We start from the raw sequence: 144,179 nt of genomic DNA on the forward strand, positions 1-144,179 counted from the left end.
GTGAGACTATAATTTGCCACTGAAGATTTGTTTCCACAGGAAATCACTGAGTGTCAGGCAAAGTAACACATGATAAGTATATTACTTTGAGAAACTAAGACGCCACTCTTCCATGCAGTCGCCACTCATGAATTCAGTATGGATATGAGGAATCAAACACATACTGAATCAATTTTAGTATGATCTAGCCAAACGATGGCGCTATTTGATTCTCCTAGTCTAGATGGACATATAAAGTTTAATAGCATGTTTTTTTCATGTATTCTTAGTCTTGCCCTATTTTCCCTGGCTGAACCTTAACGATAAGATGGGTATCCTTTGAAGAGAGGAAGTTCCTCTTTCAGTACTTCCTGGTACTTCACACAAAGAGGTATGTGTGTCGGTGATGTTCTCTCATCTTGTCTTACCGTTATCCAACAGTGTGCAGGCTGTCCCTCAAACACCAACACAACTTTATGAATGTTTCCACGTTGCAGTGAAAATTGTCATAAGCAGTAGAAAAGTCTGGTCTGTTTCATGTTTTGTGTTGTACATTTTCAGAAGAAGCATTCTTTTAATTCCCGGGTTGTTCCTTTCAAGCTGTCTCCTGTTGATGGTCAGTATAGAGTTTAGCAGCATAGCAATTTGATTTTATCCCCATCCTGTGAAAGTGACATGGTCTAAAAACAATGTGAAAGTGACTGAGGGTGTTAGTCTGAGTCGATATTCCTTCAACAGTGATTACACCTTCACCCAGTTTTCAGCCCTCATAATGACGCCTGTGGCAGGAGATGTCTACAGGTTTTTGAGTGAGACTATAAAAGTCTATATATTAAAACCATATAAACAATTAGCAAGAGTTGAATTTGTGTTCCATGTCTACTTCATTTGTAAATGTAAACACTCATTCAAACTTTTATCCAACTATACCCTCATTCCTCCATATTCCTTCATTAATGTTATGTCCCCGGTGGAGTGTGGTGTCTAGGGGTATGTAGGGGAAGGTAGCATAAAGGACCCACCACCTGTGCTGGTTTTGGGACGGTGTGATGAGGGAGGAAAAACACGGACACGGGGAATTGTGGTGAAAAGAGTGCACGATATATTTAGAGTGTTTACAAAGTGTTATATATATATACAAGATATTTACAAATATACACAAAAACACACGAATGTGGGAGAGGACGCTAGACGGTGCCAAAGAAATGAAACTAGCAAAACAAAAACCACCCTGAGCTACACCGGAAAACACACACTGAGCTACAAAACAAAAAGGTGGCAGAGCCAAAGGAAACCTGACTACACTAACTAGAAACCGATATACAAAAGTGGCACCCGCCTCTAACCTATCCCTAGACAAAGTTAACACTATCGCGGGGATCCCCTTTCTTACCTGTCCGTCTCCCCGCGATAACCAAAACATCAAATCCAGAGCGCAATCCACAAACAAAGTCAATTAACGAGAATACAGAGTCAAACACAGAATGGCAAGTTTGTAACAATAATGGCAAAAACACACGAAAGGTAGAAGCAACAACGAGACCGAAATCTCCCCACACAGCACATCCAGTGGTGTTTAAATGTTGGCGCTCCGCGTCCGGTTGGCTACAACACGAGGGGCACTCCCTCCCTGGTTGGTCGAACGGGAGAGAGAGAGGCGGAGCACAACATCAGGCCAGGGGGGTGTTGCCAGCCCGCCACAGCTGGGTACCTGTGGAGAGAGAGAGAGAGAGAGAGAGAGAGAGAGAGAGAGAGAGAGAAAACGCACAGTGCGCCGCATGTAACAATTAACATATACTCTCTGACGCCATTTATGAATCTGAACATTTTCTACAATCGCAATAATTAAGATGAAAGTAAATGTTTATAAAATTTATTTTGTTTAACAGTTGTGTGCGACAAAAACTTTGTAACAATACAATCCTCATCTGTGTAGCCAAGACAGTTTTATCACCAGTGTTGAGAGTACTCCTCAGTTTACAAACTATCCAGTTATTTATTTGTTCAACTATGATGCAGCATTATGATTAAATTATGTTTCTGTGTCACAGTACCAAGCATTGCTGTTATTACTATGTTTTAAGTTTAAGCTTAAGCTCTTCCTGGGTAACAAACTAGCCATGCATTCTTTTTACTACTCATGTATGAGATGTTTTCCAAAATTAACTGATTGTCTATCTGATAACCATTTACCCTTTTGTAATCTGTTTTTGTTTGCAGTCTGAGTGATCATTTTTATGCAGACAATTATGTTATGGTCATGTCCAAAAGAATGCCTCTCCCACTATGTGCTTATCAGGATATGATCCTGAACCAGGACTCTGAACCACTGCAAAGTCCCACTCTGTTGGTTGGGATTGCTCCAATCAGCTTTCTTTTTCATACAAGTATACAGAAAATGAACTACATACCTAGTTATGCAAGTTCTAAAATTAATACTGTCCAGATCTCGAAATATATGTCAAAGATAACATGTTAATAACGCATTAACACATTTTTTTTTGAGCCAGTATTTTTTTGTTAATGCAAGTCCTAATATGACCCTTTGAATCACCCTTAGTGCAAGGAAAGGTAGGTTAGCTGGCTGGCCGACAAGATCACCTGCCACATCAGTACCTTGAGATTGTTTTCCATCTCTGGGCATATTGCACAGTAAGCGAGCTGCCTTATCATCTGAAAATGTAACCAGACTTGTGTGTTTCAGAAACTGGCTCAGTGCGAAGGAATAGGAAAAGTATATCTGCAACATCTAAGAGTAGTATTTAAAATTTTGGAATCTGTCAAAATGCACAAAATCTAAAACGGCCAACCTGCTATTGGGCGGAGTGAATTAATGTGATTGGGAAAGTTGTTCATGTTGAGTAGACTAATAATGTTGGCAGCCTGATCTTGAATTGTCTTATGTTAAGCTGCTGTTGGAAACTCCTCTTGTTGTGAATTGTTGGAAAATAATAAATACATTTGGATGAAGCATATTTTGTCCACTCATGTTTATAGACAAATTGAACTTTGAATAATCTTTCACTGGGTAAAGTTTGAGTAGATAAAAAATGTGCAATTAATCAAGATTAACTACGCAAACTCATGTGATTGACCATGACAAGGTTATTATGGTTTTGAAATTTTCATTAGTTTTTATTTTTATGTAGTCTTTCAGTTTGGTTTTATATTTCAGTTTAGTTTTAGTCAGTTTTACAAGTGCATACGTAGTTTTCTTTCTTTCTTTCTTTCTTTTTTTTTGAGAGATTGAATAATTTTAGTTTAGTTTTTAATTAGTTTTAGGGTTAGTTTTAGTTTTTCAGATATTATGAGGAAGGCTTTGATTTATAGAAGCTGAAAAAGGTGGGATGAAAGAATGTATGACATCAAATATGATTTACAAAACTATTGCTTATTAAAGGTCCCATATTGTGCAAATGCATAGTGCTGTAATGTTACATGACATGAATTTGACAGATTACAGTAGCCTGTTTGCCAGCCTACTCGAAGGCCTGACATTTTTTACGGCTTTTAGTCAATTTGGTATATTCTGAGATTACAATAAAAAGATTTACTTTCATAAAACAATCCACTTAAATTCAGTATCTTTAATGTCCGTGCTTTTGTATCATGCTGAACTGATTGGTTCTCGCGTGGTTCTCATTTGCATAAAGTTGGAGATTTGACATTTCAATTTCACTTGCTTCACCAGATTAGCTCCAATTGCTGATACTGTGGGCCTATCCCACAAATGCTGCATTATCCCACAAATGTTACTTTTGTCTACTACGGGGCTGTAGTCAAAGTATTCTCTCATAGGACTGTTTTGCTTTCTGGGTTCTGAGAACATCATTTAATACATCTTACACCACCTTGACTTTATGAGATTTAAACTGAGCTAGTAACCAAGTGATTTCAGTGTAAAGAAAAAGATATGTGCTAAAAATATCTAATACATATTTTCAAAGCAATATGGAAAAGAATTTGCCACCCTGAATAAACCCGGGGACAATTCAGGGGATTTACTCAAAGTTGGGCACACCAGAAAAAACTGAACAAGCAGATTGAATTGACATAAATGGAAAAATACTGAGCACAGAAATATGTCAAACACAAATTAGATACTCATACTTTGCTGGGAGTTCTATTTAAAGCTTGTAGTGGCTTTACATGACCCACATCTGCACATGAGAATACAAGCAGTTCCTCTTGATGTAAGTACAGTAGAGCAAAATATACTATGTGAATTTGAGTGTTGGAGGGTAATTTAAAGAGGGCAATTTATCGCAGATTACTAATTATTTCTCTAATTAGTTTACTCATTATTATCACTTTACTGCTCATGCATGTGCACTTTACCAAAACCACTGCTGAGGTTGAACTCACTTTGTTCTCACCATCTCTGAAATAGTGGCTGTATTTCCATATCAGAAGTCTCTCAAATCATTTGCTGGAAGGGCTCAAGACAACATAGGCCTTTCAACAGTATTGTTTTTCAGTGAGTGATGAGATTTAACAAAAAAGTAAGTTTTGGATAAATGGGCTCTAACAGACTTTTTGGTGATTTTTTTCTTAAAAGATTGTGACAACTGTCTATGAATATTTATAAATGAGTATGTACTATAAAGTTAGGCCTCTCACTGCCTTCAGAAGAGCTTCAGTCATCTTTGGTATGCTGATATACTAGTTCTTAGATGTTTTTATGGGCTTCGGTGGACACTTCTTCGTGCACAAAAGCAACCAAACCTTTAAGAGATGAGTAAGATGGAAATATACTACACTCCCAAACTTCCCAGAAATATCAAGAGATAATTAGACTGATGTTATTCACAAGTATGTGGTTTCAGTCTAGTTTTTAGGAAATCACCTATGAGTACATTTAGCAGTCCAAACAATGCCATTACAGTTTTGGTACAAATGAATCATATGGCACAATTGGTAATCTACTTGTCAAATATTGGACTCATTACAAAGGTAATGGACTCAATCACAATGCTGTAAAACCATGCCCTTAATCATTATGTTTTACATTAATATGTCAACATATTAAATCAACATAACTTTAAAAGAATGATTTACTGTGCTGAAACTAAATGTGCTTTTATTTTACTAAACATTCCTCTTCAGAGCTACCTTGGTCATTAAGCAGAGTCAGTAGAATCAGTATTCAAAACATATTATGGCATTTACAAATAAAGTTCTTCAAACAGCTGCTTTTGTTTTCACATCTTTCAACATGTTTCCTGTCATACATTATGAAACATACATATATAGAAAGAGACATGAAGTGACATGAGATTAAAAAAAGAGATTAATTAAACTTCAGCAAGCCTCATAAAATAAATGCACACTTAAACTATAAGAGAATCTAAGATTTATCCATAATGAGCATAATATATTTATGATTCATCAGTAATGATTGAGTTCACAGATATTGTGATTGACATTGAATAAATAATGCATAGTAAATAATATTTCCTTATGCATGCATTATGTACACTTAAATGTAATTAATTTCTTTCATGTTTCTTGAGTTTAATTCACTGCTCTTTTTTGCATGAGGATAGAACTCAGGACCAGTGTTCACAGCAGGTGTCCAAGACAATTTATACACTCTGCAGGGACTTAGGGCCTGTTTTCCAATGACATTCCATGTTCAGTATATTCTGCAAACTTTTTACATCCCAGAAGGTGCATTGTAGCTTTCAGTATGAATAATATCCAGCTGTTAATGGGAAACATGAGCTACCATTCCAAATATTAAGCAGCCTAATGATAGTGAATAACTGGGGGGACTTAGTAGGTATGCATATTAATTATGATGGTTACTAAAGAGGATTCTACAACCATCAAAACAAACAAATGAACAAACAATTTAACAATAGTGATAAAACATCACTGTATGTTGAGATACAATTTTACACTGTTTTACGTATGTTTAGTAATAACTGACATCATATCATACATTTTCTTCAGTAAAACCTGATATTTTCTACCAATATATTAATAAAACAATGTGATAAATCACTGCCTCATCAGAGACTGGCTTCCAATAAAAATACTCAATCTAAATAAATTCAGTAAAAACTGTAAATACTTTTAGTTTTCAAGCATTTCCAGTCTTTCCATAGAATGAGTGGGTATATGCATTTTGTAAGGTGAATATTTAAAGAATTTACCAGTTCCAGGGAAGTGAAAAGCAGAACTATTACTCAAATCTGAAAGAGGCCCAGCTGGGGCATTTTGCCAATCTGAGTGCATTTACTGAACTAGTCTATAGCATCATGATGTCTGAAGAAAGACTCTTTTAGCACTCTTTAAAGCCTACATGCACTGACTAATCCAGTGCAGTTTACAAAAGGAGTCACTCATCAGCATGTAGCTCTTTTGCTCTCTCTTTTAATCCAAACCTACACATTATTTTGTTTAGGTTTTAAGTCAAGGAACTTACATTTGGAAATTATGTATTATTACACCTGCTTCTAGTCTGCTGCTGTTTCAGTGCCTCCAGCCCCCGATTATAAATTTCTCCTCTTGTTCATTATCCCGAGTACTCTGGTTGGAATTGTTACGTGCGGTGCATTTGTGTGTGTGTGTTTGCGTCTTGTTGTGTCCTGTGTCTTGTTTTTTCTCTCTCTCTCTCATCTCCCTTGTCACCTGACACAGGGATTCAGCGGTGGCGCGAAACAGCTGCCACTCCCCAACTGGCCTGGTGTTGCGTCCCGCCTCTGTGTTTCCAGCCAGCCAACCAAAGATGGAGTGTCCCTCGTTGGATGGCCAACCGGAGATGGGGCGAGGAAATTTAGAGATGCCGGTTTTTAACTGTTAGTAGATTTCGGTCTCGTTGCGTTCGCTCTTGTGCTCTCGTGTGTTATAACTACTCGCTCTGTATCGCGTTTGATTTTTGTTATTGTTTGACTACGGTTTTATATAGACTATTGTTTGACTATGGTTTTAAGAGTATATATACAAAAAATTCTTTGTCAGTGGCCATGTCGTGAATCATTGAACATTCTGCCATACATGCTGAGCCGTTATACTATGTCATCTGACGTGATAAATTCTATGTATGACACTAATCTAGTTTGTTGGACTTTTGAAGATTTTTGCCTCTTGTGGTTTTGATGATTAACAAGTCTCTGAGCTGATGTTTTTCTGAAATTATTGTCTACTTCTACTTCCATTTGCTTTTGGTTAATATTAATTTGTAACCCTGTAAACTGGCCCAGACCATTGCAATAGAGCACTTTGATATTCCCTCAACAGCGATTACACCTTCACCCAGTTTTCAACCCTCAAAACGACACCTGTGGCAGGAGATGTCTACAGCTGCACTGTGGAACAAAAGGCCCTTAAGGAGCCTCAAACCAGATTTTGAATTGTGCAATGGGCAGCACGTTGGACTTCTAGCTAAATGGTGACACCATCAAAGGGTGTGGGTTCAAGTCCCACCAGTGTTTTGTAGGGACCTTTTGAGTTCAGGACTACATACTAATCTTTGTGCTCTAGGTAGTGTTTTTTCACAGGCTTTTATAACCTTGCTTCTCTGGTAGTGGAGAGTAGCTGCATGTGTGTTTCGTACAGGAGGTGGAGCCAAGACAGTGGATAGCACAGCAGAGAAGCTATTTCACACAGCTAAAAGGAGTATAGCAAGTGTGTGTATGCTGTATTTTTTTTTGTAAATGAAATGATAAGATTTTTCTCTTTGTAAATGTATTTTTATGGATGTTTACAGATACCTGTCAGGGTTATAATTCTAAATATCAGTTCTTGATTTTTTGAGTGTTCCAGATCTTTGAGTGAGACTATCAAAGTCTATCATGTAAACAATTAGCAACAATAGAATTTTTGTTCCATGTCAACTTGTTTTGTGAATGTAGACATCCACTCAAACTTTTGTCCAACTACCCTCTCATTCCTCCGTATCTGTTCATTTACCTATACTCTCTGGTGACATTTATGAATCTGAACATTTTCGAAATTTGCAATAATTAAGATGAAAGTAAATATTTATAAAATTTAATTTGTTTCATAGTTGTGTGTGACAAATACTTTGTGAAACTACAGTCCTCATCTGTGCAGTAAAGACAGTTTTATCACCAGTGTTGAGAGTACTCCTCAGTTTACAAACTACCCAGCTCTTTATTTGTTCAGTTATAATGCAGTATTAAGGTTTCACTATGCTTCTATGTCACAATTCTAATTTTTAATGGTATTACTATATTTTAAGTTCTTCCTGGGTAATAAACTAGTCATATATTCTTTATACTACTCATCATTAATTACCTCTCTCATTACTTTACTCATTATTGTCACTTTACTGCTCATGCACATTACCAAAACCACTGCTGAGGCTGAACTCACTTTGTCTCCTCATCTCCGAAAAAGTGCTTATATTTCTATAACAAAGGTTTCTCAAATAGTTTGCCGGAAAGCTTGCTCCAGTTGAGGGATGGCACTAGAGAACATAGGCCTTTAAACAGTTTTGTTTTTCAGTGAAGGCTGAGATTTAGCACAGCAGTAAGACTTGTTTAATTGGGCTCTAAGAGATCTTTTGGTAAGTTCTTTCTTTAAACAGTATGATCACTGATTATGACAACTGTTTATGAATATCTATAAATGAGTAGGTACTACGAAGTTTGGTCACTAACTGCCTTCAGTAGAGCTTCAGTCCTCTTTGGAATGCTGATATACCAGTTTTCAAATGAAATGTTTTTATGGTGTTTGCTGGATAGTTCTATGGGCATGAAAGCATGAAAGCAAAGGTAACTCTTCAGAGTTACCTTTGTCATCATGCAGAGTCAGTCGAGTCAGTTAATGCAAAACATATTATGGCATTTACAAATATAGTTCTTCAAACAGCTGCTTTTGTTTTCACATCTTTTAATGTGTTTAGGGTCATACATTATGAAACATACAAAGAGACATGAAATGACATGAGATTAAAAAAAAAGGACAATTAAACTCTGCCAAACCTAGCATAAATATGCACTTAGTAATCGATAGACATAAAATCCATTATTTTCTGTCAAAGAAAATTTACTAACAACCTAAGTTGTTTATCACGTATTATCTCTCATTTTTGTTTTATGTACAAAGAGCAGGGTAAAAAAAAAAAAAAACGAACTATTTCAGTGTAACAGTAATCCATCTTCAAATGTTATGTTGCCAAATGATCTTTAATCAAGAATGTCATTGTAGCACTGTAGCATTCATAGGTTGCAAAAGCACACACATTCTTTACTCAAGAACTACAGATACTAAAAAAGGACTCTGGTAAAAATAGAAGGACTGGTTAAACTAAAAAAAAAGAAAAGAAAAAAGTACAGGCTCTGAAATGTATAAAAGTAAAAATTAGCCCTTTGAAGCAAGGTCGTAGGTATGGAGTCAACACTGGGAAGGTCCAAATCTGCTGAGGGTCATTAACTCATCTCTTGGAGTACTGTATACTTCTATCATCTGACTGCTCTCAACTTACTTTTCTTCTTTTCTGAGGCTGCCCAAAGCACTGATGAATGTCACTGCCACCCATCTTCTTGTTCATGATGACACACTGTGAATGAAAGCTGACTGGAATAAAACTGCTTGCACTTTAATTAAACAAACACTAAGAAAACTATTTATCATAAGCATATACAGCTATACAGTACAGTATATGAATATACAATAAATAAATCTAATATTGTCTACATAAATTACACATGAAGAGCAACATAAATGATTGGCACTTTACTCAGACTTCACGGGAGCTTTCTAACAAACATAATGTAATAAAGACATTAACGTTAGCTGAATACGCCCGTGATCACCATTGTGTGTCGCTCGGTGAATGTGTGACTAATTAACTTTCTAAGTAACTTAGCTATGATAGCTGACGTTACTGACGGCTGATTAATTCATAAATCGGCGCGTTTTCACCAAAAACGTTCGTTTCCACTCCATGCAATTACCCACAGGAAATGATTATTTCGGATGGTGGTGCGTGTTTGCCGTTGTAGCAAACATTTCTCATAAATAGAGCCATGGATGGGGAATGTTTCGCTGATCTGAATCTACTCCATCGGCAATGTTGTCTGGTTCACTTTCATCCATGTCGCTACTAATTCTCCTGTCACGGACAACACATTCAGTTGACACTTTTTCTCCGTGGTTGAGTATCCTTTTCTTGTCTGTTTCGTCTTGTTAAGTCGTTTACCTCTTTTTCGTCTTTTTACGTCTGTCGTGCGTGATATGCACCGATGGATACACCAAGGGATCATATTTTCTATGTGTATTGTCCCATCTATTTAGGTTGCAATCGGTCTTGATGTTGGGAAGGCGCGCAATGATGCAAAACAAAAATAATCGATAACTCCCTCAAATGCATTAAAACTAAAGGAACGAGCCTGTTTTGAAAATGTACGGAGTGGAAAGTACAGATATTTGTGTTCAAATGTAGGTTGTAAAAATAAAAAGTTAATAAATAAATGCTCTAGTAAAGTACAGATATCTGAAAACTCTACTTAAGTAGAGTAACAAAGTATTTGCACTTCGTTACCTCCCACCTCTGATTATCCTGTGTAATAAGTAAAGTAGTTTTCCACTCACTGTCCCATTTGATGTTATGCTACAAGAATTTGCAAAAATAAAAGACTTAATTTTCACTTCAAATAAAGAGAAACAGAGTAGTGGTTACAGACTGAAAGGTGTACCATTTTATTATATTGGCCTCACCTGTAAATGTGGGTAGCCAAATGTGTTCTATGTTCTGTCCTGAAAAGGCAAGAACAAAAAGTTTCACTTTATGAGCAAGATTCAGGTAAACTTTCTTTTATCACTTTTCATTTTATTCATTGTTCAGTGCTTACACATTGTTCATTTATTCTTTATTCATTGTTCAACATAAACATGTCAGTCTATCCAAATAACCAAAACTTGTAGAAAATTACAATGAACCCCCTCTCCAAGCAAAAAATATAGCAGCCTGTTTTTGATGTGATTTTGTGTGCTCTCACTTATTGTGACAGAGTTTTTGAGCTGCAACTAAAAGTCCCATTTTCTATATTTCAGTTCCCACTGACCTCTGTATTTTTTTCTATAGTTTATCAGCCCAGCACCTGCTACTGTCATCCCCAATACAAGCACACAGGCTCCTGCAGCAATCTTCTTTTTCTCTGTACCAGAAAGTCCAGGATCTACCAGATAAACATTTTGAAGAAAGAAGTAATGTGAATTTTACTGTATTTTTATGTTTCGACTCTTTATTTTTATTTCTTTTTCTTGCTATCCTCTATGTATCCAATACTCTACACAGTACAGTGAAAAGCAGTGCTGTTTGAATCAGTTAAAGTTCCAAATTGTTTTAAAATTTTACAAATCTAATGTCAACAAGGTTTTTGATAATGATAAAAAGATAAGATTGCTATATAGGGATGATGACAATGACTAAACCCGACTAATGCATGAAAAAATTAAAACGCCATGGAAATGGTATGAATGCATTCCCATTTCTGATTGAATGGAATGTGCTTGATCATCATGCAGTTCAACCATTATTCATGCATAATAATGTGCAATCGTGTTAAAGTATTCTTACCCCAGTCATATATCATGGGTTTACTGAGGCTGGCATGCTCCACCATACAAGAGATCTTCTCTCTTGATTTGGGGATGTATTCCAGGTGAGAATGGATCTGGTAGTACCAATCGCCATCAGCCTTCTCCTCAGTGGAGGTCACATCAGAGGTCACCGGTTTACCATCCCTTAACCAGGTCATTTTGATAGCTTTGGGGTAGAAGTTGTAGGCACTGCACAATAAAATGGCAGGTTGTCTGCCACTGGCCTGCTTGATTAATCTGAGCTTGACCTCTGGCTGCACTGTGAAACCAACCAAGATTTATACACTGTATACTTTGAACATTTGGATATTTTTATTCATTGCAGTAATACTGATTTAGTATAATGGTGATTAACACTAAATTCAGTTGATATTTCCTGTGTCTGACTCACCTCTCTTATTTACATAAGGATAGTATTCAAAACCATAGTGTTTACAGTAGGCGTTTAAGAGAAAAGAGGCTCTCTGCAGGACCTTAGTGTCATTGTTCAGCCTCTTTTCCAATGACATTCCATATTCTGTGTATCCAGTGAACTTTTTCAGAGTGCTGTTATATCTTAAGTATTCAATCTTGTTAAAGTACTCAGAAAGAATTAACTCCGCAGTTCTCATATCCCGACTGCTGCACCGTACCTTTCGGTATGTATAACACTCTTCTGTTAATGAGAATCACAAATTACTATCATTGCAAATATCATACAGCCTAATAATAGTACGCAACTGAGGGGCTTAAGAACGGGGGATAATGATTAAACAAACATTATAGTTAAATTAGGATGGCCACTAAAAAGGATTCTACAATTATCAGAACAAACAAATAAAAAAACAACAAATATTACTGTCTGTTGTGATAACTTATGACATTGCATGTATATGTTTTGTAATGATCAAAATTCTATCATGCTTTTTCTTCAGTATCATACTTCACCAGCCTAATGTTTTCTACCGATATATTAATAAAGCAATATAAGAAATGATTGCTTCATTAGAGACTGTCCTCCAATAAAAATTTTTAATCTAAAAAATTTCAGTGAAAAACACTGTAAGTAAATTTAGTTTTCAGACATCATATGTTAGATATTTACAGAACTTACCAGTTCCAGCTAAACTGGAAAGCAGAACTATAATGCAAATCTGAAAGAGGCCCAGCAGGGGCATGTTGCCAATTTGAGTGCATTCACTGAGCTGGTCTATTGTAGCATGATGCCTGAAGAAAGTCAGCACTCTTAAAAACCTAAACACACTGACCAATCAAGTGCAATGCACAAAATGAGTCACTTGTCACCATGCAGCTTTTTTGCTCTTTCTTGCAGTCCAGACCTACGCATTATTTGGTTTAGGTTTTATTAAGCCAAGGAACTAACATTTAGGATTTTTTGGTACAGCTGTACCAAATTCGTTTTGATTTATTATGTTTCGATTTTACGATGGTGCAAAAGCGATAGGCATTCAGGAGAAACTTCAAATTCATACTTCAAATTTTGACCTTTTGCCAGGCTAGCGATATGTGGTAAAACAGCACTCTCTCATGATGCTGGGCAGTGGCAGTGAACTGCAGCTGTAGCATACCTGGCCGATTGATGCTCTTAGTCTTAAACTATTGGTTTATAAAGAGTTGCTTTTTAACAAAATAGTCTTCACAAACACACCGTAATAGCTAAAGGAAGGAAACAAGCAAAAATACCATTTAATATTTACAATAATACATCAAGAAAATACAGCAGAAGACCGCATATCTTACTATATATTATTGGTCAAATAAAGAAGGACATTATAAATTGTTACAGTGATACACAATGAGTTCATACACAATGAATTATTTAGAATATATCGCGCAGCAACTGGAGGAGAGACTTTTTACTTTGCAATGTATGGGCTAATAAATATTTCAATGATCCTGAGGTTAAACATTGCACAGAATGATTCTGAGGTCAAACATGTACAAACTCTCCCCATGTCCCCCTGTTCCCTCTCTCTCTTTCTGACCCTTTCTATCTCTATTCACCCCTCCCTGACCTTTTTATAACTTGTCACCATTCCTTGACCCTTCCTATCTCTTTTTATCCTTCTTTGACCCTCTCTATCCCTTGGAAAATTCCTAGGAGTGTCTCCTCCCTTCAGGCAGACACACCCCCAAAAGGATAGCAGCACCCCCCATCTGCAAATCAGATAAAATGCCAGACCTCCTGCTATCCTTCAGTTCAGTTTTCAGCTAAGCTGCAGTTCAACCTTTGGTTCAGCTTCAGCTCCAGTTGAGCTTCGGTAATGCCAACTGTAATGTAGTCTGTCTGTTCTGACTTGCTCATCTCTGCGAAGAATCAGCCCAGCCTCACCACTTCGGAAGATCGGCGATGATGAAAGACTCTCCCAGCACTGACACGAAGTCTTACTCACAGTCTCCTATTGCTAACCTCAGATACTCCGGTCTCTCATACCTTAATCTGGCTCTGCCTGCTCTTCTTCCCCCCTTTTCTCCCCTTCCCTCACTACCCTTTTGCGTGCAAGTAACTCCACTAGAACATCACTCAGACAGTTCTTTTGGTTAAGCGTGCCTCTTCGTGAGTTATGCCTCATACTTGTTGTTCAAACATACATAATTTAAGTAACGAGGATATTGTTATTGTCTACCAGAAGTTGTTTGTCTTCTTGTGAATACTTTAGATGTTGTTGTATGTGTGTGTATACCGGATTGCCTTAATACAACCTGAATCGCAATTTATTCAACATTAGATTCATTCTGTACCGTTGAATTTGATCATTGTAATAAACATGTACATTTGTATTCCCACTCTTTGAGTACATGATAAATTATTTCCAAGTTACAGAATGTGGTGATCCAGGGACTTAGTTAGCTATAGAAGCATTGAATTCAAAGAGTATTATTGTACTTGCTACTTTAATGCTATTATTTAATATATGTTAAAGCTGATGAAGAGTTATTTTGAATAATTTCTAGGTTCAGTGTTCAAAGCTCTGAGCTATAAATAGAGTTTTTCAGAATAACTGTGATTTCACTGGGTTCAGCATCTGAAATAAGGTTATGGTCACAGTTAAGTCATATTAGTATTAAGTCTAAATCAGCAATTACAAAAAAAAAGCCTTACAGTCCTGTTTAAACGTAAGTTGCCACACTAATTCAAGAAAATATTTAATAACCATGTGAATAAATCTGCCGAAAATGTGACTGTCATTTTGGAAAAACCCAGGACTCGTATTTCAGATGAGGCCTAGATTTGTATGTAACATTATGGAGACAGTGCAACTAAAATTTGTCATTGGAGATTTCTATCCATGGGAAATCACTGAATGTCAGGCCGAGTAACACACATGATAAGTATATTCCTCTGAGAAATTAAGATGTACTCTTCCATGCAGTCGCCACTCATGAATTCAGTATGGATATGAAGAATCAAACACACATAGAATATGATAGTATGATGATGGAATTCAATTATACTAATCCAGATTAACATTGAAAGTTTAACATTACATTTTTTGCATGTGGTCTCAACTCATATTCTAAGAAAACGGACATGGTTTGAAGGAATTTCTGGATGCATGTACAAATTTTTCTCCATTTTTTTTGCCACGAAACATAAAACAAAAGACAGTTAATTAATTTAATTTATTTAATCAGTCTTGTAAGGAACAAACATTTGATACTATCATTATGAGTGAATAAAAGAGTGACTTACTGTCTAATGCTGTCTTAAAATACACATGAACAAAGTAGACAACTGGCTAAAATCACTCTGGGTCTGGTTCTTATTCCATATTTCACATTGCTTTGGTAAACAGAAAACACAGCCCTTATATTTGATGTGTTCCGCTTTGATGGTACATTTTTATGGGAGATATTTGCACTTCGTACAAAGTGAACAGAACTGGAAATTCCATGTTTGCTATAAAATGCTTTTGGGGTTTTCACTGTAAGAGGTGTATTTAAAAAGATATTTTATATCATTTACATATAGTTTTAAAGACTAAAGACTAAACAAATCGCAGAATGTACAGTGAACCCACAGTAAAACAAAACAGACATGCATAGATTAACACATCATTTCAGACCACACATCATTTTATTCAGTTGCAACAGATTGTAAACACCTGTTATTTGCACCTTTAAATTATTCATTTGTTGAAGAAAAATGCACCAACAGCCATACCCAGAAGTCCTAGAATTACAGCCAGTCCACAAAACACTGACAAACTGTCAACAAGTTGCTCTGTCATCTCAACATCTGTAGAAACAAAACACAAAACACACATGCACAGACACACCACCACAGTCTTGAATGAAATTACATTATGTTGGTTATTTATTATGTTACTTAATGCAGAGTAAATTGTTAACTATTTTACAATTCTATGAAGTGCCTTGACACCATGTGAGTATGTAAATAATTGCTTTGAACTTCTATCAAAAATATTAAAATTATTATATTCATTTAAGAGAAGTCAGCTATAATTCAGACTATAGATTTGTTGAACATGCATATGGTTTTCCAAACTGTCAGACTCAAGGAGGCTTAGTTTATATGTTTTCTCCTCAATTCTGTTAAATTTCACACTTTCCATGGTAAACTGTACAAATGTGTGTTACAATACAAATATAAAGCACTTATACAACATCAGACCAATTTATTGTCTCACCCAACTCTCTGGTCTGGGGCTGGAGAAGAGCTTGATGCTCAACAGTGCAGGTGTAGATGGCCCCTTCTTCTGGAGTGATTCTCAGAAAAGAGAACACAGCAAAGGTGCCATCATTGTTAATGGTATAGCGACCCAGAGTCATTCCCTCTGTGACATTCACATTGTTCTTTGTCCATGTTACTTTAACAGCAGGAGGGTAGAATCCAGTCATATAGCAGATCAATGTGTTTTCTTTGCCTGGCTTTAGATTGTCCTTGGAGTAAATAATGGTATAGGGAGGATCTGCAAGCAATTTTGGAATCAGTCATGAATGAAATCAAGTATTAACCTCACAGATTCATTTTTAGCCAAGTGGCATATGGATAGAATTGATGAAATTCCTTCATGTTTCTTGATTTTTCCAAACTTATATTGGACTTTTTCAAAATTCCATTCTAACTCCCCTATTTTTGAAAAGCAGGGAACCAAGACCACCTCTAATGAAATCTTTCTCACTTGATGAATACACCAGATTTTAGCATTTTAGTTAAGTGATAAGCAGTGTTTTGTTTGTACTAAGCTTATTGCTTAACATTCAGTTCAGAGGCATACTGTTTGATTTTTGGTACTTCCCTATGCAAGTTATGCAGTGGCCAATTGTTTAGTATTGTATTACACTGCATTTATATGTCCTGTATCTAACTGTATTTATTTTGTGTGAAATTCAGTTTTAGCCTATTAGGCATCCTGGGGAGTTGGAAATGTGCCTATATATGTCATGTATTCATAATCTTATTATTAGTAATGGCCTATAAATATTTACTTAAAAGTGATTTGGCCATATAGGATGAAAACTGGAAATTGAGTAAATACATACCAGATTGAAAATTAAATAGGTTCTTCATAAGGATATCATCAGTAACTAGAGACTCATTTAGTAATTATCTATCACCATAATGTATTATGAATCAGAACTTAATAACTGATAGTGTGATTTTAATGAATCACTGAATTAGTAGCTGAATTATAGGTGTCATAATAGATATTGATACATCTAACATTGAGGAGAAAGTGGATGTTTTGTGAGGCAGTGCAAAGTTTCATAGAACTGTTCAGCATAGCAAATTTGCCTGTAAATGAACTCAGGACTGTTGAACTAACAGAGCGTAGGTTACACAAACAGTGTTAAATTCACATTTTTAGAATTGATTTAACACTATTCTACTTGCAGTATACAATATGTAAGCACAGGTACAGCATTATTTAAACAATGATCCTTTAAATTATTCTATCTAATATATTGTTTTTCAAACACTTTACCTTACCATTTTGTTCAGGTGGATTCACATAGTTGTCTTTTGCTGACTGTAGCCGGTTGTGGCAGTCTGCCATTTCAGCCATGGCACCAAGGTAATATGAGAAAGGTATAGGGTCCACAAAAGCTGGTAGTGTGAGAACTGACTCCTTAGACTTGAAATCAATATAACCTATTTCATCCTTATCAAATAGAAAGGTTAATTCATCAGCATCAGCTGTGTCACTGCAAATTTCGTCTGTGTCAAAAACATGAAGATCTGCAAAACAGCAGGAGAAATAACCAGTTTAGAAAATGAACTGGAATACATTGTCACGATATTCTTTTTCTTAGAAATGGAGTGACTGGTCCTTTTCATTTTTAGTTTAAGTAATTCTTTACCAGTCTGTTAGAGAATCATCGCTCATTCTCCAAAGCTGAAGCAGAAATTCTACACTTCTGATGTTTTTTTATGCTTGCACACTCTCTAGTTCTCTGAACAACAAGTTTTAACTATATAATGAACATTCCGGTACTCACACTGGCTGGTATCCATGAGGAAGAAATGTATACAGATGAAAATCACAGTCAAGAACCTCATTATATGATAGTACAACTAAAGTAACGGTCATGCAGAGCACCAACAAAGTAAAGGTTGTCTGAAGAGCATAAACACATTTCCTTATCATAAATTTCTGTTTTCCATCAGCCAATGGGATTATTAGGTTAATTCTGATGCTGCTGTTGCTAAGTTATTGCTCAGTGTGGAATGTGAGAATTTTTTTAGGGGCCTAAATTTTTGATACTGAACACTGATACTGAAGAGAATAGAAGACCATAAAACAAAATAATATAAGCATAATACAAGCAAGTTATATTCATCTGGTTATTGTTATCTTGGATGTACTGTAACTATAATTAAAAACCCCACCTATTTTTTCTTTCTCATTACAGACCCTTCCATGCATTCTATGCTTTTCATAAGAATTATTTGGATATATATGATTCTGTTGCTCACTTATGCACCTAGTATGGAATATTACAATATGGAATGAATCTGGTGAATGAAATGCAATGAATATTGACCACAATCTTCTGACCATGTCCATTGGATAGAACAAGAACTTTTTTACTATCAGTAGTTGAGCAATATGTGTGGCTCTGGTGACTACACAGTAGTTCTTTAGAAAGTGTCGACTATATGTGTATCTCTTGTTATTTTGTGTGGTTTTTGCCATCTTGTGGTAATATCACATTAAGCAATATTTTTGCAATTCACCAACTATCATGTAGCTTATCCATCTGTAATCACAAACACACACACACACACACACACACACACACACACAGAGTCAGTCCTGTCATTGAATTAAATGAAAATAGTCATCGAAAGATAAGGTAATTGAATTGACAGAACTCCTCTGTGACTGATCAAATTACATTAATCTTTGTGAATGTAACAAGCACTATGTAACACCACTATTGCACTGTTCGTAAGCCATGGTACTGTTTTCCGTGGTAGGTGATTGCAGGCAGGTCAGAGAACGCAGCTGCAATCTAAGCCCACAGTGATAATGCCAAACACCTCTCAGTTGAAATTTATCTGCAGTCATGAAAAGTCCACATTTTTGGACTTTTTATTACAAAACAGGAATCTTTGCCAGTTATTTGAATGTCAGTTTATTAAGACAAGTTATAAGTGTGCAATGTCTCTGAAGTGCACCAGTGTGTATCCATCTCTGCTTCGGCAACAGTCTCTCTATGGTTCATAGCAAGATTCTGACCCAAATTCTGTATATTATCAATACATCAACTTAGACTCAACTTAGACTAGTTTGAACTCTGATGATCTATATATAAGATTTTGAGATGATTTAGGGACTCTCCAGACTGACACAAACCAAGAGAAAATCCTCTGAGTGGGTATCTCTGTTAGCTGTGATATTTTGGACGTGTAACATACATGCATATGTTTTTTCTAACAAAACTCAAATATACATACAGAAACATATTTCAGCCTGCAAGCTCATTATATATGGTGTACCACGATGGACCTGCTGTAAAATATATGAGATTTTTATGAAAAAAATGGAGTAAAATATCCACTTCTCATGCAAGAATCAATTTATTCTTTCTGCTGGATATGCAAGCTGTATAAAGTTGTTTTTTAAATACTTACTGTATCGTGCATTACCAGTACACAGTACCAGGAGCATCCCATACAAACATAGAAAACAATGCCACTGGACTCTCAAAAAACAAAATTGATCTTAATAATCAGGAACAAAACAAACAGATTGGGTCATGTTTCTTTCAATCACGTAGCTGAGAAATCATATCACATAGCTGAGAGGTCAATCTCCTGCATTACTGTCACGCTTGTGGAGAGAGGCTGGATGCATTTGCAGGTCAGTGTTCATTTTTATTAAAGTTAAACATAACCAAAGGTTTCAAAACTTACAAAATGCAGAGTCAGAAGTCAGACAGGCAGAGTAAACATGATGGACATATAGGGATGATGACAACGTCTAAATCTGACTCATGTGCAACTGTGTTAAAGTATTCTTACACCAGTCATATATCATGGGTTTACTGAAGCTGGCATGCTCCACCATGCAAGAGATCTTCTCTCTTGATTTGTACTCCCGATGGGAATGGGCCTGGTAGTACCAATCACCATCAGCTATCTCCTCCGTGGAGGTCACATGAGAGGTCACCAGTTAAAAGTCCCTTAACCAGGTCAGTTTGATAGCTTTGGAGTAGAAGTTATAGGCACTGCACAGTAAAATGGCAGGATGTCTGCCACTGACCTGCTTGATTAATCTGAGCTCGACTTCTGGCTGCACTGTGAAACCAAACAAGATTTATACATCACAAACTGTGTCCATTTGGATATTTTTATTCATTGCAGTCATAGTGATACTGATTTATGTCCATGTACTGTGATTAACACTAAATAATGTCTATAAAATGTTTCAGAAGTAAACATAATCATTCAGTTGATGTTTCTTGTGACCTCTCTTATTTACATAAGGATAGTATTCATGACCATAGTTTTTGCATATACTTAGTGTCATTGTTAAGCCTCTTTTCCAATGACATTCCATATTCTGTGTATCCAGTGAACTTTTTCAGAGTGCTGTTATATCTTAAGTATTCAATCTTTCAAAGTACTCAGAAACAATTAATTCCACAGTTCTCATTTCCCAACTGGTGCACCGTACCTTTTGGTAAGCATAATACCCTTCTGTTAAATAGAACCACAAATTATTATCATGATAGTCGATAACAGAGGGGCTTCATAACAGTGACTGATCATTAAACAAACATTACAGTTAAATTAGGATGGCTGCTAAAAAGGACTCCACATGCATCACAACAAGAAAATGAAAAAACAACAAAATATTACTGTCTGTTGTGATAACTTATGACACTGAATACATATGTATTAGTAATGACTAACATCATATCATACTTTTTCTTTATTATCATGCTTCACCAACCTAATGTTTTCTACCAATGTACTAATAAAACAATATGATAAATGATTGCTTCATTAGAGAATTTCCTAAATTAAAAATATTTAATCTAAAAAAAAATCAATAAAAAATACCTTGAGCAAATTTAGTTTTCAGACATCATATGTTAGATATTTGCAGAACTTACTAGCTCCAGATAAAATGGAAAGCAGAATTGTAACACAAATCTGAAAGAGGCCCAGCTTGGGCATTTTGCCAGTCTGAGTGCATTCACTGAACTAGTCTATAGTACCATGATGCCTGAAGAAAGTCAGCACTCTTAAAAGCCTACATGCAGCGGCCAATCCAGTGCAATGAAAAAAAGGTGTCACTCATCACCATGTACCTTATTTTGCTCTCACTTGCAATCTAAATCTACACATTGTTTTGTTTAGGTTTTATTGAGCCAAAGCATTTTGATTTGGGAATTTTGTATTAATATAACAGCCAGCTGCTGTTTCATTCCCTCCAGCCTGAACATATTTTGCCTTTAATGATTATTCATTTCATATGTTTCTCATTATCCCAATTGCTCTGATATATTTAGAACCCATCATCAGTTACATTATTGTTAGTTGTTAAGTATTCCACCAATCATTCTGAATCATTTTGATCTGTAATTTAATGTGAAAAATGCTATATCCGAATCTGATCTAGTTTGCTGGACTTCTGATATTTGCCTGACATTCCCGGTTTCGATGATTACCCAGTGTGTGATTTATGACCTTCTGAACTTACTGCCTACCTCTGCTTCCATTTGCTTTTGAATTGATATTAATTATTAATCCTGTAAACTGACCCAGACCAATGCAATAGAGCACTTTGCTTTTAAAAGACATACAAGATACAAATAAATGTTGGACAAATAAGTTGACTTAGAGTATAATTCACCTGGATTCTTGTTTCAATGATGACCCATTAAGTGAGTCTTGGATTGCTGAGGTTAGGTGTAATATATGCACAACAGAGCATGAGATATCTAATCTCATATTTAATATTTTGTATGACAGTGGAGCATAGTAATTAAGTGCATGGCCACCAGCTGGTCTCAAGGTGGAGCCAAAGTGAACTAATAACAATTACAAAACAGCCTTACAATCCTGTTTAAACTTGAGTGGCCAAAATATTTCAAACAAATATTGAAACAAAACAAAACAAAAAACCCAGGTAAATTAGGCTAAATGATCACCCACAAATATGATAACTTCTACTTAAATAGTTAACCCACAATTTTCACTTATTTTCTTTATTGGTTTTGGAAAAAACTTATGAATCACTCCCTGAGAGGAAGCTTAGATGTGTATGTAACATTATGGAGACAGTCAGTGAGACTAAAATTTGCCACTGGAGATTTGTTTCCACAGGAGAACACCGAGTGTCAGGCCAAGTAACACACATGATAAGTATATTACTTTGAGAAAGTAAAATGTAACTCTTCCATGCAGTCACAACTCATGAATTCAGTATGGACATGAGGAATCAAATACATACTGAATCAATTTTAGGATGATCTTACCAAATGATGGCGCTATGCAGTTCTGCTAATCTAGATGAACATATAAAGTTTGGTAGCATATTTTTTTTTCCATGCAGTCTTGGTAGTACCCTATTTTTCCCTGGCTGAACCTGAGAGATAAGAGGGTCTCCTTAAAAGAGCGGGAGTTCCTCTTTTAGTACTTACTTCTACACAAAGAGGTATGTGTGTCTGCGATAATCCCTCTCTTGAAGGGTCATGCTTCAAGGTGGGAAGTCGACCAATGGGAGAGGGAGGGTGTCGAGGACACGTTCTCCCGCCTTGCCTTACCCTTAGCCTATAATGTGCAGGCTGTCCCTCAAAAACTGACTTAACTTTATGAATGTTTCCACGTTGCAGTGAAAATTGTCATAAAAGTGTAGAAAAGTCTGGTCTGTTTCATGTTTTGTGTTGTACATTTTCAGAAGAAGCATTCTTTGAATTCCCAGGTTGTTCCTTTCAAGCTGTCTCCTGTTGATGGTCAGTATAGAGTTTAGCAGCATGGCTGAGTGGAAGGTTGACACTGGATCAGAGGCCCATCCTCCATTGACCAGGAATTGGATCCAGGCCTCCCGCTTAGCCAGAAATGGAATTGAAGTAAATTGAAACTGAGTTCAGCAAATACGTGTATTTGCAATTGGATTCTATCCCCCCTCCTGTGAAAGTGACATGGTCTAAAAGCAATGTGAATGTTACTGAGGGTGTTAGTCTGATCTGGTATTCCTCTAAGAGTGATTTCACTTTCACCCAGTTTTCAACCCTCACAACAATACCTGTGACAAGAGATGTCTGCATGTGTGTTTTGTTGTTTTGTGTGGAATACTGTGCATTTACAGGAGGTGGAGCAAAAACAGCAGGTAGCATAGCAGGCAGAGAGGCTATTTCACACTGATAAAAGGAGTGTGGCAGGTGTCTCTGTGCTTTTTTTGTTTGTTTGTTTGTTTTTAATAAACAGCAATATGGCTGAAATAAAAAGATGATAGAATGTTTCCTTTCTGTCTATGTTGATAATTATTGATAATTTTAAATGACCTGTTTTTGAAGGTTGGATTTAACTACCGGTACTTCATTTTGTACTACGGAGTATTGGGCCACACCATATTTTGTTATTTGTGAAACCTATATTAAAAGTATAACTTAACAAGATGCTCTACGTTCGTCATGTTAAGGCAGGCAGCTGGCTGCTCTTCTGATATTTCCCCTCTAAAATAACACATAGCCTAAAATTATAACTTTTTCCCCTCATAAAATTATGGCTTTATTGTCGTAATATTATGACTTTTTTTGTAAAATTACGACGTCATTCTTGTAATATTACGACCTTATTCTCAAAATTTCAGATTTTTTTCTTCTCCAATGTGACCCTAATACTGTGTCGTAATTCTGGATTTTACTGCCTTACTTTTATCAACAATTTCCTTACCATCTGCACTCATTTTCTCACTCCACATTGTTTCTGCTGTGTCAGATGTCAATGGTGCAACTGAACCATCAACCTGGGTGGTATTCCAGAAAGCAGGTTTAGTGAAAACTCAGAGTTAGTTAACTCAGAGTAAGTGGTAAACCTCCTAAGAGACGAGTCTTGAGGCTTTGTTTTGCTGGGAGAGTGAAGCCATAATGCTCTTCTTTTAGAAGGTTTACCACTTGCTCTGATTTAACAAACTCTGAGTTTTCACTGAACCCGCTTCCTGGAACACCCCCAGAAGTCTCTTGTGTCTTATTTTGTCTAGGTAAAACTGAAGATCCTGTGACAGATAAGAACAGTGGCGCTTAGGGTTCGTTCATGCAACGGAACAATGCACACTTGTTTAATGTGTTTACTGTCGAACATCCTTTTGAACCGTTTTCTTACTGCTGATGACGTGTCAATCGCAGTACACACCGCTATCATTTTATCGCCCAGGGCTGAGGCTATAGTTAAAACTGAGGGGGCAGCAGGAGCTTGATTTTGAATTGTCTTATGTTAAGCTGCTATTGTAAACTCCTCTTGGCGTGGTAGGCTTTTTGTGAATTGCTGGAAAATAGTAGATTCATTTGGACGAAGCATATTTTATCCACTAGTGCTTATAGACATGTCATACTTGAATGATCTTTCATTAGGGTAAAATTTGAGCTGATAAATGTGCGATTAATCACAATTAACTACGCAAACTGATGTGATTAGTCACGATTAATTATTTTAATCGTTTGACAGCTCTAATATTTAAGAATAAATGATCAGGATCAGACTCTCAGAGCTCATCATTTGTGTTGGGTAACAACTGCAGGGTGGTATGGAGAATGTACTATATATGTTGACACAAGTCAATGCTCAACCATGGAGGGTAAGTGTGTCTACTGAGACTCAATCAAGCTCTGACTCTGTTTTAAGCTGATATTCAGCTTTCCATAACCGCACCCCTTGTGATCTGAAGAAATAATTTGAGAAAGGTAAAAAAAAAAAAGTCAGGATTTCTTCACAATTCTCAAAATCCTTCTTCATTTTCAAAATGAGTTTATTGCTGCATTTTCTATCACACTCACTCATACAGATAGAAAAAAAAAATACTGAAGTGTATACAAGAGGTATATCAATTCTGGTGTTTAGAGGAATGACACAGTATTTTTGGTTATGTAACACACAGTGAGACTACAGTTGCCTCCTGTCACAATATGATAAAGAGGCTGGATGCAGGTGCAGGTTAGTTGATTCTTTATTTCCAAAGGATACGATTAAAAAAAAATTAACAAAACTTACAGAGCAGTGTCTTCTAAAGCAGGGGAAACAGCAAACCAACATGACATGGGGATCAAACCCAAAACAATGCAAGACAAAGACACAGGGAAAACCAAGGAGTATAAAAACACAGGTAAATGAGGAAAACTAACTGAAAGCAGGTGGATAGAATGAACTTAATGGGGCTAAACCAACAGAACTCAAACAGGAATGAACCAAGGGAGAAACAGGGAATAAATCAAAACACTGGACTGAACCAAAAACCAAGTATACATAAAAGAACCAAAACTGACCACTAGGGGGGAAAAACAAGAAACAAGGAACAGAAATGAGCAGGGCATGACACCACCAAACTAATTCTGAGAACATCATTTAATACATCTTACAATACCTTGAGTTTTTTATCTTTAAACTGTGCTGGTAATCAAGTGAAATTCTCTTACCATCTGCATATGGGTTAGTTCGTGTGCAGAGGGAAAGATATATGTCAAAAATATCTAATACATATTTTTAAAGCAATGTGGAAAAGAGTTTGCCACACTGAGTAAATTTGGGGACATTTAGTGGATTGGATTGACGTAAATGGGAAAATACAGAGCACAGAAATACATCAAACACAAATTGGATATGTGTGTTTTATTTAAAGCTAAAAGTGGCATTACATGACCCACATCTGCACACAATGATATAAACAGTTCCTCTTGACGATGTAAGTACATTAGAGCAAAATTTATCACATTTGAGTGTTAGAGTGGTTACAGTTTGAGTGTTAGAGTGTTTACTCAAAGAGAGTAATTTATCACAGATTACTCATTAATTCTTTACTCATTATTATTACTTAAGTGCTCATGCACCTGCACATTACCAAAACGACTGCTGAGGCTGAGCTCATTTTTTCTCCTCATCTCTGAAAAAATGGCTGTATTTCCATAACAGATGTCAAAATGTTTGCTGGAAAGTTTGGCTGAGGGAGGGCACAAGACAGCATAGGCCTTTAAACAGTATTGTTTTTCAGTGAGTGTTGAGTTTTAACAGAAAAGTAAGATTTGTTTAAGTGGGCTCTAACAGACCTTTTGGTCATTTTTTCTTAAAAGATTATGCCAACTGTCTGTGAATACCTATAAATGAGTATTGTACTATGAGGTTGGTCTACTCAGTGCCATCAGAAGAGTGTCAGTCCTTGTTCATATGTTGATTTACTAGTTCTCAAATGTTTTTTAGGGGAATTTCTGGACAAATCTACGAGCACGAAAGCATCCAAACCTTCAAGAGATGAGTAAGATGGAAATATACTACACACTCTGCAGTCTCAAACTTCCCAAAAAGATTAAAAGATCTTTAGATTGATGTTGCTCACCAGTATGTGGTTTCAGTCTAGTTTTTATTGAAATCACCCTTGAGTCCATTTAGCAGTCCAAACAATGCCATTATAATTTTAGTACAAATGAATCATGGCACACCTGGTAATCTATTTGTGAAATATTGGAGTCGTTACAAAGGTCAAGTACAATTGGATTTATTTAGAATGCTGTTAAGCTATACCCTTAATCATTGTATTACACATTAATATATCAACATATCAAATCAATATAACTTAAAAAGAGTGATTTTCCAGGGTGAAACTAAATGTTCTTTCATATTACTAAACATTCCTGTTCAGAGTTACATTTGTCATCATGCACAGTCAGTAGAACCGGTTTATTCAAAACATACTATGGCTTTTACAAATATAGTTCTTCAATCATCTACTGTTGTTTTCACATATTCTAACATGTTTCCTGTCATACATTATGAAACATACAAATATACTGTACAAAGAGACATGAAATGACATGAGATTAAAAAAGAGATACTTAAACTTTAGCAAACCTCATAGTGTACGAACTTAAAAATATAAGAGAATCTAAGATTTCTGCATAATAAGCATAATATATTTATAATTCATCAGTAATACTGATTGAGTGCACATATATTGTGATTGCATTGAATAAATAATTTCAAAAAATAATACAGAGTTATGCGTGCCTTATGTATACCCAAACTTAAATGTCATTAACTTTTTTCATGTTTCTTCTGTTTAACTCACCGCTCTTATCAGCATAAGGATGGTGTTTATGGTAGGTATCCAAGAGAATTTATACATTCTCCAGACACCTAAAGTCACTATTCAGCCTGTTTTCCAATGTCATTTCATATTCTGTACATCCTGTAAACTTTTTACATCCCAGAGGGTGCACCATACCTTTCAGTATGCATAATATCCAGCTGTTAATGGGAAACACAAATTACCTTCCCAAATATGAAGCAGCCTAATGATGGTGCATAACTGAGAGGCTTAATATGTATGCTGATCATTAAACAAAGTTTATAGTTTAATTATGATGGTTACCAAAAAAGGATTCTAGAGACATCCAAACAAACAAATGAACAAACAATTTAACAATAGTGATAAAACATCACTGTACGCTGCGATTACATATGACACTGTTTATGAATGTTTAGTAATGACCAACATCATATCATACATTTTCTTCAGTATCAACCTGATATCTTCTGTCAATACATTAATTAAACGATATGATAAATAATTGTTTCTTCAGAGACTGTCTTCCAATGAAAATATTTAATCTAAAAAATTTTCAATGAAAAACACTGCAAGTGAACTTTACTAAGTAAAGTTTTCGAGCATTTTCAATCTTTCCATAGAAATAATGAGTGGGTTTTTGCATTCTCTTTTTGTAAGGTGAATATTTAAAGAATTTACCAGTTCCAGGGAAGTGAAAAGTGGAACTATTACGCAAATATGAAAGAGGCCCAGCTGGGGCATTTTGCCAATCTGAGTGCATTTACTGAGGTAGTCTATTGCAACATGATGCCTGAAGAAAGACAGCACTCTTTAAAGCCTACATGCACCAACTAATCCAGTGCAATGAACAACATCAGCATTATCAGCATGTAGATTTTTTGCTCTCTCTTGCAATCCAAACCTACACATTATTTTGTTTAGGCTTTATTAAGTCAAGGAACTGTTTTGTGGTGAGTGCTGAGATTTAACAGAGAAGTAAGATTTGTACGAGTGGGCTCTGACAGACTTTTTGGTAGTATTTTTTTCTTTTCTATAAAGAGTATGACTACTGATTATGACAGCTGTTTATGAATATCTATAAATAATAGAGTTGGCCCACTTACTGCCTTCAGAGGAACTTCAGTGCACTTTAGAATGCTGATATGCTAGTTCTCAAATGTTTTTATGGTGTTTGCTGGACACTTCTATGAGCACGAAGACATAGAAACCTTCAAGAGACGAGGAAGATGGAGATATACTACAGACTCTGCACTCCCAAACTTCCCAAAAAGATTAAAAAATATTTACAGAGATATTTACGATCAGCTGATCACCCTGTAGCCATCGACTACTGCGGCCGGAGAAAAGCCCTCAATTCTGAAGGAAGTAAGTTTTTCAACAGGTTTTACTCACGCCCCCTATCCCCCGGCACCCCCACACTGTCCCTCTGAGCTGCCCACTCACTCAGCCCTCAGGACCGTTGACACCATCAGAGGAGGCCCCAGAACTTGTTCACACCACCCCCACTTTCCCCACTGACGTCTGCTGCAGACCCTGCTCGGCCTTACCCCCCTCATTCACACGCCTCACCCCCCGACAAACACTGCTGACCCCACCACGTCCCCCACTCCCCATGCTGGATTTCACATCACAGCCAAGGTGAAGAGAGAGCTGGTGAGACTTCACCAGGGCAAGGCTGCTGGACTGGATGGTATCAGCCCCCTGGTGCTGAAGGCATGTGCTGACCCGCTGTATGGTGTACTCCAGCACCTCTTCAACATGAGTTTGCACCTAGAGAGTTCCTGTGCTGTGGAAAGCATCATGCCTGGTGCCAGTGCCTAATAAGGGGTGTCCCACAGTCCCGAATGACCACAGGCCGATAGCACGAACCTCTCATGCAATGAAAGTCATGCGGAGACTGGCCCTGGCATATTTCTGACCACTGGTGAGCATCAGACAGCCCCCAGTTTGCGTATCCACCCTGGACAGACCCAGCAGTATGGTGTGGATCACGTTCTTTGACTTCTCGAGTGCCCTCAACACTATCCAGCCTAGACTGCTGAAGGATAAACTGGAGGACATGCAGGTTGATGCCCCCATGGTAGCATGGATCGAGGACTACCTGACAGACAGACCACAGTTTTTGAGGCTAAAGAGCTGTGTGTCTAAATGTCTGGTGAGTAACATTGGGGCACCCCGAACGTGGCCAAGACAAAGGAGATTGTGGTGGATTTCAGGAAGAAGAAGGCCCCACCTTCTCCAGTATGCATCTGTGGGAGTGATGTGGAGATCGTCAAGTCCTACAGGTACCTTGACGTTCAACTGGACAACAAGTTGGAATGGTCCACCAACATAGACGCCATCTACAAGAAGGGTCTGAGCCGCCTTTACTTCCCGAGAAGGCTCAGGGCTTTCAATGTTTGCCATAGGATGCTTCACATGTGCCACCAGTCTGTTGTTGCGAGCACCATCTTCTATGCTGTAGTGTACTGGGGAGAAGGCATCACTGCAAAGGACGCCAACAGACTGAATAAACTCATAAAGAAGGCTGGGTCTGTCATTGGATCCCAGCTGGCCAAACTGGAGGAGGTGGTGGAGGACAGAATGCTTGCAAAACTGCTGGTGATCCTGTGCAACGCCTCCCATCCCCCACACAACATGGTTGCTAAGCTAAAGAGCACCTTTAGTAAGAGACTTATCCAGGAGGTCAAACTTAACAATTCATCTGCATTCGCCAGGCCTGCTGACACTGATCTGCTTGTGGACTAAACTTGCTGCACTATTTATTCTTAACACACTGCTCTTGTTACATCAGGACTACCAGAGCACGGAATATATCTGATCACTTGAATATATCAGGACTGCTTTCAAACTGGGACCTTCTCATTTATTTATTTATTATTCCAATCACTTCGCTGTTTGCACACTCCATCGCTGACTATATCTGAATGTTATTAATCTTCAGCATTTTATGCCTTCATCTGTACCCTTATTTATTACCGAACCATCAGTCTGTTTTTCACAATCACCCATTCACTAGTCTTACTGTTTATTCATGTCAGCTGCTGCATTCATGCATCTGTTTGTTATTTGTATTTTTATGTACCTGGCTGCTATGATGACTTAATTTCCCTCCGGGGATTCATAAAGTCATCTATCTATCTATCTATCTATCTATCTATCTATCTATCTTGTAAAGATCAGCTTTTGATAGATCTCTGTTCTTTAAATAAAAGAGGGCACCCATTCACACCTGATTGTCATCCCGTTGATTGAAAACACCTGACACAAATTTCACCTTCAAATGATCTGCTAATTGTTACATGCGGTGCGCTGTGCATTTGTTTTTGGCTGTGTCTTGTTTTTCTCCCTCTCCCTTCTCCACTTTCCTGCCGCAGGTACCCAGCGGTGGCGTGAAGTGCTGTCAGTTTCATCTGGCCTGGTGTTGCACCCCACCTCCTCACTCCTGGGGGCTATTTCAGAAAGGAGGTTTAGTGAAAACTCAGAGTTAGTTAACTTAGAGAAAGTCGTAAATCTCCTAATAGAAGAGCCCTATGGCTTTGTTTTGCTAGGAGAATGAAGCCACAGGACTCTTCTATTAGGAGGTTTACTACTTACTCTAAGTTAACTAACTAAGTTTTCACTAAACCTGCTTTCTGAAATACCCCCCTGATCGACCAACCAGGAAGGGAGTGCCCCTTTCGGCTCTGCCGACCAGAAGCGGAGCACCAAGATTTAAGGTAGCTGGATCTGTTCTGTATAGATTTCGATCTCACGTTATCCCTTTTGCTTTTTCGTGATTTAACAAACTTGCCCATATCGTGTTTGACTTTGTATTATCGTTCGCTGACTTTGTTTCTGGAATTGCGTCTCGGCTTGTTTGTTTTGGTTATCGTGGGAAGAAGGATAGGTGGGGTGGGGGATCCCAACGCTACTATTGCACTTTGTATTAGGGATAGGTTAGAGGCGGGTGCCACTGTTGCGTGTTTTGTTTTGTAGTTAGTTTGAGTAGTTAGGTTTTTCTTTGGCTCTGCCACCTCTTTGTTTTGTAGGTGAGTGGATGTGTCTTGGCATAGGGTAAGGGTTGTTTTGTTTTACTCTGTTCATTCCTTCGGCGCTGTCTGTCATCCTCTCCCCATTCCCGTGTGTATGTGTTATTGTAAATAGTTTTGTATATATTTGTATCTTTTTTGTACATTACTCCCGTGTCTGTGTCTTTTCGTCACCACACCATCCCAAACCAGCACCAGGTGGTTGGTTTCCCTTATGCTACGTGTTGAAATCATATCCCTAGACACCCTGTTCCCCCTGGGATGTAACACTAATTCTAGAGGTTCACATATTGCCATGTAATATTGGATTACTTTCCTGAATAAATAAATGACCAAATATAATATTTTTGTCTCATTTGTTTAATCGGGTTATCTTTATCTACTTTTAGGACTTGTGTGAAAATTTGATGATCTTTCAGGTCATATTTATTGCAGAAATACAGAAAATTCTAAAGGGTTCACAAACTCTCAAGCAGGACTGGAGATTGAAGTTACCCACAAGTATTTGTTTTAGTCTATTTTTTTTTTATCTTATGAAATCACTCTTGGTACACCTGAATCATATGGCACTCTTGGCTGTTGGTCAAATATTGGAATCATTACAAAGGTAATGAAAGCAGTTATAATGGTGCAAATCCATACCCTTAATCATTGTGTTACACGTTAGTATATCAATGTATTATAGCAATATAACTTAAAATGAATGACTCGCCAGTCTGAAGCTGAATGTACTTTTATTTTACCAAGATCCCTATTCAGAGTTACCTTTGTCATTAAGCAGAGTCAGTCGAACCAGTTCATGTAAAACATACTCTGCCATTTACAAATCTAGTTTTTCACACAGCTGCTTTTGTTTTCACATCTTTTAATGTGTTTAAGGTCATACACTATGAAACATACAAACAGACATAGAATGACATGAGATAAAAAACAGGATAATTAAACACTGACAAACTTCATAACATAAATATGCCCAAAGTAGAATCTAGGAAATCAACATAAAATCATTATTTTCTGTTGAAGGAATTTAGTAACAGCTTGAGTCATTTATCACGTATTTTCTCTCATTTTGTTTTATGTACAAAAATCAGAGATCCTGCGTCAGAGAGGGCTTAACATATTTCTGTTTGTGCTTGCAAAATGCATGGTGGCGGAAGTATAATTCCCACCCTTTGAATCTCATTATATTTTATATCTATAAAAAATTGTTGCTTTGAGTACAGGTTCTTTTTATAGTTTGTTAATTGCTGAGTTCAAATAGAAATTGAATTTAGTTAAGGATAATGACTAAGCTCACATTACTTTTGAAATATTCCATTGTTCAGAATGTGATCTGAAAAACAATTTTTTTTAATGTACTGGCAGTCATCTTCACGTTATGTTGCTGAATGTCCTTTAAACAAGATCATTGTAGCACTGCAGCATTAATCAGTAAGGTGTTTTTCCATTTACTGTCCTGTTTGATGTTATCCTGCAAGAATCTGCAAAACGGTTAGACTGAAATTTCATTTGAAATGAAGAGAAACAGAGTAGTGGTTACAGATTGAAAGGTGTACCAGTATATTATATTTTTCCTTCTGTGGCCTCTCGTGTAAATGTAGGTAGCCAAATATGTCCTACATTCTGTCCTGAAAAGACAACAACAAAAAGTCCCACTTTATGAGCAAGGTTCAGGTAATTTTCTTTTTTCAGTTTTCAACTTTATTCATTGTTCAGCATAAACATGTCAGTCTATTCGAATAACTAAATCTTGTAGAAAACTACAATGCATCTGGTCTCCAAACAAAAAGTATAGCGGCTGTTCTTAATATGATTTGTGTACTCTTACTTATTATGTTAGAGTTTTTCAGCTGCACCTCAAAGTCCAATTTTCTATATTTCAGTTCCCACTGACCTTTGTATTTTTTTCTATAGTGTAATAGCCCAGCACCTGCTACTGTCATCCCCACTACAAGCGCACAGGCTCCTGCAGCAATCTTCTTTTTCTCTGTACCGGAGGGATCTACCAGATAAAAATTTTGAAAAGGATGTAATGTGAATTTTACCGCATTTTTCTTATTTCAGCTTTTTATTTTTATTCCTTTTTCTGGTGGTGCATATACCACTGCACACAATACAGTGAAAAGCAGTGTGGTTGTACTGGTTAAAATTAGAAATTATTTTACAATTTTACAAATCTAACTAATGTCTGCAAGGTTTTTGGTGACGATAAAAAAGATATCAAGATGGCTATATGAAGGGATAGTGACAAAGACTAAATGTGATATGTGAAATATTAAAATGCCTTAAACGGTATAAATGCATCCCCATTTCTGCTTGAATGGAATGTGCTTGATCATTATGCAATTTAACCATTATTCATGCATAATCATGTGCAACTGTGTTAAAGTATTCTTACCCCAGTCATATATCATGGGTTTACTGAAGCTGGCATGCTCTACCATGCAAGAGATCTTCTCTCTTGATTTGGGGATGTACTCCAGGTGAGAATGGATCTGGTAGTACCAATCACCATCAGCCTTCTCCTCAGTGGAGGTCACATCAGAGATCACTGGTTTACCATCCCTTAACCAGGTCAGTTTGATAGCTTTGGGGTAGAAGTTGTAGGCACTGCACAATAAAATGGCAGGTTGTCTGCCACTGGCCTGCTTGATTAATCTGAGCTTGACTTCTGGCTGCACTGTGAAACCAAACAAGATTTATACATCACAAACTGTGTCCCTTTGGATATTTTTATTCATTACAGTGATACTGATTTAGTATAATGGCAATTAACATAAATAAATAATGTCTATAAAACAATTCAAAACTAAACATAATTATTCAGCTGATATTATAACTCACCTCTCTTATTTACATAAGGATAATATTCTAAACCATAGTGTTTACAGTAGGCGTTCAAGACAATAGACACTCTGTGCAGGACCTTAGTGTCATTGTTCAGCCTCTTTTCCAATGACATTCCATATTCTGTGTATCCAGTGAACTTTTTCAGAGTGCTGTTAAATCTTAAGTATTCAATCTTGTTAAAGTACTCAGAGATAATTAACTCCGCAGTTCTCATATCCCAGCTGGCACACCGTACCTTTTGGTAAGCATAATACTCTTCTGTTAAAGAGAACCACAAATTAATATCATTGCAAATATAATGTAACCTAATGATAGTCATCAACGGAGGGGCTTAATAATAGGAGCTGATCATTGAACAAACATTATAGTCTAATTAGGACAGCCATTAAAGAGGATTCTATAATCTTCACAGCAATCAAATGTAAAAACAACACAACATTACTGTTGTGTTGTGATAATTTATGACACTGAATACATATGTTTAGTAATGAACACCACCCTATCATGCTTTTTCTTCAGCATCATGCTTAATCAGCCTAATGCTTTCTACCAGTATATTAACAAAACAATATGATAAATGACTGCTTCATTGGACGCCGTCATCCAATTAACAGTTTCAATCTAAAAAAATTCAGTGAAAAACACTGTAAGTAAATTTAGTTTTCAAATATTGTATGGCAGATATTTAAAGAACTTACCAGTTCCAGCTAAACTGGAAAGCAGAACTATAATGCTAATCTGAAAGAGGCCCAGCAGGGGCATGTTGTCAGTTTGAGTGCATTCACTAAATTAGTCTTTTGTAGCATGATGACTGAAGAAAGTCACTGTTCTTAAAAACCTACACACTCTGACCCATCCAGTGCAATGCGCAAAATGAGTCACTTGTGACCATGCAGCTCTTTTGCTCTCTCTTCCAATCCAATCCCACACATTATTTTGTTTAGGTTTTATTAAGCCAAGGAACTAATATCTGGGATTTTTTTGTATTATGATACAGTAAGACCTGCTTCTATTCAGCTGCTGTTTTAGTGCTTCCAACCTGGACATGTTCAACCTCCCCTGATTATAATTTTCTCCTCTTGTTCATTATCCCAATTACTCTGGCTGAAATATATGTAGAAAACTTTGTTATCTGCCATGTTGTTAAGTCAGCGTTTTTGAGCCTCAGGTCTGTATTTTCTGTATTTCTGAATATAATTCACCTGGATTCTTATTGAAATGATGACCTATGAGTGAGCCTAGGATTACCGAGGTTAGGTGTAATATTTCAGCAACAGAGCAAGAAATATCTAATCTCATGTTTCATATTTTGTATAACATTTTGCATAGTAATTAGGCCCATAACCACCAGCTGGTCTCAAGATGGGGCCAAAACGAACAAACAGCAATTAAAAAACAGCCTTAAAGTCCTGTTTAAACTTGAGTGGCCAAACTATTTCAAGTAAATATTTAACAACCAGGTAAATTAATCTGCCTCAATTGCAATGACTTCAGCTTAAATAATTAACCCACAACTGTCATTTATACAGTATATTTACTTGGTTTTAGAAAAACTAATGAGTCATACTTCAGAAAAGGCCTAGATTTGTATGTAACATTATGGAGACAGTTGGTGCAACAAAAATTTTTCATTGGATATTTGTTTCCATGGGAGCTCACTGAGTGTCAGGCCGAGTAACACACATGATAGGTATATTGTTCTGAGAAATGAAGATGTTAAGAAATTAAGACATTACTTTTCCATGTGTGGTGGGGAATGCTTCCCTAGTACCAAAGTAGTATCCACGTTTAGGGATAGTGAACGCAGCCCTAGGCTTGTTTGTGTCCCCAGCCAATTTCCTGTGTAGAGCTGGGCTATATAAAACACCTGGTAGTATATGCTCACCCTTTTTGCTCCTGCCTCTTTGTCTCTGCATTGGCTGGTGGTGTTTGGTGTTTCTGAGAAGATCCTTGATTTGACCTGTTGGCAGAATATACTTTGTGTTTGAGCTCCCAAGGTATGTGCCCTTTAATAGTCAGTTATACTATCAAGCAAAGGATTTGCATTGATATTGTTTATTGTAGTTGCCTTGACCAGCTTGGAGGGATCCTGTGTGTTGGCACCTAAAACCCGAGGCAGTTTACCTGCTGCTGTTTTTGCTTTTAGTTTTGCCTCTAGTAGTTTTGCTTTGCCTTTTGCCTTTTAGTTGTCTTTTTTGCTTTTAGCTGCCTTTAGTTTGCTCTTGTTTTGCCATTTCTTTGTCTTTAGTTTGTCCTTGTTTCGCCCTTCACTTTGTCCTTGTTTTACCATTGTTTTGTCCTTGTTGAGGCCTACTGGATTACTAGTGATTCTTTTTGTATTAGTTCCTTTTTTTTCCTCTTAGTGGACAGAGCGCCATGTTGCAGGGGGGTCCCTTCACTTGCTGCATGTGTGTAAGCGCACTGGGTCACAGAGGTAGATTGCACTACTCTTTTTGCGGTGAGGATTGCTGTGGTGCTGGTAAGGGTAGCACTCCTGGGCACTGCTCATTGTAGTCTGCCTCTCCACAATTGGCCTCAGATCCAGTTTAGTTTCCGGTGGGCTGGTATTTTATATATTGTTAGGGTTTAATACTGTGTTTAGTTTCATGAAGACTTGTTTAATTAAAGTGTTTCTATTCCCTGTATTTCTAGACTCCTGTCTTTGGGTTGTTTTGGTTTCCTTTTTTCCCAGCAGTTCCAGTCCCTGCTTTTTGATTAATTTGATTCCTTTAATAAACTATTTGGTTTATTCTGAACACGTCTGTCTTATCAGTACGAGTCTGCGTGCCTTTATCTTTCAAAACAGTACTCAAGGTTTTTGGAATGGTATTTCCTGTGTAAGTCCCCAGGTGGCGTTGTCTCTTTTCCTCATTTCCCCCTGTGTTGCCCCTCGCCACACATGCAGTAACCACTCATGAATTCAGTATGGATATGAGGAATCAAACATGTACTGAATAAATTAGAATGATTTGGCCTAATGATGGTGGTCAATTATAGTGATTGTAATGGGGAGAAGGTTTCCCCCTAATGGCAAGTACTGTGCCATACTTTTACCTTGGGAACGCCCACTCATTTACCCAATTTTAATTCCATTTTATAAATAGCCACACCTCATCCAGTTGAGAGAACGTTTTCTTGGGTTTCCGGTGCTGCGGATGGTGGTTTTTATGAACAGTCAGGTTGCTAGAAGTAACGTCGTGGCTTTGGTAGAGCAAGTTTTACCATAGGTAAGTGCTGTGTAGCCATTTGATCATCTGAATGAGGTTCATTGTGTTAGCTAACGAGCAATGTTTTGCAGGATCCCTGATTCTGCTCACCTCGTGGTTCGCTGGTAGTCCAGTTTGAGGAGGTATGTTTTAAGGCTAATTGAGTGCCTCACGTTCGCCTACTTGTTACTTGCCATGCTTTCATTTTAGCCGACCTAGTTTTTTAGAGCGGTTGCTCACGACGGCGTAGCATTACCCTGCGGCACCAAGGTAAATTGCATTGAACCATTTATCAGTGTGTTTTACTGGAATGAAAGTTTTAATCAGAGTTTTGCTGTCTTTTGGGTTTACAGCCACTGCTGTTTTGCCTTACTGCTTTTGCCTTTATTGGTTTGTTTTGCCTCATTGTTTTGCCTTATTGCTTTATGTTTTGCCTTTTGTAGTTGTGTCGCTGGCTTTACTGTTTTGTTCGCTTGCTTTATGGTTTCTAGTTTTGCTTGTTTGGATTTATTTCTTTGTTTTACTATTTCATTGTTTTGCCTGCTTTACTGTGTTGGACACGAGTTATCGTTTACTAGACTTTTTTTTTCCCATTATTTTGTAAACCAACTGCTCTCGTATTTAGTTTGTTTTTCCGACTGATGCAAGTGTTCAGTGTCTGGTGGTCGTGCTGAGGGGAAGTTTATCGTTGGGACCCCCACCATTAACCCTTGCCACTGCATGCTTAATTGATGTGCTTTTCTTGCACCTTCTTTGCAGTGTGGGTGTGTGCACCGTGTACGTGTGACTGTGCATGTTCACGATCATGTGTGGCGGTGGTAAGTAGATCCTTTTCCAGCAGGTAATTTCACCATTAGTCCCCTCAGCAGCTGGCTTAGCCTGTTTTTGGTGCCCCTCTTGTATAACATTCTGGTAACCTTAGTGACCGTTGTAGGCAAACACTTTGTTTAAAACTTTTTTTTGGTTTATTAAACAGTAAATTAAATTTAGTATTTGAATAAAGTTGCTTCTCCTTGCATGAACTCTCTTGCAGCTCTTTCTTCCGTTACAGCAATTTGAAAAACTGACTCTGATACTTAACCACATCTCTGCTCTTCCTTTACAATAAAGGACCTGTGCAATACTTACTGTATCAAAGGATTAGGTATAAAACTATTTCTTTGGACGAAATTCCCAAAGTGGTGTTGTCGGTACATATGTTGTCCCAGGGGGTGCCCTTTTCATCTACCCTCCTCCTCCTCACCTGGTCACATAATCCAGACATGCATTTAAAGTTCATGAAATTTTTTGCATGTAGTCTTAATGAGCTATTTGTCTCCTTTTCATAGTCTAACAAAGTAGTTCTGAAACTTCTCAATACCAGTGCAATACTTTTTGTCTGTAATGCACAGGAAGAGTAGATTATGGCACTGGATGTACTACTGGATAGGATTCCAATTACACAAAGGTGCTGCTGTAGGGCTTGTAAAACTCAAGTCAACTTAATGGTCATGGCTTGAAGGAATTTCTGGATGCACATAGATTTTTCTCCATTTTATTGTCAAACATGAAAAGACTTCCTGAAACTTACAGGACATGAAATGGGAATCACAATACAGGATTCACAACATGGGAAAGAGAACCAGGGTGTGACAACAGGACTTCAAGTGTATAAAGTCAGGGTTTTTTTTTTTTTTTTTTTTTTTTTTTTTTTGTAAAAATGAGAAGGGGATACTGACAACTGGGATTCAAACTAACATCATGAATGTTCAAATTTCTTTTCAGCAAGAAACATTTCCTGTTTTAAGTGTAATGAATAATGGAAAACTGCATGCAACCATCTTTAGCATGTCAATATTACACAGCATGTAACCAAAGGTGCAATCTGCCAAAATGTCATTGACAAATGAAAACGGTTGATTTGATTAAAAAAATTAAATGAATCAGTCTTGTAAGGAAACAACATTGTGTGAATAAGAGTTCCCTATAAGCCCCCAATAGTAGCACTATAAGGCCCTGAATATTTGACTTGCTGTCTGCAAATACATATGAACAAAGTACACAACTGGCTAAAATCACTCTGGGTCTAGTTCTTATTCCATATTTCACATTGCTTTGGTAAACAGAAAACACAGCCTTTATATTTGATGTGTTCACTTTGTACGAAGTACAAACATCTCCCATAAAAATGCACCAAATCAGAACACAACTAGAAATTCCATATGTTAGAAAATACTGTTGCTGTTTTCAGTGTAGGAGGTGTTTAAAAATGTCTAAATTATATTTTATGTCTTTCACATTTAATTTTAAAAACTAATCTTTGTAATTGTCAAACCTGAAACAAGTCACAGAACATACAGTAAAACAAAACAGACATGCGTAGGTTAACACATGTCAAACCATACAGTTTTATTTGGTTTCAACAGATTGTAAACACCTGTTATTTGCACCTTTATGTTGTTCATTTGTTGAAGAAAAATGCACCAACAGCCATACCCAGAAGTCCTAGAATTACAGCCAGTCCACAAAACAATGACGAGCTATCAACAAGTTGCTCGGTTATCTCAACATCTGTAGAAAGAAAAAAAAGACACATACATATGCACGTACACACACACACTCACAGTCTTGAATGAAATGACCTTACGTTGATTATTTTACACAATGCAGAGTCTATTGTTAACTATTTTACAATTCTTCACCACATGAGTATGTAAATACTTGCTTTAAATTTCATTTCAGAGAAATCAGCTATAATTCAGACTATAGATTTGTTGAACATGCATATGGTTTTCCAAACTGTCAGACTCAAAGGAGGTCTCTCCTCAATTCTGTCTGAATGTGTTAAATTTCATACTTTCCACATTAAACTGTACAAATATGTGTTACAATACAAATATAAAGCACTTATACAACATCAGACCAATTTATTGTCTCACCCAACTCTCTGGTCTGGGGCTGGAAAAGAGCTTGGTGTTCAACAGTGCAGGCGTAGATGGCCCCTTCTTCTGGAGTGATTCTCAGAAAAGAGAACACAGCAAAGGTGCCATCATCGTTAATGGTATAGCGACCCAGAGTCATTCCTTCTGTGACATTCACATTGTTCTTTGTCCATGTTACTTTAACAGCAGGAGGGTAGAATCCAGTCATATAGCAGATCAATGTGTTTTCTTTGCCTGGCTTTAGATTATCCTTGAAATAAATAACGATTTTGGGAGGATCTGCAAGCAATGTTAGAATCAGTCATGAATGAAATCAGGTGTGAACCTCACAGATTCATTTTTAGCCAAGTGGCATATGGATAGAATTGATGTTTCTTGATTTTTCCAAACTTGTATTGAACTTTCTCAAAATTCCATACAAACTCCCCTATTTTTGAAAAGCAGGGAACCAAGACCACCTCTAATGAAATCTTTCTCACTTGATGAACACACCAGACTTCAACATCTTAGTTAAGTGATAAGCAATGTTTTGTTTGTACTAAGTATAGTACTTAGCATTCAGTTCAGAGTGGTACTAGGCATTCTGTTTAACATTCAGTTTGATTTTTGGTACTTCCCTATTGAAGTTATGCAGAAACCTGTTGTTTCTTATTATATTACATTGTATTTATATGCCCTGAATGTAACTGTATTTATTTTTGTGTGAAATTTTACCATCTTTAGTCTGTTAGGCTCCTTGGTATTCGGAAAAGTGCCTATATAAGCCACGCATTCATAGTCATATTATTAGTACTGCTCCAGAAATATTTTACTTTAAACTGATTTGGCCATATAGGATGAAAATTGGATATTGAGTAAATTCATGCCAGACTGAAAATAAAACAGATTATGATTTATTCAGATTCTTCATAAGGATATCATCAGTCACTACAGACTAATTTAGCAATTATCTGTCATCATAATGCATTAAGAATCAAAACTTAATAACTGATAGTGTGATTTTAATGAATCACTGAATTAGTAGCTGAATTATAGATATCATAATAGATATTAATACGTCTAACATTGAAGAGAATGTGGATATTTTGTGAGGCGTTTAAATTTTTGCAGAATTTTTCTGATTATCAATTTTACCATTATTAAATCAACTTGGGACAGTTGAACTAACACAGTGTAGATTACACAGACGCTGTGAATTTCACGTTTTCTGAGTTAATTTAACACTTCTCTATTTGTAGTAGATAATATGTCAGGACACATACAGCATTATTTAAACAATGATCCCTTTAAAGTATGTTATCTCTGTAATATGTTGTTTTTCAAAATCTTTAACTTACCGCTTTGTTTAGGTGGATTCACATAGTTGTCTTTTGCTAACTGTAGCCGGTTGTGGCAGTCTGCAATTTCAGCTATGACATCAAAGTAATATGAAAAAGGAATGGGGTCTGCAAAAGCTGGTAGTGTGAGTACTGACTCCTTAGACTTGAAATCAATATAACCTATTTCATCCTCATCATACTGAAAGGTTAATTCATCAGCATCAGCTGTGTCACTGCAAATTTCATCTGTGTCAAAAGCGTGAAGATCTGCAAAACAGAAGGAAGAATAACCAGTTTAGAAAATGAACTGGAATACATTGTCACGATATTCTTTTTCTTAGACATGGAGCAGCTGATCCTTTTCATATTTACTTTAAGCAATTCTTTACCAATCTGGTAGAGAATCCTTGCTCATTTTTCAAAGCTGAAGCAGAAATGGCACATTCTCTAGTTCCCTTAACAACAAATTTTAACCATATAATGAACATTCAAGTACTCACATTGGCTGGTATCCTTGAAAAAGAAATTTATACAGATGAAAATTACAGTCAAGAACCTCATTATTTTAAAGTAGTCACAGCTGAAGTCACAGTCATCCAGAGCACCGACAAAGTTTTTCTGGTTTTCTGAGGAGCATAAACACATTTCCTTCTCATGAATCTCTAGTTCCATCAGCCAATGGGATTATTCTTTTAATTCTGACACCACTGTTGCTAAGTCATTGTGCAATGTGGACTGTGAGAATTTTCTAAATGCCCCACATTTTTGATACTGAAAACTCTGATACCAAAGAGCATAAAACATTGGAAATAAAGATTTTTTTATTGAATTTTGTGGGCCCTTGAAGGCACTTTATTTTGTTGTTGTTTTTTTTTTCTTTATGATTTCTAGTATTTTAAACCTTTTGTTTGGACTACAGAAGTATGGCATGATGCAAAGTAATCACAGTTAGCTGGAGTTACAAAACCATTTAGCCTTCTTCACCAGCCTTGTGACATTTGGTGCTATATACAATATGGAATAAATCTGTTGAATGAAATGCAATGAATATTTACCATCTGACTATGTCCACTGGATAGACAAAGAACTTTTTCTGTCAGTGGTCAACTAATCTGATGAGGGAAAATGTGCAATATTTGTGACTCTGGTAACTACACATGAGTGCATCAAATAATGTCGACTAGCAGGTTTTATAATCCCTGTACAAAAGTTTGCTGCAGTTGTGATTCTCTTGTGGGATATTTTGCCACCTTGTGGTAATCTAACATTAAGCAATGTTTTCGCAGTTGATGAACCATGTTGTATCTTCTCCATCTGTAATCACACACACACAGTCTTGTCACTGAATTATATGAAAATAGTCATCACACGTGAAGGTGACTGAATTGATAACACTCTGTGATAGATCAAATTAGATTAATCTTTGTGAATGTAACAAGTATCATGTGACACCACTGTTGCACTGTTGGCAAGGCATGGTACTGTCTTTCATGGTAGGAGGGCACAGGCAGATCAGATAATGCAGCTACAATGTAAACCCATAGAGATAATGCCAAACAACTCACAGTTAAAACTTATCTGCAGTCATGATTACAAAACAAGAGTCTTTACCAGTTTTTGAATGACAGTTTATCAAGACAGGTCTACAATGTTTCTGAAGTGTATTGTGTATCCAACCCTCCTCTAGCAGTAGACTCTATGGTTCATAGGAAGGCTCTGACTCAAATTCTGTATGTTATCAATATGTCAACTAAGACTGCTGTTTGAATTCTGATGATCTGTATATGAGGTTTTGGGATTGGTTTAGGGATTCTCCAAACTGACAAACCAAGATAAAAACCCTCTGAAGATAATTCTGTCAGCTGAGATATTTCAAACATGAATACGTGTCACACTTGAAGAAAGAGGCTGGATGCAAATGCAGGTCAATTGTTGCTTTATTTCCAATAAGCATAACAAAGAGTATCAAAATTTACACAGAACCGTCTTCAGAAATTCGTGCAAAAGGAGAACCAACACCAAACAACACAAACAAAAGAAACAGGGAAAACCTGGTAGGAGTATTAATACAGAACTAAATGAGGCTTAACAAACTAAGAACAGGTGTGTACAATGATTGAACTAAAAGGACTAAACAAGGAAATCAGGAGGCAACACTGGGCTCTACCAAGACTAAGGAAAAGAGGGGGAAACAAGAGGAACAGAACCCAGACTCATCACTAGAGGGAGACAAAGTGATAAACTAATGAAATGAAAAGGGAACGGAGAGGGACAGAAAGGGACAGGGTGTGACAATGGAACTTGTGAGTTCCTCTTACCTTTGCCAGTAGAGTAGGCAACAATGAAAACATTGTCAACAGCATTACTGTGGCATGAGGAAATGCTGTTATTGTTAAGGTTAAAAGTCAGCAAACTCACATGAAATCTGAGCTTGGTATATCAAGTACTTGTAGCACTAGCCTGTGTGATTTAATCACGAGAGGGAACGGGACTTTATCTCATGAAAACTTTAAATATACATGCAGAAACACATTTCAGCCGGCAAATTCACTATATAAGGTACACTCAGATCAACCTGCTATAAAGTATATGAGACTGTAATGAAAAAAGGAGCAGCAGATTGACCTCTAATGAAAGAATCAATTTATTATTTTCCCCGGACATGAAAGCTTGTATACAGTTTTTTTTTTTAAAGACTTACAGTACAGTACATTACATTACTAGCTCACCAGTTTACCACTACCAGGTGCATCCTCAGCTAAAATAGAAAATAATTCCAACGGTCTCTTAAAAAGTAAAATTCATTTTAATGATTAGAAACAGAATTAATAGATTTGGTCATGTTTCTTTCAGTCATGTAGCTGGGATATCAAATTTGATCAGTAACATATGTTCAACACAAGAACTCACAAAACAGGCCAACATAAATTCACAAATGACCAAAATGTACAAAACCACACACTATCATGGGAAACACTCCCCAGTGTCAGTACTTACTTATGGGGTTCACAGTAATCAAACAAAGCCTTCTTTTATTCAATATGCAGTTAAAAACTTAGCTTTCGCATAGAGCTATCATTATTTATATGTTTATGTTTGTGACTGGCTTTGAGAATGGACAGATTTAAAATCATTCCTGTATCTGTCGCTGCAAAAGTATGTATTTGCTCAGTGGTATATTCTGTGCTGAGACTGTATTTTATGCACTGTATCTGCCACACATATCTTCCGGGTGGATCAAACATTCAATGTACCAGTCAATCAATCAATCAATCAATCAATCAATCAATCAATCAATCAATCAATCAATCAATCAATCAATCAGTCAATCATTATTTTTCTCTCTCAAAATGTTATGAAAGAGCAATTATTATTATTATGATTACTAGAGGTGCATTTCAAAAGGGACAGCAGTCATGTGTGTATTTATAGTATTATCTCTTTACATATTATACAAAATATTAAACCCAGTGCAAATATATAGTGTTGTCATTTACGGTTGTGTCAGACAATTGATTAATCAGTTCAGTGGTCAGACTACTAAAGTCAAAATGCTCACTTGTGTATACAAGATAGAAATATTCTCCAAAGAATTTTTAAAATTCATATCTGTTACAGAGAATAGTCATCAAAATGGTCGTCATTCAGAAAATAATTAGAAAACTGGTTATTCCCAGGCAAATGTGATGCAGCTATTGCTGCCAGTTACATGTCTTTACAGATAACATGGGGTATAATCTTCGACAAAAGCAAACTTCCACTTAGTAAGGCTCGCTGAGTGGCAAATTAGATCGAACCTAGTGGAGGAAGAACAGCATAATTAATGTGTGATGGAGATTTATGATACCTATGTCATATTATTGAACTATCTTAACAATATTTTAAAACATTATATGTCTCTCATATTTTATTACAAAAAAAACCAAAAAAAAAACCATCTGGGACCACCATCTGACCTCTGGCTTCCTACAGGATTTCCTTTTGCAGTAGATCAGGCCAGCAGCTGCTAAGGTAATGCCCAACACAAGCCCAGAAATCCCAATCACACTCTTATTCCTCTCAGATTCAGGAGGTGAGGGATCTGTTAAATAGGTAACAGGTAAGTTTGTACAAATTATTTAAATTGCATTTCTGTTCACATCTATTCATACCATGGCTGTTGTAAGGAATGGATCCTGTGGCGAAAATGATTACTGTGGTGTGATACTGCTTACTTAAAATGCATTTATGTCACAAGGCCTAACCGATTCTACACTGGACCCTTAAAGCACATTCTATTGTGTCAATAGCTAAACCAAATCCAACAAAAAACTCTAATCTTTCAAACACGTACATGAAGTCAATCACATCAGATTAGGAATCTCAGAGAGCTAGCGAATTATGTGCTATTCTATATTTAAGGAAAGTCTCGCATCCATAGAAGAAGAGGATCCATTTTTAGTTGAGTTTCCAGTTCTACCCTTCACCATATTCTTTCAAGTCAGCAAATACTATCTGTGCACAACTGAAATGCTGTTAGCTATGCTAGAGTCTTCCACGTTTTATCCCTCAACCCTAACCGAAAGTTAATTCTTACCCCAGTCATACACCATGGGTTTACTGAAGCTGGAATGCTCCACCATACAAGAGATCTTCTCTCCTGATTTTGGGATGTACTCCAGATGGGAATGAATCTGGTAGTACCAGTCACCATCAGCCATCTCCTCAGTGGAGGTCACATCAGAGGTCACTGGTTTGCCATCCTTCAACCAGGTCAGTTTGATGAGTTTGGGGTAGAAGTCGTAGGCACTGCATATTAACATGGCAGGATGATCGCCTCTGACCTGCTTGACTGACCTGAGCTGAACATGTGGCTTTACTGGGGGGAGTTAAAGAAACAGCTGTAGTTTCTAAGTGGACCTTGTTGTGTATCAATAATCATTTTCATGTCTTTACTGAAAATCATGCAGTAACGCCACAAGCATAATATAAATGTCAGCTTATTTTAACATACATATGACATAAATAATGTATATTACATTTTAAAATAGGTTTACTTCTTACCTGTTACATTCAGATAAGGAAAGAACTGATTACCATATCGTCTACAATCCGCCAGAGCCTTAGACGCTTGATTGTGCAACCATTCTGTTCTATTGTTAAGATCCTCTGCATATTTTATTCCAAAATCGGTATATCCTACTACTTTATTAAGAGTACTATTGAATCGCAGCAATTCAAGCTTATTGTAATTGATAGAGTATATTAACTCCATCTCCTGTGGATCCCTTAAAGTAGAACGGCACAAAAGGAGAACATATCCGTAACGTCCATCTATTGAGAAAAGAACACGAAGAGTGAATAATTGAGCATATCCAACATGATAAATGTCATCCTCATTACGCCTATGACACATGGTCATAGATGAAAGTATTAAAAGTTGAAAACAACAGGTTTTCAGACATCAAACTTCAACCAAACCAAACCAAACCAAAACAAAACAAAAAACAAAAAACAAAGCTCTGACTGAGTTTTTAAAATGGTAAAGTATCTTAATTTCTTCCTTGCTGTTCACGTACTCTCTATATGTCTCTACATCTCTCAATATTTCTTTATATCTTGCAATATTCTGTGAAGAGTTTTTATATCTGCCATTTTCACACACAGTTTCAGTTTCATAAGGGAAGAAGAGTCACGTTTTGCTCACGTTACTGTAGTAAAGTGTACCATAGTTCACAAAGAAGTTCACAGCTATTTAAGGTGTTGTCTTAGAATTGTTTTGTCATTTTGGTATTTTAGTTCTGCACCTAGGTATTATAGGGGCTGCTAGGTGTTTTGGAGCTGCTGCTTAACATTGTCCATTGTAACATGTTATTCCAAGTCAATCAAATCATTGCCGAATACTGACGTATGCTTTTTTTTTAATGATATATTTCTAGGAGAGCATACATTGTATTAAATATCTTCATGTCTTACCTGTCAGTGGAAAAATAGAAAAGACTATTATCAGGTTACATAAACAACTGAAACCAGACATTTTCCTCCCTTCCAATATATATACAGTATATACAGTACAGTAAGTCGAGTCCTTGTCACTGGGCACCTCCGGGTGAAAACAGATTCTTGATTGACCAACCAAAAACCTGTGCACACAGGACATCACATGTTGCTGGGCAGAATAACATTTCTAGAGGATTGTAAATAAGTGAATTGTGTTTCAACGTGGACATGTAGGTCTTCAGTGTCATGACTTTGCATGCAGGCCTACAGAGCATATTTTGAATATAAATAATGCTAATATTTTCAGAGCTGTACATTACTATTTACATTTTAGAATGTTTGTCATGTTTTCTGTTGGCAGAGGATTTTTTAGAAACATGTTCTCTATAATGCTTTCAGTTTTCACAGTCTCTCACTTTTTTAAGTGACAAAAACAGCCATTATACACTTTGTCTTTGCTTTAATTCCGGGATTAATTTGTTGATGTACACACACTAGGGATGGTAATAAAATTCAGCGATTCACATTGGTGCACCGATATAAGAATTAACAATGCAATTGCTTCAATTAAAAAAAGTGTGCACCAGATACAATTATGAGTGAACACGGAATGCATCTTTGTATTGGTAAAATCTGATTTATTAATATATAATTATGAGTAGAGGCACTAGGCCTTTATTATTTAGAAATGTGACCAATAATTGAGACCAGTAATTTTATATTTAGATTGATTCCTCCGCTTTAAACTGTTTCTCAAGTGCTCTCTCTCATCTCCACTGCTGTCAGTGGCCAGCTCTCGTCAAGTCTCTCAGCCAAGTCTCACGTGAGTTGGAGGCGTGTCCAGACGAGTCACAGATTATCATGTGGGAAGAAGAGCCACGTGTTCCACAAAATTGCTACAAATAAAATGTTTGAATGTTTGTTTGTTTAACTGTTAAATGTGTGAGGTGTTATAAAAGTGTAACTGGAGACAGAGAACAGGAAAGAAGAAAGAAGAAAGAAGAAAGTTTAAGGCAAAGTCCAGGTCTGGTTTAATTTGATCTTATCTTTATTTTATTTTTTGTCGGAGACTTTTTGTCTTGCACTACAAAGGACTTGTGAAAAGGCCTGTTTGTGAGAGGGCCAAGTGTTTTTCGGAAGTAAAAAAGAGACAGCATGGGTGAAATGTTTACTGAGTTTCAGTACAAGAGAAACAAATATATGAAGTAAGAATGGCACTTTTTTTTTAGTTAATTTACGATATGCTGTCTGTTTAAGAGGAACCAAAGAAATAAAATCAAACTATCTGTACCATGTTGAATTGCCTATCATTGTATTCTTTTGCATCACATCGTATCGCATTGAATTGCATTGTATGGAATAAAACCATGTCGAATTGCACTGCTTCGCAATAGGGGTGAATCATATCATATTGCATTAGTAGTTGCTTCATATATATCTTTAATGTATCGGATCATTGGCAATGCATCGAGATGTGTGTCGCATCGGCCTCAGTGATGGAGATGCACATCCCTAATACACACACAGACACATACAGACACACAGACACACACATACATATATGCATGTACATATACATGTATCAGACCCGGCGCCAGACACAAATTCACGGATGAGCATTACATTTTTTCAGGGGGGGGGGGCATGTCAACCTCATTGAATAATAACATTAATTATCTTTCAAATTAATATTAAATTCCTACTCGTCTTACCACGTTGTTAACAATTTTTGACGTGATGGTTAACCAGATAAACCCGAGACATAGCTTATGGACAATCACCATTGCGCAGAATCAGCCATACAATCAAAATCATCATGGTCACCTCTAAAAGGTGGCTGGTTCATTCAAGGAGCTCAATGACATCAGGTGGCAAAAGTAAAAATAGAAGTACTCCTGCTAAAAAAAGTACCATAAGTAGAATTAAACTGACAACTGTTTCTGTAAATTGTAAATGAGTGACTATTTTGCTCTTACTTAGGTATTTTTTGGGACTGTATATACATACACATATATGTATACTGGTACTTTATACTGGTTAAAAAAACCCAAAACAAAACATTACCTCTGTTACAAAACATGGCTCTTTTCTGAAGCACTGTGCCATAAAGAGATTTTTTTGGGCTCTGTGAACCCAGTATGTATATTTACAGTATATGTATACTTGCTAGCACCCATTAGTAGTAGAGTGTGTTTCATTCTCACGGTCTATAATAGGTTTACCTTCTTCCTTTGTTATAACTAGGGGACCTTTGACGTGAGTGTAAAGCAACAGAGAATTTGGTGGCAAAATGGCTGCTGGAGGTCTTATGGTAAGGGTAACAGTCCAGCAACTAGATTGTTGTGTGTTTGAATCCATAGCTTGATAGCTTAGCAGCAGTGTTTCTGTGAGCAGGGAACTGAAGTCCAAGATTCCTGTAGAGGTGTGTGACATGTGACAGATTTTGCAACTGGCCCTGAATAAGAGCAGCTGTTAAAAACAAAACAACATATTTGAATAAAATCAGTAATACTAGGTCAATATTAAAAAGCCTATCTGCTTTTACTATCACAAAATTTATTATCACAGTGGATTCACCTGACCTGTTCTATATGTTGCTTCAGGTAAACAACTGCTGCAATGCAGACTGAAATTTTTCAATACTAACCTTCATATTAGAGTGCTCCACTCAAGTGTTAGCTGTTGTTTCCTTTGACGAGGAAGAATGTTCCAGTAAAAACTCCCAGCAGCCCAACAGTCAAACCCACTGCACAGAGTACAGTTGGACTGACACTGAGCTGCTCACTTCCTTCAATATCTGTATTTCACACACACACACACACACACACACACACACACACACACACACACACACAGTGTTTTTCTAAGCCAGAGTCAACCTGACTTCAACTCTTTCATATTGCATGTGCTTGAGGAATAAAAAAGAATAAATATATTCTAAGGGAAACGCATACACGTATGCAAATACAGCTGTTGTAGCATTAAAATATTTTGCTCGAACCACATTTGAAATAAATGGCAAGACTACACACACACACACACACACACACACACACACACACACACACATATATATATATATATATATATATATATATATATATTTTTTTTTTTTTTTTTCCTGCATGCTTGTTGCAGTTAAAAACAAGGCCAAAACGGTCATCTCACCCCACACTCTGGTTTGAGGTTGCTGAAGAGCCTTATGCTTCACAGTACAGCTGTATATGTCTCCCTCCATGGGAGAGATCTTGAGAGTAGAGAACATATTCATGGTGCCATCACTGTTTGGAAAATAGCGGCTAAGCGTGACTCTGTCTGTCACATTCTTCTCATTCCTTTTCCAGATCACCCTGACCGGAGGGGGGAAGAATCCAGTCACATGGCAGATGAGGGTGTTTTCCACACCCAGTCTCACATCATTTTTGGGGTAGATAGAACTTTGGGGAGGTTCTGCATGACATTCAAAGCAATCTTTTTAATTATTGAACTCATGTCAATTGATTCACAATAGGAGAGCTTTGAGACTTCCTCATCTTCACAAGGAATTTTGGGAATTCAGGATTTGACTTCTTATATCCTAAACCTATACTTACATAGTTTAACTTTAAACCCCATAATTTTTGCCCTAAGGGCACGAGCAGCCTTACTATATGACATGAAAAGTAGATCTGTATTTGTCTTACCCAGTGCCTCTGGTAGATCCTTATAGACCTGGTTGAGCAGTTTTTCTGTGTTTTTACAAATAGTCACTGATTTTACAGCAAAATTATAAAGACTTGGAAACTCAACTTGATCCACAAAATCAGGCAAAGTGTTGATATCCCTCTTGCTCTTGAAGTCTACATACACTACCCCCTCATTGTCATATATGTATGCCAATTCATCTGCATCCTCATCTGTGTCACTGCAGGCTTGAATCTGACCAAATTCATGAGTAGCTGAAAAACAGAAAAACACATTATGGTACAGAGTGCAATATAGATTGTATAATTATCTGCCATGCAGGAGGCTGTCTGTGGGATTTGTATGAGTTGCTGTACCTCGATATGACATATATCAAAATGCCTAGGACAAGAGGTAATGTAGGAGCAATTTTCTTTGTAATCTCTCAACAGTACCAAGCAACTGAGAATAGTGAGCAAATTTGTTCCCCTTGCATTTCTTGGATTCTGTTTATCCAAGACATTTGGGGACTACTATTAGATATGGCCTCATTAGGAGTAAGACTTAATGGTAGAACTGATATGTTTTATTTTATTTAAAGTAAACAAGGAGTCTGCATATTGAATATGATTTTGCAAAGCTTTACTTAGAATTTAGAATCTCTGTGATTGCACACACGCTGTGAGAAGTGAATAGTGAACTTAACCTCTGCATTTAACCCATCCTATACACACTGATAGTGAACACACACACACACACACACACACACACACACACACACCAGGACCATGAGCAGTGGGCAGCACGCCACCACGAGAAACAAACGGTTTATGTAGTTAAGGCAGTGCTGCTGTGCAGATGTGCCAAATAATAACTGTTTTATTACAAAGGACTATTACAGTACTGTTATGAAGGAGTAACTAAGAAAACCCTGCTTGCAGGTACACACATTTTTATTCTTTGCAAACCATGTCTTAGCCCTGTTCCCCAAACACACTGCTTAACAAATTACAATGTAATTTGTCCCATTTTAACTGCTTAAAAATAAGTTGGTGGATTTCATTCTTTCAGACCCTCTCAGCTCTGTCAGCTTGAGAGGAAATTCAGGTTTTGAAGAAGAACAGCAGTATGTTAAGAGTCACTTCAGGGTCACTCACTGTAAGGACCCAAGTGAGTGGAGACACTTTGGGTAAGTCTTTATTTCCTACACTACTATTCATGTAAATGTCTTCAGTCTCACCTTCCCCTTTAGGAGTTGAGCTATCTAGACTTTGTTGTATGTCAACTTTGCCTATTTCTTTTCCTTCCATCCCCCTTTTTTGTTTTCTACACTTAGAGGAATGAAATTTTGTGAGCTCTTTCCGTGTGGCCCATACACCACATGTGTGACATTGTTGCGTAGCACTGTTGGCATCTCTAACACACCTGGTTGTGCAACTTTGCTCTATGTTCTGATGAGGACAAGCAATGCATAACTACGTGACCCTTTGCTACCTATGTTCCAAAAGTAGCCTCCACTGCAAATTTGCAAATCTTTAGCATCCTTGTCAGCCTATTTCATAGCTTGTACAGTTTTTAAGGCCTTTTAAAATGTTAAATCCAGTCTTCAATTCTGTCCTTTTCAATCCTCACACTACACTATTTCTCAACATCTGTGTAAACATGCACCCGCGTCATTATAGCCTCGTGCTAACTTTCTTAGTCTAGCAGCACTTTAGCATTATTTATGTTTGATTTGAGTTAAACTTGAGTATCTCCAGAGTTTCACGAGTCTTTGGATTAAAATGAGCTTTCAGCAACTTCACAGCCTCCAGATAAGACTTGGAACCAAAAAGCTTTGCAGTAAACTGTATGTAGCTGCACCAATCCCACTGAAGGAGATAATTTTCCTTTTAACTGCATTCTCAGTTCCGTTTGTAAGGAAAAAAAAAAACAGCTAAACATTTCACAATATCCTCCTTATGTCTGAGTGTAGTCAAAAAGAACCAGCATTCATACCATAGCCATTTTGTCTTCCTTGTAGCAATGAGCTGGTCCAATTTTTAATTTTTTTATTTTTAATATTTATTTATTTATTTATTTTAGCTGAAACATGGCTTGAAATAATTTGATTAATGGCACTCTGTTTTGTTAAGACGCAACTACTAATGTGAGCTTCAAGACAGTAAATCCCATGCCAGTCATCATCTCTAGCATAGGTTGTGTCAGGTGTGGAAAAACCAGGTTGCAATAATGTACTGTCTTTATTAGAGGACAAAAAAACCCAGCAAAAACTCTAGGCCAGTGTATCTTACTCTCATTTTCATTACTTACATAACATCGACTGCTTAGACCTATCACCCTCTAAAGTCTGCATGGTGGCCAGTACACTATAAACAAATGGGTTTTAAACAAAACACTAAAAAAGTAAGGAAAGGTCATGATCATTGTTTGTGATTACTTAGTTGAAGGGTTGTCATACATCACTATGGAGAGTTTTTTGTTATTATGGTAACCAAATGATAAAAGTAGCTGAAGCTTGCAAACCAGATATGCAATTTCCCATTAACTGTAATACAGTTTTACATTTAGCGTTTTGGAGCCCCTTTTAATTTTGTGACCCTATCAAATGATCTAGTGTAGGTGACCCATCAGACTACCCTATAACATACAAAGGCATATATGTTTTTGGACTGTCTGTTTTAAAGAGATTTTAATAACGCCCTTAATTTAACTATTTATGCTCTGCCCTGATTTAGCTGCATAACTGGTTTTACAGAACTCACCAACCGGCCTAGGAATGCACTAGCTAATGAAATGATACACACTGAAATAAACAACTAAAGAAGACTGAAACTTTCGGCAACTTACTTAGGGTGCTGATGCACAGAACCGAAGAAAAGGTTAAAATGATGAGCCTCATCATATCAAACTGCTTCTTTTCTCTTGCAGTATAACATATAACAGGTGCACAGATTGACTTTGACAGGAAGGAAGTGTCCCTGAATGAGGAACACAAGAGTCACATTGTGACTCTTATTGAAACAGGTTTTGCTACACATGGCTTTTCAAAATAAGAGACTCGAAGTGCTTGACAGAGGCCAAATACTAAAGCTAAAAAATATTCCATGTGATAAGCTGAGCAAGTTTTTTTTTTTTCTGTCCAGACTTGAACCATAGTTGAAGTTTTTCAGCTGATAAAGACTAAAGGCTCAAATTTAATCAGTTTGGTGGTTTCCTCTCACAAAAAAGGCTTTCCTCCAATTCCTTTATTAAATTTTGAAAAAAAGTGTTATTTTAAATATGACATTCAGAGGTATCAGTTTCTATTGGAAAAGGGTATCCTTTGGATGAAGATTTCACCTATTCAATCCCCAAATATTATTTTAATAAAATTTAGATTTATTGTCCTGAAGGAAAGAACTGCACATTCTGTAGTATAAAATGCTATATACAGATGTAATTGTACCTTGCCTAACACATGCGTTTGAAAAAACAATAGTAAGCACAAATTATGTATTTTATTGTGTTTATTCAGTAATATAATGTAAGGATGCATAAATACATGCATGCTTTTTATTCAAACCTCTCTTGGAGAATTTTTCACATTTGAATACCTTGCAAAGCATTTTTAAGGTTATCGGTCTATTCTTACCACTCATCTGGACACAACAAAAGTTTTCTGACAAGTTCACAGAATTTCTTTTCAAGATTTTAACTGATTTTGTTTGGAACTGATGTCTGAATAACTGGTGATTTAAATATACACATAAATATATTTATAAATATATTTATAAATATACCCACGGGTCCTATAGCTACCCAGTTTACAATAACTCCTTTGATTTTCCTTAGTATGTGTTGGGGCCCACACATAAAACCAGTCACACCCTAGGCTTAGTCATTTCACATGGCCTAGACATCAGGGCGCTAAAAATACTGTAATCTTTGAACACTACTACATCTTTTTTCACATCATACTCTGTTACCATCATCAAACCCATTCTCTCACTCCCTCCCCTTACTCCCTTGTCCTGTAACACCTTAGCTGTGAAACTTAATTATTGAATGACTGGATGTATTAATGCTGTTGCCCCTTTGAAAATTAATTTGAAATGTAAAATTTAACTTGTCTCAGACAAGTTAAAGGCCCTCAGAAAACACATCTATCATTTTAAAATGAAAAGAGACCGCAGAAGAGCAGAAATTTCTGCAAAGGGAATTGAGATACCTACAGATCTACGTATTCTGTTTGGAAATGCTTAATATGGCAGTGAAGCTTGCCAGAAAATCCTTGTTCTCATGCCTGATTGAAAATCACTGAGACAACCAAAATTCAGTTTTTCCAGTATAGATTAAAAAAAACCTTCCCTTACACCTCTCCTCAGCTCTTCTCAAGTGAAACATGCAATGAATTTACTGTGTTCTTTAATGATACAATTGTGAAGATAAGAGAAAATAAAGTGAGCTCTGGTCCCCATAGAATAGCTACTCCCCCACCACCCAGTAGCGCAAAAAGCTCTCTGTTCACTTTTTCAGCAGCTGACCTTAAAACACTGACTGCATTTAAATCACTCCTAAAATCTTCTGTTGTGCTATACCCACGCTATATCCACTACCTTTTTGAACAAGCTCTGAGCTCATTAAGATCTGATGCCCTGACTATTGTTAATAAGTCACAACAACAAGGAATTTATCTTCACAGTGTTATGCCCAGCCTAGGGGTACCGAGCATAACAAAAGTGACCCCCCCTTTTCCTGTACCCAGTGATGACCCGTGCCCACGAATTATAATCCAAAAAGTGATTTATTTACAGAAGTGGTGGTAAAAAGCTTCGGGGGTGAGCGCGGCCAAAACAACAAACAAAACAATCTATATTTTACAAACTAAATAACCTACTTCCTGAAAATAAAAGAAAAGAAAATACAGAAACCTTCCCTGACTCCCTAATGAAAAACAGGAGAAAAGAAGATCCAACAAAAATGGCTTCACACCCCCTACCACTACCCGAACAGGTTAACACGAAATATATTTACAACTATTTTACAACAACGAAAATCACATACACACAAATAAAGTTTTACAAACGATACAACGGATCTTTCTCGAAAACACATACAACGAATCTTTCTGAAACAAATCACAACGAATTATCAAATCACAACGAACGGACACGGACAAAGTGGCCAGGACAAAACGAGAGGCGCCGGCATCTGGGTGGCGCGTCTTTTTAAAACTGGCGCCGTCAACCGCGGGCCAATCCTCGATCACCACCTGCGGAGTAAGACATTAAAGAGACAGAGAAACACACGAGGAAAACACGACAGGGGAGGAAACAGCACCACACACAGGCAAGGGGATAAAAACAACAGCACACAAAATAATACACGTTTATGACTCAAGGTCATAACAACAGTCTTAAACCTTTTTTAGGCCTTTGCTCAAGAAAAGAAATCTTGACCCCCCTGTGCTGAGTAATTCTTGACCAATCTCTAATTTTTCCTTTTCTCTGCAAAATACTTGAGAGGGTAGTGTCTATCTAGCTTAGTCACTGTCTCAGCACAGATAATCATGACCTCCCTGGTTCAGACATCCATTATAAAAGGGTCAGATAATTTAAGTGGCATGAGCATAGGGAAACCTGCAGATGGCACCGAAGTCACGCTAATCTGAGCTTGTGAATACACCACAAAACAGTATTTTCACTAAATCTGTTTCTCCCATGACTAATTCAATAATTCTTTGGTCAAATATCCAGTCATTGACAAGGAGAATCAAATGTTTAATAACACCGTGTTTTCATGGGGCTTAGTTCACCGGACAAAAATAAATGTGAACATCACTGTATTTGTCTAAGCATATCTGAACTAATTTATAATATATGCAAGTGGCTGTGTGGGCAGCTGTGGTCTAGAGGTTTGAGAATTGGGCTCATGACCCAAGGGTTGCTGGTTCAATTCCCAGGACCAACATCCATGGCTGTGTGCCCTTGGGCAAGGCACTTAACCCCAATTGCCCTCTGGGCTCACTGCTGATCCCTACCAGTGTGTGTTGAATGCAGAGGACAAGTTCACAGAGATTTACATTTACATACCGTAGATTGGGCTACATTATTTTGAATATAATTAACTAAGAGATTGACTCAGGCTTAGAAGAAGATTGCCTATGACCAAGTAAAGCAAGACTATTCAATAACAAATTCAAATGGAACACATTTTAAAATCAGACCTTGAAAATGGGCCAGAAATGTTTGGCTGACAAGCAGGTGTTGACTTTGCTTCACAGCACCATTAACATCTTCCCAGCCAGGCAGTGACAGTGAAATATCCCACTGCTGTTAAACTATACATGGAATGTGGCCCTTGTCCAATCAACTTACTTTACTGAAACTACCATACAACTGATAAATAACAACAACAACAACAACAACAACAACAGCAACAATAACAATAACAATATCGACAACAACAACAACAATACTACTACTACTACTACTACTAAAAAACATATGATTTAAATTTGACTTAAATTTGACAGTTCCATCTTGGACACTGGAGGTCGCAGTGGGGCTGGATTTGGCCTGCAGACCTAAAATAAAGTAAGGCAGAAGGCCGTGCAGAGGGTGATAGAAACAGTAAACAGTGTGATTAATATACATAATAAACTATGGAGTATTTCACTGAATAGCCTATATTGTATTGTACTGAAAAAACAAACAAACAAACAAACAAACAAAAAAGAAAGAAAACGAGATGTAAAATTTAGGCCATAATGCATCTTGATTCTTTTTTAAACAGTGAATCCTGCAGAGGGAGCTCAAGAGCTGTGCTTTGTTCTCAAACTTGATATACTTCCGAGCAACTGTTAAAGACAGAAGTCCAGCACAATAATATAATTGTGAAAAATGTTTAACATACTGCAACAAAATGCAGCTTCACTAGATATTTAATATGTATCAACAGATAATATATTTCTAGACTGTAAACAAAGAATGCACATACAGATTGTGCAGTGTAAGGCAGTAGTATCATTGTCCTTGTCCATTTAACCCCAATATAACCTGTGTACTTTGGAGTTATCTAAACACATCAGACCATCAGAATGTTTCCTAACCTCAGAAATGTCTGGCCAGTTTGGAAAAGTCCCTTCTATAAAACCAGCCAATTGCAGCAGCAGAACACTCTTACATCATCAGTAAGCAGGCAAAACATAATTTCATATCCAAGGCCTTAGTACTAGTTTGGGTTCAAGACTGTGTGTTTTTTTTTAATTTTCTTTCTTTCTGTCTTTATTTATTTAGCTAGTTTTTACCAGATTCACCAAATACATGAATAGATAAAAGATCAACATCAGAGCAACATTAGCTAAATACACTATAACTTAATATGTTAATTACTGATTCTACAGTGTGTGTCACAGATTATCTCAGGCTGTGTTTAGTGTGCTTGCATGGAGTAAGCCCTGTAGAGGGGGCTATTAGTGCTACCTGCCTTTGATGAGACAGTTACTTATATCATAACTTGATAAACGGGGCCTAAGTTGTTCAACATATATTTCCAAGACATTTTTTCAAAAAATAATTTGCTTTATTTCTGTACGAGATGTTTATAATACAGAAAATATTACAATACAAATTTAAACAAGACACAATGCTGGAGTATTACCATATGGACACTTCCTATAAAAAAATCAGATGAGCTGTGAAACATTTAAGGATACTGAATTCTTATGCATGACTGTCATTATGAAGATCAAATCTATACTTGCTGGATATTTAGTATAGCAATGAAACATTTGAGTATGAATGTTTAAACAATACAAACAAATACATTGTAGACTTAAAGGTTATTTATATTTTTGTATATCATGATTCTTAAAAATAATTGTCATTTATAGAAGCAAACTTGTAATTATGCTGAGACAAAAATGCCTTTTAGGAAAAGAAATTGCACTGTGCATTTGCAAGAGACAACTACACCTAAATATCTATATTCCACAGTGGTGTGTGTGTTTGGATGCAACGATTATAAAGAAATTTCAAAGTAAGCCTGTCCCCACAGGGACAATCACACTTGTGCACATAATGAGTTTAGGAACAATTTGATTCATGTGAAGTAACTGTAACTGTACTGAAAGAGGTATCAAAGAACCTGAGAGGCTTCTTCTTCTGCAAGGACAATGACAGAGTTGGCATATTTTGAGCATTTAACATCAGGCAAATATTAAAAAATGAAAGGGTGGACAGGGGTCTGGGCTAGAGTTAGGGTTAAGAGGAGGACGACTGTGTATGAGACCAGCTATGGTACACCAGCAACGTGGCTTGGCTTGGATTGGATTGGGTTGGGTTGGGTTAGGTTGCAATTTGCAATACTGTCACCTGGAAATACACAACAGAAAGGCAAGATTTTGAAAAAAAAAAAAAAAAAAACCTGAAAAGAAAGGCTATTTGCACAAACAGAAAACTAGGCTAATCAACACAAGATGGGTGGATGGGAAAATTAACGAAAGAGTCGATCGGGTCAGTGATTAGTAGACAGACAGTACAGAATGCTGAACTTTGGAACCAATGGGGAAAGTGACGAGATTGTTAAACAAGTCAAAATGACTGATTAGCTGTCACCATAACAGGTTGCTTTGCATATACACCTTTAAAAGAGAGGTAAATCTTTCAGAAGGCCACGAATCACCAAAGCCTTTGATCTCTTTATAAATTGTTGAGCAGTGCCACACACAACCACAAACCACTTTGGAAAAGTTCGGACACATTTCATGTGATCTTTATGAAACTTCAGGGAGGATGTGATCTGGATTGTGTGCCTCAGGTGGAAGTAAAACAGTAAAAAAGGGGAATGAAGCTGCTATCATCAGCACAATTATGGGTTAATACTCCTGTCGCTGTCCTTGGCCATGAAAATAAAGAAGAACTAGAGTTTGTCCCCGGGCGCTTCACGCGCTGTATACTGCTCTTAGTGTGTATATACGATGGGTTAAGCACAGAGAACAAATTTCCCCACAAGGATCAATAAAGTAATTCTTCTGTGCTTAATAATTAACTCCAGGTCACATTTTGATCATGGTGCATACAAAGAGCGACTTTAAAGAAGCTAAAAAAAGTAAACAGCATATAATAAAGTCAGGACTTTTAAGGCTCAGAAGGAAATTTATCTCAGATCTACACAGTCAGCTGCATATACAAACATAAAGGTACAATTTTACCTCACTGGGTCACCAGTGGAGCACCAGTGATGTTGATTAGCTTGACTGAAGCCTATTACAGTATTTAGTCTAAAATTATGGGCCTACATAACAGTGTGTATTCTCACTATGGATTCATTTGATTAAACAGATACATTCCCGAGCATGTGATGCAGGGAATTTCCTCTTTAAATATATCCGTGAGAGCAACCATGAGAATGTCGGCATTTTGCTCAAAACAAAGCCTGAGACTAGTGTGGAAAAGTCCCTTCTCTGCCAGAGTAATTTTCTCCTAACCAGCCAATGACAGTAGAAGAACTTGCTTACACCATTAGTATCCAGGCAAAAATAAAATCTCATAATCACCTCAGGATCACTTTTGGGTCAGGATATTTCAAAAAAGGACAAATTAGAATAAAATCAATAACATTACACTAGTTTGCTACAACTTAATAAAGTAATAAGTCATGATGTGAACTATGGATAGTATTATTTTATGTTTAGTTCACTTGCATGTAATATGCCCTGTAGAGGGGGCAGTAAGTGCAGCCTGTTTCTGGTAAGCCAGAAATAACTCTTATGTCATGAGAGACTGAGTCTGAGGTGTGTAGAATATATTTCTGAGCCATTTTGAATTGTCATATAAATACAATTATGGGTTGATTTAGCAAATACTTTGTTTCAGGAGTACCTTGATCGTACTTCATACTGTAAGACCCCTACAAAAAGTCTGACCAATGTTTAACATTTTGCAGCTCTGTTTGAATAGATATTTAATATGCATCAATAAATAAGGAATTTTTAGAAATTAGGTAAAGGATTCTGAGCTGAGGTTTAACTCAGTGGCCACAGTGATCTTGATTAGTATCATTCAAACCCATTATAGTCTTTACTCAAAAATTTTGGACCTATATAAGAGTGTGTATGCTTACTATAAATCCATTTCAGTAAACAGATATTTTCTAAAGTTTGTGATGAAGGGTATTGTTTCTGCTTATCTGAACACATCAGGCCATTAGAATGTTGTTAGAGTTGATGATGTCAGAATTTTGAACAGAACAAAGCCTCAGACTAGTTTGACAAAGTCCCGTGTTCTCCGGAATAATTTTCCCAAGTCAGCCAATGGTAGAAGAGGAACTCTGTTACAACATCAGTAACCAGGGAAAATATAACTTCATATGCAGTTCTGAACCAGAGGTAATCACTTCAGGATCACTTCTGTCTCAGAACTTTCTAAAAGAGATAAACAAGAGTTAAAAAATAATATTAGACTGGTGTGCTACGACTTAATATATTAATTATTCAATTTATGGTGTTTATCACAGATAATATCATTTTATGTTTACTCCATTTGTGTGTAACAGGCTCTGTAGAGAGGGCTGTAAGTGCTCCATGATGTAGTGTATGAAACCCTCTGACAGGTGAGAGACCCAGCTGTTATATGACACTTAACTTTGTTTTACTGACCGGACTGCAGACAGAAGGTCCTGCAAAGGGTGATAAAAGCAATAAACGTGGTAAAAAAATTAAGTTATTATGTAGATAATAACCTTTGGAGTACTCTACAGAATCCAGCACAATAATATAATTGTGAGCAAAGTTTAACATACTGCAGCAAAATGCAGCTTCACTAGAAATATTATGTATTACAATTTCTATAAATTTATAGAAAGTAATCAAAGAATACACATAAAGAAATTGTAGTGCAGTGTAGTGCAGTAGCACCAAGTGTCACATGTCCTTCATTAGTTTCATTAAACCCCAATATAGCCTGTAGTTTACAATTATCTATACATGTCCCACCATCAGATTGTTTCCAAACATCAGAAATGTCCATCCAGTTTGGAAAAGTTCCTTCTCTAAATCCAGCCAAATGTAGAGGAGGAACACTGTTACATCATCAGTTACCAGGCAGGACATACTTCACATACAGAACATCAAAACCGCTTTTGGTTCAGGATTTTTAAAAATATATTCATTTATTTATAACCAGCTTTACCGAGTAAATAAATAAATAAACGACTAAAAAAAACATTACTAGCTAAGTACACTACATTTTAATACATTAATTGCTGAATGTACAGTGTATGCTTGATAGACATTTAGTACAGTCAATAAATGTTTCAGAATGAGTGTTTAAGAAATACAAACAAAAGCAATGTAAACTGAAAAGTTATGTATATTTTTCTGTATAATAATTCTTATAAAGAATGATCGTTTATAGAGGCAAACTTGTAATTACGCTAAAGCTAAAATGCTGTTTAGAAAAAGAAATCATACTTTACATTTGCAGTGGACAACAATAGCTAAATATTTATATTCCACGGTGGTGTGTGTGTCTGGTTTCAATGTTATAACAGCTAATTTTGCACTTGAAGTAACATTTGAATGTTTGCTGTGCATTCTGAGAGATTTGAGAATAATCCTGTCCCCACAGACATAGTCACACTTGTGCACATTCTGAGGAACAATTTGGTTCATGTGAAGTAACTGTAATTGTACTGAAAGAGGTATCAAAGAACCTGAGAGGCTTCTTCTTCTACAAGGACAATGACAGAGTTGGCATTTTTTGAGCATTTAATATCAGGCAAATATTAAAAAATGAAAGGGTGGACAGGGGTCTGGGCTAGAGTTAGGGTTAAGAGGAGGACGACTGTGTATGAGACCAGCTATGGTACACCAGCAACGTGGCTTGGCTTGGATTGGATTGGGTTGGGTTGGGTTAGGTTGCAATTTGCAATACTGTCACCTGGAAATACACAACAGAAAGGCAAGATTTTGAAAAAAAAAAAAACCTGAAAAGAAGGTCTATTTACACAAACAGAACACTAGGTAAATCAACACAAAATGGATGGATGGGAAAATTAATGAAATAGTTGATCAGGTCAGTGATTAGTAGACAGACAGTACAGAATGCTGAACTTTGGAACCAATGGGGAAAGTGACGAGATTGTTAAACAAGTCAAAATGACTGATCAGCTGTCACCATAACAGGTTGCTTTGCATATACACCTTTAAAAGAGAGGTAAATCTTTCAGAAGGCCACGAATCACCACAGCCTTTGATCTCTTTATAAATTGTTGAGTAGTGCCACACACAACCACAAACCACTTTGGAAAAGTTCGGACACATTTCATGTGATCTTTATGAAACTTCAGGGAGGATGTGATCTGGACTGTGTGCCTCAGGTGGAAGTAAAACAGTAAAAAAAGGGGAATGAAGCTGCTATCATCAGCACAATTATTTCATTACAAATAAATGTCACTTTAACCAACAGAAAACATCAAGTGAGAAATCACTTTATAAAATGCCTGACTCCTGAAATGGCAACTGAAATCATGATTCGGGCTCCACGGTGGCCCAGTGGTTGGCACTGTTGCCTCACAGCAAGAGGGTACTGGGTCCAAATCCCGGTCATCCCAGGTCCTTTGTGTGTGGAGTTTGCATGTTCTCCCCGTGTCTGTGTGGATTTCCACCGGGTGCTCCAGTTTCCTCCCATTATCAAAGACATGCATGTTAGGGTTAATACTCCTGTCGCTGTCCTTGGCCATGAAAAAAAAATAGAACTAGAGTTTGTCCCCGGGCGCTTCACACGCTGTATACTGCTCCTAGTGTGTATATACGATGGGTTAAGCACAGAGAACAAATTTCCCCACAAGGATCAATAAAGTAATTCTTCTGTGCTTAATAATTAACTCCAGGTCACATTTTGATCATTGTGCATATACAAAGAGCGACTTTAAAGAAGCTAAAAAAAGTAAACAGCATATAATATAGTGAGGACTTTTAAGGTTCAGAAGGAAATTTATCTCAGATCTACACAGTCATCTGTAGAAACAGCATATACAAACATAAAGGTACAATTTTACCTCACCGGGTCAAGCATATACATCATAGAAACTTGTTTAATAAACAGACAACCAAACAGAAAAAAACAAAAACAAAACAAAACAGAAGAAGAACCTAAAGAAACTTGATGTAAGATAAAGCAGGGACACATTACAACTTGATTCTGCGTTCTGTAGACACAGTTAAAGATAAAAAGTAACTTGACTATGCAACGTGAAAAGATTTTTCATTATCACTTTTAGAAGAAACCTGACAGAATGTGGCGGTTTTTCTAGCGAGGTTGTGCTACACCTCAAGAAAACTGTTAAAGGCTGAAGGCTGTTGAATCAGTTTCCTTTTATGGATCAATGAATCATAGATCTCAATGAATCATAGACACTAGAGAAAGCATGGATATGAATGGAAATTGATAAATTTAACCCAAAAGCACCATTGATCTTCATCAGTTTCATAAAAGCCCATTATGGCTTTTAGTCTAAAATTATGGGCCTACATAACAGTGTGTATTCTCACTATGAATTCATTTGATTAAACAGATACATTCTCAAGCATGTGATGCAGGGAATTTCCTCTTAATCTAACTATATCTGTGAGAACAACCATGAGAATGTTGTTAGACCTGATGATGCTGGCATTTTGCTCAAAACAAAGCTAAGCCTCAGACTAGTTTGGAAAAGTCCCTTCTTCTGCTAGAGTAATTTCCTCATAGCCAGCCAATGACAGAAGAAGAACAAGTTTACAGCATCAGTAACCAGGCAAAAATAAAATCTCATAATCACCTCAGGATCACTTTTGGTTCAGGATATTTCAAAAAAGGGCAAATAAGAATAAAATCAATAACATTAGACTAGTTTGCTACAACGTAATAAATAATAACTCATGATGTGAACTATGGATAGTATTATTTTATGTTTAGTTCACTTGCATGTAGTATGCCCTGTAGAGGGGGCAGTAAGTACAGTCTGTTTCTGGTAAGCCAGAGATAACTCTTATGTCATGAGAAACTGAGTCTGAGGTGTGTAGAATATATTTCTGAGCCATTTTGACCTGTCAGATGAATACAGTCATGGGTTGATTTAGCAAATATTTTGTTTCAAGACATGGATAAAGCTTGTAATTTGAAAGCCAGGGCTCTCGATTAAACTTTGGGGGCAGTGAACCCCAATCTTTATGTCACATTGTTACTGTTTATGTTAATCCTGTTCATGAAACAAAACTAATGTTGTGTTTGGGCTGTCATGTGAGAGAGAGTGTATCTTTTTAGTGAAGTCCAAACTGAATATCTTGCGAAAGCTGTGCGATTCAATTGGGTGTAGGTAACAGGGCACTGTTCTTTCATATTTAGACCACTGTAGAGGGTGCTAGAGACATTACACATTGAGATCATCATGAAAACGGTGAATCTTAACAGTGTCAACCTCACAGATTTTGATTATTCATTTCCCAAGCTTCCTTAAAACAACTGTGTCAAAGCAATATTGGTGCCATCAATTAGCCTCATGGAGAAAATAAAGCTTCCAAAATCCTTGTCCAGTTGCAACAATTATTGAGCTAGCACAAAGCTTTATGCAATTAAAGGTTTTTCATGTATGTAATATAAGTAGGCAAAGTAACAAAATCTACAATGGAAACAACATTTGCAAGTTTATTGAGCAGTATATGGAATCTGAAAGTAATTCTGTGCCCATAAACATGACCAGACCTGCACTGACGTAATATATCATTATTTTGATCTCATGCTCCATAGCGTAGCTAAGAAAAACCTTAAGCAGCCAACACAAAGTTGAAGGCAGTCAAACTTTCATCACAGGTGTCTTTTACAAAGATATTTCATATTACACTAAATCAAACTAGTAAATCCCAAACTATGATAGATGTTTCACTTATGTTTGCAGTCTGTGTGGGCCGAGATTTATCAAACCGATGAAATCCTTACGATGACCAGCTAATAAATACTTGGTAGACTGCAATTCCATACTAACTGTGGCAGAATTCTTTTTCCAGATTTGAAGCAGTTTTGAGCAAATTCATTTTTAAAGCTGTGTTTGGAAAATGACGGAGACAGCTCGATTTTGACTGACCAACTGTCACCATAATATAGATTGTTTACATCTAGGTCTTCAGAAGACAGGCAAATCTTCCATGGGACACAAATCTTGGCATCAGCAATACCTTGGGATTATTCATAATTTGTTGAGCAATGCCACAACTAGAAAACATGTCTCGACAGTCAAACCACTTTGGAAACTTCCCCTCTGCTGTGCAACTATCGGTGGCCAATGAGAATGATAGATTATGTTTACAGTATCAGTAACCAAGGAAAGTCTCATTTGACACAACAATCACTATTCCTGCGAACATATCTCTCTGAATAATGTAGCGTTTGAAAATATAAGCCTGTTTCAATTAAAATAAGATGCTTTTAAATATCCATAAAAGTAGAAGCATTCAGGAATATTGTAAGATTTTAATTTCAGTGTGTTTACAGTGTACTGATGAAGGAATGTATGTGCACTTCATGTGAACTTAAAAAAAAAACCCAAAGGAATCTGATGTAGTATCTTGATCATACTGCATACAGTAAGACCCACATAAAAAGTTAAAGGCAGTGTGACTATGCAATGTGAAGGGAATATAATATGAGAGGAAACACGACAAAACAATAGCTGTGATTTTCTGTGCTGTGCTACACCTTGAAATGACTGTTAAAAACTGAAGGCTGTGAATAATTTAGAGAGTAAGCACAGAATACAGAATTGATGTAAAACTCAGTGGCCACAGTCATCTTGGTTAGTTTCATTTTAACACACTGTAGTCATCTCTCAGAAATGATGGACCTGTACGACAATATGTATGCTTACTATAAATCCATTTCATTAAACAGATATTTTCTAAAGTAAGTGATGCAGGGTATTGTTTCTGCTTATCTGAACACATCAGGCCATAAGAATTTTGTTAGAGTCGATGATGTCAGAATTTTCACCCAAAACAAAGTCTCAGACCAGTTTGACAGAGTTCTATCTTCTAAAGAATAATTTTCCAAAAACAGCCAATGACAGAGGAGGAACTCTGTTACAGCATCAGTAGCCAGGGAACATTTAACTTCTTACTCAGAATGTAATCACTTCAGGATCTCCTCTGGTTCAGAACTTTTAAAAAAAAGTTAAAAAGAGTTAAAAAAAATAATATTAGACTTGTGTGCTGCAACTTACTATATGAATTATTCAATTTATGGTGTTTATCATAGCTAATATAATTTGGGGTTTACTGTACTTGTGTTTACCAGGTCCTGTAGAGAGAGCTGTAAGTGCTCCATGATGTAGACTCTTATAGCTGAGAGACCCAGCTGTTATATGACATTTAAAACTTTGTTTTACTGACTGGACTAGAGACAGAAGCTCGTGCAAAGTGTGATAAAAGCAATAAACAGTGTGATTAAAAATTAAAGTTATTATATACATAATGATTTATCGAGTGCACTACAGAATCCAGTACAGTAACATAATTATGAGGTGATACACATATCGATGCATTGCCAACGATCCGAAACATTAAAGATACATATGAAGCAACTACTAATGCAATACGATATGATTAACCCCTGTTGTGATGCAATGTGATTCAACAAAGTTTGATTCAAAACAATGCTATTCAACGTGATGCAATGCAATGCAAAAGAATGTGATGTTATGCAATTGAACATGGTACAGATAGTTTGATTTTATGTCTTTGGTTCTTCTTAAGTAGACAGCAAATTGTTTCTCTAGAACTGCAAGTCAGTAAGCATCTCATTTATGCTATTTCTTTTTTACTTCAAAAAAACAGTTGACCCCCTCACAAACAGGCCTTTTCCCGGCCGAGAGACTTGGCGAGAATTGGCTGCTGACAGCAGTGAAGGTGAGAGAGTGCCCTTGAGAAACAGTTTAGAGAGGAGGTTATTATTGGTCACATTTCTAAATAATGAAGGCCTAGGGCCTCTAATAATAATTATACATAAATAAATCAGATTTTACAGATGCAAAGATGTTTCGTGCTTTTCACGCGAGACTTGGCCAAGAGACTTGACAAGAATTGGATACTGACAGCAGTGGATATGAGAGAGCGCACTTGAGAAACAGTATTAGTGACAAATTATTGGTCACATTTCTAAGTAACAAAGGCCTATGGCCTCTACTAGTAATTATATAAATAAATCAGATTTTACAGATGCAATGATGTTAGAAACAATGCATCCCGAGTTCATCCCAAATTGTATCTGGTGCACACTTTTTTAGTGGGGGCAATCGCATCGTGAACTTTTACGCCGGTGCACCGATGTGAATCAGTGAATCTTACCATCCCTACTACAGACAGAAGGCCCTGTAAAGGGTGATAAAAGCAATAAACACTGTGATTAAAAAGTTGAAGCTATAATATACATTATAATCTATGGAGTACTCCATAGAATCCGGTACAGTAACACAATTGTGAGCAAAGTTTAATATACTGCAACAAAATGCAGCTTCACAAGATATAATATGTATAATAATTTCTATACATTTCTTGAAAGTAAATAAAGAATTCACGTGAAGACATTTTACAGTGTAATGCAGTAGCACAAGATGTCACATGTCGTTCATTAGTTTCATTAAACCCCAGTGCAGCCTGTAGTTTAGAATTATCTAAACATGTCAGACCATCAGACTGTTTCCTTACCAGAAATGTCTGCCCAGTCTGCCTAGATCAAAATAAGTGGATAGGAAAATGAACTAAACAAGTGATCAGGTCAGTGATTAGTGGACAGACAACACAGAATGCTGAATGTTGGAACCAATGGGGGAAGGCGGTGAGATTGTTGAACAGGTTAAATGTTCCTTCACTGAACAGTGGTCAACATAACAGGTTGTTTTGCATATACACCTTTAAAAGAGAGGTGATTCCTTCAGAAGGTCACAACCCACTGTGGCCACTGATCTTTTCATTAATTCATAAACCCAACCACAAACCCCTTTGGAAAAGTTTGGACACATTTCATGTGATCCTTATGAAACTTTAGAGAGGATGTGATCTGGATTGTGTGCCTCAAGTGGAAGTAAAACAATAAAAAAGGAGAATGATGCCGCTATCATCAGCACAATTATTTCATTACAATTAAAAGTCACTTTAACCAAGGAAAACACGAACTGAGAAACCGCTTTATAAAATGACTGACTCCTAAGATGGCAGCTAAAACATGATCTGGGCTTAATTAACTCCAGGTCTCACCTTGATCACAATGCATACACAGAGCCCTTTTATATAGTGAGATGTCACGAGATGAAATAAAAGCAAGATAAAATAAACTGATAAAGATTAGAACGAAATTGATCTCAGACCTACATAATCAGCTGTAGAAACAGCATATGCAAAAATAAAGGTTCAATTTTACCTCACCTGGTCAAACATATACATCTTTGAAACATGTTCAATAAACAGACAACCATACAGAATAAAACAAAGAAACTTGATGTGAGATGAACGAAGGCCACATTACATCTTGATTCTCCATTCTGCATACGCTGAGACCTGTAGAGAAAGTTAAAGATGAAAAGTAGTGTGACTATGAAACATGAGAAGATTTTTTATTATCACTTTTAGAAGAAATCTGACAGAGTGCAACGGTTTTTCTAGCAAGGTTGTGTTACACCTCAAGACAGCTATTTAAGACTGAAGGCTGTTGAGTCAGCATCTTTTTTCATGGATCAATAGATAATATATTTCAGACGCTAGAGAAAGAATACATATGAAGAAACGAATCATTTTAATTCACGAGCACCAGTGATGTTGATTAGTTTGATTGAAGCCTATTATAGTATTTAGTCAAAAATTATGGGCCTACATGTGTATTCTCACTATGGATTCATTTGATTAAACAGATACGTTCCCAAGCATGTGATGCAGGGAATTTCCTCTTAATCTAAATATATCCGTGAGAATAACCATGAGAATGAAAACAAAGCTAAGCCTCAGACTAGTTTGGAAAAGTTCCTTCTTCTGTGGAGTAATTTCCTCCTAGCCAGCCAATGACAGAAGAAGAACACACTTACAGCATCAGTCACCAGGCAAAAATAAAATTTTATATCAAGGGCATAATCACTTCAGGATCACATCTGGTTCAGGATATTTCAAAAAAGGACAAATAAGAATAAAATCAATAACATTAGACTAGTTTGCTACAATTTAATAAAGTAATAAGTCATGATGTGAACTATGGATAGTATTATTTTATGTTTAGTTCACTTGCATGTAGTATGCCCTGTAGAGGGGGCAGTAAGTGCAGCCTGTTTCTGGTAAGCCAGAAATAACTCTTATGTCATGAGAGACTGAGTCTGAGGTGTGTAGAATATATTTCTGAGCCATTTTGAATTGTCATATAAATACAGTCATGGGTAGATTTAGCAAATATTTTGTTTCAAGATATGGATATAGCTTGTGACATGAAAACCGGGGCTCTCGATTCAGCTTTGGGTGCAGTGAACCCCAATGTTTATGTCACATTGTTACTGTTTATGTTAATCCTGTTCATGAAACAAAACTAATGTAGTGTTTGTGCTGTCATGTGAGAGAAAGTGTATGTTTTTAGCAAAGTCTGAACCGAATATCTTGTGAAAGCTGTGCGATTCAACTGGGTGTAGGTAACAGGTCACTGTTCTTTCATATTTAGACCACTATAGAGGGTGTTGGAGACAATACACATTGAGATCATCATGAAAACGGTGAATCTTAACAGTGTCAACCTCACAGATTTTGATTATTCATTTCCCAAGCTTCCTTAAAACAGCTGTGTCAAAGCAATATGGATGCCATCAATTAGCCTCATGGAGAAAATAAAGCTTCCAAAATCCTTGTCCAGTTGCAACAATTATTGAGCTAGCACAAAGCTTTATGCAATTAAAGGTTTTTCATGTATGTAATTTAAGTAGGCAAAGTAACAAAGTCTACAATGGAAACAACATTTGCAAATTTGTTGAGCAGTATATGGAATCTGAAAGTAATTTTGTGCCCATAAACATGACCAGACCTGCACTGACGTAATATATCATTATTTTGGTCTCATGCTCCATAGCATAGCTAATAAAAACCTTAAGCAGCCAACACAAAGTTGAAGGCAGTCAAACTTTCATCACAGGTGTATTTTACAAAGATATTTCATATTACATTAAATCAAACTAGTAAATCCCAAACTATAACAGATGTTTCACTTATGTTTGCAGTCTGTGTTGGCCGAGATTTATCAAACCGATGAAATCCTTATGATGACCAGCTAATAAATACTTGGTAGACTGCAATTCCATACTAACTGTGGCAGAATTCTTTTTCCAGATTTGAAGCAGTTTAGAGCAAATTCATTTTTAAAGCTGTGTTTGAGAATGACGGAGACAGCTCGATTTTGACTGACCAACTGTCACCATAATATAGACTGTTTACATCTAGGTCTTCAGAAGAAAGGCAAATCTTCCATGGGACACAAATCTTGGCATCAGCAATACCTTGGGATTATTCATAATTTGTTGCGCAATGCCACAACTAGAGAACATGTCTCGACAGTCAAACCACTTTGGAAACTTCCCCTCTGCTGTGCAACTATCGGTGGCCAATGAGAATGATAGATTATGGTTACAGTATCAGTAACCAAGGAAAGTCTCATTTGACACAACAATCACTAACATATCTCTCTGAATAATGTAGCGTTTGAAAATATAAGCCTGTTTCAATTAAAATAAGATGCTTTTAAATATCCATAAAAGTAGAAGCATTCAGGAATATTGTAAGATTTTAATTTCAGTGTGTTTACAGTGTACTGATGAAGGAATGTATGTGCACTTCATGTGAACTTAAAAAAAAAACCCAAAGGAATCTGATGTAGTATCTTGATCATACTGCATACAGTAAGACCCACATAAAAAGTTAAAGGCAGTGTGACTATGCAATGTGAAGGGAATATAATATGAGAGGAAACACGACAAAACAATAGCTGTGATTTTCTGTGCTGTGCTACACCTTGAAATGACTGTTAAAAACTGAAGGCTGTAAGTAATTTAGAGAGTAAGCACAGAATACAGAATTGACGTAAAACTCAGTGGCCACAGTCATCTTGGTTAGTTTCATTTTAACACACTGTAGTCATCTCTCAGAAATGATGGACCTGTACGACAATATGTATGCTTACTATAAATCCATTTCATTAAACAGATATTTTCTCAAGTGTGTGATGCAGGGTATTGTTTCTGCTTATCTGAACACATCAGGCCATAAGACTGTTGTTAGAGTCGATGATGTCAGAATTTTCACCCAAAACAGAGTCTCAGACCAGTTTGACAAAGTTCCATCTTCTACAGAATAATTTTCCCAAATCAGCCAATGACAGAAGAGGAACTCTGTTACAGCATGAGTAGCCAGGGAACATTTAACTTCTTACTCAGAATGTAATCACTTCAGGATCTCCTCTGGTTCAGAACTTTAAAAAAAAAGGATAAAAAGAGTTAAAAAATAATATTAGACTTATGTGCTTCAACTTACTATATGAATTATTCAATTTATGGTGTTTATTATAGCTAATATAATTTTGGGTTTACTGTACTTGTGTTTAGCAGGTCCTGTAGAGGGGGCTGTAAGTGCTCCATGATGTAGACTCTTACAGCTGGGACCAACCTGTTATATGACACTTAAAACTTTGTTTTACTGACTGGACTAGAGACAGAAGCTCCTGCAAAGTGTGATAAAAGCAATAAACAGTGTGATTAAACTTTAAAGTTATTATATACATATTAATTTATCGAGTGCACTACAGAATCCGGTACAATAATATAATTATGAGGTGATACACATCTTGACGCATTACCAATGATCCGAGACATTAAAGATATATATGAAGCAACTACTAATGTGATACAATACTGTTGTGATGCAGTTTGATTCAAAACAATGCTATTCAACGCGATGCAATGCAATGCAAAAGAATGTGATGTTATGCAATTCAATATGGTGCAGATAGTTTGATTTTATTTATTTGGGTCTTCGTAAGAAGACAGCAAATATTTTCCCTAGTACTGCAACTCAGTAAGCATCTCATTTATGCTACTTCAATTTTACTTAAAAAAAAAAAACACTTGACCCTTTCACAAACAAGCCTTCTCCTGCAAAACTTGGCCGAGAGGCTTGGCGAGAATTGGCTACTGACAGCAGTGAAGATGAGAGTGCCCTTGAGAAACAGTTTAGAGAGGAGGAATCAATCTAAATATAAAATAATTGGTCACAAATTATTGGTCACATTTCTAAATAATGAAGGCCTAGGGCCTCTAATAATAATTATACATAAATAAATCAGATTTTACAGATGCAAAGATGTTTCGTGCTTTTCACGAGAGACTTGGCCAAGAGACTTGACAAGAATTGGACACTGACAGCAGTGGAATTGAGCGAGCGCACTTGAGAAACAGTATTAGTCACAAATTATTGGTCACATTTCTAAGTAACAAAGGCCTATGGCCTCTACTAGTAATTATATAAATAAATCAGATTTTACAGATGCAGTGATGTTAGAAATGATGCATCCCGAGTTCATCCCAAATTGTATCTGGTGCACACTTTTTCAGTGGGGGCATTCACATCGTGAGCTTTTATGCCGGTACACCGATGTGAATCAGTGAATCTTACCATCCCTACTACAGACAGAAGGCCCTGCAAAGGGTGATAAAAGCATTAAACACTGTGATTAAAAAGTGGAAGTTATAATATACATTATAATCTATGGAGTACTCCACAGAATCTGGTACAGTAACATAATTGTGAGCAAAGTTTAACATACTGCAACAAAATGCAGCTTCACTAGATATAATATGTATAATAATTTCTATACATTTCTTGAAAGTAAATAAAGAATTCACGTGAAGAAATTTTGCAGTGTAATGCAGTAGCATGAGGTGGAACATGTCCTTCATTAGCTTCATTAAACCCCAGTGCAGCCTGTAGTTTAGAATTATCTTAACATGTCTGACCATCAGGCAGACATTTCTCCTTACCAGAAATGTCTGCCCAGTCTGCCTAGATCAAAATAAGTGGATAGGAAAATGAAATAAATAGGTGATCAGGTCGGTGATTAGTAGACAGACAACACAGAATGCTGAATGTTGGAACCAGTGGGGGAAGGTGGCGAGATTTTTAAACAGGTTAAGTGTTTCTTCACTGAATAGTAGTCAGCATAACATGTTGTTCTGCATATACACCTTAAAAGAAAGGTGAATCTTTCAGAAGGTCACAACCCACTGTGGCCACTGATCCTTTCATTAATTCATAAACCCAACCACAAACCACTTTGGACACACTTCATGTGATCCTTATGAAACTTCAGAGAGGATGTGATCTGGATTGTGTGCCTCAAGTGAAAGTAAAACAATAAAAAAGGAGAATGATGCTGCTATCATCAACACAATTATTTCATTACAATTATAAGTCACTTTAACCAAGGAAAACATGAACTGAGAAACTGCTTTATAAAATGACTGACTCCTAGGATGGCAGCTAAAACATGATCTGGGCTTAATTAACTCAAGGTCTCACCTTGATCACAATGCATACACAGAGCCCTTTTTTTATAGTGAGATGTCATGAGATTGAAATAAAAACAAGATAAAATAAACTGATAACGATTAGAACGAAATTGATCTCAGACCTACATAAATGTTCAGTTTTACCTCACCTGGTCAAACATATACATCGTAGAAATATGTATAATAAACAGACAACCATACAGAATAAAACAAAGAAACTTGATGTGAGATGAACGAAGGCCACATTACATCTTGATTCTGCATTCTGCATACGCTGAGACCTATAGAGAAAGTTAAAGATGAAAAGTAGTGTGACTATGAAAAATGAGAAGATTTTTTATTATCACTTTTAGAAGAAATCTGACAGAGTGCAACGATTTTTCTAGCAAGGTTGTGCTACACCTCAAGACAGCTATTTAAGACTAAAGGCTGTTGAGTCAGCATCTTTTTTCATGGATCAATGGATAATATATTTCAGACGCTAGAGAAAGAATACATATGAAGAAACAGATAATTGTAACTCACGAGCACCAGTGATGTTGATTAGTTTGATTGAAGCCTATTATGGTATATAGTCAAAAATTATGGGCCTACATAACAGTGTGTATTCTCACTATGGATTCATTTGATTAAACAGATACGTTCCCAAGCATGTGATACGGGGAATTTCCTCTTAATCTAAATATATTCGTGAGAATAACCATGAGAATGAAAACAAAGCTAAGCCTCAGACTAGTTTAGAAAAGTCCCTTCTTCTGTGGAGTAATTTCCTCCTAGCCAGCCAATGACAGTAGAAGAATACGCTTACAGCATCAGTCACCAGGCAAATATAAAATCTTATATTAAGAGCGTAATCACTTCAGGATCACATTATGGCTCAGGATATTTAAAAAAAGGACAAATAAGAATAAAATCAATAACATTAGACTAGCTTGCCAAAACTTGATAAATAATAACTCATGATGTGAACTATGGATAGTATTATTTTATGTTTAGTTTACTTGCATGTAGTATGTCCTGTAGAGGGGGCAGTAAGTGCAGCATGTTTCTGGTAAGCCAGAAATAACTCTTATGTCATGAGCAACTTAGTCTGAGGTATGTAGAACATATTTCTGAGCCATTTTGAACTGTGAAATAAATACAGTCATGGGTAGATTTAGCAAATACTTTGTTTCAAAACATGGATATAGCTTGTGACTTGAAAGCCGGGCCTCTTGATTCAACTTTGGGTGCAGTGAACCCCAATCTTTATGTCACATTGTTATTGTTAATGATTATGTTAATCCTGTTCATGAAACAAATGTTGTGTTTGTGCTGTCATGTGAGAGAAAGTGCATGTTTTTAGCAATGTCTAAACCGAATACCTTGCAAAAGCTGTGCGATTCAACTGGGTGTAGGTAACAGGTCACTGTTCTTTCATATTTAGACCACTGTGGAGGGTGCTGGAGACAATACACATTGAGATCATCATGAAAACAGTGAATCTTAATGGTGTCAACCTCATAGATTTTAATTATTCATTTCCCAAGCTTCCTTAAAACACCTTAAAACAACTGTGTCAAAGCAATATGGATGCCATCAATTAGCCTCATGGAGAAAATAAAGCTGCCAAAATCCTTGTCCAGTTGCAACAGTTATTGAGCTATCACAAGGCTTCATGCAATTAAAGTTTTTTTTCCATGTATGTAATTTTCATGTAATGTTAAGTAAGCAAAGTTACAAAATCTACAATGGAAGCAACAATCGTAAATTTGTTGAGCAGTATATGGAAGCTGACAGTAATTCTGTGCCCATAAACATGACCAGACCTGCACTGATGTAATATATCTCATTATTTTGATCTCATGCTCCATAGCATAGCTAATAAAAACCTCAAGCAGCCAAAACAAAGTTGAAGGCAGTCAAACCTTCATCACAGGTGTCTTTTACAAAGATATTTTATATTACACTAAATCAAACTGGTAAATCCCAAACTATAATAGATGTTTCACTTATGTTTGTGTCAGTCTGTGGGGGCCAAGATTCATCATACCACATGAAATCCTTACGATGACCAGCTAATAAATACTTGATAGACTGCAAGTCCATACTAACTGTGGCAGAATTATTTTTCCAGATTTGAAGCAGTTTTGAGCAAACTCATTTTTAAAGCTGTGTTTGAGAATGACGGAGACAGCTCGATTTTGACTGACCAACTGTCATCATAATATAGACTTTACATCTAGGTCTTCAGGTTTACATCTAGGTCTTCAGAAGAAAGGCAAATCTTCCAAGGGACACAAATCTTGGCATCAGGAATACCTTGGGATTATTCATAATTTGTTGAGCAATGCTACAACTAGAGAACATGTCTCGACAGTCAAACCACTTTGGAAACTTCCCCTCTGCTGTGTAACTATCGTCAGCCAATGGGAATGATAGATGATGTTTACAGTATCAGTAACCGAGGAAAGTCTCATTTCACACGATGATCTGAACTACCTGTAAAAGTAGAAGCATTTCAAAATTTCATTTCATGTGAACAGACAGAACAGAGGAATCTGATGTAGTATCTTGATCATACTTAATACAGCTAGACCACTACAAAAAGTCTGAGCAATGTTTAACATTTTGCAGCTCTGTTTGAATAGATATTTAACATGCATCAATAAATAATGTATTTTTAGAAATTAGGAACAGTGATCATGATTAGTATCATTCAAACCCATTGTAGTCTTTACTCAGAAATTATGGACCTATATAACAGTGTGTATGCTTACTATGAATCCATTTCAGTAAACAGATATTTTCTAAAGTGATGCAGGGTATTGTTTCTGTTTATCTGAACACATCAGGCCATTAGAATGTTGTTAGAGTTGATGATGTCAGAATTTCGCACAGAACAAAGCCTATGTTGAGTTTGACAAAGTCCTGTGTTCTCCACAATAATTTTTCCAAGTCAGCCAATGGTAGGAGAGGACCAATGTTACAGCATCAGTAACTAGGGAAAATATAATTTCATATTCAGTTCTGAACCAGAAGTAATCACTTCAGGATCACTTCTGTCTCAGAACTTTCTAAAAGAGATAAACAAGAGTTAAAAAATAATATTAGACTGGTGTGCTACAACTTAATATATTAATTGTTCAATTTATGGTGTTTATCACAGCTAATATCATTTTATGTTTCTCCATTTGTGTGTAACAGGCCCTGTAGAGAGAGCTGTAAGTGCTCCATGATGTAGCCTATCAAACCCTCTTACAGGTGAGAGACCCAGCTGTTATATGACACTTTGTTTTACTGACTGGACTACAGACAGAAGGTCCTGCAAAGGGTGATAAAAGCAATAAACAGTGTGATAAAAGAAATGAAGTTATTATGTACATAATAATCTATGGAATACTCTGCAGAATCCAGCACAATAATATAACTGTGAACAAAGTTTAACATACTGCAACAAAATGCAGCTTCACTAGATATAATATGTATAATAATTTCTATAAATTTATGGAAAGTAAATAAAGAATGCACGTAATCAAATTTTGCAGTGCAATGCAGTAGCACCAAGTGTCACATGTCCTTCATTAGTTTCATTAAACCCCAGTATAGCCTGTAGTTTACAATTATCTAAACATGTCTGACCATCAGATTGTTTCCAAACTTCAGAAATGTCTGCCCAGTTTGGAAAAGTTCCTTCTCTAAATCCAACCAAATGTAGAGGAGGAACACTGTTACATCACCAGTTACCGGGCAGGACATCATGCACATACAGAATTTCAATACCGCTTTTGGTTCAGGACTTTTTTTTTTATATATATTCATTTATTTATTACCAGCTTTACCAAGTAAATAAATAAAGACTAAAATGCCAAGTAAATAAATAAATAAAAGACCAAAAAGAGCAATACTAGCTAAGTACACTACATTTTAATACATTAATTGCTGAATCTACGGTGTGTATCACAGATTTTCTCCTTGTGTGTTCAGTGCACTTACATAGAGTAAGCACTGTAGAGGTCGCAATTAATGCAACCTGTCTTGATGAGACAGTAACTTATATTATGCCTTGATAAACTGGGCCAAAGGTGCAAAAAATATATTTACCAGGAACTTTTCCTAAAAATAAATTTCTTTAATTCTCAATGAGATCCAAAAGTAATACAAAAAATATAGTAATACAAAATTAAAGAAAATACAACGATAAAATATTACCACTAGGATACTTATTCCTATAAATATTCCAAGATTAAATGGTCTACCTGTCTTGCATTGTGCTGTCAGATGAGTTGTGTGATGTTGAAGGATACTGAATTCTTATGCATGACTGTCATTATGAGGATCAAATGTATACTTTATAGACATTTAGAGTCAATAAATATTTGAGAATGAATGTTTTAGAAATACAAACAAAAGCTATGTAAACTGAGAAGTTATGTATATTTTTCTGCATCATAATTCTTATAAAGAATGTTCATTGCTTGGCTTGACTTGGCTTTGATTATGGTTTGGCTGGTTTGAAGTTTGCAATACTGTCACTCAGAAAAATAAATAAATAAATAAAGGCAAGACTTCACAAAGAAACCACTGAAAAGAAGGGCTGTTTACACAAACAGAAAACTAGGCTAATCAAGAGAAAATAGGTGGATAGGAAAATGAGCTAATTAGTAGATCGGGTCAGTGAGTAGTAGACAGATAACACAGAATGCTGAATGTTTGAACCAATGGGGGAAAGTGATGAGACTGTTATACAGGTCAATTTTTTTTTTTTTTGCTGAATAGCAGTCACCATAACAGGCTGTTTTGCATATACACCTTTAAAAGAGAGGTGAATCTTTCAGAAAGTCACAAATCACTGCAGCACTGCAGCTTAATCAACTCCAGGTCACATCTTGATCACAATGCAGACACAGAGCCCTTTAAAATGATTTTGAGAACATTAACAGTGTGGAAATAATGAGATGAGAGAAAACAAGATAAAATGAACTTATCAGGTTCAGAAGGAAAATTAACTCAGACCTACACAGTCAGCTGTATAAAACAGCATGTACAGACATAAAAGTACGATTGTAGCACACTGGACAAAGATATACGTCATAGAAACATTCCTTATAATCAGCCAACCAAACAGAAAAAAAAAAAAAAAAATAGAAATAGAGGAACTTGATGTGAGATAAAGCAAGACCAAATTACAGCTTGATTCTGCAATGCTCATATGCTGAGACCTACAGAGAAAGCTAAAGATGAAAACACAAAACAAAGTCTGAGACTAGTTTGGCAAAATCCCATCTTCTCCGGGAAATAATTTTCATAAGTCTGCCAATGACAGAAGAGGGGCACTGTTACAGCATCAGTAACCAGGGAAACCATACCTTAATATTCAGAATGTAATCACTTCAGAATAACCTCTGGTTCAGAGGGGTTTTTTTTAACTCCTCTAAAAGCATAAATTAAAGTTAAAAAAGAATCATAGTAGACTGACATGTTACAACCTAGTACAACATTAATTATTCAGTTTATGGTGTGTGTCACAACTAACATCATTCTATGTGTACTGTACTTGACTGTAGCAGGCCCTGTAGAGGGGCCCTAAGTTCTCCATGATATAGTCTATCAAACCCTCTTAGAGCTGAGACTATGCTGTAATATGACTATTAAACTTTGTTCTTCACAGGAATCATAAAATTGTAAAGATTAATGTATACTGTTATATATGTCTAATCGTTAACAAATTCAAAGTTTAGAGAAAGAAAGAAAGAAGACTCCGAATACTAACATGAAGAAAAAAAAGATAATAATGTTAAAGGTATTATCTTAAAGTAACAGTATTATCTTTTGATAGGTTGTGTGTGAATGCTTATAAAACAGTGCATATCTCATCGAGGAATTCAAGAAAGACTGTGGGATTCTTCGTTTTCTAATAGGTTTTTGATGGAGTTTAATAACACAGCAATGTACTTATATTGCTTGATATTACTTTGAATGTTTTTGCCAGTCTGCCCACATATGAAACTTCAATGTTTCAGTTGCTGTGTACTGAACATTGAAAGGATTGTTATCCAACTTATCTTACTGGTGTTGTGATACTAACGCACAGCAAACAGAACCAGCATCTAGAAGCCAAAATGAAACGAACAAATGGCCAAGAGTTAAACAATTATGGTACTGTAAAACTGAAAAATGCTGAAAAAATAGTACCATGATTCCGTTACTAAAACGGTATATTATTAATTCATCTGAAAACACCTGATAGCTTTTTATGAGCAGGAAGAGAGCAAAGATTGAAATTTTGAGTCTGAGTCAGCCAACATGAGAAAATCACCTGGCATTTGACCAACATAGCCCTGGATAAACCAGTCAAGGAGAGTCCCACTGGCTTCAGCTTCTCATGCTCACAGTGGAGATTCCTGTTATTTGTTGGACAGTAAAGTCATTTATATTTCTTAAAGTAAGATATTGAATAATCAATAATAATACTGAATATTGTCACTCAGCAATGTTATAGATAAGTTTCTTTAAACCCCAGCATTGCGTCTACTTAACGAATTACTGAATAATACCATGGTGTACAAAACCTACATGCTATATGTTAATCCTGTTCATGAAACAAAGCTATTGCTCTCTGTGTGCTGTCTTGTGAGATTTAGCAATGTATAAACTGAATTTAAGAAGGCTGTGTTTTTCGAGTGGATTGAGGTTTAAGTTAAGTTCAAGTTTCTGTGATTGCACACACTCTGTGAACAGTGAGCAGTGAATTTGTCCTCTGCATTTAACCCATCCAACACACCAGTAGTGAACACACAGTAGCAGGAGCAATGGGCAGCAATGCCCAGGGAGCATTGGGGTTAAGTGCCTTGCTCAAGGGCACACAGACGTGGATGTTGGGCCCAGGGATTCAACCGGCAACCCTCCAGTCACAAGCCCGGCTCTCTAACCTTTAGATGCCCTTTTAGACCACGGCTGCCCTAACATGTTAGGTAACGTGTTAGTCTTCTTTAATCTGTCAGACCCCTTTTGAGGGCTCTAGCAATAGTAAATGTTGTGATTGTCAGGAAAAAAACGAATTTTAATAGTGTCAGTCACACAAAGTGTAACTACTATTAATATACCCAGATTCCCTAGAGCAACTGCATCAAAGGAAATATAAATGTTACCAGTTATCGCCAGCAATGCCCGAATGGAGAAAATAAATCTTGAAGAAATCAAATGGAGAATAATAAATACAACCCACCCTAAATGTCAATTATAACATTCCTTAATTTATAAAACAGCTGTACTAAGGTGAAAAATTCAGTCATGAATGTAAAATAACTCTGCAAAGTAACAGAGTTTACATCGGAAACAACACTTATACACTTGTTATGCAATATGAGCAACCTGGAACTAGTCCTTTTTTCACAGACCCAGTTACATTTGGACACATTCTCAATTTAAAAAGAATATGAGTCATGTTAAGTGCCCATAATTACATGAGATGAATCAAAGAAGAGTTGACACTATCTTAGTCCATGTTATAGCCATCAAAAACTCGTGTAACCAAAAAAATGCTGAAGACAGTTAAACCTTCATTTTAGCTATATTTTGCAGGCCACTCTATTCTGCAATGAATTCATCTAGTAATCAAAATCATTCAGCAATGTCACAACTAACCACAAAATGTCTGCCTTGTAAAACCACTTTGGAAAAGTCCCTGCTGCGTTACTATTTCCACAAAACAGCCAATGACAGCTACAGAATACTGTTACACATCAGTAACCAGGGAAAGTGTGATTTGAGATGAGATGAGTTGGAACACATATGAGTCACTATGGATCTTTACTCACTGAACATGTCTCTGTCTATAAAGCAGACATTTACTGATATGTCTGTGGCCTTATTCTGATTAATTTTCTTTGAAATGGTTTGACTGTAAATGTAGAAACATTCAACATCGCATGTGTAATTTCACATAATTTCAATATAGGAATGCACATTTCATGTGACCTTTATGAAACTTCAGAGAGGATTTGATCAGGATTGTGTACTTCAGGTGAAACTGAAACAATTATTTCATTAAAGCTAAATGTCAGTTTCATTGGCAGAAAATATTAATAGGGAAGTCTTTTATAAAATCTCTTGAATTTTCAAAATATAATTTTCAAAAGTGAAGAGCATTTATGACTAGCCATTCTGACTAGAAAGCAAAGTTTCACGTGACATGTTTAACACATGAATCTTGCCCATCAGTACACGGATCATGTAGCTGAACTAGCCTATTTTCCTCTGAGAATGGTTGACAATCCTGGAGTTGAGAAAAATACCCTCAGACAATACATTGTTTTGTGTGTTTGACTTTGTGCTTTGTCAACAAATTAATCTGAAGCAGCCTACTGAAACAACATGATCTGATGATAACTCATTCCAGGTCACATCCTGATAATAAATAAACTGCGAGGTCAGACAAACTTTTGATGTTCAACAAGAAGTTGTCTCAGACCCCCCTACAGTCCAGTGTATGAAATAATATGCACAGAGATACAGGTAAAATTGCAGCTTACAAATAAAACATATACATCAAGGAAACATACAGATAGTGGATGCAGACTGCACACTACTCATCAACATTAACATTGCAGGGAAGACATCATATAGACATATGTACATACATGCCATTGGTGTATAGCAATGATGTGTAACTGATGTTTAAATGTGTTTTGTGAATATCTCTGATTTACTTCAGTATACATTTTTCTGTCAGTTTCAGTTTTCCTTCTCTACTTTTCAGTTTTACTTCACTGCATTTGTTGCTTTCTGCATTACTAAACAGACTATACACAAATACCCTCAGTGCTTCATTCAGTGAAGCATTCAGCTCCCTCATTCATTCTCTCTCTCTCTCTCTCTCTCTCTCTCTCTCTCTCTCTCTCTCTTCACACATATGAACAGGGTAGCACAGTTGAATGACAGCTCAGATTAGATCTCTTAGCAATACTGTTTGAAACACCAATGATTAGAAAGTTATTTACATTTACTGATATTGTGCATGACTGAGAACTAATGGCAACATATGTGATCTGGAATTGAATTATGCTTTGTAAGAGTAAAATTCAACATCAGTGTCAGAGCTGTAATGTTTTGAACAATGTAAACTAATGTGGGGAAGTCAAAAAACATACTTTTCATACGCACTGTCCAGTGTGTACAAGTTCATAACATGGGGATAACCTGAGGTAACTTCTCCATATTACTGTGAGAGGGATATCCAGCAATATGTCAGAATATGGGTATCTAAACCTCCTGCAGTGAGACAATGTTGTTTCAACCTGAATATAAAGCTAATACAAAACATATTTTATAGGAACTTTAAACTCTCAAATAAATATTAATATAAAAATCTGTAATAGTTGTAATAGCTGTCCCTGCACATGTTTTGCTTAAAAAATGGGTATGGTGTATAATTGTAAATTCTTGCCATTCAATTCCAAATGCATAGTGAACCCAAATGTTATATTGTATTGTTGTGATTTTTAACTCTGGTCTGTCTTGGAAATGATATTGCACAATCAGTATAGTATGTTACAAAAATAATTGTCTGTATTTCCTAAGCGAGATATGCAAACTCCAAAAAATACTTGTAACGCACAATATTAAATGAAACTCAGTGATGGAATATTCGCACATGGATACTTATTCCTATAAATACTATAGTAAATCAACAAACTTATAATGATGCTGAGGTTGAAATTCCTGGAGAAAAAAAAACGCATGGTATGTTTGCACTGGACAATTAGAGCTAAGTATTCATAATTATCAATGGTGTGTGTGGATGCAATTATTATAAATGTTTAGAAATGTAAAGTAACTGTAAAAATTGAATCAGACACAACACTCGCACTTGCATAGTCTGTGCAGTCTGGGGAAGTTGGATGGAATCCTGTTATCACAGACACAGCCAGACTTGCGTACATTCTGAGTTAAGATAGAGTTTTATTGATGTCAGCTGAGCATAATTACAGTGAAAGAGGAATCAGAGAAGCTGAGAAACTTCTTGTTTCTATAAGTGGAATGGCACATTTGGTATTTTTTGATCATTTGGAATGCACACTTTGATAGCACATTCTGATTCCTATGGCCAATCACAGCCTCTGGCGGACAGAACAATGTTGTTACGAGGCAGTCAAACCCTTTTTACAGCTACCTTTTACAGCCCACTCTATGTTACTATTAATCAGCAATAACACATTCTATACTAAAAAACAATTATAATGGATGTTTCATTGTCTTTTCCGGTCTTTGTATTTTTTATTTTTTATTCTTCTTTTTTTGTCTGATGTTTAAGTAATAGCAAATGTACCTGAAGTGTTTTTACTGAATTGCAGCCATCATAACAAGTTGTTGGTATATGCAGCTATAAAACAAAGGTGAATCTTTCAGACGGCCGTAAATCACTACAGCCTTTGACTTCTTCATAAATTGTTGAGTTATGCCACACCCAACCACAAACCACTTTGGAAATGTTCCCTGTGCAGACATGTTTCATGTGATCTTTATGTAACTTCAGAGAGGATGTGATGTGGATTGTGTGGCATAGGTGAAAGTAAAGTAATTTAAAATGGGAAAAATGCATGTATAATTAACAGAATTATTTCATTACAACTAAATGGCTTTTTAACTGACAGAAAACATTAATTGTGTTACACTTTTGTGAAATTAATGGCTTTTGTCATGGCTTCCAAATGAGAGATTCCACACTTAAGTCTTCTGAAAATAAACCAGAACAGTAGTCATATAGTTTTACTGGAAAAAGTCTAAAGACAATACACCAGGGTGCATTCTGTGCTTATTAAACAGGTCACATGGATAATAGATGAATCAGTTAATCTGGGAATAAAGTCCATATCTTTCAGAATGCATACAAAGAACCCTGAAGACATAATCAGGAACAATAAACATCATTAATAAAACTGGATAGATAGAACAAGATAAGCTCAATTTTATTTGTCCTGAAAGAAATTTGTCTTGGACCTTGGACCTTGAACACTATATAAGGACATACATATGTAGTTACACCTGATTGATTAAACATGTACATCATCAAAACATGTTTAATAGACAGGAAACCAAACCAAAGCAAATTCGACACTGGGTCATACAAGTTCATATGACATCTTAACCATTCTGCATACATTGAAATTTACAAAGCTAAAGATAATAAGCAGTGTGACTATGCAGTGTGAGAGAACTATTTGTTTTGGTTTTAGTGGAAGATATGTTTTTATTTCCTCAGCTGAGCTATACCTCAAAACAGCCTTTAAAGACTGAAGGCTGTAGTATCACCAGACAAAGACTTCCCTGCAAGTCCAGTACAGTAATACAACTGTGCACCTATTACAGTCTGTAGTTATAAAATGCTTGGCCAGTACAGGGGTCTGAATATTTAACATACATCCATTTAATGACATACTCCCAAGTACGTGATGCAAGGCATTTTCTCTTAATCTGGATGTGTCAAACCATCACAATGCTAATAGGATTCATAATATTTTCACACTGCACAATACAACATCTAACCCCAGAACAAGTTTGGAAAAGTCCATTCTTCTTCAAAATAAATTTCTCAAACCAGCCAATGACAGAAGAGAAACACAATTACAGTATCAGTAACTAGGTAAGATATAATTTCATATTCAGATTTTTCACCAGATCTACCTTATGGAAGAATAAAAAAGAGTGAAAAAGAACAACAGCACCCTAGTTTGCAAACTGTATCATTTTACTGTATGTTTCATTTATGTGAATACAGCAAGCCCTGTTGAAGGGACTGCAAGTGCAATCTGTTTTTGGTAAGACATGTGAGATATGTACACATACTATATCACTACATGTGTGATATGTGAATATGAACTATATAATGACAAATTGAGTCTGAGGTGAACAAAATATCAGACGTTTTTAATATTCAGAAACATTAATATGAAGAGAATCTGCAAACGTTTGCTTCAAAACATGGGTATGGCGCATAGCTACATGCTAGAAACTCTGGACTTTCACTTTAAACCTGGACACAGTGAAGCCAAGTTTTTATAGATACCATGATCTGTCTCCTGTTTGGAACTTGTTATAATGGCAGGATCAGTAAAAGTAATGCATATTAAAGTTTGTTACAAATAGTTCTCCTCACACTTTTTATGCGTATGTAGGTCACATGGACCAAAAGAAGCATATCTTAGCAGGATACTTATATTAAACAGTGCTTGACACAAACGAAAGTAGAAACAAGACAACACTCGAATATTCCCTTGATGCCGCACTAATTTTACTCTGTAAAACAGCAATTGCAAAGTTGCTGTGTAGTTTGTGGACGTTCCGGTCAAAAACCTTAACACTCAATGTCAAACCTGGAGAGTGAGATTAATTTCAGCTTGTTCGGTGTACTGAAGTGGCCTGAAAGAGGAATTAAAGAATCTGAGAAGTTTTCTCCCTTGACTTTTAAAAAGGGCAGAAGTGACATATGTTCATACCATTTTAATTGCATGCTCTATGATGTAGTCTATCAAACCCTCTTACAGTGCAGACTATGCTGTTATATGAAAACTGAAATTCATTTTAATGACCTTTTACAGAACTCATTGTTACAATTAATTTATAATGTTGTATGTGTTCTGATCTCAAGTGATTTAAAGTTTAAAATAAAGGAAAGAAAGATTTATGCCCTATCCTACCTGAATAACATACATGAGAAACAACTAGGGCAAAACCATGCAAATACTTCCAAAATACTGACAAATACTTACATATAAGATCCATGTATCACTAAGAATTAGATTTTTTGCTGAAATGACATAGCAGTTCATAGAGGCCTACTACAAGGACATTATTGCTAAAATATGGCAATAATGAAGCACAGTTCACACACAGAGCAAAATATAATAGTGTGGCATTAAACATATGGGTTTCTTTCTTGTTTAGAAGACCCCAGACTTGAGATAATTATGAGTGATTTCCTCAGCATCATAGCAAAATACTTCCTGAGGTCTTGTCTCAACTGTCATCAGTCTGTGGGCTGCATCACAGCTGAAAAATGTTAAAAATAAACATGGTCTTCTTTCAAGCCAAAGACAACAAACAATGCTCAAATATTTACTTTGTATGGGTCAGTCCAGAACATGTTTCTGAAGATTATATATAAAATAATACTAAGGATATCATTTGTTGTCACTTTATCTCCGTCATACTGTGAACATTTAATGTCACTTTAGCACATTATCACTGTTATACATGTTGTAATCTTTGACAAATTCAAAGCTGAATAAAGAAAGAAAGAAAGAATATTAACAGGAAGACAAAAAGACAATATTAAGCATTTTCTTTTAATTTGTTGTGTGTGAAAGCTTATGAAACAGCACATGTCTCATCAGAAAGATTGTGTGATTCAGAGTTTCTGATGGTTTTTGGACAAAGTGGGTTTTATTAAAAAATGTGTTGATATCACATGATATTACTTTTCAGTGTTTTTAACACTCACTCACTCAGTATCTTAGCCACTTATCCTGATTATGGTCGCGGGAGGTGCTGGAGCCTATCCCAGCGCTCATAGGGCGAAAGGCGGGGAAACACCTTGGACAGGTCGCCAGTCCATCGCAGGGCAGACACATAGACAAACACACTCACACACACATTCATACCTAAGGGCAATTTAGTGTCTCCAATCTACCTAACGTAACCCGCATGTCTTTGGACTGTGGGGCAATCCAGAGCTCCTGGAGGAAACCCACACAGGCACGGGGAGAACATGCAAACTCCACACAGAAAGGACCCTGGCTGCCCGGCCGGGAATCGGACCCGAGACTTTCTTGCTGTGAGGCGACAGCACTACCCACTGCGCCACCGTGCCATCCCAGTGTTTTTAACAGTGCACCCATGAATGAAAATTCTACGCAATGTTTCAGTTGCTCTGTATCGAACATCAATAGGGATGATGTCCGGCTTGTCTTACTGGTGTTGTGTTGCCACAGCAAACAGAACCACCATGTATAAGTCAAAATGAAATGAAATGGATAAATGTCCAAACGTTAAACAATTTTGGTACTGTAAAACTGAACAAATCTGAGCAAATTAGTTCTATGGTTCTGTTACTGAAACAACGTATTATTAATTCATTTGAAAACACTTGATAGCTTTTCATGAGCAAGAAGAGAGCGAACATTGAAATTGTGAGTCTGAGTCAGCCAACATGAGAAAATCACCTGGCATTTGACCAACATAGTCGTGACAAGCTAAGCTGGATAAACCAGTCAAGGAGAGTCCCACTGGCTTCAGCTTCTCATGCTCACAGTGGAGGTTCCTGTTACTTGTCAGACAGCAGTTTATGCCCCATCAAACCCATAAGAGAAACGACTAGAACAAAAACCATGTTTTTTCTTGGTCTTGTTGGTCATCAGTGCTTGCACTTACTAAGAGTACCATAGATGATCTATTTCAGCAGTTTGATTTTCTGCTTCAGACACAGGGACTCAGTCGAGGCCTACTAAAACAAGCAGATCTGGGAGTAATGAAGTACAGTACTCATAAGGAGCTAAATATAATGAAGTGTAGCACTAACTTATGGGTTTCTTTCATGTTTAGAAGACTCCAGACAAAGGATAACAATGATCAATATTCTCAGCATCATAACAAAGTCTTCTGAAGGTTTTTTTTTTAAACCATCATAACACTGCGGACTGAGCCTCACTTCCAGAAAACTTATAAAAACAGTCGTCTTCCTCCAAGGCATGGCCAGCAAAGGTGGCTCACATACATGGACAAATTTGGCATATATGTGCCTGAAAATTAGATACAATCAGTAACTATCAATAACACTGAATATTGTCACTCAAATGCATTGTGGGTCCACCCCATGAATTACTGAATAATAGCATAGTGTAGATAAGCTACATGCTTTATGTTAATCCTGTTCACGGAACAAAACTTGTTTTTTTTTTGTGCTGTCTTGTGAGAGAGAGTGTATATGTTTAGTAGTGTCTAAACTGAATTTAAGAAGGTAATATGATTGAAATGGGTTTTTGTAGTGTCAGTCTTCTTTAATCTGTCAGACCCCTTTGGAGGGCTCTAGCAATGGTAAACTTTATGATTGTCATGAAAACAATGAACCTTAATAGTGTCAATCACACAGAGAGTAACCACTATTAATATACACAGATTCCTCAGAACAACTGTGTCAAAGGAAATATAAATGCTATCAGTTACCGGAAGCAATTCCTGCATGGAGAAAATAAGTCTTGGAGAAATCCAATGGAGAAATGTAAATACAACTCCCCCCAAAAGTCAGTTATAACACTTCTTAATTTATTACAGTTTTATTCAGGTGAAAGTTTTGTTCATGAAAGTAATACAACTATGCAAAGTAACAGAACTTACACTTGTTGGGCATCAATGTTTTTAAAAGTGTTGAAAATAATAAACAGGCACGACGATGACTTAAGGTAGCTCCTTTGTCTTTATTGAGCAAAAGGTAGATTATACAGCAAAAGCAGAGAGGAGGTCATCAGAGGCACCCAGTCTTGATGGTGGAAGACTAGACCACAAGATCTCACACACACACAGATATACCCGTGCAGCCAAGGGCCTTTGACCTTGGTGCCCATAGATAACGGGAACTCCCAAACTTACACTTCAAACTGAGGTATGAGAATGCTTTGTTCGTATGAAAGTATAAACCAGCACTCATGTAAGGGAACATATAAGTAAAACCAACATATCTGGATCACAAGATGGATGAATATGTTCACATAGAATACATCTGTACATCTGTTCGTTGAACAAGCTTTGCTGTGATCGTGTTTTACCGCTATCTAAACACTGGGAACATGGCACATCCTGTAATGGTAGAGAATATTCAGCTGGGCCCCACACACTGGAAACAACACTTGTACTGATGTTATAAGTGTTGAGGAAGTGATCTAATGTTACAGTATGAGGAAGCTGGAAGTGATCCTTTTCCATTTGGACTCAGACCCAGTTCCATTTGGACACATTCAGAATTTAAAAAGGATCTGAGTCATGTTAAGTGCCCATAATTACTGAACTGTTGTGGAAGATGAATCAAAGAACCTGAGAAACCTTCTACAATAAGATGGGCAACGTTGACACAATGGCTGTGTCCGAAATGGCATACTAGCGTACTGCATACTGCATACTGGCCCAGTATACACTGTGTACTGCACGCTACTCCACACGCTAGTATACAGTATGGTACGCAATTATAAGAGCTTTCGTGTAGTGTACTACACATTTGCTATCAGTTGGGCTATCGGTTCTGTTAAAATCGAACAACACATAACGACCAGAAATATCTATCAAAAGTAGCGCTATAAGGAAGCATACGAAGACTTATTACACCAAAATATGCAACTGATACATTTATATTCGGAACTGCAGCTGCGATTGAAGTTGTAGCCACTTCGGTCACTGTCTGCCATGTTTTCTGAATTTTTTGACAGTTGGAAATCACAGCATTGCTTCATGGGATGCAGTACCAGATGAAATGAGCTCCAGTTGTATACTGCAAATTTTCACCAGAGTAGTATATCATCCGAGTAACTGTCGTGTACAGCAAAATTTTTATTTTTCATGTACTGCATACTACTTACTACTTTTACGTCAAGATCAGTATGCGAGTAGTATGTAGTATGCCATTTCGGACACAGGCAATATCTCATTCTGAATGCACATGCATGTTATAGACATCAAAATCTCATGTAACTGAAGCCATGTTGAAGGCAGTTAAATCTTCATTATAGCTATGCTTTGCAAGCCATTGTATTCTGTAATGAATTCATCTAGTAATCAGAATTGTTGAGAAAGGCCACAACTAACCACAAAATGTCCCCCTTGTAAAACCACTTTGGAAAAGTCCCTGTTGTGTTACTATTTCCACAAAACAGCCAATAACAGCTACAGAACATTGTTACAACATCAGTAACCAGGGAAAGTATGATTTGAGATGAGGTGAGTTGGAACACATATGAGTCACTATGGATCTTTACTCACTGAACATGTCTCCGTCTATAAAGCAGACCTTTGCTAACATGTCTATGCCCTTATTCTGGTCACTTTTTGTTTGAAATAGTTAGGTTGTAAATGTAGAAACATTCAACAATATTGAGTGATGTGTAATTTTTATGTAATTTCAATATAGGAATGCACATCCATTTCATGTGATCTTTAAGAAACTTCAGAAAGGATATGTGGATTGTGTTCAGATGGAAGTAAAACAACAAAAAAGGGAAATGATGCCACTGTCATCAGCATAATTACTTCATTACAACTGTTCAGCTCTCTCTCTCTCTCTCTCTCTCTCTCTCTCTTTATACATATACACATAGCAACATGAATTTTCCTCAAAATGTATTTAGCTGAGTTAAACAACAGTTGAGAGGAGATCTGAAGAATACTGCATGAAAGACGGATGTTAAAAAGTTCACAGTGACATGTATACATGTATATACAGTTTACATGTATATGTGGTGCCCCCCCAAAATAGGCGAGCACTTATGTGTTCTTCAAATAAAAAAATACATAAATATTTCTTATATATAAATATTGTTAAATTAAGTATTGTTGATATACCTTATTCATTCAGGGGTTTTTTTGGGTTTTTTTTTTGCTAACTATAAGCAATAAACGCAAGCGTTAGGCTTTAGTTTCGCTGGAGAGAAAGGAGCGGAACCAATTAACCCAGCAGGTGTTGCGCCCAGGTTTCCTAAGGCGGGGGTTTCCGCCCTCTCCTCAGAGATAATTGGGAAGAGAAACGGTGGTTTGTGTCCTCTCTCAGTCGAATACATTTGTTTTTCAGGTCAGTATGCCATGAAAACCCCCAAAAACCTACTTCTCAAGGGTGAAAGTTATGAAGCGTGAGTGTGATGAGTTTAGTTAGTGAGAGTGAGTGTTGATTTTCGAGTGTATGAAAGTGTGAGAGTGTAGAGCCGCGTACGGCCGCATTATTACAAAATGGCGATCATCACTTGGTAAACTGAACGCCTTGTGAGTTCAACTGTGTATTTTGAACGGCAACATTTTCAGTGTTTGAGCTCCAGACATCTGACCGTTATTTTGATTAGGGTTATCTGTTGTTTTGACGGACTGTTGTATAATTGATTAACGAGTTCGCTGCAGAAATATGTAGCTAGTTAAAGTTAAGGCGGGAGTTTCGATTTTATGAGGTAGAACCAGACAAGCATTGAGCTAACTGACATTCTCTGTGGAATGTATCCAACGTTATGTGGCGAGAAGCGGCTTGAACCACTAAAATTGGCTAGTTTACGTTGCTGTAATGAATCTGACTGAATCTGTGCGAGATGAATGAGTAAATGACAGAATGAATATATGAATAAATGAAAGAATGAATGAATGAATGAACAAAAGAAAGAATGAATGTGTGAGGTGAGTGAATGAATCAGTGCATGAGTGGGTGAGTGAAGTGAAAGAATGAATATGTGTAAAGTGTAATTTAATTGATTACAATGGAAAGCAACATCAATGTGTCTTGTTTAAATGTATCAGTGGGCAATGTAACAATGACAACATACATTAGGGAGAGTCTTAAATGTTTACTACATGTATTCTGGTTTCTACAATAAAGAGATAATTGGGAAGAGAAACGGTGGTTTGCGTCCTAACTCTCTCAGTCGAATACATTTGTTTTTCAGACAAGCAGAAAGACACACAAATCATTTGCTACGGTGATTCCAGTCCTGGGACCCGTAACATATATTTGCTGATATTGTGTATGAGTGAGAACTGAATTTAAAATATGTGATCTGGAATTGAATGAGACTTTGTAAGGGTGAAATTCTATATCAGTGTGAGAGCTGTAATGTTTAGAAAAATGTGAACTAATTTGGGGAAGTCAAATCAGCCAAATCATCCTTTTCATACACATTGTCCAGTGTGTATGAAAACACAAGTTCATAACATGAGGGAAGAAGAAAAAGAAAAAGTACTTTGTCACACACACACACACACTGAGCAGTGAGCAGTGAAGTGTAGCCTCTGCATTTAACACCAGTGAGCACACGCGCACACTACAGCAGTGAGCAACACACAGTGCAGTGAACAGTCGGCAGCCACCACCCAGGGGCCAACGGCAGGTCTTTTTGCCTGTGCCTTGGTCAAGGTCACTGACAGGAATACTTACTCTAGCATGCATATCTTTGAGCGGGGAGGAGACTGGAGCACCCAAAGCAGACCCATGCAAACTCCACACAAAAAGGACCCGAGACGGACAGGATTCGAACCAAGGGCCTTCTTGCTGTGTAGCAACAGTGCTAACCACTGAGCCACCATTTAGCCCTAAGAAAGTCATCCCTTTGGAGAATGCAAGCATCAATCCCGCAACTCTTGCATGCTACGCGAGTGCTCTATTTGTGGTGCCCCTATTTGAACTGAGAGTGAAATAGAGGAAACTTAGAAACTTCCTCATATTACTGTGAGAGGAATAACCAGCAAAATATCAGGATATGGCTATAAAAAAACCTCCTGTAGTGAGACAATGTTGTTTCAACCTGAATATAAAGCTCAAGGAATCTTGTTGCATATTTATCCAGTCATAATATTGGGTCCTTAATTGGCTTTTTTTTTTTTTTTTTACACTGATGTTTGAGTAATGACTGAGCTTTGACTGAAAGCAGTCACCATATACACCTTGGTTGTTTGCATAAAAGACGTGAGTCTTTCAACACACCAGAAATCACTGCAGCCTTTGACCTCTTTATAAATTGTTGAATTATGCCATGCCCAACCACAAACCACTTTGGAATAGTTCCCTGTGCAGACACGTTTCATGTGATCTTTATGAAACTTCAGAGAGGATGTGATTTAGATTGTGTGGCTCAGGTGAAAGTGAAAGAATTAAAAATGGAAAAAATGCATCTATCATCAGAAGAATTATTTTATTACAACTAAATGTCAATTGAGTTGACAAAACCATCAACTTGGGTGCATTTTATAAAACTATCGATTCACCTGGCTTCTATAATGGCTTTGGAAAGTAAACCAGAATAGCAGTCATACAGTTTGCCTAGTCTCCATTGTTGCTGCTGTGGAAAATACTAAAGAAAACACACCATGTTGAATTTTGCGCTTATTAAACGAGTCACATGGATAATGGATGAATTCAGTTAATCTGGGAATAAAGTCCATATCTTACAGAATGCATCCACAGAACCCTGAAGAACCAGGAGCAATAAACATCATAATAGAATGGGTAAGATAAAACATGATTAGATCATTTTCTTTTTGTCCTACAAGAACTTTGTCTTGGACCTTGGGAGCCAAACGGAAAAAACAAAATCTAACATTGGATTGTACAAGCTCATATTGCATCTTATCAGCATACAGTGAGACCTACAGAGAAAGTCAAAGACAATGCACTGTGCACAGTGAATAGACAATAGTCACAAGCTCTGACTATGCAGTGTGAAATCATTTCTTGTTTTGGGTTTAGAGGAAACCAGACAGACTTTAGCTGTTATTTCCTTAGCTGTGCTATACATCAAAGCAACCTCTAAAGACTGAAGGCTTTAGAATCACCAAACAAAGGCTTCACTGCAAGTCCAGTACAGTAACACAATTACGAACCTATTACAGTCTGTCAATAGCTTCCAGCACCGTGCAAGTGGCAGCTTGTAGCAGTAGCTCTTGTTCACCGTTGAGCATTTCTCTTCTTTAATCTGTTCCTGTTTTAGTACTTAATGTTTTTTTTTTAAAGTGTAATTACTCTTTAACATATCCGTGCACTATGGACAATAAATTCGTTGCGCTTGCTCTGGTCTCGTTACTGATTCTTGCATTGTTTACAACTGTGTCTGGGCATACATCATGCAGCCATGGCCCCATGGTTTTACACCAGGTATCAGCTGAGAGCACTCCGTAATGTGGTGGTGCTACTCGGGGAGAGACCCAATATTCCTCGCAAGATGAGGGGGAAGACATGAGGAAGCTGTGCTGGGGTTGAGCGCCGTGCTAGGAGGAGACATTACAAACCCGTTTTCCCCTCAGTCATCATGGGGAATGTGAGATCTCTCTCCAGTATGATGGACAAGTTAACGGTGCTAACACATCACCAGAGGGAATACTGGGAGTGAAGCATTATGCCATTTACCGATACTCGACTAACCGCACTAACTCCGGACACAAACTCTGAGTTGGATGATTTTCAGATGATGCGGGCGGACAGGACAAAGGAGAGCGGTAAGAGGAGGGGAGGAGGGCTGGCAGTATTTGTTAATGATAGATGGTGTAACCATGGGCACCTCACTAGTAAAGAACAACTCCGCAGTAAGGACATTCAGCTGTTGGCTGTTAGCATGAGGCCATTCTGTCTGCCGAGGGAATTTTTGCATGTTATCGCGGTGGTTGCGTATACAACCCCCCTCCCCCTTCTGCTAATGCTGAGGTGGCCTGTGATGTCATCCACACAGTTACAAGCAGGCTGTAACCTGTTGAATAACATGTCACCCCATGCAGAACATTCTTACTGCCCTGGGAAACTCCCTCTGTGACAGGCTGCTCCATCCACGATGTGTGAAAGAGAGATACCATAGGTCCTTTCTTCCTGCTGCAGACTTTACGCTAAGCTTCACCAGCAGAAAACATCAACAGAACTTTTAAAAAAGTTTTTTTTTCTTTCTTTGTTTGATTTTTGTTGAAATTCTATTCAACTATTTTTGAAGTGTCTCACCAGCCTAGCTTCTGTAATCTTTGAGACTAAAAGAGCACATGAATCTTGCCCATCAGTACAAGGATCATCTAGCTATCCTGAGAGTATGCTAGCCCAGATATTATGTAGTTTTGTTGGTCAACAGTACTAGAAGAAAAGTAACCACAGCCAATATACTGGTTTGATTTCCATAGAACACTTGATTTTCTGCTGTGTATGCAAATCACATCAAAGATTCATGTGATCCCCCCCCCCCATTACCCCCCAAGTGCCACCCATGTGAAAGATGAATAAAACAAACTGAGAAGCATGCTCTTTTAACAACAAGAAAGCCACAGTTGGCATATTTTCTCAACATTAAGATTCCACATTTTGTGCAACGGCCAATCAAAACCTTAGCAGAAACAATGTTGTTATGAGGCAGTCAAACCTTCATAGAGCTAATCTTTACATGCCACTCAATCCTATGTTGAATTAAACCAGTAGATTCAAAAACAGAGCAGATGTTTCATGTAATTTAACTGCGTTTTGCTGTCTCTGTGGGCCTGGCACAGTCAAATCCAATCAAATCCTTACTGCAACAAGTACAAATCCTTACTGCAACTGCAACAAAATATTTAGTAGAATACAGTTACTTAATAGTCAAGGAAACATCCTTTTTCCAGATTTAAAGCTATTTTCAGCAAACACCGAAGCAAATGTATTTATTGGGTTTTTGTCCTGGTGTTTGAATAATGGTGGTGTTAAAGTTTTTGACTCCATGTTAGTCAGTGTAACACATCTTGCATACACATCTCTAGAGGAAAAGTGAATTTTCCCTAGGAGCATAAATCATTCTGGCTTTCAATTTCTCTAAAAAATTATTGAGTTATGCCACACCTAACCACAAAATGTCTCCCAAGTCAAATCACTTTGAAAAAGGCCTCTATGCATACGCATTTCATGTGATCTTTATGAAACATCAGAGAGGATGGAATCTGGATTATGTGCCACAACGGGAACGAGAACAATCAGATAGAAAATGATGTTCGTATCATCAGCATAGCTGTTTAATCACAACTAAATGTCACTTTCACCAGCAGAAGGCAAGAGGGAAGCTCTTTTATCAAGTTACTGACCTGTAAGATTACAGCTGAAACAAGATGATTTGGGAATAATTAACACCAGTACACATCTTGATTGTAATGGATACTTAGGCTTCTAGAGAAAATAAACAGTAAAGAACATAAACAGTATGGAAACAGTTAGATGAGTTAGGACAAGATAGGATCATTTCTGCAGGGCAATAAACCCACACAATCTGCTGTGGAGAGCAATGTCTACAAACATACAGATAACACAACAGTGTAGGCCAATACAACAGTGTGCATACTTTCTATGTAACCACTTCATTGAACAGACATATTCTCAAGCATGTAATATGGGTGTTTTCTATTTGTCTGAACACATACACAAATCATCACACTGTTGGCATGCTGCACCTAGCAAACTCCCTTCATCACCAGAATAATTTGTCTCGAACCAGCCAATGACAGAAGAGGAACACTGTTACAGTATCAGTAACAAGGGAAAATATAATTTCAAATTCAGAACTTAACCATCACAGGAACTTAATCACCACAGGGTCACTTTTGGTTCAGTGCTTTTCACTAGGTTTACCTAAAATAAGTTAGTAAATAAAAATATATGACACTAGTCCACCATAGCACAACTTCATACATTAATTATTGAATTTTGTACTGTATAATTATATATTCTTATTGAAAGAATTCATAAATGTTTTGCTTCAAAATTTGTGTAAGGCATGTAGCTGTAAACCCTGACTTCTCACTACCAGATTTGAGCACACTGAACCCCAGTCATGCTATGTTGTAGTTATTGTGAGGCGTGATCAATTTGGAACCTCTTGCAAGTATATATATGTGTGTGTGTATATATATATATATATATAATAAGTCTGACATCAGCAAACAAGAGAAAATCACCTTGCACTAGGCCAACATAGCCCTGACAAACCAGCTTAGTGAAACCTGTCATGGAGAGTACCAGTGTTTCCAGAGCAGGTATGTTAAATTATACCCTAATCAGCTCATCCAAGCGCAGTGAGAATTAACCAGAATAAAAATATCACAGTTTGATTCATTTTCAGTGCTGTGGCTGAGATGAGACTTGTATATATCATAGAGTATTTGATTAAGTGTTCAGCACTTACTTCATTGAGGCTTACTAAAATAAGCAGATCTGTGAGTAGTGAGATATCAGTCACACAGAGGTCACTGCATACTGAGCTAGATGGGTTAAAGTTTGGCAAATGACACGAATGTGGAAATAGTGTATTTCCTTCATATTTGTGTCAAACATAGACGTGAATGTGATCTAACTTGTTTACTGGTGTTGTGATGCTGGCCGACAGCAAATAGAAATCACATCCAGAAGCCAAAATAAAATGAAACAGTGTCTAAACATAAAAAACATGGTACTGCAAAACTAAAAAAATGCACTGAAGAGTAGTACTATCCTTTCATTACTCACTCACTCATTTTCAAAGCTGCTTATCCTTTGTAGAGTCGCAGGGCCTTTCATTACTGAAACTGAGTATTATTAATTCATCTGAAAATTCTTGACAGCCTTTCATAAACAGGAACAGAGTGAAGCTGGATCATTCAAGTCTAACTATGGCTGATCTACCCGGCATTAAAGCAAAATTCTCGGAGGCTTTGTTGAAATTCTAGACTGAGCCACACTTCCAAAAAACTGCAAAGACAATGGTCTATCACCCAAGATGATAAATATGTTGTTTAATGTGGATTAAAAATTGCGTGTTTCTCAAGATTAGATATTGAGTTTATCATAATTATTTAATGTCAGCAGTAACAATGTCATTAATTAGTTTTATAAAACTCAACTAATGTGTACTTCACAAATTACTGAATATAGGCCTATATGCTTGTCACAACCTGCACCGCCATTTTGGACTTTTGTTTGACATGTCTTTGTGCTCCTGTTCTCTGTCTGTCTCCGCCCCTCACCTGTACCTGTTTGTCTAATTATTACCTTGTTAATTTCTACCAATCCTGTGTTGCCCTGTTTAGTTCTCCCTCTATTTAAGTCCTAGTGTTTGCCTTGTCTTTGTCTATCGTTGTTTGTGTTTTAGTGCACACTGTCATGCTGCACCTTTTTGTTAATGGCTTTTGTTATTAGTTTACACCTGTATTTTGATCTTCGTTTTAAGTAAAATCTTCCGTTTTTTTCACCCACATCATCGTGTCTTTGCACTTGGGTCCTGCACCACACCACCAGCGTGACAATGCTGAATGTTAAGCTAGTTCAAACAAAGCTATTGTTTTGTGTGTGTTGTTTTGTGAAGGACTATGCATTTTTAGTAATGTTTAAACTAAATTAGAGAAGGTTGAGTGATTCAAGTGGGTTCCAGTGACTTCAGTTATCTTTCAGGCCTCTTTGGAGGGTATAGAAATAAAAAACACTGTGATCATCATGAAAACAATAAATCTTAGTGTTGACCACACAGACCATAACAATGATCAGTTTGCTTCACTTCACATAAACAATATAGGAGGACACAGTTGACATAATATATATGCTATCATGCTATCATTTTGGAAACATGCCCCATACTATGGCTAGTAAAAAACAAGCTTGCAGCCAAAACAATGTTGAAAGGAGTGATTCTAGTAAATTAGTAAATCCAAAACTGTAACAGATGTTTCATTTATGTTTTATGGTCTTTGGGGGCCACAAATAATTATTATGAGCCCCTTACTTAATGAATTTTTCGTAGTATGCAACAGGTTTCAATAGATGATTTGCATATATATCCTGGGAAGAAATGCAGAATAGCAGTGCCTTGGACTTGTTCATGAATTGTTTAGTAATGCTACCAGCCACAAAATGCCTTCCCAGTCAAACCACTTCGGAAAAGTCCCTGCTGCACATTAACTACTTTCTTACAACAACCAATGACCATTAATGATCTGCTGTTACACTATCAGTAACCAGGTAAAGTATCATTTGACGTGAAGAGTTGGGACATATATGAGTCTGCTAGGATCATATGAGTCACAAAGGATCACTATTTGCTGAACATATCTCCCTCAGTAAACATTTACTGACATGTATATGCCCTCATTCTAATGAATTGTCTATGAAATAGTGTGGCTGTAAAAATAGAAATATTTTAGAGTTTTGACTCTTTTTGACAATATATGACTGAAACTATCTACATTCTATAAGTAATCTATTGTCTGTGTTGAAATAGACTTTTAAGTGACCCAAAACTGTCCTTCATGGCTTGCTTGTAAACACTAAACAATAATATAATAATAAGTAATTACATACTTTGATACATGGCTTCTTGAATACATGTTTAGGAGAGTTACATATCAGTTGACACTAGGTCTAGTAAATGTCAAAACACCATTGATTAAAAGGTTGTGTATAATTTGCCCATGGTCATGTCTCTCCATGAAACACTAAAATACTGGAAGATAACAGTCTTAAAAGCAAGCTTAAAATGAAGGATGTTTGAATGTGTTTAAAAGACAGAAAGCAGTCTGAGGAGTTCCCCAAAATTATTGCTCATTCACAGACCTATATAATCTCAAAGATGACCCAATTCACATTACTTGAAAGGGGAGTCAAGAAAGCTAAGGGCCTCATTATGCTGTTCGAAGGACACCTTGTAAAGTATCATGCCATGGCCAACGAAACCTCCTGCAGGCAAGAGATTGCTTTTACCAGGCAGTTATAATTTCATTATCTTTTACACAACACAATTTTTTCCTAAACATTTTCCTGATTTAAAAATAAACAAACAAGCTGACAAATAAACAGCCCCCCCCCCCCCCCATTTCCATCTTTTTTCCCTGTCTGCAAGGTTTGTCATTTAAAGTACCTTCCAGGTGTGTTTTTCTCTTCCTTGAGGATGATCATTAGCTTATAAAGATTTGAATTTATACCTTCGGCTGTGACCTGGCTGTACATGCTATGTGTAGAAATTAATCAGTTTATTGCTAGTTTTGAGAACAGAAAGTTGAGCAAATCCTATTGTCTGTATGGCTTGTTACTGACTGCATTCTACCACCATTCAGTTTGACAGTAACGTTCCCTCTCTCCTGTGTTAGAGTGTTCAGACTGACCTAACTGGAATTTGACCTGCCCCTTTCTCAAGCCTGCCCACAGACAATTCTTTGCCTCATTTTACCTGAACTGAATCCCTAATGTGACAAATTGTCTAGTTGTCATCTTGGTTTACAATGGACTCTCATAATGGGACATTTTCAAAATAGTTGTACCATCAGTGAAACCAACATGCAACAATTTAACTAAACCAAGCCCAAATCTCTCAGACTTCTCTGTGTTTTGGGGCTACAGTACACAAAGTATTGTCTTACATGCTATCGTCCTTTTTATTACATGCAAATAATCACTTTTTATTTTATTTACTCTTTATGCCTTGTGCTAATGTGTCGAACAACTTTTATAACACATGACAAGGCGAAAAGTGGAAAAAAATTTGTAAAAGTAGTGTAAATCTTGCACCTTCTGTAGAGAAGCGAGTATTCCCTTTGATACAAGATGAAAAAAAAAAGAGTTAAATTTCTGAATATTCCATTTTCTTATAGTGTTTTGAGACGGTTCAGTCTGTTGATGCATAAATGGTGAAAGTTAAACCAGAGATTTCTTTTCATGTGTTAAATTACAGAGTGCAAAATAAGCGTTCTACTCTCTTAAAGATTTGTTTATTAAGTCGGGCATTATTTCAAACAGATGCAGCAGTTCAATCTGTAAATCTATAATGAAAATAAATCACAGAATTGTTTAAAACATTTGATTCCTAATCAATTACAATGTAAATAGTTACAGGTAAATATAGATAGGTTACAATGCACAGCAGAATGCCTAAGCATCAGAAGAGAGACCTGTAGGTGGCACTATAGCACCACACTATAAAAGCAGTTCAAAGCAAAAATATCCTCTAAAAGTAATCTCCACAATTTTCCTTTATTCCCTCCAGTTTCCTCTGGAGTCCCATTTTTCAGTAAATCACATATATTTAGAAAACATTTCAAACTGGTAACATACATTTATAGAACTGTCTTTCGTTTTGATTCAGAAAATCTGCATTCATCTCATTCAATATTCTGTCTTCACTGTCAAAGTTATAGTCATTAGTTAAGATGAAAAAAAATAGAGAATCATTTGTCATTCAATTGAGAGACTGACAGTCTCTCAGTTGTAATATTCCACTCTGTATCAGATTTTGCAATTTGATAAGTAAGGTGCACAACTGAGAAACTGGCCTGGCTCTTCAGATAAGTATGATCTTTGAATCAGTACCTGTGAAGCATAAATGTAAATATATGTCAAATATATTTCAGTGTGAGGTTAAAAGGATTAACTGGTGAATTTAGTTAAAAGAAGATATTGTATATTACATAAAATATGACTTATGAGACTTACCACCTCTTAATGTGGCACCAAGATACGTCCTGTTTACAAAAATGTTGTATGCATATTTATCAAATATACTATTATCAACTAAACAATATATGCAAACTGTACATGCACAGCCTGGCACTGACAACAAATTCAAGTTCTCTCTATCAATTAATTTTTCACTACCAAAGTGCTGCATTTTACTTTACTTAACACTAGACATTTTGAAGTCTGTAACTGCATAAAGTAAATTTAGCTCATAGGTTTTGTATTCAGTAAGGTTTGCACCCACTTACCTGTGGATTTCTTCTTGTAGTAAATCAATCCAGCAGCTGCTAGGATGACCCCCAGCACAAGTCCAGAGGCTCCAATAGCAATCTTATTGGTGTCACTTTCTGACACAGATGGTCCTTTCAAAAACAGAGATAGTCACAAATTTGATAAGAACTATTAGTAAAAAGCCTCTCATGCATTAATCAGAAAAGATAATTTTGCTTTTTAAAAGTCTTTTTTTTGCCCATTGTGTCTATCCATACTGACAGCAACATTTGAACTTCTTGCCAAGACAAGGAGATTTGGAATATATCACATCTGATGTTGATTGCTTACCCAACTCAAATGTCATAGGCCTGCTAAAGCTGGCATGCTCCACCACACAAGAAATCTTCTCTCCTGATTTGGGGATGTAGTCCAGGCGGGAATGGATCTGGTAGTACCAGTCACCATCAGCCAACTCCTCGGTGGAGGTCACATCAGAGGTCAGTGGCTGACCATCGCTTAACCAGGTTAATTTGATGAGTTTGGGATAGAAACCATAGGCACTGCACATCAACACAGTAGGATGTACGCCAGTGCCCTTTTTGACAGACCTCACATGGACCTGCGGCGGAACTATGAAAATACCAAAAATGTAATATTGATGGACATACAGTTTCACAAATGAGTTAATTGTGTGTCATTTTGTCTGTCAGCCACTGTGTCAGAAAATAATGTTATAACGTAAATAATGAAATGAAAATAATATAAAAATCATCATTGTAAGGATAGTATGGAAAGCTGTCATTAGTTTCTTTGATTCACCATAATGTGGAGTCATGTTAGATGTATTGTTGGGATTTGCTCATTTCAAAAACATTGTTAAATGTGTGCTGCTCACCTGATTTTTCAGTAATAGCTGATATTTCATTTCCAGCATTGTTTCTGCAGTATCTGTCCAGTTCAACTTTCATCTGCTGGAGTTGGGCAGGGTTGTTGTTCCATGCCTCTGCGTTTTGCTGTCCAACTGTATTAAAACCCACATACTTGCCAAGTGTACTGTTGTATCGGATGAATTCAAATTTGTTAAAATTATAAGTCCGAATTAATTCCAGGTCTTTCATATCCCGTTTGAAATGGCACTCAGCCCTGAGGGACATATGATATCCATCTGAAAAAAGAAGAGAGCGAGAAATACATAACACCACTACAAATACAACATCAACAGCGGGGTTAGACGCTATACATATATTTATACTAGATATACATATATAAATATGCACACACCAAAAAAGAAAAAAAAGGCTATGTGTTTCTTTAAATAAAGTTAAACCACCACATATTTCAAGCAAATTCATTTGAAATATGTTACATGCTAACCTTGTACTAGTAACAAACCCTAACACATCTCTTTTTTATTTTTAGTTTTATGTGTATTGTAAGTACTTACCTGTTTCAGAAAAAACAGAGATGAGCACTGCCAGATTTAGGCATAGGAGATTTGGCCAGAACATTTTCCCTTAACTTTGAAAATAAAAAACTGAGAAAGGTATACAGAGCATGCTACTAATCTAGTGAGGTCTATAAACAGTTGTCCAGTTGAGTACTCTGCTGAGACAGCATCAGATGTTACCAGGCAACATTCCACTTTCATTGCAGGCTAGACAGATAGTACTAAATGCTAAAGGATAAAAAGTTTGCTCTCTATGGCGTGATTATAAATGTAAAGCATTTTTTTGTTTGTTTGTTTGTTTATTTTTGTTTTTACATTTTGTGATATTTCTCAGTACATTTCACCATCCAGGGTGCAGGATTACTCACATGTAAACAGAAATACCTATTTAATTAAAGGGCAAATTTTAATGCAATAAACCCTGTTCAATTTGTGATCCAGTTTCATCTTTTCAGCTGTGACCAATCTCTCAACACATCTCTGTCCAAATTTAAGATATGATGAGAACAGGACTTCTTGCTACTGATAATTATGGATATGCCTTAAGAATCCCCAAAAGAGTCTTCTGGACTTGTGAAAGCAATGAAAGCTGTGAGACTTTTTCTCACACAAAACCGACACAAATTTTCTGAAATTACACCTGTTTTCCAAAATCTAAAACACAAATCAAAATTAGCACACTATACAGGTCAAACCTCAGACTTCTCAAATAAATCAAACATTGCATTCAAGAACATGCTATCTTTCATCTGAAGTAAATGTTGCATTCACATGGCCCACAAAGAGCATCAAATACACTGTCACTACTTGAAAGCCACCAAACACTGCTGAGATTAATTGCAAAAACTTTTCTCATTAGAAGTGTGCATAAATCAATATCCCTACATATTTTCAGTACAACCTAAAAAATGTTGCCCTGTGCAACATACTAGGAGTAATCTATTTAGGTTATGCAAGTGTAATTGCAAGGCACAGCATCACAATGCTCAAATTTTTAATTTCCAGTTTTAATGGCAGACAAGACACTTGGGAAACAAGAACAAATGAAATATAACAGCCAAGAATTCAAATAAAATAAACACAATTTCTCTCTTTCTTTCCCTCTCTCTCTCCCTCGCTATCTCCCTCTCTCCCTTTCTCTCCCATACCCTCTGCCCCCCCGCTTAGTGGAATCCTATGTGTGCTATCTTGTGGCACTATACAGCATTTCACTGTTTATATCAGTGACTCTCAACTCCGGCCCTGAGGGCCCCCTGTCCTGCATGCCTTTGTTTTAACTTTTGACTAATTGATCAGTGGAATCAAGTGTATCAGTCCTGAGCTCAGGACTGTGTTTGACTGTAAACCTTGATAGAATGAGTTATATTATGGTGTAGTTTTATGGTATACTTTGAATTACAATACGTTATTTCCACAAATCTTGTTTGTGCATATTTCTTAAATGAAATTTCTTGGTTATCTGTTTCATAAGAGTAAACTAGGGAAAATAATTCAAGATTTTTCAAGATGTGCAATCCATTGCTGTACCATAATGGACTGGATAGTTAGTATGATTCTTCTGTTTTCAGTCCATGGGTGTCATGAACTGAGAATACATTGAATACAGACGCAGACAATCTTTATTCTCAATCCAAATTTTGGTCAATAAACAGGCAGGGTTTAGTACACAAAGCACTGACTACTGGGGACTAGGCAGATCTGATGTCAAAAACAAGTTAGGGTCAATACACTGGAGAGCTAACAGTGAGAACATGGACTAACAAGGCCAACAAGAAAAAAAAAAAATAACAGCAACAAGGAAATTTAGGAAATGAGGAACATGAAAACACTGGGGTATATATATGGACAGATACAATGAGGGAACAAACTGAGGACAAGTGCACACAATAATCAGGGAACAAGGTGATTAGCCAGTCAGATCCAACTTAGCTCTGATTGGCCAGGAGACTGTGAGATAGAGACAGAGACCTGACAGTACTCCCCCCCATCCCCCCACCCCCATCCCCATAATGTGCGACTCCTGAAGAGCAGCAAAACAAAATGCATCAGGGACATTTGATAGTGATCACTTCCATTGAGCTGAATCTTTGATGTATATGAACTCTGTTTGAACATGCATGATATCTATCACTGTTCATGCAGTTATACAACATTGCGGATATAATTTTGATACAGTAAAGATCCCAGATTTTTTTATTATTATTATTATTATTATTATTATTATTATTATTATTATTATTATTAGCTATGAATTTCTCTTACTGTGTAGTATTATGACATTCCAGAGATCTTTCTATAGTCATATATTGCTGATATGCATGTGTTAATACAGCAATTGTTACAGCAAAAATACTTACAGATGGAACATGGATTATTCATCTGCATTTCCACTCTCAGTTTGGCATATTTACTGCCTTTTTTCTCCTGCTACAGAGCAAGTGTCTCCAAAGCAAAGTTGCATGTGCAGAGACGCACTATTTCTTTAGTTTTGCCTGCAACGGTGCAGATATGCTATTGATGATTGGAGTTGGTGAAGCATGACGATGGTCTGGCAGACCCTCCCAGAATACAGACAGTTTTGGTCTTTGTGACAGCTGACCCAGATACCCAGAGTTTCAGAGAATTTTGTTTCTTTTGCTTTCTGTTGCTTTTACTCAAAAAGACCGTCAAAAGTTATCAAACACGCTGATCCAACTCATTAATAAATCAAAACACAATACACATATACGTGCACGCACGCACGCACGTCCACACACACTCACACACACACACACACTGACCCCTGGTGAATTTGACATCAGACAAACACAATTACAAAAAAGCAGCTGACTCAAAAACAAAGCTAAATATACATGAAACATTTTTTTCACAGTATTCCAGGACACTGAGTTTAGTCATCCTTCAGACCATCAAGAAATGGTAGCATAAGCCTGCGGCGTGTGTTGAATAAAACAAGGCAGTCAAGGCAGTGGAGGGTATCATGTTTTCTCATGGTGGCTATTGCCAAAAAGCTAGCTTGGGACAGCAACAGTAATGCAAACCATTGTCCACCTTTTCCTTCTCCATTTAGTCCTGCTACGGCCTCCTTTGTCTGCAAAGACATATTGAGAGTTGAATGTCATGAGCCTCTCTCCTGTCCTGAGTGACCATCAGTTTGTAACTTCATCACTCTGACTTTGGTTCTGTATAAAACATGAAAATTTCCGAAACTATAATTTTTTTTTTTTAATTTTAAACAGAATAGGGTGGATGTTGTGGATAGCTGAAATGAGTGATGTAAAGAGTGCGGTAGACACTGTTTATTTATATGAAAGATAATCGACCAGTGGGAGTTGCAAGGGGTTGTCAGAAAAATCTTCTTCTAAAATTCAATATATGATTCTAATCAGAGAGTATATTGCTTGCCGGGGGCATACTTTACACACTGCATATTTAAATTTTGCTAATGTTGTTTTAAAAGCACATGAATTGCCACCAGAAGAGGACTCGGGCAGGACGTTCTCTTTCAGCAATGCAATCACTTTTTGACTCAAAGAAGAAAAACCTCTACATATGCTCTGTCAATTGTGTTCTGTTTTTCTTTTTTTCTTTTTTTTTTATCTTTGAGTGTGTCAAAAACGTCGTTTGTTATGACAATTTATAGAGTCAATGCTTGTCCCATGTTCATATAAATATCACGTTTTAAGGTGTGTGCAGATGGTTTAAAATATGCGTGAGGTCCTGCAGAGTATGTGTACAGTTTTACAAAACTTCAGACAACATTTCATAAACATTATGTAAATATTTAAGAATGTGAGATATTGATGTGAGATATTGTAGTGATAGCATTACAATGGCTTTATTTGATTCTGAAATATATTTAAAGATTGATACAGGAGATGGGTTGGTGCTGCTCGCTCCCCTCACAGAGTAATTGAGTACCGATGCTTTAGAAGCTGATTACTCCAGCAAGCGTCCTCCTCCATGGCCAAAATAATGGTATTGATCTTTATCTGCTTTCAGCTTGCTCATTGTCATTTAATTCATGTCTTTAAAAAAAACGATTCTCAAAGCATTATAAAACATGATACATAGATGAGAAGGACAGTTGTTGATTCAGACACTGAATATTTATTAAAAGGAATTGCTGAATGGATCATCTTAAAAACAAGTGATTATAGCACTATATTTGCAAAGAAAACATATTTCTACTCAATAAAATCATGACATTCACAATTGTCAAGCATAATTATATTTATATAGCAAAAATGAATCCTTTGAAATTCACAAATAATAAGTATTATGCTTATTAGAGTACTCATAGACAGATTGAGAATTTTCAAAAGAAAAAATGATTTTGTTTATTTCTCCCAACAGTCGCTGGCCACAGTCATTCAAATAGTACTTCATGACATTTTCCAGTAGCTGGGACTTGACAGTGATTACGATAGTCTGGAAATGCAAGCCTGTAATTAGAAAGCAATAAATATCATATATTGGGTTGACGCATAAGTTCACTGATCATGAAAATTAAAACAAATTAAAACCACATCTTGTTTCTGTGGGATGTGCCATCCAATATATGGACATGGTACAACTTTTTACCCACTTGTTTAAACTAAGTAAATCTGATAATAATACATTTGCAGACCTAACAGTCTCATTTTTGCGGCAAACAGCAATAATTTAACTCAATGTCAGCTGTTCTCATTGACTTCAATCATTGCTTTTCGCGACAGTTATTAAAATCAATGAGACAGTTTTCGGATTCTCACACTAGGTAGATGGAAGTGCACTCACACAACAGCTAAGTGAAATATGTTGCAAATGGCCAATATATTCATCAAGGGCCCCATTTACATAACAGATAGCAGACAAATAGTTTGCTTTTACTCTCAGAGTGAAAGGACAGACTGACATATGTAGCGTCAAACTGACAGAGGGCTTTATTTTGACCAAAGAAAACACGGGCCACTCGACTGATATAACATGTTTGATAAACCCAGAGAGTTTTATTTATCTTCCCAGAAATAGTTTCCTTTGTAGATTAAGTCATCAGTCAAGGGATTCTTGGCCAATATCCTACACTGAGATTTTTAAACAGGATAACATTGTGTTGTTTTGTGGAGAGGCTTGACGCATGTCATTACCATGCTTCAAACCACAGTAGTCTGAATGTTTTGGTATTCACCACTCATATTGTCAATACTGTTATCTCATAAAATCAGCATGTACAAACAGGATATGCCCCAGTTTGTTAAGCAATAAGATTAACGTCCATCGAACCAGAGCCCAAGGCAGTGAACAGTTATTTTACTGATGGTGGTATTACAGCTCCAGCAGGCTACCGAGTGCGGTTGCACTCAGAGAACCTATTGCTGAGTACATGTTATTTCTCATCTGGACAGTGCATTTAGTAGAATGTATTTATTTTAAACCTGACCTGGTGGTTGTGCTTGAGAGAGAACATGAGAGAAGATGAATCTTAATAACATAACGTCAGGAAAATCCACTTGAATGAATATTGCATAGCCTCAACATTTATTTTAAATTATACTGACTAAAAATAAATCTGTATCACACGCTTTAGTAGCCTGTCATTTTTCTTGCAGTGTCAAAGTGTCCTTTTTAGCTTCATAACATGGTCTGTGCTGGCTTAGCCTCATGTTTGCACACCATTTTTCTCCTTTCGTATTTTGGTTCTCTTCCATATTTAAGCTTTTTTGTTGTCTTATTTACAAGGCACTGGATGAAGTTTTTATACAGTTCAAAGAATAGTTTGGGTCTATGCAGTTGACATTATGTGTTTAAATCATATTTAAAAAAAGTTAGAAAATTGTTTATTTCACTTGTGAATGTGTTCATTGCTGTAAGTGCGTTTAACATGTGATACTCTATGGGGCTCTGTTCTGGGACATTTGCTTTTTCCCTAACCATTTACATTTTAGTGACATCTTCCATGATAAAAAAAAAGTGTCATTCTTTTCATTAATCAAAGCTTGTGAATTCTTTAATAGTTTAACTGATGTTCCCTCTCTTGGGGAGACAGTAGATCGTAAGCACAGTGAGGTGCCAAAAAGAAAAATGTGCTGTGAAGAACAACATTTTAAATCTGATCCTCCTCTATGAGAAATAAAACTCAAAAGTGCTTTCAACGCAGAATCACAATTTTTCCTTACATTAGCCATAAGAAGCTGAGTTTCTTAGATAGGAGAGTGATCATGTTCCAGGTAAACAGAATGTGGCATATTTGCTGATCATTAAACTATTCACGTAGTCAAGACATTTTGCAGAATCTGTGAGCCATATATAGTTCATACATAGCAGGCACACACACACAACCCATTTTGAACATATGTCACATGCAGAGGAGAGCTTATTTTTAGGCCTGGTTTTTAAAAAGTAATGAGCACTTTTTAGTTTGAGTAAACATCTGCAAAATTCCTAATTAAAAAAAAATGAATTGTTGTTGACTGAAGGAGTTGAAACTGTTGTATTTTTTGTTCCTTGCAATACACAGAAAAAAAGACAGCTGAGCTACCTCTGAGGAGACTGCCTCTCAAATAATATGTTAAGGAAAGTAACAAATGGAGTTAAGCTTAAACAAATTTTTGAGGCATTTTGCACTGTAATTGGTGAACACACTGACCACTGGATGGGTCAGCAATTGCACTCATGCTAACCTTGGAAACATGCAGTCATCTTAGCAACAGATGTATTTTCATGTATCAAAAAATTTTCTACGATGCAGAAAGAACATAGCTGCAATGGCAGTGTTCTTCATGCTATCTTCTTTTCACTATGATGGTTTTTGAAAGGCTAATTCAGATTTATGAAACACTCATTTGAGTGAAAATATGTTTACCTGCAGTGTTAGTTGCAGTTGTTGCCTTTGACAAGGAAGAATGTTCCAACTGCCACTCCCAGCAGCCCTACAGTCAGACCCACTCCACAGAACACAGATGGACCAATACTGGGCACAGTAACCTCAGAATCTGCGTCTGTTAAACACACAGACACACACACACACACACACACACACACACACAATTCAACTGATTTATATTTACTTGTACGTACTGCTATAATCATCAAACCTTTGAGATGACTGCAATAAATGAAGAAACACATACATTTTCAAAAATGGAAACACATTCTGAATATTTGCACTTGTTTATATTTATTCATTAATCTATACAGTCTCCTATTCTCTCTTTCTTTCTTGGTTTTATTTCTTTACTGTTCTATTTATTTTATCTAGTTAGTTAGTTTATTCGTTTATTGATTTACTTCTCTCTCTCTCTCCCTTAAAATACCATAGTATACCATATTATAAAGAACATTCATATTTACTGTTTAACTACAGTACAACAGTGGCTGCTGGGGGAGGAGGGGGGGGTCTACATTAACGAAGTTACTTTTGATTAATTCTTTTAGCTTAACATTGCCATGATTTCACAGGCTACGATCTTTGCACATCCTGGACTCTTAAAACCTTACCCGAACAGAATTATCAGGCCCTGTGCACAGACTGGAGGAGTCTGGCCAGGTACCAAATGTTGTGAGATATACTGTTTTTGTTCTTTTTTTTTTTTATTTTATTTATTTATGTGGTATTTTTTTATGTTTGCCACTTGTCCTCTCCAGGGAAAGTAGTGAAAATGATGTAAGCTAAAGTATCATGTACTAAATCAAGAGGTATCCACACTAAGTATTCAGATCATTATGGAGTAGTGTTGTTTCAAACATAGACTCACCCCACTCTCTGGTTAGAGGTTGCTGCAGGCCCTGATGCCTCACTGTACAGGTGTAGATGTCCCCCTGTTCTGGAGTGAAGCTCAGTGTGGAGAACACATTATAGCTGCCATCCCTGTTGGGTCTAAACTGACTAAGAGCCATACCCTCTGTCACCTTCTTATTGTTCTTTGTCCATTCTACCGTGAGTGCAGGAGGATAGAATCCAGTCACATGACAAATCAGTGTGTTCCCCACACCATGTGTCACGTAATCTCTGGGGTAGATGGAGCTCACAGGTGGTTCTGAGAATACAACCATGGGTTCATCAGGCACTTATGGCAATATGACTGCAACATCAGAACAGGTTTTGATTTTCTGGTGTGATATTAGCAATACAAGATAATTAGGGCTTACCAATTACTTCCTCTGGATTATTGTTAGCCTTAATAGCAGTTTTTATGTTCTGCAAACAGACTTCTTGGTTGTTAACAGCACCTTCATAGGTTCCTTCTTCATAGCTCAAAGGATCTGCAAAGCCAGGCAGTGTCATCACCATTTTTTTCTCAGTGAAATCGGCATGCGCCATCTCTTCCCCATCAAGTCCAAATATCTTCTCTCCATATTTTGAATCAAAACAGTCATTTAGTGCTATGTCCACGTGATCTCCTGAGAGAGATTAAAAGATACTTACATTAGTACACACATTACACAATGAAAATCACTTGCTCAGATTTATTGGCCAAGTATGTTAGCACACACAAGGAATTTGATTCAGGCAGTTGGTGTCTCTCTAGTACTACAGACAGTGTACAGACAATGTACATATTATATATGGACAATACAATATACAGTGTACATATTATTTACAGACAATACACCATATACAAGCAATATACAGATTGTGTTAAACATCACAATATACATGATATACATAAAGTGTGTGTGGTAGTGCAAACAACAGTAATGTGCATCATGTATGGTAATGTATGGGTATTCGTACAATATGGTTTTGTAGATGTGAAGCAGACTGTGATAATTATCTGAAGAAGCAGGGGTAGCTATGGCATAACAGATGATACTGGTCAGCTATTTATGAGGTTAATGGCATGATGAAAGAAACTGCTCTTGTGTCTGGTAGTTTTGGTGTACAGGGATCTGTAGCACCTGCCAGAAGGGAGGAGTTAAAAAAGGTTGTGTCCAGAGTGTGAGGAATCTGTGCATGCATTCATAGTGTTGCATAATGACACTTTGAATAATTCTGAATTACTGACCTTGAAATAACACAAAAAGGCTTTAATTTGTAAGTGTTATCTTGAACTTATTATCTTTTTTGTAAAGTCAAATATTATGGAAGTGTTGCTTCGATTTATAGATTTCAATTTTAACGACAAACAGAAAGTAGCAACAATCTTTGAATCTGTACTGATTAAACTTTTATACAGCATTTTAGCAAGCTTTTATCAGTTTGTTACACTGAACTGTGCTTCTTTATTCAGAACTCAGTGAAAAGCTGTATTGATCAGTCATGGTTTATTTAAAATAAAAATCATTGACCTACCTTCAGCTTTCGTGGAGACGACAGCACTAAAAATTGCAAGGACAAAGATGTAAAGCCTCATCATTCAGTAAACTGTAGCAAAGAACCTAAACATCACAGACGGATTCCAACCACTGTGAAACACTGTGAATCTGTATTCCTTTTTTCTTTCTCACTGGAGCCTCAAGATGATACAACCCAATGAGATTACTAGTTTCACTCTGACATTGTTGTATCTAGGTAAGTTCCATTTCAGACTTGGTTAAACCTTAAACAGTGGTCAAGTGCTCAGTTACTTGGTCACATTTGTGTCATGAAAAAGACAATACAGTTTTAAGTTATGATTCCTCGTGTGTGTGTGTGTGTGTGTGTGTGTAACAAACAAGCTGAGGATACATCTGCAAATTTTTGTAATGTCAGTGAAGAAGACGGCAGGATCTGGCACCACATAATATAAAAACCCAGTTATCCTTAAGATGTCTTGCTGCAGATACACAATATGATGTACAATTCATGAATTAGGATGTGGAGGTGTAAGGTTTTTAGCTGCTGTTTCCTCTGCTAGTTGCCCATGGATGATGTGGATTTTTGTTTTTAGTGCTTTGTTTTGATTATGTTCCTTACCAGTGTTCACTTCATTTGTGGTCTCATGTGTTAATTAGTTTGCACCTGTGTTCTGTTAACTCTATGTATTGTTTTTGTTGCTTTGTGCTACCTTTGTTGTCTTTCATTGCCCAGGCTAGACTTCGTTACCTTATTAGTACATCTTAAGATTGGATTTCCCCAAAGAGCCTCAGCAAAACCTGTTTTGTCATTTTATTTACTAGTTGTAAATAAAACTAGTTGTAAACCGATTAAGGTGTAATACTATGGTAATTTCTCTTTTACTTGCCCTTTTGCTTGCACCTTTTGGCCCATTTCCTTTCTCAGGTAAAACTGTAAGATTCACATTTTTAACACAATAATGATACTTTCTTTTTTCAAGGATCAATGGCTTTTCGTCATTATTTTAGTAACACATTGCACATTTCCATGTGTACTATTTAAAAATGAATGTAAATTCAAATGAACCCAATTACACTTAAATTTTGAAAGTTTCCTTGCTTTAAAAATCCCTGCTTTAACCACTAGAAGGACCATTAAACAGGGAGCAGTACTCATACACTTATTGTTTGTTGATTAACAAATAACCAGTCTGAACAAGAAAATAAACATATATATGAAGGCACCAAGAACAAAAAAGGTGCTACAACTATCCCACAAGCATGCATTCCTTTCATCACTAGTCATATACTGTTTATAACTGTGTATGTGACAAATAAAAATCTTGAATCTTGAAATCATCACATGTATACAGCCATCTTAAAAGGCCTTTGGTGCTTTACTTTATGTTTGTATAAAAAAAACAATGCTTTGGACAAACAAAAAAAAAATGTTCCTGAAAACATACTGGAATAATGATATTATAACAAATTTGCACACACATTCCAAATTGCTTTCATAACACAGCAACATTAATATAGCTTCTTATATTTTCTGAAATTAATTTTATGCAGCTTAATCCTCTGTACAGTCAAACTCATTATGAATTATTTGCTTATATGTACCGTTTCAGCATTTACTAAACGATGAAAAGTATGAACATAACTGATATGTCCTCAGTTTCCTATTGGTCTCTTTTACTGTATTTGTAGAGAAGTGAAAGTAAATATAGATCAGAGACATTCACACACAAAACTATGATGAATCAGACATTAAGGTGTGGATGAACTGATTAAAAAGGCTTTGTGTCACAACATCAGCTGTTACTAGGTAACATATAATGGGATCTGTCAGTGTCACAACCACAGTCCACTTTGAATCATTGGAAATTTCACTTGATCACAGAAAATTTCCTAGTTAAAAAATGAAAAACAACTTCTGAACATCATTGAAAGAAAATTTCAGATTGAACTATTGTCTCAGGTGATCTGCTGACTTTAGGTGACATACTGACATTGCTAGCCTGGGGTGTTCTTTAAAGATTTTTTGTTTTGACATCACAGATAAAGTGTTACCAACATGAGTCTTGTGGTGATAACAAAGGTGTAAATTCAAAGTGAAAATATGTCAGATGACACAACTACTGGCGGGCAGAAAAAAACAGGTTTTTGGAAAATCCCCATGGTTCCCCTAGGTCTCTGTGTACACAATGCAGCCAATGAAAATCTAAGTACGTGCTTGATCATCAGTTGCTTGGTGAGTGTCTGTTTTGAACAGCTGTCTGTTCCAACAGTTTTAATATGCCAGTATAATAGTGCCCCCATTCGATACGATCATTGCTTAATTCAGCATTATACAAGCCATCAATTGATTTTTTATAGACTTTAATTTGTTTCATAAGAAGTAATGTAAAGGCATGTTTGTTTTATGTTACTTCTTTGACTGTTTGCTTGTATGTTATTTTGTGATTGAATGTTCATTGATGTCCACAGAGGGGTGTATAAGCAGAAAAAATATAAATATAAATAAAAGTACAAACACAAATAACAAAAACATACTTAAAAGGATTATCATACAGACTGTTATAATATATTATCATTATAACATCATATTTACCTCTTGTTGCTAAGTGGCAGTTCTTTCAAGATAGTTTGAAGACACAAGTGTAATAGCTCCCCCATCTGCTATAAGAAAATATCACAGCTAAATTTGGCAATACCCAAGTTCAGATACAAAATTATTTTAATGCCTTTCATCATTGACGTTTGAGGTGATTTTTAACGTATGTTTGTCGGTATGTTTTTATCTTTTGATAAAATACAAATTTAAAATAAATAAACAACAACACATCTATGAATAAAATAAACAAATAATTACAAAATCATATAATACATTTTAAAGAGTAGTTGAATAAGAGGCCCAAAATATTCTGATGTTTATTCATGGGGCTTCGAGATTTAGATAAGAGTACTATTAGGTAATTCAGCTTATATAACCAGCATATTTACACCTAACAAAGACAGATATAAATAAAACTTGTAATAAACATTGACTGTTGAAACATTTATCTATCTTTTCTGCCAATTTAGTTGTATTCACAATCCCTGCCTCATGTGGTCATTTTGGAGTTCATCAGTTCCTTGGTTACTTGGTCCAATCAGTTAATTGCTCAGTCATGGTGTACACTTGTTTTTGTTAATCTGTCTTGAGTTTCTATTTGTATAAATATCATTAGCTTTCCTTAGTAAATTCTTTATGAAATCTTCATCCTAACCTGGTCTGACCTAAACGTTACCGTGCATGTTCTTTGATGTAATTCTATGCAGCATTCTGAAGTCTGTATCCTGCCTTGTTTGTGTTCTTTTTCTACCTGTTTTCTGGCCTACCCTGTGTAAAATAAAACCTGGTTTTGCACATGCATCTAGTCTCTCAACCAGTTCTTGGCAGAATGCTCCCTATTCAAATACAGTCATTTTGAAACAAATTCACATGCAATAGCAATTAAATAATGATGTATATGTAAAGATATTTTCCTTGCATGTAATCAGTCTCCTCTAGTTTGGATAAGGCTATAAGCTGTACACAGACACCCTCTAGTGGTCTTTCTTTAAAATGTTTTGAGCTCAGCAAGCTGGGAACACAGGATTCTGTACTGAGGAACGTCATCAGTCCAATGAACATATCTTTTCACATAAAACTACCAGCAATCCTGATCAACTCAGAAAGATGACAGGCTCTTCTGATGTTTTATGTGATTCCCCCAAAACAATGCCTTTTGCCATATTATTTGAATAAGCTTAATTAGCTGATATGAGTCAACATTGACAAAGATTAACAAAGAGCATTAGTGTCCATCTAAAATAAAACAATTACAAGTGAACCTGGCGGTGTATGGAAAAAAAGAAAATGCAGATGCCATTGATTTTGGGAGCTGTGTCACTAAATGCAGAAATATGGATTCTGAAAGTAAGAATGTGTTGTGAATGACCCAAAATGATCCAAGACTGGTGATTGCTCTGAGGGAACATTCTTAGTTTTGTGTGTGAAAGCTTTATTCTCGACTGTCATTCACCTTACTAATCTAATGCTTGGCTGTGTGAAATTGTAAACTGTTGGCACACTCCCTACCTCTGGACAAGACACTGTTTTTGTGTGTCCTCTTATCTAACTGACAGCACAGCTGTCTGTTTCCTTGGCCAAGACTGAATTTATAATGGGGAGTGGACGCTGACTCAGGTCAGAGAAAGGGCTGCACAGAAACTCCAGCTGTTGCTAGCTTTCGCTCCGTGCCAGCACAAGAATGACTGGTTACTTCCTCCTTCAGTTTTAATGCATTTGAGGAGAATTGTTTGATTATGTTTATTTTGCATCATTTTTATTTCGCCTTCCCAACATCAAGACCGATTTCAACCTAAATGGATGGGACAGTAACACATACAAAAGACGATTCCTTGGTGTATCCATTGGAGCATATCACGTACAACAGACGTAACAAGACGTAAAAAGACAAAACAGACAAGAAAGGGAGACTTGATCGCGGAGAAAAGACGTCTGTTGAATGTGATGTCTATGACAAAGAGAACTAGTAGCAGCATGGACAAAAGTGAAGCTGACAACATTGCTGACGGAGCAGATTCAGAGCAGCAAGACATTCCCTATCCATGGCCTAATTTCAGGGCCGTAATTATAATGTATATTGGGTGGGGACACCCCCAATATTCCAATATGCTCAAAATCCGCTAATCAATCATCCATCACTAATGTTAGCTATCATAGCTAAGTTACCTGGAAAGTTACTTAGCCACACATTCGCCCAGCAACCAACAATGGCGCTTATGTTATATTTATATTACGTTACATGTGTCAGAAAGGCCACTTGAAGTCTGAGGAAAGTGTCAGTTATTTATGTTGCGCTGCATGTGTAATTTATGTATACAGTAGTAGCTTTCATTTATTGCATATTCGTATGGTGTACTGTGTAGCTGTTCTTGCTCATGATAAATAACATTATTAGTATTTAATTAAAGTGCAAGCAGTTTTATTACAGTCAGCTTTCATTCACAGTGAGTTTCACCATGAGCAAGAGGAAGGGTTGCAGTGACATTCGTCAGTTTTTTTGAGAAGCTTCAGAAAAGAAGAAAAGTAAGTTGGGAGCAGTGAGAAAATGAGTACCAGTCAGATGAGTACCAGTCAGTGGAGGAGTCGCTGCCCAGGAATCGGATGAGCAGGCTTCGAATCTAGCTTGGGCGGCGCCCTCTGCACATGCTGCTGCCCGCAACTCCTCACTCCAGTCCAGTAGCTGCAGAGCTTGTACCTGCTCCTGTGTTTTGTCCCTTGGACACGTAGTCCTGTCTCCCTGTCCACCTCTGGACCGCCCTGCACTTGCCCAATCCCTGGTGTCAGTAGGCACCCTCCCTGAATTTCCTGGTCCTCCCCTGGAGTCTGTCGGTGTCCTTCCCGAATCTCCTGGTCTTCTTGGTTCCCCCGTTTCTTGGTGTTGGTGCCTTGTGCATCAGGAGCCGCGCATTAGGGGAGGGGTACTGTCACGCCCTGGTCCCTCTGTGTCCCCTTTTTCATTTGTTCTCCCTCTAGTGTCAGGTCTGGGTTCTGTTTTCTCTTGCCTCCCCTCGTCAGTTTTTGGTTCAGCCCTGTTTAGTCTTAGTTCACACATTGTTCCCATCTGTGTTTAGTTTGATATACCTTGTTAAGCCTTGTTTAGGTTGGTAAGTACTCCTTGGTTCCCCGTTTCTTTGTTCTAGCATTGTTTGGAGTTTTCATCTGTGTCACATTTATTTTCTTGGTTTGCCACAGTCTTATTCTTGTACTGGAATTCTGTAAGTCTTTCAAACTCTTGTTATCTTTATTTAAAGTAAACACTGATCTGCATATGCATCCAGCCTCTTTCAAGAAACATGACACCCTCGCATTACACAGATGGCGGTTCACAGTTTTAGCAGCCAGAGATCTCTTTGGAAAGACAGAAAAAAGGTGGGATGTCCAGCCTGTGGCGATAAGAACCATGTCTCCCTATAATAAATTATTTTTTAAAAAATAAAACATGGCATCTGCATATGGGTCATGGTCACTGTTTTTAAATACTGGTCCAGTTAACATCGCGCGCTCTCACTCACTCCCTCTACCTGGTGTGTTGCACCTATGCGCTCCTGGTACATTTTGGGTTGCTGCACTGTCCGGATGCGCGTTAGCCTTTACTGAGCTAGGACAGTCAAGAGTAGACAGAAAATGAAGAGGAGAGAGATTTGGCATGGTATCAAGAGATTACCCAGACTCAACCACATGTAGTGCTGGAGATCACCTGTCGTTAAATTGTTTTAGCATGGGTTTCTGTACATTATCACTATTATGATTTCTATATACATATGTAGCACCCCACCCCCTTCTGTATTATGTATACCTTGTATTGAATAAAACTGGGAAAACAGGGAGTTTAGGTTCGTGATTTTATCTAGAGCTACCTTTACTTGGATTGTATGGTTTAGTAAAACCAGTCTTTTTAAAGCTTATTAATAACTACAACAAGACACTGTGCTAGAATGCAAAATGTATATATTTTTAATTAAACAAGATTAGTTTAGTTCAGATTAGTTTCTATGAAATCAGTTTCTGTTTTGGTTACAACACAGTATTAAACATGAATATGAAATGAAACACAATAAAGGTACAAAACCTGAGCCCAACGAGCAGTCAATGTTCACATCACACAGGGTTTCTCAGTGTTAAAGCATAAACTGGAGATACTGCACTTAAATGCACATATCCTAAACTCCTATAAACATACAGGCATTAATTAACCAGATACCCAATCCTCGGCTAACGTGTTATAAAGTATTCAAACTACACATACACCTATACATGAAATGTATACACACATACATGAAATACATGCACACTTAAACCAAATACATGCACACGCTGAAAATATTAAATGTTGCAGGCCTGTACGAAGCTGGGGTGCGGTGAGGCAAAACACAATAACTGTTGCTTCACTCACAGGAGCAAAACACAGTGAAAACTTACAGTTTCGGCGAGTAGGATGATTTAACTGCGTGGAGATGAGAAACAGGGTGTGGAAAATTATTACTCTCCTTTAAGCTAACCGTAGTAACCATGATAAACAATGTAACCACAATGTATTCATTATTATAGGGGTGAATCAATGTAATCATTTATATTAAAAGTTATAACTATACAATCTTTGGTATTACAAGAAATATCAAGTTCTCTGTGTGCAAAAAGAAGAGGTCAGTGAGGCCCTTAAGGACTGCCTGTGAGATAAGGAAGGAGCCTCTGCCAGAGTGGTGTTGTCATTAGCAACGCAGGCAGATGGCTAAACGTTCAAGGTCTCATGGTACGTCATATGCCACTAATGAACAGGGCAGCAACTATTGGTGACCACTTGTTTTAGGAGTAAAAGGAAAACAAGAAATAATGATGTGATGTCATACAGAGTTGAGGGGGAATCTGTGAGGCTGGGCCGGCAGAGTCTCCCCACTACAAAGAGATGAGGTAATGTGTATCTTTTTTGGGAATTGATATGAACAGGTATAAGAATCGGTGCTTTGTGAGAATATGTCAGTCACTCCCCGGGACCTGACTCAGTTTGTTGTATGCCTTTTGAACTATACAATAAACTTACACTGCATCTGACTCATTGTTAGAGTTCTGTTGTTTTTGTCACAGAACAGGTATCGTGTGGCGTTGGGACTCATATGGCCCAGGCTGAGATTTTCACCCACATTTGAGTGGCGAGCCAGCCAGGAGAGGCACGGGGAAGCCGACAGCTTGGACGGATCTGCTCCTTGGATCGACGGTGGCCACATACAAAAGGTAAGCAGAGCCTTTTTCCAAAATTCTGCATAAAATTGTCGAGATCAAGAGCAGTGGATCCGCCCAGGCCAAGGCATTATCTAGCCTCTCCTCTAAAAGAATCTAAATTATAGTAGAGTCAGATGCAGTAATGTGTGAATGTGAGAATGTGTGTGTGTGACTAACTTTCCTGTGATGTTTAAGTAGAAGCTGTTTACACTGCATGTGCTGAGGGACCGGTGTATGGGAGAAGGTGTTTGTTTTTGTTTGAGTACGCTTCCAGTAGAAGCTTGGTAGCTTCCCGAAGGGCTCTGGCTTGGTGTATACCGGGAGGGGGCAGATAGGGGGGCTATCCGCTGGAAGCGGACTCCCACCCGAGGCTGTCTGGGAGGTGACGTATTGCACGGTACCTGCCTCCCGGGCCTCGTACAAGCAGACTGGGGAAACCTTGCGGTGTTAACAACCAGTCTGCTTCGGTAAGTATCCAGCCCTCTGTGAGTCCCCTTGGGGCAACGCACGCCAGAGGGTGGTCTGGGGCCAACAGACCTTAAATGGGGCCCAGTCTTCTATCGGTGATTAGCACCACTCACACAACAGCACACATAAACACCATCCTGTGGATACCGCTCTCATTGTGTCGAGGAAGTGTATCAGTGGGAGGTCTGCACGGGCAGGAGGGGTGTAGATAAATCTAGGTTAGCTAAGGGGCCCGCTTGGGACGGCAACCTAGTAGTCGCAAAGGGGCCTGTTTAGGACGGCGACTTAGAATAACACCAGACTAGCTAAGGGGCCTGTTTAGGACGGCAGTCTGAGTAGTTATCAGAAGATAGACTTGCTAAGGGGCCCAGTTGGGACGGCAGTCTAGCTGTCACTAAGAAGCTTATGAGACAGTGACGCTAAACAATAAAGAGAAAACAGAAAAAAACAAACAAAAAAAAAAAATTTTGTGTGTGTGTATGTATGTATGTATATATATATATATATATACTTATGTTGTTTAGACTGATTAAGGGGCCTACGGGACGGCAGCATTTTTGTGTTTGTCTGTCAAGTCTAGATTTGCTAAGGGGCCCGTGAGGGACGGCAATCTAGCTGCTGCTAAGGGGTTTACAGGACGGTGACCTTGTGAGAGTGAGTGAGTGTGAATGTGCCGGCAATTGTATGAATGAGTGAACGGTGTAAACGGCGAGTGAATCGTATGTGTTGAGTAAAGTGAGAGAGTGGATAGGAGTGGAGAAGAAGTGAAGAAAAGCATTGATTAAAGTGGTAAATGCTGAAATTAATATAGTTGTGAGAGTTGAAGAGAGGTATCTAATAGAAAATATTCCGGTTGTTAAAATAAGAGTTGCGTTTAAAGCGGCATTTTTAGAACCCCGGAGAGGAGGACGCGGAGTGCGCGAAAGAAGTAATAACTGTCTTCAAACAGTGGAAATTTATGTGGGATGTCATGTAATTTGCAGTACTCATAAGGTAATAATAATGTAAGAATTAAAACTGTTGGGTGCATTATCCGAGGGTTTTTTATGAGACGTAGACAAGTGTAAGTTATTTCAGCGGGTGCCATGGGGAAGCGCTAGGACCTCCCTAAAACATTGCTAAGTGTGCACATTGAATAACACTTGTTTCGCTATCAGCCCCATTTAAAGAACCACTGAGTAATGTTAAATGTCTATGCTATAGCAGCAAACATCCATTTGTGAAGAGTACATGCGGAATACCAAATAAATTAAGCAGTAAACTTTGTGTGTGATAAAAACGCGGACTACTTAATCTTTGTTATGTGTATTACCAGACGCAATCGCCGTTTTTGATCCGTTAAAGTTAAAAAGACTATGTAGAAACGTAGGGAACTAGGACACGTTTTTAGTTAAAGCGTACGTATAAAGATTTTAACAGTATTAAAACACTGGCAAAGTGACCGGCTGATCGAACTAAAGCTTTGGCAAATTACTAATTGGTAAATTTATAAAAGGTGCTACTTAACGTGGACTGTATATTTACGGAGGCTACGGAGTGCTAACGCGTCGCAGCCGATATTAAAAGTCTCTATAGAAATTCAGACAATATTGTAATCGTACCGTTAAGTCCATTTTCGGGGGTATAAGAAAATTAATGTATTAAAGGTCCAGGAAAAGCAGTTGGTCAGTCCCAGATTGTGTATAACTGTAAGCTCGCGCAGAAACAGGGACGACAAGCCAGAACTATTGAAATCAACTTAAAGACGTGTATCAGTGATTAATAACATGAAAAAAGCCGTGATGAGCAAAAGCATGAATACCCCTAAAGACTTAGTCATTCAAAAACACCCACAACACCAAGCCCACATTTTAAAGTGCATGAAAAAGTGGAATAAAAGAACAGTTGGAGATCGCCAGTGGCCGTTAGAGGGTACGTTTGACATTACATGCTGTAAATAAGTAGAAACTAATATAACACATTACAAAGCGGGAGACACTAGCGATAAGAGGATAGGAAAAAGCAGAAGGAAAAAGAGGTTCTTGGTTGGTTTATGCAAACAGGGACAGCGTGTAGGCAGTCAGCTAGAAGGGCTGGGGAAATGCAAAATACACATAGAGAGGTGCAGAATGAGAGAGAATGCGAGAAAATAACACTCAGGCAAGAATCATCGTCTGAAGCAAAAGTTTGCATATCACCAACAGCCCCCACTTGGTCTTCATCACCCCCATCTTACTCAGCTGACAAGAATCCACTGAAAGCAGGACAATACGTCTTACAGACCGGGCAACCCCAGGAAGAAAGAAGGATTGAAACAGAAATAGAGCTGGAACCGATAAGAGGGACTGTCAAACTTGCCTGGAATCCCACAGACACCCATACAGATGCAGACACACACACCCATACAAGCATTCCCCTACGTGCAGGCACACATACACACACACGCACCCACACACACACAGGCATGCACACATACCCAAGCACACCTACACACAGAGGCACACAGACAGCTGCAGACTTCAGAGAGAAGCAGGAAGAGGGGGGCTACACTTGGAAGGAGTGGAGACAGAGAGGAGCAACAGGAGGCACACACAGTGGCGGAGAAAGAAAATATATGGAGGACCCACAAGAGAGGGCAGATAAAGAGGAGTTTCACAGACTCATGGATACGCTTCCTGCGGATATGGAGAAGCCTCAAAGGTCAAGACTTATCAATCAAGAGGGGTCGATGGACGAGGGATACACAACTTCCACGCCACGGCACCGGGACAGGAGTTGCAGAAGGAAGACAACAGAGCCGCCCACAGGGCCAACCTCCATGGAGAGATTTGTGTCTGGAAAATTATGGATAGAGGGAACCGAAGAGGCCCGAGAAAGAGGAAACAGAACTAACCAACAATATCAACATCTACTTGAAGAAGTCGGCAGGGCGGAATGGAATATTAATCGCCATCTTCAAGACATGACAAGATTAACAGAAACATCAGAGACCGGAATGGAGCTGAGGAGTGGGCGCAGAGTCAACACAGTGCCGAGGGAACAGGTGAAGCCGAACGAGGAGGAGGAGGAGGAGGTCGAGATCCAGGCACCACTGATTGTGAAGAGAGACAGAGAGCAATACGTGCCATGGTCATTTATGGACATGCAAACCCTGGCCAGCAAACTGCCTCCGTTGACTGAAGGGGCCAATAAGTGGATCTTGGCCTTAGAGGAGTTCACAGGAGGAGTGAGGCTGGCACTGGGTGATGTCAAGGCTTTATTAATGCATACTGCAGGAAAACAAATAGCCCATGAGATTTTCGACGAAGCAGAACTACCACAATTGGCCGTTAGCAATATTGCAGATCATGTAGGGTTTAATGGTCATAGAAGGAGGATTTGGGCTGCAGTAAGAAAACAATATCCAGAAAAGATGGATCCTTCAAAACTAGAGGGGGAAACATTAAAAGATGACGAGTGCCCATTGAGATTTCTGCATGCCTTTCAACGAAAGTGGAGGGAAGAGACAGGAAGTCCGTGGAATGCTAATGCTACCACTGCGAGTTTATTTAAAATGATGGTTAAAAAGAGCATGCCACCAGAGGTGCAGCAGAAATTAGATAATGTGGTGGGGCTGCTGAAAATGGATTGGGCGATGTTTTCTGAACATATAGTCCATCACGTGGAACAACACAGAAAGGAGCAGCGGAAGCAGGAGGAGGAGTCTAAGCGGCTGGCCAACAAACTGACTCAGTTGCAAGTAGGACAGCTCACAAAGGAGACCAAAGGCAAAAAGAAAGAGGAGCACGTCCAAGCACCTGTAGTGACAGCTATACCACAAGTGCTATCACCGCCTCAGACGCCCCCTGCTCCAGTACTAAATCAGCAGCAATCAATGCCACCCACACACATGTATCAACCATCTACAGCCACAAACCCAGCCATGGCCTTACCATCAGCCACACCCATAATCCAAGTGCACGTGAATTCACTCCCGTTTGGTTACAAGCCGTCAAGAGGACGGGGCAAACGACAAAGAGGAGGATACAGAGGCCCGACACAAACGACAGCTGGGTACCCTCCACAGAACCAAGCATACCCCCCACAGAGCCAACAACAAGGACCACAGCCGTATAATTCCTGGCAAGCACAGCAGGGCCCATCACAGCCTGGACAACAGCAGCCACAAACCCCCACTCAAACAAGCAACGAATTGTGTTGGGGATGTAACCAAGTAGGGCACAAGAAAAGAGAATGCCCAATCAATCCTTGGACAGGCCCGGCAACAGGATTGCCATATTAGGGCTGCCCAGAGAGGCCCGAGGGAGAGCAGATGCTGCCTGTCACCTCACAGCATCCACAAGAACAGCCCACCATACCTGTAATTATAAACCAGAAAGAACACTCATTTATGGTGGATACAGGCGCAACATATTCATGCATTGGTAAAGAGGGCTCAGCTCTCCCCCTTTCAAAGTCATCTGTGAAGACTGTGGGCTTCTCTGGGAGATTACAGGTAATACCTTTAACAGAGCCTGTACCCATGCAAATTAATGGTAGAACAATAATTGCATCCTTACTCTACTCAGCCAACACACCAGCAAATCTCATGGGTAGAGACATCCTATGCTCCTTAAAAGCTAAAATAATGTGTACACAAGATGGGATTTATGTCGACTTTCCAGACGAAATTGTGAGGTCTGTGACGTCACTGTCAGCAGCAGAAGAACAATCCCTAAATCAGCCAGTAGCATACTGGCTACGTCTCACACCACATAATACAGCCTTACAACAACAGTGGATGCTATGGAAACCATGGGTGCAGGCCCAGCTGGGGAAAGCAACAGACCCAAGATTACCCTTACATTGCACAATGAAGTTTGATGAGGCTCAATCAGATAAAGATTATGAGGAATGTTGGGATGAAGACGTCAACGGACTCCAACCCTATATCATAGGGGAGGACATTTATGTGGGACCGCAAGGTGCAGCAGCAGCCGTCACCTTACCAGCCCAGCTCCAGCAGTGGTTTCAAGTTAATAACTCTGTGCCTCATGTAACTTTAATGATTGCTGATGGACATGAATCACATGAATTAGGACCTATGATCAAAAAAGCATTGCAAGTGCAAGAGTGGCTTCCAACCTGTAATCCTAATGTTCACATTTCTTCGGATAAACAATTTATTAGGATATCAAATAAGACATATGATCAGAGTGTGACTGAAAAAGTGTTGTTAGATGAAAGAACAAACACTCAATTACCACTCACTGAAGAACAAAACACACTGTTACAGCAGGTACCAGCCTATCTATGGACATTACATAAAACAGATATAGGTCTGGTTAGATCTGCACAACCAATAAAAACTAAAGTTAAAGCAGGGGTTAACTTACCATACAAAAAACAATTTCCACTCACACCTCAGGCCATAGACGGCATTAGGCCTACTATTGAGGGCTTGGTACAAGCAGGAGTCTTAATCAAAACTAAAAGTCCATGTAATACCCCAATCTTCCCCATCAGAAAGCCACATTCAACTGATTATAGGTTAGTGCATGATTTAAGGGCGATTAATGCCATAGTTGAAGCGGAGACTCCAGTTGTACCAGACCCTCATACATTGTTGTCAAATATTCCACCAGACACTCAATGGTACACAGTAATAGATCTATGTTCAGCATTTTTTAGTATACCCTTACATCCAGACTCACAATATCTTTTTGCATTCACATACCAAGGTCAACAATACACATACACCAGAATGCCACAAGGTTTTTGCGATAGTCCAACCATTTTCAATAGAGTGCTTTCTGAGGACTTACAACACATCAATATTGATAGCACTTTAATTCAGTACATGGATGATTTATTAATTTGCAGTCCTACAAAACAGCAGTGTGAAAAAGACACAGTAACTGTCTTATGTGCCCTAGCAGAAGGAGGTCATAAAATCAGTAAGGATAAGATACAGTTGTGTAAACAAGAAGTAGAATATTTAGGTAGGAAGTTGTGCGGTGATAAAAGGTGTATTGCTCCATCACACATAAATGCCATAATTAAAGCTCCACAACCACAGACAGTTGGACAGATGCTTTCTTTTCTGGGTATGACGGGATACAGCAGACAGTGGATTTGTGATTATGCCCTTAAAACAGCGCCCTTGCGGGCTATGATTAAAGCAGCAGGGCAATCAGATAGTGCTACACCGTTACAGTGGACTACAGAAGCAGAGGCTGCATTCCAATTAATGAAAGGTGAATTGCAGTCTGCTCCGGCACTAGGCACCCCAAACTATAGCAAGCCATTCCATTTGTATGTATCTGAAAGAGCGGGTTTTAATAATGCAGTGTTAATGCAGGACACCCCCACAGGTAAGCAACCAATAGCGTACTATAGTACTAAGCTAGACACAGTAGAACAAGGTTTACCCCCATGTTATCAGGGACTTGCGGCTGCATCGTTTGCATACCTAAAAGCTTCCACCATAACTATGGGGCATCCGGTAACACTGTATACATCTCACCAATTACACGCCCTTTTAACCAGTCCACACTTTGTGTTAAACCATGCCAGGAAGACTGGCTATGAAGTAATTCTTTCAGCACCTGAGCTCACAATTCAACGTTGTACCACTATTAATCCGGCCTCCAGAATGGTACTTCCAAATGAAGGCACTCCACACGATTGTGCCCAAGCCACGGACACCTTTCTCAAGGTTCGTGACGACCTCTTTAACCACCCCATCGATGCTGATCTTATATTATTTGTTGATGGATCATGCTATAGAGATGAAACAGGTAATCATGCGGGCTATGGAATAGCACAATTGAACATCCCTGATAATTCTTTTTCTACCATACAAGCTAAAAAGCTTGATCAGCCGTGTTCTGCTCAGTTAGCCGAAATTAAAGCTTTAACTGCAGCATGTACATTTGCGGCAGGAAAACGTGTTAATATTTATACTGATTCGGCCTATGCCTACGGCGTATGCCACATTTATGGTAACATTTGGAAGCAAAGAGCATTCCTGAGGGCTGATGGTTCGCCAATTACACATGGGAATGCAATTTCTCAATTATTAGAGGCTATGCATCTACCAACCGCTTTAGCTATCATTAAATGTCCAGCTCATCAAAAAACAAACACTATAGTTGCAAAAGGAAATAATTTTGTAGATGAACTGGCCCGTCATGCAGCCGTTGGTACTAAATTAATAGGGGTTCTAGTAGCGGAAGAACCCAGTCCAGCAGGGGACTTAAGCTCTCTTATACAAGCACAAGAACAAGCCAGCGTCTATGAGAAAAGCGTTTGGCTACAAAGAGGGGCAATTCAAACACCAAACGACCCAAATCGGGGTTTATGGAGGGGTCCGGCGGGACATTTCGTGGCACCTGCATCACTCATTCACACCTTAATTAATGATGCGCATGGCCAAGACCATTGCGCAAGGGGGGAGGTTATTAAGCGTATTCAACATGCATGGTGGTCACCCTATTTGTCAGCAATGGTGGATCAAGCACTACATAATTGTACAACATGTGCGGCCTATAATAACAGAAAGGCTTTTTCAGCGCCTATAGGACACATTCCACCACCAGACGGACCATTTAGACATCTCATGATAGATTACGTGGATATGATTGAGAGGGTTCAGGGAAAAAGATATATGCTGGTAGTGGTGGACAGGTTTAGTCGGTGGGTCGAAGCAATACCTACAAAGGGACCTGATGCCAAGTCAGTGGCAAAGTTTTTGTGTACAGAGGTGTTTCCTAGATTTGGAATTCCAGATAACATAAGTTCTGACAATGGACCTCATTTTGTAGCTCAAATAATGGCAACAGTGACAAAGGCGCTTGGAATAAGGCAGAAGTTTGGGTGTGTTTATCGCCCCCAATCGCAAGGTATGGTTGAAAGAGCGAATGGTGGTTTAAAAGCAAAAATAGCTAAAATATGTGCAGATGGGAAAATTAATTGGGTGGAAGCACTGCCATTAGCACTAATGAGCATGAGAATGCAAACTAACAGAATTACGCATCTAACACCGCATGAAATGCTGACGGGTCGACCCATGCCTTTGCCATATCTGAGAGGACCATACAGAGGCCCTCCGCTTGAACAGTTAGAAAGTGAACTTGCTAATTATGTGCAACATTTAACTGTCATACACAGAACTATGTTTCAACAGGTAAAAGGCGCCACAGAGGGAAGGAGTGCTGAAATTCCAGGGGACCTGCAGAAGATTCAACCAGGCGACTGGGTGTATGTTAAAGTGTTTAAAAGAAAGTGGAGTGAGCCGAGACGTGAAGGACCATATAAAGTGGTACTAGCGACACCCACAGCCCTTAAAGTAAAAGGCAAAACTGTCTGGTTTCACCTAAATCATTGCTGCAGAGCTGCAGAGCCTGGGCGTACACAGCAAGAGGTCAGAGACGATCTGGGAAGAACGGTAACATCACTCGAGCCATAAACAGTCTAAAGAAGCTCAGAGAGGAGCATGTTAGAAATACGGTGGGGGAAAAGCTAAAGGACCCATGGTGGGCCTGGTTATGGCTTGGGAACTGGAAAGCAGCACTGATTCGTGTCGGACTGATAATAGGGGTTGTACTGTTGCTTTTGATGTGTGTCACTTGTTGTGTGATTCCCTTAGTTCGAGCCATGATCACCAGGATGATAACCACCGCAGCGGGACAGTTTGCAGTGGAGACCATAGGTGTGGAGGGGAACGCAGATACTGACGAGGGACTGTACGAGGAAATGTCCGGGGTGGAGCAGACGAACAACCCAGGCATCCGGATCTGCAGAGTCAACCCACTACCCGCACCGGAGACTTTCGGATACGGTGGGGACGACACAACTCAGGAATGTTCCCAGAATAGAGGATTACTGCACGATGGAGCCGGAGGCCGATCATTGTGCTGTCAGTGAAAGGCAGGCCATGACCTGGCTGAAGTGACCTCATTCGGTCAAGCCCCTGACAGAATGAGGTTCCCCTATCACACACACAACAGCTTGGATATCACACCACCGGAAACAGACCCATATCACTGTGCTTCGAATGTGCTAGTAACCTCTCCACAGTGATGGCCCTCTACGGTGTGCAAAGCACCTGGGTTGAAGAAGATGACGAGCAGCTTCCAATATACACTTCACTAAATATGTTTGATTATTGTTGTGTATGAGGCAGGTCCCAACAATTGTATTAAGTGCATCTCATCCAATAGTCAAAACACTAGTCCTTATAACACTGAAATATTGTATAACCAATTACTGAACCAATATGATATTATGCAAACTGCTGTATTAGATGTTTATGAAATGACTGCTGAATAGGGAAAGAACACGGAGTGGCTTTTACCCACTCCCAGTCAAAAGGGAGGGGATGTTTTCCACCCCGTGTTTATTTCTGCTGATCTGTAATCCTCCAAGTGATAGTCATCGTCTTGATGATCACTGAAGTTCTGATGTGACAGCGATTTGCTGCCCGAACGGGACGATTATGGTCAACAGAATAAGGGACAGTTCCTTCATATATTCTTTATATTAGGTATTATAACCATTTACTAAACCTGCCTTACAAGGCTAATGTATGGTCAGTTGCATGAGTTTAAATGAATGGCACAAAATGTGTGATGTGAGCAGAACCAGTAAAGAGGGATAGCCTTGTATTGCTGCAATATAACTATTAGTCGAGCTCCCGTATAGTGTGTGACTTATAAGTCACAAAGGGGGGAATGTTGGAAAATTATTACTCTCCTTTAAGCTAACCGTAGTAACCATGATAAACAATGTAACCACAATGTATTCATTATTATAGGGGTGAATCAATGTAATCATTTATATTAAAAGTTATAACTATACAATCTTTGGTATTACAAGAAATATCAAGTTCTCTGTGTGCAAAAAGAAGAGGTCAGTGAGGCCCTTAAGGACTGCCTGTGAGATAAGGAAGGAGCCTCTGCCAGAGTGGTGTTGTCATTAGCAACGCAGGCAGATGGCTAAACGTTCAAGGTCTCATGGTACGTCATATGCCACTAATGAACAGGGCAGCAACTATTGGTGACCACTTGTTTTAGGAGTAAAAGGAAAACAAGAAATAATGATGTGATGTCATACAGAGTTGAGGGGGAATCTGTGAGGCTGGGCCGGCAGAGTCTCCCCACTACAAAGAGATGAGGTAATGTGTATCTTTTTTGGGAATTGATATGAACAGGTATAAGAATCGGTGCTTTGTGAGAATATGTCAGTCACTCCCCGGGACCTGACTCAGTTTGTTGTATGCCTTTTGAACTATACAATAAACTTACACTGCATCTGACTCATTGTTAGAGTTCTGTTGTTTTTGTCACAGAACAGGTATCGTGTGGCGTTGGGACTCAGTCTCATTTGGCCCAGGCTGAGATTTTCACCCACAAGGGGAAAGATGGGCTGCTTTCTTCTGGTCGCAGGTGAGCGTTGGTCTAACCGGGAAGCCTCAACAGGGGAACCACACGCTGTTGTTATACCGCGTGTAGGCTCTGCCTGTCCTTGCTTCAGGTTGGGATCTCGCACACACGCTGACAAACACTAACACTGATGCTAATCTTAACGGCTGTTACACATCTATCTAGGAGAGCTAATGACGATAATAGCTCTTCACGCTTTCAACACACTTCCTCGCTATTTAATGCTACTGCATACCACTCACACACATATCGTTAATCACGATATCTTTCCGACCAAATAACTTGATCAGATTGTGCGAGCAGTGCCTCAATTAACAAAGTTTTTGTAGTTCTTTCTCTCCCACGAACTTTCCACTTCCTCCCCCTCTCTGCGAATCTCTCTCCGCCTCCTTCCCAATTTATCCTATGTCCCTCCCACTGCCCAATCACTCATTATCTAAGCCGCTTATCCTGATTAGGGTCGCGGGGCTGCCCAATCACAGTAGGACTAATTCTAAATGGCATAGCTTAACCCAATCTACATTTAAAATGAGGAAAATCAGTTTATAACGAAAATATATCATGGAATGTATCATGGACTTTATGTTAATGAATTTCATCTTTTAAAGACTCAACTTAAACTGTTACAAAACTTAAACATGACTGCTTGTAAATAAACCGAATTTTGGGGTTGTGTGTTCTTCTCATCCAGGCTACACATACATGCTATGTGAATGACAAGGAGTAAAAAGGCAGCCTCAAAGATACTGAGAAAGGCCTTGGAGAGAGATCCAATTGTATGGGAAACTGGCTATGCTGTCACACAACCAAGTGTGCATGCTGGGCCTGCAGTAGGAGAAATGAAAAAACAATCATCACATAATAATCTGCTCACAAAGTAATAAAACATAATGCACATGTATTAAGATACAATATTATGGAGTGTGAAATATGACACTTTGATATGAAACTTCAACTATGATACGTTTAAATGAGCCATCAATCCGCGAGCCTGTGGATGTAAGAGAGCAGCGAGTAGCGGAGCTCACAAAGCAAGGTGTGAGGAAGGTCAGTGAGGTGAAGGAGCATCTTGCGCAGTTTGTGAGAGCTGAGCTTTTTAGAGGAACCAGTCCACCTCCCCTCTCCAGACACTGTTCCTTCCCCTCACAGAAGGCTCTGAGAAATATAATGGCTGGGGCCAGGGACCAGACTCGGTTTTCCAAAATTGATGAGGTGAACCTGGAGGTGCGGAAAGCCCACAAAGAGCCTGGCCTGTAGATCCAGTGGCAATGCACCTCCCCCTCCTCCTCTCCAGGGTACGGGCACTCAACTGTAGTAACCCCCCGGGTGCATAGCAGACTTGACCAACAATCTATATCAAAAGATTCAAACAGATGCAATAATGTAACAGCCTTAGTATTTTTTGAAGACTCAATACTGTCTAAATACTTTGAAACGTCAATTTTGAAAAGAGGGAAGAGGGGTCTAGTTACTAAATTTACATTTATGAATGTAAATTTTGGCAAACACAAAAATAAAATTTATTATAAAATATTTGTCATCCTTTTGTCAAATTGTGTTTAAAGATTTTGTAAAATCAAGAAGATTTATGCCCCCAACAGAGCTGTTGAGAGAGAGAGTTGCGACACTGTATGATCTTGCCGCCACGCAATCGCGTGGTTCATGTACATCTTCAATAGTTCCAAACAAACCTCGCGCTGTGAAGTTCTCTATAGGACAGACAGCAGCGAATGCGATATTAAACGGTAAATACTGAAACATTTGTGTGTATTTTTTTAACCGTCATTACATTTGCTGCATATATGTTAAAGTCAATTTGGCATGTGGAGTGGTGCAGTGACAGCTTAATCAGTTTATCATTTATATCAGTTTTGTTTTTTGAGTGGAAGAGTTTGTTCATGTTAGCATACATTATGTTAGCACACATTACATAACGCAAGATCCTGGTAAAGTCGGATTTAATTTTTTAGCGTAAATCTAGCTCCCTTCACTTTCCTTGGGATTTCTAATATTAAATGATTTTGGCCAGACACTACGCATCAGCTATGTTATTGGGTTCGTAAGATTTGCCTACACTGACTGAGCAGACGCAAAAAAGACACTACCCTAAATCACCCACCTGCACTTTTCAAAGATCTGTCAAACACTTTATGTTGGAATGTGTAAATGAGTAGGCATTCAGTCTGTTGGTGTCCAGGTTTTTGATGAGACAAAGATGGCAACCCTAGCTCCACCACACATCCCTGATATTATTTCAAGACTTCCACACACTATATAAGCATGTATCATTTCAGATAAATACCACGAATGCCAATAACATGGTCAAATTAAATAAGCAAGTTTGGTCAATTCTGTAAAATATACAAGGTAACCAACCGCATTCAAGAAAACGATTGTAACACATGTTACGGCCCGGCTGGTGAGACCACAACATAAAAAGGGAGACTGATACAAATTTAAGTTTTTAAATGCATAAAAGAATTTATTACATTTATTAATTTATTCTCCCTGTTGCCACCACAGCCTCTGCCAGTGCAGTGGGGGTGCAGGGGGTCGTAACACCTCTCTCCCTAAAAGGGCTCCTTCATGGAGACCTAAAACAAAACATAAAAAGACCTCCTGTGACCACTCCGGTCATACCCCACGTCCCTCTGGTCCTCTGCATCCTTGCTTCTTATGAGGGAACACATACACTGAAATTACAATGCTGTTTGAAATTAAGAGCGCAATCTAAATGATCACCCTCTGAATGCCCAGCTCCATGAGTGTCTGGAAGCCCAGAGGGGACCTGGACCATGTCATTACTACTGCCTGAGACAGGAGTACCCCACCTCTCGAGTACAGTGGTAATAAAGAGAAATCATGACACATACAAGTTGCTTGTGGTATTGGTATTTATAAGAAAACAAAAGTATATCAAAAGTAACGATAAAACACAATCGATACACAATTTTTTTGTGAGCATTTGTCTTCCTGCTCTTGTAATGAATTCTGGCCTCTCACCTAATCTAAGTCAGGAAGACATGAGTAGATGGGCAGAAGTTGTCACCCACTCTCTGTGGTCTGCACTATTGTCTGAGGTCTTACAGCAATGACTACATCCAACATTTTGTAGATTAGTTGTCATACCATGGTTGGCTATGGCTTCTGAAAGGAAACAGAAGAAAAAAAATGGTTAGCAATGGTCAGCAGAAGCAACCTGACAATCACAAAAGACTACAATAACAGAAATAACAAATAACAGAGCTGCAAGGAGGGAAAAGGCAACTGACATCTTGGAAGAAAGAGCGAGAGCAGAGGGGCAAAGAAGACCAAATCTGCTCCAGGCACCTATGGCTATGACAACCAAGCCACAACCAAGCATCCTGCTGTACTTGGTCTGTCCATTCCCTGCACAGCTTCAGCTTCAAGCCACAGAGGGTTGAGGAGTCTGGTTGCTCCAACAAACTCATCATCGCTCCACCAGCCTCAATAACCACAACAAATAGGCTATGTTAATGAAATGTATTTCATCAAGAACACATTCTTGTTGTCCCTCAGTTTGTCTAAAAATAGCGAGCGAACTAGCTAATATTAGGTTAATCAAATATAGCCACGTTAATTTTAATCAGGTGTACTAACATGGTAGCAGTGCAGCTAACTGTGATCGTAAACCCGTTGATAACCAGAACAACTTTATATTTAACGTTACCTTATGTCAATAACTAAAAGTGATTTGACTGAAACTCATCTAAGAAATGGAAATGTTAGCCTCGATTGCTGGCCAATATAACTATAAGATAAACATTAAGAGTTCATGCTGAGCACATATAAAAATTAACAGTATTTACAATATTAATTACAGCTAATGCATTTAATGTTTTAAAAATTCTGTTATTTTGTCAATTTACTGTTGGAAGTGCTTGGCAAACAGTGGAAATGCACTTGTTTCTACGCCGTGAATGTTAATGTTTGGAACTATTCACCATCCCCATGACCTGGAAATTGGCCAGAAATGTGTCTGCCCTTCCCTATGGGAGTGTCGCCACTCTGTTCTTTCTACTGCTCTGGCACTCAAGTCGAGCAACAGCTTCTGCTGGGGTCTGAAAACACCACTTGGACAAACCACAAACAGAACTGCAGTGCACCGTATTACTACAACCAGTGTCGTATGAAATCTGGAACGGGTGCATCCGGTTAGCCATTTCGTGCATCCTGGTAGCCATTTTCACAGGAAATGTGTCAAATTCTGGTGACAATATAACTGCACATTGCAAAATCAAAGTGGGAAAATCAATTAATTAAAATATAGGAGCAACCTGTGATACCTAATCACTAGACACACTACAACACTACAAATTTACGACAAAAAATCTGTTTGTATAGACATGTAATGTTGTGGAATGATGTGATTCATGGGTGATTTAAACAAACAAACAAAAAAAAGACTGGCTCCACCGCAATAGCACTTCAGTGCAATGGTGTTTTATTTACAGTGCTTCCCAAACAGCCTAACAACGCAAAATTCTGTGACAAAAATCCAAAAAGTGGAAGATACGTATTTAACGGTCCGAAAACAAAAGACAAAACAAATCAGAAGAATTCACGTATACACACACACACATATATATATATATATATATATATATATATATATATATATATATACATACAGACGCAGTTTACTTTTATACGTCACTCAGCGGTCCTACCACAACCAAGTCCTCACCAAGAACCGCTTCTAGGTACCCCGGGGCTCTTCTTCTACCCTAAGCCCAGCTCATACCACGGTGGAGGATTGACAACAAAATATATTATTCCTGCTTTTTCCCTATTTTATAATTTCACAGGCATTTTTTAAAAATATTTTTTAATATTTTTAATTTATACATCCCACATTGATGAAAAAGGATCATAATATCTAAGATAACAATTTCCATAAATTTCCACAATTTCCATCGTTTGCCCCACCAGCTCGTGGTGTGAAAGAGCCGTCCACCGAACTTTGAAAAGTAAATCGTAATTTTCCTGACGGTTTGGCCTTTTGCAGTGACTGTAGGAACTTCCAACAGTTCACACGGAAGACAACGGACGAACACGGCGCGCATTTACAAACTTACACAATAACATGAAGATCTTCAAAAACAACAAACAGATAAGACAATAATAAATTTTGAGCATACTGGAATATGCATATTGGAATATTGGGGGGTGTCCCCACCCAAGTGTATTAAAATTACGGCCCTGAAATAAGGTCATGGATGGGGAATGTCTTGCTGCTCTGAATTTGCTCCGCCAGCAATGTTGTCTGGTTTGCTTTCACCCATGTCGCTACTAGTTCTCCCTGTCATGGACATCACCTTCAACAGATGCCTTTTCTCCACGGTCGAGTCTCCCCCTCTTGTCTGTTTAGTCTTGTGACATCTGTTGTGCATGATATGATTCCAATGGACACACCAAGTGTGGGAGAGACTCCCAGGTCTGGGCCAGATAAGACCGAGTCCCTCTCCACACTGAATGCTGTACTTCTTATGCTGAGTTTAAAATAAATTCCAAGTTTTCAAAAAGCAGTCCTCAGGAGTCCGATGCAGTGTACGTTTATTGCATTCAGCAGTGAACTAAATACAACAAACTGAGTCAGGTCCCAGGGAGTGACTGAATATAATGCAGAAAATCATGCCCTTATATCTAAAATTCTACCTGCATGCTAAATCTATGTAACCAATAAACGCATAACATGGTTGTATGGTAACACCCCTTACATCATCTGTGTTTTGCATGGTCCAACCCATTTGCTTCCAGAAATTTCCCCAGATTTACCCAGAATTCATTATTCCATACACCATTATTTCCGGAGTGTCCTTGTTTGGTTAAATAAAAAAATAATATTCAACCGTGTCCTCATTTTACCTCGGATACCCAACCATGTCCCCAATTTCACCCCAGACACTTTACCCTTAATGCAGGTGTTAACTATCAAGCGTTGGGCTTAATGCAGGTGTTAACTATCAAGCGTTGGGCTAGTCCATGCAAAACGGATGCTGAAGCAGCTGCATCCCGACCATTGCTTATACTTCCCTATCACTATCCTAGATTTTACCCTTTTTATGTTGCCTTCATGTTTTGCTGACCTTGCATTTTCCCTTTTTGGTATGCCGAGGCCCTCTTCCGTTGGCTTTCAACTTACAGAGGCCTTCTCCCATTTTAGAGGCCTTCTTTCATTTCTCCAACATTCCCCCTTTTGTGACTTTTAAGTCACATACCATACCTGTGATATTTGTCATACAATGTATACATAGTCCATTACACAAAAGTAAGCTGATTTGTTATATAATGCAGTTCTGTCCCTTCTTTCTGTTGACCATAATCGTCCCGCTCCTGCAGCAAGACGCTGTCCAAGGAACTTGAGTGATCACCCAAGCAGTGACTATCACTTGGAGGATTACAATCAGCAGAAATAACACGAAGTGGAAAACATCCCCTCTCTTCTGTCTGAGAGTGGGTTAAAGCCACTCTGTGTTTCTGTCCCTACCATGAATGACAGTTATTTACAACATAATCAGAGATCCTTTTCGGCAACGGCCAGATATACAAATTATGACTAGTCAATTGAAATGATTAACAATGATTACAGGGACCCAGCTCAAATGTCAATGACACAGTTAACAAACAGACGTCATATGTCATGTTTTTGGTCCTCATCAACCCAGACACTTTACGTATTGTAGAGGGTCATCATTGTGGAGAGGTTACTAGCACTTACAACGCACAGTGATATGGATCTTCTCCCGCGATAACTCATTTGCCTCATTGTTATTGTTTTCTGAATGGGATAGGGGAACCTCATTCTGTCTGGGGCTTGACCGAATGAGATCACTTCAGCCAAGATATGGCACGACCATTACTTCATGCCTTCTGCTTTGCGGCTGTGGGTGTTGCCAATACCGCCTTATATGGTCCTCTGCATCTGGGTTCATTCCACTTTCTTTTGAACACCTTTGTGTACACCCATTCATCAGGCTGAATTCTCTGCAGATCTTCTGGAATCTCTCTCCACCTTCCTTCTGTTGCACCTTTTACCTGTTGAAACATAACTTTGTGTATGGCAGTTAAATATCTCGCATAGTTGGTCAATTCTCTTTCCAGTTGCTCAAGCGGCAGACCTTTATAGGGCCCTCTGAGGTAAAGCACAAGCATGGGTCAACCCGTAGGCATTTCATGCGGTGTTAGATGCGTGCTTTGTTTAGTTTGCATTCTCATTGCTCATTAATGCCAAAGGTAGTGCTTCTACCCAATTAATTTTACCATCTGCACATATTTTCTGCGCCTAATAACTTCCCCCCTTGCGCAATGGTCCTGACCATGCGCATCATGAATTAATGTGTAAACAAGTGATGCAGGTGCCACAAAATGTCCTGCCGGACCACGCCATAGTCCTTGATTTGGGTCATCTTGTTTTTTTATTGCCCCACGTCTCAACCACACACGTTTTTCATATACACTGGCTTGCTCTTGTGCCTGAATGAGGGATGCCACATCCCCTGCTGGACCAACCTCTTCTGCTACTATTACCCCAACAAAACTTGAACCAACTGCTGCCTGTCGTGCTAATTCATCTGCAAAGTTGTTTCCTTTTGAAACTAGAGTATCTGTTTTCTGATGAGCTGGGCACTTAATAATAGCTAATGCTTTGGGTAAGTGCATTGCCTTCAGCAGGTGGGAGATTGCCTCACTATGCACAATTGGTGTACCATCCGCTCTTAAGAAGCCCCTCTGCTTCCAAATATTACCGTAAATATGGCACACCCCATATGTATATGCTGAATCAGTGTAAATATTGACAAGTTTACCTGCTGCGAATTCGCATGCAAATTTTAACGCCTTAATTTCAGCCAATTGGGCAGAACACGGCTGATCAAGCTTCTGTATCTGTATCTGAGACAAAGAGCCATCAGCTTTTAGTTCAGCAATGCCATAACCAGAGTGATTTCCTTCGGAATCTCTAAAGCATGACCCATCAACAAATAAAGTAAAGTCAGCGTCTATAGGCTGATTAAACAAGTCTTCTCGGGCCTTAAGAAAGGCCTCCGTGACCTGTACACAATCATGTGGTGTCCCCTCATCTGGTGTCACCATTCTAGATGCTGGATTAATAGTAGTACAGTGCTGTATATTCAATTCAGGTGCTGACAAAATTACTTCATAACCAGTTTTCCTTGCATGATTTAATACAAAACGTGGACTGGTTAATAAAGCATGCATTTGATGGGATGTATACAACGTTACAGGATGTCCCATCGTTATGATGGAGGCTTTCTGGTACGCAAACGCTGCAGCTGCCAATCCCTGATAACAGGGTGGCAATCCTTGCTCTACAGCATCTAACTTAACGCTATAGTAAGCTATTGGCTGTTTACCTGTGGGTGTGGTCTGCATTAATACAGCACTGGCATATCCCCCTTTCTCAGCCACATACAAATGAAATGGTTTACTATAATCGGGGGAACCCAGGGCTGGAGCTGTTTGCAGCTCCCCCTTTAGGAGTTGAAAGGCAGCTTCAGCCTCAGCTGTCCACTGTAATGGGGCAGCATTATTTACTTGGCCCGCTGCTTTAATCAGAGCCCGTAATGGAGCCACTTTAAAGGCATAATCACAAATCCACTGCCTGCTGTATCCAACCATGCCCAGAAAGGAGAGCATTTGCCCCACCGTCTGCGGTTGGGGTGCTTTGGTAATAGCCTCTATTTGTGAAGATGCAATACACCTCTTATCCCCACACAATTTTCTCCCCAAATATTCCACTTCTTGTTTACATAGTTGCAGCTTATCCTTACTTACCTTATGACCCCCCCTTAGCTAATGCCTGCAACACTGTTACTGTGTCTTTTTCACATTGCTCTTTTGTAAAGCTACAAATTAACAAGTCATCCACATATTGAATTAAAGTACTGTCAATACTTACATGCTGCAAATCTTCAGAAAGCACTCTATTAAAAACAGTTGGACTATCACAAAAACCCAGTGGCATCCTAGTATATGTATACTGCTGACCCTGAAAAGTAAATGCAAAAAGATATTGTGACTCTGGATGCAGTGGCATGCTAAAAAATGCTGAACACAAATCAATCACTGTGTACCACTGAGTACCTGGTGGAATGTTTGACAATAATGTGTGAGGGTCTGGTACAATGGGGGTCTCTGCGTCCACAATGGCATTAATTGCCCTTAGATCATGTACTAATCTATAATCATTCGAGTGCGGTTTCTTAATAGGAAAAATTGGTGTGTTACATATACTGTTAGTTTTGACCAGGACTCCTGCCTGTACCAGGCCCTCAATGATAGGCCTAATGCCTTCTATAGCCTGTGATATAAGTGGATATTGCCTTTTATATGGTAAGTTTATCCCTGGATTTAGCTTTATTTTTACTGGCTTTGCAGACTTGACCAGGCCTACGTCAGTTTTGTGCTTTGTCCATAGGCCATCTGGTACCGTAACAATGTCTCCTGTTCTACTGTGAGTGACATCTGTGTTATTATTCTCTTTTCTAGCAATACCCTTTCAGCTATACTCTGATCATGTGTCTTACTTGATATTCTAATGTACTGCTTGTCTAGTGAGATGTGAATTAGTGGATTAGCAGTCAGAAGCCACTCCTGCACTTGTAATGCTTTTTTAATCACTGGTCCCAGTTCATGTGATTCGTGTCCCAAGGCGATCATCAGTGTTACGTGGGGCACTGAATCCTGAACCTGGAACCATTGCTGGAACTGTGCTGGCAGTGTCACGGCTGCTGCTGCTCCTTGAGGTCCTACATAAATGTCTTCACCTGTAATGTAAGGTCGTAGTCCATTGACATCCTCTTCCAGCATTCTTCATATTCTCTATCTGTTTGTTCCCCATCAAACTTCATTGTACAATGAAGCGGTACTCTTGGATCATTTGCCTTTTCTAATTGGGCTTGCACCCAAGGTCTCCACAGCCTCCACTGTTGACGTAATGCTGAATCTTGAGGTATTATTCGTAACCAATATGCTACTGGGTGATCCATCTGTTGTTCTTCTGCACTGGACATGGACATTACGGAGCTTACGATTTCCTCTGGAAAATCTACATGGACTCCATCTTGCGTGCACAATATTTTAGCCTTCAACGAGCACAAGATGTCTCTTCCTAGAACGTTGGCGGATGTGCTGGCTGAATAAAGCAATGGTGCAATTATTACCTTTCCATTAATCATCATTGGAACAGGCTCAGTTAATGGTATAACTTGTGGTTTCCCAGAGAAGCCGACTGTTTTTACAGATGTCTTAGAGAGGGGGAGATATGAGCCTTCTTTTCCAGTACATGAATGTGTTGCACCTGTATCCACCATAAATGCGTGCTCCTGTTGACCAGTGTTTACTGATATGTTGGGTTGTTCCGTAGGATGCTTTGAGATGGCAGGTAGCATCGGCTCCCCCACAGGCTTTTCTGGGCCCCCCTAATATGACCACTCAGCAGCTGGGCCTGTCCATGGGTTGGTTGTACATTCCCTACGTCTGTGTCCTACTTGATTACACCCCCAGCAGACTTCGCTGGTTTGTTGGCCTGTGCCTGTTGGTTGCCATTGAGCTACTTGTGGTGACCCTTGTTGTGTCTGCCAGGTCTGAGCTTGCTGTTGCCATTGCGCTACCTGAGGCGGCCCCTGTTGTGTTTGCCAGTTCTGAGCTTGCTGTTGCCTTTGTTGTGGACTTTGCTGATAATATCCATTATTTTGTGAGGCACCACCGCCTAGTGCCTGAGAGGGTCCGCCTCCTACTGCTGCCGTCCTCTGTGCAGGCATTCGTCGTCTTCCCCGACCTCCGTTAGGCCTTTGTCAATAACCTGACACAAATACCTGCACCGGAGCAGCAGGTATAGTTGTCAATGGGACCGTCGTTTGATGGATTTGTGGCAGTAACGGCTGTTGTATTTGTGGTGGTGGTTGTATTTGTGGTGGCGGCACTGGCGGTTGCTGAGCAGGTGCCACCTGTGTTACCACTGGAGCTTGAATCTTTTCTTCTTTCTTTTTATTTTTTACATTCTTTACAAGCTCTCCTACCTGTAGCTGTGTCAGTCTGTTGGTCAGCTGCCTGGCTTCTTCTTCTTGTTTCCTTTGCTCTTTTCTGTATTGTTCCACATGATGAATTATGTGTTCTGAAAAGACTGGCCATCTCATTTTCATCAACCCTACCACATCCTCCAGTTTCTGCTGGACTTGAGGTGGCATGCTCTTTTTGACCATCATTTTGAACAAACTCTCAGTAGTAGCATTTGCATTCCATGGGCTTCCTGTCTCTTCTTTCCATTTTCGCTGGAAGTTGTGTAAAAATCTTAATGGGTTCTCATCATCCTTTAACCTCTCTTCCTCCAGCTTTGAGGGGTCCATTTTTTCAGGATATTGTTTTCTCACAGCTGCCCAAATAGCTGTTCTGTAGAAATTAAAGCTCAGGTGATCTGAGCTATTACTTCTGGTGACCAATGGCACCTCTGCTTCTGCAAATATATCATTAGTTATCTGTTT

At 37.8% G+C, this 144,179-nt stretch overlaps 8 protein-coding genes across 8 annotated transcripts; all 8 read right to left on the reverse strand.

Moving 5' to 3' along the window:
- Positions 1 to 10,980: 10,980 nt before the first annotated feature.
- LOC115804996 (H-2 class II histocompatibility antigen, E-S beta chain-like) lies at positions 10,981 to 12,713 on the reverse strand. Its single transcript, XM_030765485.1, has 4 exons — positions 12,650 to 12,713; positions 11,948 to 12,211; positions 11,534 to 11,815; positions 10,981 to 11,132 (listed from the first exon to the last, which is right to left on the reverse strand). Exons 1-4 carry the CDS (start codon positions 12,711 to 12,713, stop codon positions 10,981 to 10,983), a joined length of 762 nt encoding a protein of 253 aa, XP_030621345.1.
- A 2,973-nt stretch (positions 12,714 to 15,686) lies between these two features.
- LOC115805007 (H-2 class II histocompatibility antigen, A-U alpha chain-like) lies at positions 15,687 to 20,396 on the reverse strand. The gene is made up of 5 exons (XM_030765496.1): positions 20,361 to 20,396; positions 20,051 to 20,168; positions 17,513 to 17,761; positions 16,209 to 16,490; positions 15,687 to 15,796 (listed from the first exon to the last, which is right to left on the reverse strand). The coding sequence occupies exons 1-5, from the start codon at positions 20,394 to 20,396 to the stop codon at positions 15,687 to 15,689; spliced, it is 795 nt and encodes a 264-aa protein (XP_030621356.1).
- A 12,565-nt stretch (positions 20,397 to 32,961) lies between these two features.
- Positions 32,962 to 34,514, reverse strand: LOC115805018 (H-2 class II histocompatibility antigen, E-S beta chain-like). Its single transcript, XM_030765506.1, has 4 exons — positions 34,190 to 34,514; positions 33,744 to 34,025; positions 33,202 to 33,347; positions 32,962 to 32,973 (listed from the first exon to the last, which is right to left on the reverse strand). Exons 1-4 carry the CDS (start codon positions 34,512 to 34,514, stop codon positions 32,962 to 32,964), a joined length of 765 nt encoding a protein of 254 aa, XP_030621366.1.
- Positions 34,515 to 39,841: 5,327 nt separating this feature from the next.
- On the reverse strand, positions 39,842 to 42,313 carry LOC115805029 (H-2 class II histocompatibility antigen, A-U alpha chain-like). The gene is made up of 4 exons (XM_030765518.1): positions 42,220 to 42,313; positions 41,660 to 41,908; positions 40,320 to 40,601; positions 39,842 to 39,951 (listed from the first exon to the last, which is right to left on the reverse strand). Exons 1-4 carry the CDS (start codon positions 42,311 to 42,313, stop codon positions 39,842 to 39,844), a joined length of 735 nt encoding a protein of 244 aa, XP_030621378.1.
- A 3,070-nt stretch (positions 42,314 to 45,383) lies between these two features.
- On the reverse strand, positions 45,384 to 47,850 carry LOC115805040 (rano class II histocompatibility antigen, A beta chain-like). Its single transcript, XM_030765528.1, has 5 exons — positions 47,724 to 47,850; positions 46,685 to 46,954; positions 46,218 to 46,499; positions 45,598 to 45,722; positions 45,384 to 45,438 (listed from the first exon to the last, which is right to left on the reverse strand). The coding sequence occupies exons 1-5, from the start codon at positions 47,848 to 47,850 to the stop codon at positions 45,403 to 45,405; spliced, it is 840 nt and encodes a 279-aa protein (XP_030621388.1). The 3' UTR covers positions 45,384 to 45,402.
- A 2,445-nt stretch (positions 47,851 to 50,295) lies between these two features.
- On the reverse strand, positions 50,296 to 75,042 carry LOC115805050 (H-2 class II histocompatibility antigen, A-U alpha chain-like). The gene is made up of 5 exons (XM_030765538.1): positions 75,025 to 75,042; positions 56,426 to 56,537; positions 51,304 to 51,558; positions 50,789 to 51,070; positions 50,296 to 50,417 (listed from the first exon to the last, which is right to left on the reverse strand). Exons 1-5 carry the CDS (start codon positions 75,040 to 75,042, stop codon positions 50,296 to 50,298), a joined length of 789 nt encoding a protein of 262 aa, XP_030621398.1.
- A 27,992-nt stretch (positions 75,043 to 103,034) lies between these two features.
- On the reverse strand, positions 103,035 to 109,013 carry LOC115824884 (DLA class II histocompatibility antigen, DR-1 beta chain-like). The gene is made up of 6 exons (XM_030788610.1): positions 108,980 to 109,013; positions 106,363 to 106,386; positions 104,161 to 104,430; positions 103,614 to 103,895; positions 103,301 to 103,414; positions 103,035 to 103,057 (listed from the first exon to the last, which is right to left on the reverse strand). The coding sequence occupies exons 1-6, from the start codon at positions 109,011 to 109,013 to the stop codon at positions 103,035 to 103,037; spliced, it is 747 nt and encodes a 248-aa protein (XP_030644470.1).
- LOC115824895 (HLA class II histocompatibility antigen, DP alpha 1 chain) lies at positions 108,807 to 114,050 on the reverse strand. The gene is made up of 4 exons (XM_030788618.1): positions 113,987 to 114,050; positions 112,449 to 112,730; positions 111,557 to 111,692; positions 108,807 to 109,157 (listed from the first exon to the last, which is right to left on the reverse strand). Exons 1-3 carry the CDS (start codon positions 114,048 to 114,050, stop codon positions 111,565 to 111,567), a joined length of 474 nt encoding a protein of 157 aa, XP_030644478.1. The 3' UTR covers positions 108,807 to 109,157; positions 111,557 to 111,564.
- Positions 114,051 to 144,179: the final 30,129 nt, after the last annotated feature.

The sequence above is a fragment of the Chanos chanos genome, chromosome 1 (genome assembly GCF_902362185.1).
Source record: "Chanos chanos chromosome 1, fChaCha1.1, whole genome shotgun sequence".
Taxonomy (NCBI): Eukaryota; Metazoa; Chordata; class Actinopteri; order Gonorynchiformes; family Chanidae; genus Chanos; species Chanos chanos.

Bases quoted from the DNA above. Each gene is read 5' to 3' on its own strand.
- LOC115805040 (XM_030765528.1), bottom strand. From the start codon at position 47,850: ATGTCCACGTTGAAACACAATTCACTTATTTACAATCCTCTAGAAATG. The intron at 46,500-46,684 runs GTAAGAAGTAAA...AACTCCCCCCAG, and splicing joins TCCTTATCTGAATGTAACAG to TAAAGCCACATGTTCAGCTC. The intron at 45,723-46,217 runs GTAAGAATTAAC...CCTATTTAACAG, and splicing joins ACCCATGGTGTATGACTGGG to ATCCCTCACCTCCTGAATCT.
- LOC115805029 (XM_030765518.1), bottom strand. From the start codon at position 42,313: ATGGAACTAGAGATTCATGAGAAGGAAATGTGTTTATGCTCCTCAGAA. The intron at 41,909-42,219 runs GTGACTACTTTA...TCTGTTTTGCAG, and splicing joins GGATGACTGTGACTTCAGCT to ATCTTCACGCTTTTGACACA. The intron at 39,952-40,319 runs GTGAGACAATAA...TTCTTTCTACAG, and splicing joins GCCCCAGACCAGAGAGTTGG to ATGTTGAGATAACCGAGCAA.
- LOC115805018 (XM_030765506.1), bottom strand. From the start codon at position 34,514: ATGACTATCATTAGGTTACATTATATTTGCAATGATATTAATTTGTGG. The intron at 34,026-34,189 runs GTGAGTTATAAT...TTGGTTTCACAG, and splicing joins TCCTTATGTAAATAAGAGAG to TGCAGCCAGAAGTCAAGCTC. The intron at 33,348-33,743 runs GTAAGAATACTT...TTTATCTGGTAG, and splicing joins ACCCATGATATATGACTGGG to ATCCCTCCGGTACAGAGAAA.
- LOC115804996 (XM_030765485.1), bottom strand. From the start codon at position 12,713: ATGCCCCTGCTGGGCCTCTTTCAGATTTGCATTATAGTTCTGCTTTCC. The intron at 11,816-11,947 runs GTGAGTCAGACA...TTGGTTTCACAG, and splicing joins TCCTTATGTAAATAAGAGAG to TGCAGCCAGAGGTCAAGCTC. The intron at 11,133-11,533 runs GTAAGAATACTT...TTTATCTGGTAG, and splicing joins ACCCATGATATATGACTGGG to ATCCTGGACTTTCTGGTACA.
- LOC115805050 (XM_030765538.1), bottom strand. The intron at 51,071-51,303 runs GTAAGACAAATA...AATGTCATGCAG, and splicing joins GGATCTACCAGAGGCACTGG to AACCTCCCCAAAGTTCTATC. The intron at 50,418-50,788 runs GTGAGATGACCG...TGTGAAATACAG, and splicing joins ACCTCAAACCAGAGTGTGGG to ATATTGAAGGAAGTGAGCAG.
- LOC115824884 (XM_030788610.1), bottom strand. From the start codon at position 109,013: ATGAGTACTCTAATAAGCATAATACTTATTATTT. The intron at 103,415-103,613 runs GTAAGCAATCAA...TGTTTTTGAAAG, and splicing joins GCCTATGACATTTGAGTTGG to GACCATCTGTGTCAGAAAGT. The intron at 103,058-103,300 runs GTAAGTGGGTGC...TTTTGTAAACAG, and splicing joins CTACAAGAAGAAATCCACAG to GACGTATCTTGGTGCCACAT.
- LOC115805007 (XM_030765496.1), bottom strand. From the start codon at position 20,396: ATGACTGCAATGAATAAAAATATCCAAATGGACACA. The intron at 20,169-20,360 runs GTTTGTGATGTA...TCCACGGAGGAG, and splicing joins AAAATATCCAAATGGACACA to ATAGCTGATGGTGATTGGTA. The intron at 15,797-16,208 runs GTGAGACAATAA...TTGTTTCTACAG, and splicing joins GCCCCAGACCAGAGAGTTGG to ATGTTGAGATGACAGAGCAA.
- LOC115824895 (XM_030788618.1), bottom strand. From the start codon at position 114,050: ATGATGAGGCTTTACATCTTTGTCCTTGCAATTTTTAGTGCTGTCGTC. The intron at 112,731-113,986 runs GTAGGTCAATGA...TTGTATTCTCAG, and splicing joins CGTCTCCACGAAAGCTGAAG to AACCACCTGTGAGCTCCATC. The intron at 111,693-112,448 runs GTGAGTCTATGT...TGTGTTTAACAG, and splicing joins ACCTCTAACCAGAGAGTGGG to ACGCAGATTCTGAGGTTACT.